We start from the raw sequence: 144179 nt of genomic DNA on the forward strand, positions 1-144179 counted from the left end.
CAGGAGGCTGTCCAAATAAAAAAAGAGGGTTCAATATGTCTACAACACTCAAAATATACAATAGGATTCAATATGTCTACAACACTCAAAATATACAAGTCTCTTCAAATTTCTTTAATTTCCACCAACCACATTACTTACTGAACAACAAAACTAAGAACAAAACACCTATGACTCCTAAAACTTTAACCATGCTAATCTCATTCTTTAGCATGGTGTTTTCCTTCTCCAATAATATGATGTGATCTTCAAACATCCTATTCTCCTTCTCCAACGCTATGATGCGTTCTTCAAACATCATATTCTCCTCCCTCCCCAATATGGTCCTGTCTAAATCACCCCAACGGAAATACCCGCACTTGCCTCCCTGCATTTTATTTAAAATGTTAGAAATTCGACAAGTTATAAAGAATAGGACTACACAACAATTATTTATTGTTTACTTACTTTCAGTCCCTCACAACTATAGTAAGGGCGTCCTTGGTTACCGTTTTTGTTAGTTTGGGTAATTCTACAAACTACGGGCACTTGACAGGAACAGTTCTGGAAGTTTGATCCACCACTACCAGATGAGTGAGTTGAGGAAGCCATTACTTAATTTCTCTCAGGAAAAAAAAACCCTAAAGATTAGGTATAATCCAAAAAAAAAAGGAAAAACAAATCAGTGGGCATTAAACCCTACCCAAATATCACAGAAACCGTAGAGAGCATTAAACCCAAATCAGTAAGGTTTTTTTTTTCTTCATTCCACATAAACCGTAGAAGCGAAAAAATAAACCCTATATGGCATCAAACGAAACCCTAGAAAAAAAATAAACCCTTTGCAATCTGTGGAAGAGAAACAAAAACCCTAGATTAGGTATAATCCAAAAAAATAAAAGGAAAAACATACCTGTGAGGTGTAGGAACGTGGCGCCCTTCGTAGAAGGAGGTGGTGCCCGGAGAAGGAGGAGGCGGCGGCGAAAATGAGAAGATGGGTTTTGGGTTTTTTTTTTTTCTTTTTGATTCAGACAAACCACGATTGCAAAACCCAAGCTTCTGTGCAAAGATGGGTTTTGGGTTTTTTTTTTTCTTTTTGCTTCAGACAAACCACGATTGCAAAACCCAACCTTCAGACAAACCACGATGCGCGACTATTGCAAAACCCAAGCTTCTCTGCAAAAACGAAGATGGGAGATGGGTTTTGGGTTTTTTTTTTTTTCTTTTTGCTTTAGACAACCCTTGCTTCAGACAACCCAAACTTCGTCGCTTGCAATTGGGTTTTTGGGTTTTGTTCTTCCAAAAGCACGTATGTTCAGGGGGCCCAAGCTTCTGTGCAAAAACCCAAGCTTCTGTGCAAAAACGAAGATGGGAGATGGGTTTTGGGTTTTTTTTTTTCCTTTTTGGTTCAGACAAACCAAGCTTCTGTGCAAACCACGCGCGACTATTGCAAAACCCAATCTTCTGTGCAAAAAACGAAGATGGGAGATGGGTTTTTGGGTTGTTCCTTTTTTGTTGTTCCAAAAAAAACAAAAAATGTAACACATACCTGTGGGAGAGGGAAAGAGACAAACAGATGCGATCGTCGGAGAGAGGGAGAGAGCCCGCCGGGGAGGGAGACGACGAGAGAGAGCTTCGTCGCTTGCTGCAATTGGGTTTTTGGGTTGAATTGCACGCTTCTGTCGAGGAGAAACCAATTTCAAGCCAAATTTCTCTCTCTTCCGCACCAATTTTACAGACGCTCGACCGTATAATCCTTTTCCTCTATATATATATATATATAACAGATATCATGAGGAAGATTATTACCTGAGAACATAGATGACTAACTTGGATCAAATGCTCAGTATTGCAAAATTCTTCTAATTTCACCTTCTATGAGTGCTGCTATAGAATTTTGAAGTGATAATGGTGATGGGAATGAATAACTTCGCCGGATTTTGAGAATGTAAATGACTAGATCTCTCTCTTCATCTTTTCTTCAAATTTTAGACCAAAGAACCCCCTGTTTATTTCAACAAAATCTTCTCTCTTTCAACCACTTTCAATCTCTTAAATCTCACAAATCTCTCCTTCTAAAATCTATCAGCTCTCTCCCTCTTGGATCTAGGGTTAAAACTGGTAAAGAGCTTGGATTCAAGACTTTTAGCTTTGGATCTTGAATTTCTGAAACGGAGATGAAATGCCGACGGAAATCGATCGGCCCGCAGAAAAAATGATGACCGACGGCCAGTCTCACTCTCTTGCTTAGAAATCTGTAAATGTGAGATTGCCGGAGAAGATGATGATAGCAAACGGATCTGATGGAAAACACATCGGAATCTGAGAAATTCTGTTCGGAGAATGGGCTAGGGTTCTCAGGTTTTTCTATATTTAAAAAAAATGATGATGACTGGCAGGAGAATGAAATCCCGCCGGAGAAGATGGATTTTGACCGGAGAAAAATGTAGAAATGGGTTTTGAATTTACACATACAAGATTTTTAGAGGGAATGAAAAAATTAGTGCAATGGAAAAGAAGGACCTGAAATAGTAGATGTTGAGGAAGAGGTTGAACGGTCGGATCTCCGGAGAGATCTCCGAAGAAGATGATCGGAGATCTACTCCTCTCTCTCTCTCTCTCTCTCTCTCTCTCTCTGTTTTTCCTCTCCATCTTCAAAAATGAGGCTTTGAATGAGTATTTAAAGGCATTATTGGGGATTGATATTTGCACTATCAGTTGATGAGCGCACCATTGGGCGGAAAATTTGATGAGCGCACCATTGGGCGGAAAACGTGTCTTATTCGAAATCTGTTCTGCACCGTTCCAGGATAATTCACCCCCTGTTCTGGTTTACAGTATGATTCTCTGTCAGCTCGTTCGCTACGTAAACGAGCTCGGATTCTGACGAAATTTTGCAGGGACCTTGGTGAGACTCTAAGCTACCTTAGGGTGAAATTTGGGATGCTAACTCATTGATTCGGTTGGGTTTTTGTTCAAACACGGGAGGCTCAGGGCACAGTCAAAATAGGGTGTCTACAGTCATCAGATTAGCCCAAAAAGCAAGTTATTTTATCCGACTGCCCGCGGTTTGAAACTAGTTTCTAAGTTCATATACCTATCAACAAGGTCAGCGAATAGCACCCACTGACGGGACCCAAAAGCCAATGAACAACCCCCATTGGTGCGGGCCCTTATAGTTCACATATAACCTAAGCCTCCACAAAAGATGTTCACATATTCAAAATGGTCCAAAGGTTCATACAAAGTTTTAAAGATTGTGGTTCACATTGGTTCTACAAGGTTTTACAAAAATATTTGGATATACAATGATCAAAAGGTTCTTATATCTGAGAGGGTCACATATTCAATACAAAATCATAGGTTATCAATGAATACAAATTCAATAAATTATAATCAATAAGAGGAAGCATGCAAGACCCAAATCAAAGTCTAAGGCTATCAAAGGTTTCATATTTTCAGAGAGAATAGAGAGTTGTAATAAAAAAGACATCATTCAATGACGAATCATATCACTAAAGTGGTATGAAATTATGTATCTCCAATGATGAACACTTCCTCTTTCAAATTCACTCTAAGGGACCAATACTTAATTCACATAGATCATACTAATCAATAAGGGGCTCTAAGAAGTGGCCCCAAACAAAGAATTCAGAATCCACAGCCCAAAATAAGTCACAAAACTTGGTGGGTTCGGGTTTTTCTGCGAGAATTCTTGATTTTTACTCGATTTCCTCAAAACTTTAAAATTACACATCTTCTTCGTTCGGACTCCAAAATACGCAATGTTGGATCCGATGGATTTCTTACGACGAAAGGAATCCATCAAACCTAATTTCGTGGTCTGAATTAACACACACGATTATTATAAAATAATCTAAGCTTTAGGTTAAAAGTTCCTGTAAGCCCAATGGTTTCCACCTTGGCATTCCCATCTTATTTTGATGATTCCAATACACAAGTGATTTATGATCACTAATGTGTTTGATTGTCTAAGTTGTAGATCACATTGGTGCTAAGATAACATTGGTTGGATTGAGGCCAAGAAGCACTCATTGGACCACATCATGAAGGCCAAAGACAACGAAGTCCAAGACAAATGAAGACTTGAAGAATCCATTAAAGATCAAGTTATATTAGAGTGTATTAAGATCCAATCCTAGTTTAGGATTTTGAAAGGCATAATTAAGTTAATCTCACACACCCTAAATAAATAAGTGATTGAATTTGTGGAGTTCTAACACCTTGGAACCCTCATAGCAATCCCATCTTGGTTGAGAATTGGAAGCCCAAAAACAGAAATGAAAATCTGCTCAACATAGGCTTCTCGGAACTCCGAGAGTTTTTCTCGGAACTCCGAGAATTATTCTCGGAACTCCGAGATTCGGTCCAGTAGACTTTTTTCATCTTCTGTTTGAATTCCCGGAACTCCGAGATTTTTTCTCGGAACTCCGAGAAATATTCTCGAAACTCCGAGAACACTACAACGGTCGGAAAAATAGCTGTTGGGAATTTTGCTGGAATTACCACAATGCCATTGAACGGTCATATTTGGTTTTTCCTATATATATGGGTATTCCAAACATTCAAATCATCAATCCTAACACTCTAAAAGTCCATTTGAACATCCAAAGAGTGAATCAAACTTGATTATGCCTCCAATTATGGACATTGAAAGACAAGGATGCGCATCTATCTTCTTTCGATAGATGTGGAACTTTGGCACATTGTTGAAAATGGATAATGTTTCCTTCCAAACCATTTGAAGAATGGAATGTCGTAGAAAAAAGGCATGCAAATTTAAATTACAAAGCCATAAATTCTTTGTTTTGCGCCCTATCTACGGAGGAGTTTAATCGAGTTGCTCTTTTTGATTCCGCCAAGGTTATTTGGGATACACTTGCCGTTACCCATGAGGGAACATCTCAAATTAAGGATTCCAAAATAAACTTGTTAAAGAGCAAATATGAAATGTTTAGAATGGATCAAAACGAAAGCATTTCCGAAATGTATACCCGTTTTTCTAAAATTTCTAATGAATTAGCAAATCTTGGTAAATCTTATCCTACTGATGAGCTTGTGAGTAAGTTGCTTAGGTCTCTTCCTCCATATTGGGATCCAAAGGTAACCGCCATACAAGAATCAAAGAATCTCAAGACGCTAACCATAGAGGAGCTTGTAGGATCTCTCATCACCCATGAGATGCTCCTCACTAGCCGACAAGAGGAGAAGAAGCCGAAAGAGAAAGAAAAAGAGAGTCGATCTCTAGCTCTAAAAGCCTCCAAAGCAAACTCATCATCCTCTAACGAGGCGGATAGCGATGAAGAAGAAGCTTTAAGGAAATTTAAAAGCTTATGGAGAAAGAAACATAAAAAGGATAAAACGAAGAAGAAAGAAGAAAGTGAAGTAGAAGGAGGAATAAGGTGCTATAATTGCAAGAAGACCGGACACAAAAGACCGGATTGTCCACTTCTCAAGTCAACTTCCTCAAAATACAAGGGAAAGAAGGAATGGAAGAAACATAAGGCTCTTGCCGCCGGATGGGATGCTACTAGCACCTCGGGAAAGAGTTCAAGCGAAGGGGAAGAAAATAAAAAGGATGATCTTTGCTTCATGGCACTCACCCATGAAGATGAGGTAAATTCAAACCCCTCGTGTTATTCATCTAGTAGTGATAGTGAAAAAATATCATATGATGAATTGTTCTCTACCTTGCACTCTCAAATTTCTAAAAATAAAGTTCAAAAGAAATCCATTTCAAAATTAGAAAATGAACTTAATATTTTGAAAAATGAATCTTCTTCCAAATCTCAAGCACAACTTGAAAATTTTAAACTTGAGATTGAAACCCTTAAGGGTTGTTTGGATGAGAAAACTTGCCAAATTGCAAAACTCCAAGATGTGACAAGCTCTTCCAAATCTTATGAAGATGAATTTAATGATTTTCTAAATCAAATAACCCATCTTCATAATGAAAATGAAAGGTTAAGATTATGTCTCCATGGATTCTTAAATGGTGACAAAATTATTGACATAATCTTAAAGAAGACTAGTCAAAGACCTAAACATGCATATGATAGGACTAGCATATCTAACCCTCATGTTAGATGCCATTATTGTGGAATAAATGGTCATTACCAATTCCAATGTGCATCTAAGATTAGGGATAGTGTTGGAACCAAGAAATCTTGGGTTCCCAAAGCCCACATATGATCATCTTCATATGTGCTTAGATTAGGGGCTTTTTGCTTAAAAATTGAATATCTTTCTATGGGTAAATTAAAATATCCCCTCTTATGTTGAATAAAATTCTAAATAGGGGGAGTTCTAGGTTTGTCTTTTTCCTTGAAAAAGGGGGAGCATTAAATTGAATATTTCATCCCTTTGTTTCTCTTTTACCCCAATCTTTTTGATTGATGCCAAAGGGGGAGAGAATTTAGTATTAGGAAAAATATATGTGCTTTTTATTGGAAAATCTCTTGTGCTTGTCATCATAAAAAAGGGGGAGATTGTAAGCCCAATGGTTTCCACCTTGGCATTCCCATCTTATTTTGATGATTCCAATACACAAGTGATTTATGATCACTAATGTGTTTGATTGTCTAAGTTGTAGATCACATTGGTGCTAAGACAACATTGGTTGGATTGAGGCCAAGAAGCACTCATTGGACTACATCATGAAGGCCAAAAACAACGAAGTCCAAGACAAATGAAGACTTGAAGAATCCATTAAAGATCAAGTTATATTAGAGTGTTATTAAGATCCAATCCTAGTTTAGGATTTTGAAAGCATAATTAAGTTATTCTCACACACCCTAAATAAATAAGTGATTGTATTTGTGGAGTTCTAACACCTTGGAACCCTCATAGCAATCCCATCTTGGTTGAGAATTGGAAGCCTAAAAATAGAAATGAAAATCTGCTCAACATAGGCTTCTCGGAACTCCGAGATTCGGTCCAGTAGACTTTTTTCATCTTCTGTTTGAATTCCCGAAACTCTGAGATTTTTTCTCGGAACTCAGAGAACACTACAACGGTCGGAAAAATAGCCGTTGGGAATTTTGCTGGAATTACCACAATGCCATTGAACGGTCATATTTGGTTTTTCCTATATATATGGGTATTCCAAACATTCAAATCATCAATCCTAACACTCTAAAACTCCATTTGAACATCCAAAGAGTGAATCAAACTTGATTATGCCTCTCATCCTCTAAAGCTTAGGATTTGGATCATAGGCCCAAAGTTGTATATCTTCTACAATTCTTGTAAACCCTTGTGAGGGATTTTTTTTGTTCTTTCTTTTAATCAAGAACTTTGTATCAGGCGAGTGTTCGGAGAAGCGTAGCCCACTCTCCGTGGTGAAGATTGCCGCCAAGGTTAAAGGTAATCGGTATTTGTAATCGGCACCGATCTTCGCCGAAGTTAAGAAGATCACATAGTGAAGCCATCAACGGGTTTGGCTGGTGGAGTGGAGTAGGCCTCGTGTTTGGAGGACCGAACCACTTTAAATCTCGGGTGCAATCTCTCTTACTCTTGCTCTTTATTTTGCATTTGCACTTAACGTTTAACTCGTGTGCTTGAATTTTATTGTTGATCTCTTAATTTCTAAAATTGGGTTTGAGTTTTCAAAAGAGCTAAAACTTGTTATCAACCTAATTTCTCACTCCTCATAAGTTGCCGTACTAGGGACCACCCTTGGAATTTCAGTTCCCAAAATCTAAATTTCTTAAATCCACAACAATATGATCTTCTCTTCTTTGGGAATCGATGAACGATATAACCCTAAAGAATCTGAGATCAATAAAGAAATCCTTATTCCAAAGCTCATAAATCGATAAATCTCATTCTTTCACTAATCCAATCTTTGTTTTAGGGTTTCTATTAACATAACCCAAAGAAGAACATAGTTCTTACGTTGTTCTTCGCTTCTTCTTCCAAAACTCGATATCCTCTTTCTTTCTCATGAAAATCCTCTCTTGGGGTTGAACAAAACGAGTTTAGGGTTTGATTAAACTCCAAAAAGATGTATTTATAGGTTTTCTTTAAGAAGTCCTAATTAAACTAAAACACTAGAGGACAAAAGTGCCCCTCCCTAAAAGGGAGAAGTGAATTTTCATTTGGGAGCGTTTTGGGTATTTACGTGTAGTCCGTTCTCGTCCCATTAATTTTATTCTTTCCATTAATTCTCTTGAAAATTGGTAACTCCTTCTAACCATCCGTACAAGGGATAGGATGAGTTGTCGGTTCTCATCCCATTACTTTTATTCTTTCCATTAAGTCTCTCAAAAAATGGCAACTCCAGTACACTTCTAACCACCCAGACAAGGGATAAGATGAGTCATTGGAGTCCGACGCTCACACAATTATGTTTGCAAGCTACCGCTACGGGTTGGCGGTGGCAATTGGGTGGCCTTCACGCCCCAAACCCCACCCTGAGCATAGAACGTGGTAGCGTCGTACACCTGCAAGATAAATCCCACAAGCATCCAAGGCTACAAAGCAATAACAAAAATAAACTTGGCATTCCACAACTAAAATATCAAATTCTCAAATAATGTGGACCCAACATATAAGCCAAATCAAATCTCAACTCTCCCATGAATCAAAATAAATAATTATAGACGTAGTCTTACACATTTGTTTACCAATACTCACTGTCTGAAACAAAAGCAAATAAGCTAACTAAAATCTCCAAGCTCTTACGGTTCTGAAACTAAGCTTCTTCTTCTCCTTTCACCTCATGAAGATCAAACTCTGAAAATGTTAATATAACCACAGTCAGCTGAATAGCTCAGTACATAATAAAGCACTACTCTAAGTGTAGGTCTAAGCATGTCATGGCTCAATAAGGGTCAAACAAAAAGATAAGAGCTGAATACTGAAGTCTCAAATAAAAAGAGTGGGTATAATGATAATCAAAAGAGCATATCAAAACATAATATTGAACGGAGGTGCAGTTGAAACTAAATAGTATCAAACAATAATCAAAGCTAATATCAAAATAGAAGTCAAAGCCAGAATCAAAACAGAAACCAAAGCCAAAAAGGGTGTCCAGAATATCAGAACAATAGTCAATGCCAAAGGGTGCTCAGAATACAAAGTTCAAAATGCAAACTCCACTTCGAGATCATGGGCTTGATCCAGAAGACGTGTTATTGCTTACATTGACCGTCCACGATGTCGGAACTAGTTCCTCAAAGTTCAAATACAAGTCAACAGGGCCAGTGTTTTATCACACTAACGGGCCAGAAGTTCCAGTGTACTACCCCCACGGTGGGTCCAGAGTTGCCAATTGATTTACCCCCATAAGGCAGGGTCTAGAAATAACCCAAGCCTCCTCCAAAGTGTCCAGATAACAGATCCAAAGTCCAGAGTCCAAAACATATATTTTTCAAAGGTTCAGGTGTCATATCAAATGTTCGTACCGAACTAGAATAACCAAAGCAATGGCGGTAACAAAAGCAGTATGAGTCCAAACAGATGGTATCAAAGAGTTCATAAGGACGAGAGACAAAGCTCACCAAAAGGGTTCCATAAGGATTTCAAAAGTTCACTTTATAGGTAAAATCAACAATATCGTGGCAAAGGCAAAAATCAAAGTAATCCATATCGGTACAAAGCCAAAGAGTCTATATCGAAACAATATAATAACGAAACTGAAATCAAATGGTCCATAGGGTAATAATAATAGCATGCAAGACCAAAGCAATAACTGAAATTGTATAGGTACAAATCGAAGGTACATAAACAATAACATGTAATCAAAGAGAATGGGTTAACGGTTCACCCAAAGTAGTACGTTATTACGTACCTTAATATCGAACTACTTTCCTTTTCATAATCACCTACAATCAAGAGTATGAATATTATCCATGAGTTTCATCATTAATTTCAATCTTATCAGGCATACATATCCCTAACACAAGACACCCTTTGATGCCCCATCGTAAAAGAATCGGTAAACCTTCCTAGGATTCTTTTTAGTATCTTGGAATTATCATCATTATAAAGTTTCAAAAAATTTTAAAACTATTTTTAACAGAAATTACACATTTCCGGCATATCCGTAGAGTATAAGAGAGTAAAAAAAGGACAAGAAACGAAGAAGTTATGAATTTTTAAAGTTTCACAAATTCCTACGATAATTCCAGATTCGTCCCCGATTTTACCAAAACTTCTACTGACTATAATTTTCTCGTTTTAACTCCGATTCGCACGTAGTCGGATCCGTTGGATTCGTATCGACGGGAGGAATCCATCTAATCTAATTTTACGCTCGAATTTGACACATATAATTATTGTAAAAATAATCTAAACTTTTAGATTCAACCCTTCAAGACAAACTTTTCTAAAAACCAAAACGATCCAATCTTGGACTTGTTAGGGATTCCATAACAAAGCAAATCCTAAAGAATCCGAGATCAGTCCTAAGGCACATCTTAAACAAAATCAAAACCTTTACTTTCATCTTTCAAAATCATAAGGTCATTGATTTAGGGTTTTTAAAGCATAAATTGATAAAGAATATTCTTACCTCGATTTTCACTCTCCGATTCCCAAAGCTTGGTTCTCTTCTCTTCCCACACGAAAATCTTCTCTTAGGGCTATAGAAAACGTGTTTATGGTTTTAATTAACTCCCAAGAGATGGATTTATAGGCTTTCTTTGAGAAGCCTTAATTAAATAAAACACAAGAGGGACAAAAACACCCCTCCCCCAACGAGGAAAACAAATTTCGTTTGGAGGTTTCTGGGTATTTACAGTGGCGATTGGTTTACCGGTAAGAACTGGTTTTTTTAAAAAAAAATTATCACCTAGAAATCATTTTACTTATCCTAACCACCAACTAGTGGCTTTGATACCAACTGTAAGCCCTTCAAACCATTGGTTTTACATGTTCAATAAGTTCTTGCAGTCAATATGCATAAGAGCACGATTTTATTTACAGTTTTCCTGCCAATCTTACGAGTTTTTATATGATGGAGGGCCGTATGAACACACGTAAAGGTGGTACTACAAAGGTACCACCCTTGATATTTGAACCAACAACATCTCATTTTCTCTCCTCAATTTGACTAGCTCCAAACACTGGAATGCATACTCCATGTTTATGGTCGCCGTGGTTAGAAGACTACCATACTTTTCCTCTTTAGAGAGAGTAAGTACTGTGAAATCCTCATTCTTTTCTCTCTGGCATTTTGCATTGAATGATGTCATGTAACCAGATGACCTACACAATTGTTCACAAAACTCTTATTAGTTTCACCTTCAACACCGTATTGACATTTAAGTTTTAATACATGATTAGGTTATAGTTTTTAATAAGATCTACATAGCTTATTGATTAAGCTCGATTTGCTTAGACTCGGCCTGTTTGGATGGCAAGAATTTTGGGGAAATTTTTTGAAAGGAAAAATATTTCTAAGCTCTCCAACTTTTCTTACACACAAAAAAGATAATTGGAGCCAACCATGGGCGGATCTAGGGGGGTCAAGAGGGGGCAATTGCCCCCTTAAAATCTTGATTTTTCCAAATTAATACCTTTAGATACCCATTTTTCTTAAAAGTTGCCCCCTTGAAATTAGTGTTGCCCGTTCAAATTAGAGATTTTTTTCAAGTCTGTTAGCAATTTTTTTAAAGTTGCCCCTAAAAATCTGGATTTTCCGTACGTTTAGTAAGCAATTCTTCATATAAAATCCCTATATAATAGGTTTTTTAGACTCTCTCTCTCTCTTTCCCTTGGAGCCAGCCCTATTCAAATTTTATTTAGAGGGACTTACAATTTATGATAATATCTGCCCAAATTAACCATAATCATACTATTTCCCTCTAAATTGTGGAAAGAAAGAAAAATTCCTCAAGAAATTTTTTCCATTGGAAATGTTCATCTTGCAATCGCAACAAAGGCCATTTGGATACATGGATTTTACAATTAAGGATTGTAAAATCCAAGATTTTAGAAGATAAAACCTAGATTTTATAGAATATATAAACCTTGATCTAAAAATACTTAAAATGTAGAAACCTTTGCCGTAATCCTTGGATAGCGCCCCCTACCCCCCCCCCCCCCCCCCCCCCCCCCCACCACCCCCCGCGCCTTAATATAGCATAAGCGAGCTTCCGATAAGAGTCGCCATCCCACAAGTAAACATCAACAATGTCTACCTCAAAGTCACTAGCCATTATTACACACTCCATCCATTCAATGCCAATAGAGAAGACCCCATCCATTCACTAGCCACAAAGTCCTAAAGCTATCTAAATTTCAAATGAGAATTTAGATAGCTTCAAGACTTTGTGAAGAGCTCCATTGCCGTGAGATATATTTTTGGTTTTAGAGTTGGTGGTTGATATTGCCTCCCCATCCATTCACTAGCCCAAAATTCCATTGCCGTGAGATATATTTTTGGTTTTAGAGTTGGTCCTTAATGTTGCCTCCCCATCCATTCACTAGCCACAAAGTCGTAGAGCTATCTTAATTGCAAATGAGAATTAAGATAGCTCTACGACTTTGTGAAAAACTCCTTTGCCGTAGGATATATTTTTGGTTTTAGAATAGGGGATTGATATTGCCTCTCACACAAATACACACAACCACTCAGTCTAATAATTTTCTGCATATGCTAATGAGTTTGTCTCACTTTATATTCTTTTCTCCTAATAGAGCAAATTGATATGTGTGTGGAAGTCCGAATTTCCAGTATGTTAGAAGGGTTATCTTACTGTTTCCTCATCCCACAATGAGAAGAAACCTAGACTCTTTAATCCAATTTATGAGGTTGATAACATAACGTGTACAGCACTCTATGACTTGAGTCAGGCAACTCAAGTCAAGAAAAAAACCTATGACTAGTGGAGATAATGATGCAATGCATGTACCTTTTATGTATATATATCATTGAAAGGTAGTGAGATGAAATGAAATAAAGAGAGAGAAATTCTGTAATTGTTCAGAACAAGAACAGCTGCAACTCAATGAAACTTCCAGGTACGCGTCACTGTGTGGTTTGTTTGTTCATCCTCTATGCATATCTCTTCTTTTTCATGAATGTATTACCATTGGAATCTACCTCTTTACTTGGAAACGAGACACATCGGATTGCGTTGATCACCTTCAAGAATGGGATAAGCAGCGATCCTGTTGGAGCCTTGAGTTCATGGAACCATACTCTTCATTTCTGCCAGTGGGAAGGCGTCACATGTGGTCGCCGTCATCAAAGGGTCATTTTATTGAACCTTAGTGGGAAGAAATTGGTTGGTTCCATATCTCCAGCCATATCCAACCTCACCTTCCTTACGGAATTCAACCTCCAAGAAAACAACTTCAAGGGCCAAATACCCCAAGAAATTGGCCGTCTATTCAGACTGCGATATATTAATATGAGTAACAATTTCTTTGAAGGGGAAATTCTAGCCAATCTCACCCTATGTACCCGCCTCCATGTCATTGATTTAGACAACAACAATCTGACTGGGAAAATTCCTGTCCAGCTTAGCACTCTACTGAAGCTCCTCTGGCTGCATCTAGGTCGAAATGATCTGATAGGAAGCATTCCACGCTCACTGGGGAACCTTTCATCTCTAATCGATATTTATCTACTTCAAAATCATTTGAAAGGAAGCATTCCGGATGAAATTGGCCGAATTGAGAGCCTAATATCCTTCTCTCTTTCTGCAAATGAACTATCGGGCACGGTTCCTTCCTCTCTTTATAATCACTCTTCTATAGAGACAATTGCATTGACCCAAAACGAACTACGCGGGAGGTTTCCACCGGACGTAGGGCTCTCACTTCCTAATCTTGATGCACTACTTTTAGGAGGCAACCAATTTACAGGACGCTTTCCAGTGTCATTATCTAATGCTTCGCAGCTAGAAATTCTCGACTTATCACTTAACTACTTTCGTGGACCAGTGCCTGAATGTCTTGGAAGCTTAAAGAATCTACGCAGCCTCTTGATGTGGGGTAATCAGCTCGGAAGTGGCAAATCTGATGACTTGAATTTTATCACTTCTTTGACCAATTGTACGAATCTAAAAGAATTGGTTCTAGACGAGAATCATTTTTGGGGCACCTTTCCTAGTTCCGTAGTCAATCTCTCGACTGACATGCTTAGGATATCATTAGGCCGAAACCAAATTTTTGGCAGCCTCCCTAGTGAAATTGGGAATCTCTTCAACTTACTGGTTTTATCTATCCGTGAAACTTTCATCGCGGTTATGATTCCCACTTCAATTGGGAAGCTTCAGAGCCTTCAACTACTGGACCTGGCAACAAATAATTTGTCAGGGCAAATTCCATCCTCCGTAGGCAACGCTACTGGATTAATCTCTCTCTTTCTACAAGAAAACCACCTACAAGGAAGCATACCTTCAACTCTTGGAAACTGTCAAAGTCTACTAATATTGTCATTTGCTCATAATAGCCTTCATGGTACCATACCAAAACAATTTATCATCATTTCCTCTTTGTCAATAGGACTTAACTTGTCTCAAAATTTTTTGACTGGCTCCCTCCCATCGGAAGTGGGTAGCTTGAATAATCTAGGGGTATTGGATATTTCTTGGAACAAACTGTTAGGTGAGATCCCAAGTACACTTGGGAATTGTAGGAGCTTGCTCATACTTCATATGGAGGGTAACTCCTTCCAAGGAACCATTCCTCCTTTTTTGAATGCTCTAACAGCTATTGAAGATGTTGATCTTTCATTCAATAATTTCTCCGGGAAGATTCCAAAATACCTTGAGGGGTTTCAATTTTTGGAATATATAAACTTGTCTTTTAATAATCTCGAGGGTGAAGTACCAAAACAAGGGATCTTTAAAAATGCAAGTGCTTTTTCAGTCATCGGAAACCACGACCTATGTGGTGGTATCCCAGAATTAAAGTTGCTTGCATGCCCCATCCAACCTAATGAGAAACGAGGCAAATCTTTTGTTTCCAGAGTAATCATCCCAATCGTAAGTTCGGTTTTATCCTTGGTTTCCTTACTATGCGTCATTGCTGCTCCCTACTGGACAAGAAAGTCAAGGAAAAAGCCCTCTTCCACTTCTGCAAATGAGGGTCACTATTTACAAGTTTCTTACTCAGAGCTCTTTAAAGCAACAGATGGATTCTCTTCGGCCAATTTGATAGGCGTGGGAAGTTATGGATCGGTGTATAAGGGAATTCTTCGGCGAGATGAAAGTGTTGTTGCTGTGAAGGTACTCAACCTTCAATTACATGGAGCTGCTAAGAGTTTCATGGATGAATGCGAAGCACTAAGAAACATTCGCCATCGAATCTTATTAAGATCTTAACTTCTTGCTCAAGTATTGATTTTGGAGGTAATGATTTCAAAGCTCTCGTGTTTGAGTTCATGCCAAATGGGAGTTTAGAAAAGTGGTTGCACCCAGAAGTAGATGGCCAACATCAATTGAGAAGTCTAAACTTCTCTAAGAGGCTAAACATTGCAGTTGACATAGCTTCTACACTGGAATATCTTCACCATCATTGCCATATATCGATCACTCATTGTGATCTAAAGCCAAGTAACATTCTTCTTGATGAAGACATGAATGCTCACTTAGGCGATTTTGGGTTAGCCAGGTTCCTTTCAAGAGTCATTGGCAACTCCTCTGAAGATCGAAGCAGCATGATTGGATTAAAGAGAACTATTGGGTACATTGCTCCAGGTAAAATTTCATTACATTTCATTTTTCTTTATTATTTGGTGAGTTTAATGGAATATTTGCAATTTAAAATCAGCAATGTAGCACAATAAAACCTATAGGCCTCTTTGGATACCACTAAAAACCATTTGCATATAATTTAGTATATAAATGATTATAGAGAGTATTCTGTCTCCCTTAGTTAATGGCATCCAAATTGAACTTAATTTCTCATTTACAAATAAGATTAACTTTAAGCAATCTTTGTTGCCTATAAAGGGCGATTCTGGTGGTATTCAAAGAGGCACTTAATCAGCAACTCTCAGCTAAAATTTTCAGTTGATAAGTAGCTGCACATTTTTCATCAAAGTGAATATAATTCCAAATAGCTCAAATATAAGCATTCTATCCATGTTCAAAAAGTAGACATGCATACAAGACCAAAAAGTCACATGAAAAATGGGTTACTCTTTTGGTACCTATGCCTCAAAACTATTTCTGTGTGGTTGGAATTTGAGGAAAATCTTACCAAAATTCAATAAAATTTCAAGTGTTATTAAAAGAATTGGGAAATTCTAAACACAAAAAACAAAAATATTAAAATAACCAAAACATTGATTAACTAAATTTCTCAACAAAAAAAAAAACCCAAAACTTTGCAAGATCAATATGTCAATATAATGGACCCATTCACCACAACGGTTCACATGTAAAAGGGAATTGAAAATGTAACCAAAACAACGGTAGCATTCCCATATGGTTTTCCACTATTCAATCTTTATTTGTTTCTATATTTTCGCTCTTTGATGTTGCTTAAGTAAAAGGTAAAATGAGTAAAATAATCTTTAAATTATTTTAAGAAATTGATTAATGATTTATATAACTATTCATAAATTACTGTTTTTTTAGTTTTATGATAATTTTCCCAAAGAATATAGGGCTTTTGGAATGTGTGCCATCCACATAATAAATATGAGAGGTGTTATCAACTTTCTCTTTGTTTTTACTTCCATGACGATTGAGTACTACACATCTCTCTCTCTCTCTCTCTCTCTCTCTCTCTCTCTCTCTCTCTCTCTCTCTCTCTCTCTCTCTCTTAGAATATGTGAGATATAACCGTTGGATTGGATGTAGATCTCACCATTGGATTATCTTTGTGGTAGATTAAACAAGTTGGTTAGATGGGGTAACTAGATATATTAGGCAAACAAATTAGATTAGCAATTAGATTAAAATAGGATGATTCTATCTTTATCTCTTTCCATAATTACTTCTTATCTTTCTATGTTTATCTTTGAGTGTTCTATATAATCACTCTGTAAGCCCAAGGGTTCCTCCAAGGGCTTCTCACACTTTCACCCATGTTTTGATGATTAACAAACACAAATTGATTAGCTTTGAATGACTAATATGTTACCTTGAGTGTTGGGTTGAAACATGATAAATTTAGCACATTAAATAACACAACACAATGCTTGGCTTGGAGATCCTTGTGTACATCACTTGAAGCAACTCAATCTTGATGGGCGCAAGCTTAAAATGCCATTTGACAAAAGATCCTATAAGATGGAATGAAGATTTGAAGACCTCATCCAAGTCAAGCATCGATCGGAGCATACTGAATGTCATGTTAAAGAGAAGACTCAAGTGATGTGGTTTCCGAATATAGGTTGTATCTCTAACATTCTTGATGTTTCCTCTATCAAGGCACACTCTCTTGGACCCCCCAAATTTCTATTTTTAATGTCCAAGAGAAAAGCAAAAAGGGTTGCAAAGTTTTTCCCAAAGTTTAAAATGAAAAATACAATTTTACAACCCGCGGACCAACCCTACCACCCCGGTCGACCAGCACTTGAAAGAGGTGAAAACAAAAAATGGTCAGAAGTTAAGTGGTAGGCGACCGACCCCCTCGGGGTGAGTGAAAATGTCCTATGATTTGTTCATTTTCCCAGTATATTTAGCATTCGTGGGAATTTGAGCACTCTACACTACAAGAATCTTATTTGTTTTCTTTCTTGTATGCATGTCACAATATCTTGTGCATTTTTTTTTTCAAAAAAGATATCCGTTTTGCTAGCAGTCCTCTTTCTACTTGAATTGATTTAACATATATTCGATTGTACTAGAACGACATGAAACTTTGGCCGTCTATCTACTCATTTATTGTAACTAAATTTTACTTTTTCTTTCATTGAGCCAAGTCATTAGTCCCGTTTAGCCCATAGTTTGTGATTGCTTATGCCATGTGTTCCTTTTAACACTAAACCCCTATTGTTTCTCATTGCATTGAGAAGGTTATCCTTTTTTTGTTTCTCATAATAAGATATCCTATTCTCTTTTAGTTTTTAATTAGCATCTTGCTTCCTCTGTCATAAAAAGGATAAGATATGTGTAAAATTGCAGAATATGGGACCGGTGGCCATGTCCCTATGGCCGGAGATGTGTATAGTTATGGGATTCTTCTATTGGAGATATTCACTGGAAAAAGCCCCACTGGTGACATATTTAAGGATGGCCTAAGCCTTCGAAAATTTGTTGAGTTGGCTTTTCCTGAGCAAGTGATGAATATTATAGATCCTTTACTTCTTTTAGAAGATGAAGACAGCGCTACCAACAATATTGGGAATGACAGAGAAAAGAAACGTCGATTTCAGGAGTGCTTGGTGTCACTATTGAGGATTGGAATTATGTGTTCTGCAGAATCACCAAAGGAACGAATGGAGATGGGATATGTTGCAAAGGAAATGAATGTGATCAGAGAGCGACATCTTGGTGTTAGGATCCATAGAGAGAGACAAAATAGGGCCTTACAGCCGGGTGAAGGTTCATCTTACCTTAGCAACTACTAAGAAACTTGATGGAAATGTTTTACCTCAATATCAATATCTTCGTTTCTTAATAACATACCAAGCTCATTCTTTGGATATATATATATATATGAGGAAATCATAGGACATTTTATATGAGGAAAGTGTTGGTGAGCTTAAGCTCACCAAACTTATGGTGCGCTTAAGCGCCCAATCACATGGGTGCCCACTTTGTTAGGATGATCCAAAGCATTCATTCAAACTTATGGTGCGCTTAAGCGCCAAATCACATGGGTGCCCACTTTGTTAGGATGATCCAAAGCATTCATTTGAAAGGCCCTTACATAGATGGGGTGTGTGCCAAAAATCAGCTCCATAGGATCATCCTAACCCATCCATTTGTGGTGGTCAAAATGGACAGACATTATTTGTCCACAAATCTGTCCATTTTTGCCCTCCACAAATGAGGGGTTAGGATGATCCTATCGAGCTAATTTTTGGGTCACACTCTATCTATGATAGGGCCTTGCAAATGAATGGTTTGGATCACCACAGAAAATGTGGGACCCATGTGATTGGGAGCTTAAGCGCACCATAAGTTTGGTGAGCTTAAGCTCACCAACACTTTCCTCTATATATATATATATATATATATATATATATATATATATATATATATAGAGAGAGAGAGAGAGAGAGAGAGAGAGAGAGAGAGGTTGCTGCACTCGAGCACAGAAACAGGGGGGAGGGGCCATTGGGGGGGTGATCCTAACCATTCATTTGGAAGGCCCCATCATGGATGGGGGGGCCTACCAAAAATCAGCTCCATTGGATCATCAATGGGTGTCCATTTGTGGGGCCAAAAATGGACAGATACTGTTTGTCCACAAATCTGTCCATTTTTGGCCCCACAAATGGACACCCTAAGGTGATCCAATGGAGCTTATTTTTTTGTGGACACCCTACCCATGAAAGGGCCCATCAAATGAATGCTTTGGATCCCATCCAAAATGTGGCCCCACCCTGTTTCTGTGCTCGAGCACCACAACTCTATCCTCATATATATATATATATATATATACTAACAAAAAACCATGTGCGATGCACGGGCCGACAAAGAAATGTATAAACCACATCATAGGTTGATCTAAACCGTCCATGTGATGGAACACAACATAAATAGGCTGTGCCCCAAAAATCATTTCCATAGGCTGATCCTAGCCCTCCAATCTATAGAGGTTTCCATAATTCCTCTTCAATCGGATGGTTAAGATCACCCTATAGAGCTTTTATTAAAAAAGCATAAAGGAGGGGAGTAAGATTGAAATTATGTGGCTTTAATGGGCGCCTTGGTTAAAAAGCATAAAGGAGGGCGTAGGATTGAAAATATGTGGGTTGAATGGGTGCATTTGTTAAAAAAAGTCAAAAAAAGTGATGTGTAATTCTCATAGAATTTTAAAAAAATTCAAAAAATTCTCTTCTTTTCTCTTCTACTATATAGTATACTAGTAAAAAACCCGTGCGATGCACGGGCCGACAAAGAACTGTACGGATCACGTCATAGGTTGATCCAAACCATCCATGTGATGGAACACAACATAAATAGGTTGTGCCCCAAAAATCATTTCCATAGGCTGATCCTAGCCCTCCAATCTATAGATGTTTCCATAATTCCTCTTAATTCGGATGGTTAAGATCACCCTATAGATTTTTTATTAAAAAACCATAAAGGAGGGGGGTAAGATTGAAATTATATGGCTTTAATGGGTGCCTTTCTTAAAAGCATAAAGGAGGGGGTAGGATTGAAAATATGTGAGTTGAATGGGTGCATTTGTTAAAAAAAGTAAAAAACAGTGATGTGTAATTCTCATATAATTTTGAAAAAAATCAAAAAATTCTCTTCTTTTCCTCCCAGCTTATAGTAGTAGACTAGTAGAAAACCCGTGCGATGCACGGGAGAGAGAAAAAAGTAAATGATGTTAGAGGCAGTCTAAACTGAAAGGAGCCATTGCAAAAAAAGTAAATGATGTTTGACCTTTCAGCTTTTATTAATGTTTAGATGTGGTCCTAAAGTGTAGAATGCAATATGAATAATATTTTTTGGGTAAAATTAAAAACAACAACAACATAATAATAATAATAATTTTTTACTTTTCCAATGATTTCTTTAGTGAAACCATAAAGTTATTATTCTTCTATTTTTTTTCTAAAAAAGAGCCCTATTTCACCTGGCATATGCAGGATACACTTGAACAAAGAGCAATAGAAGTAGAAACAAAAATGACATTGATACCCAGCACCAAACAAATTTCCACATAAGACAAAACCACTCTAAAGGCTTTTTGAAATTCAGAAACTCTGAAATTTTGAAATTCAGGTCCTCATTAAAGCTAAAAATCACCAACCAATGTGAGAGACAAAGCAAAAAGAAGTCCATTTTCTCCAACAATATGTTCTCTTTCTACAATTCAAACAGGAAATTAAGGGAATGCTTAAACTTTTTCAAGGGAGCAAGGATGGTAATCTGCCTGAATTTTGCCTCAAATTCCCCTGTCAGGTCCTCATTAAAGCTAAAAATCACCAACCAATGTGAAGGCTAAAGCATAAAGTAAGTCCATTTTCTCCAACAATATGTTCTCTTCCTGCAATCCAAACAGGAAATTAAGGGAATGCTTAAACTTTTTCATGGGAGCAAGGATGGTAATTAGCCTGAATTTTGCCTCAAATTATCCTGTGTATGGTAATCAAACATATGCAAATACGTCATTGCCTAAGTACATGTTAGTATGTTACTAATTCGATGATCTTGTCTGAATTCCCATTGAGTCTGATTTATATTTCTTAGGTCTCTGATGGGAAGGATCATCCTTTGGGTGAATGGGTCATTAAAATTCCCAGAAATATTATCATCCAATTATATAAGTGTACGTAAAATGGAGAAACCTTATCAAAATAAAGGATCACTGACACCATTTCCAACATGGGGTGGAAACGATGGGTCCTTTTGTTAATGTCATTAGTGGGATTTCTTGAAACTAAATCTGTAAAACACCGAGAATCCCCCAAAGTGGAACAATCCTTGTAGTAATTCATTGGCCGATGGGGAAGCTATTGAATGAATGACCTTTTGGGTATACTCTTTTTCCAATTTTTTTGGGGTAAACAATTCCTAATATCTGTCCTGCAGCTGGAGAACTCATCTCGACCAAAGAGAATAGAAAACAAACCCTAGAACGGAGATACAGTCAAAGAGAACATAAATTAACAAAAAGCATGAATAAAAAACTAACAAAAAACAAAACTCAGAGTACAGGTAAACTCCCCAACAAACCTCACAACAAAAATTAACAAAAACCAAAATAAAAAACCAATCAAAACCAAAACCCAGAGCAAGCTAGCTACCCATATTGCCGATAAGCATTCATCGTCTGAATCACTCATGAAACATTGATAACAGCATCCCCATCTATAAAATCTGACAATAACCAATCAAAACCAAAACCCAGAGCAAGCTAGCTACCCATATTGCCGATAAGCATTCATCGTCTGAATCACTCATGAAACATTGATAACAGCATCCCCATCTTTAAAATCTGACAATATAACATTTCCCATAAAAATAATTCACCGGAGGAAATTATAGGAGATTAGAGCGAGCCTATTAAGGAACATAGCTACAACTGGAAAGTATTTGTAATAACAATGTGCAGAAAAAATATGGAAATGAAACAGAAAATACTGTTGATTAAAGAAAAATTAAGCCAAAAAAAAAAAACAACAATAAAAGAAAGCAGTTGCGATTTTTTCTTAGCACCTTTCCAAAAGCCTCTACTCTTTTGATGAGGGATTTTTTTAGAAGGAGAAGTTTCAAGAAAATCAAACCCCTAAAGTACCGGGTATAGTACAAAAAAATATTATAATTCTAATCTTCTTAAAAAATTTACATGGAAAAATTGAATGAGAAGGAATAGCTTTAGAAGGCACCAACATAGCCTTAAGATAAGACAATTTTTTAAAAAAATTCAGAATTCGGGTTATGAAAAATAAGAAAAAAACAGCAGGAGTCGATATATATCATGATCCTGCAAGAAATAACAGTTAAAAGAATATGAAGAAGCATCCATCAGAGGGAGAAAGTGAAGCTAAGTTTCACAGATAAGAGCCTGGAAAATAGAGGCATTACCATTTCAAAGTTTAGAATAGCATCTACCAAGAGCAAAAGTTAGTAGTATGATCTCATCTAGACTTGAGAAGATATACCATATTTGTTTGAAGTCTGGATGAAGATCATACTATTAACTCTTATTGTTGGTAGATGCTACTGAATAGATGTATTTCTTGTGACTTAAAATGAGTTTGATACACAATGCAGTCATTGAATTTGAAATTAATCACATATGCTGATGAAAATAGTGATGAACCTAGAGAGTAAATGTAGCCTAGAAAGCATGCACTAAACAGCTAATGATAAGGAGCCATAGCCATTCGGTCCATTGAAAATATCCCCAAAAGCCTGACAAAAAAATTCAGGTACATGTATATCTAAGAAAAAGAAACTGCATAGAATTCTTTATGCTGGTAAGGAATGGCCTAAAAGCAAATAACACAATGCTAGGAAACTATTAAGGAAGCCGGTGTCAGTATTCAAGTGATTTCTTCTCTTCAATGAAGTTTTAAAAAAAAGTTCAAGGTAAAAGAAAATTTTGAAAGGATCCTCCAAAGCATACCACCTGATTTCTGACTTGATTTCAAGACAGGATCTAATTCATCTTCAGGGTCTATGGTCCCAACACCGTGATTTCTCAAAATTATTGAAGGCATCAATAAGTTCTACGACTAACAGTAGAAATGTAAGTAAAATAGAAAAATGGGAAACTAAAGAGAAGATTGCTTACAGAAAAAATACATAAATTTGAGGAGTAAAAATTAAATAAAAAATTGAAACAACCAGTTACTCCAAAAGCTTAAGCTGTTGGAGAAAGGCTTTTTTAATCTTTTATACTTTAACAAACCAAAAAAGAAACTGAGAGTTCAGAGTACCTGCCAAGATGGAGAGTATACCCATGGCTGCAATGGCAATCTCCAAGGGCTTGAACATGGCCACAAAAACTGGTCCTTTTGTAAACTAAATTAAAAATGGTTTACATAGCATCCACTTGTGAGTGGTGATAGGAGGAGAAAAGGTCTCAAATCTTGGTATCACAATGATCAGAATCTCGGCTTTTTCGATTTAGAGATGGGTTTTGTCTTTAAAAAAGACTCGAATAGAAAAGCACTCAAATAAATACCTCAAAATGGTAGGGCTTCCAAAATAGTAGAGTTTCCACAGAGATAGAAGTGAAGATGACCAATGGCATAGTTTCACTTCAGAAAGAAGAGGAGGGAAAAGGTTGATGAGATCTAAAAATAGAAACAAAAAACCCTAGGACTTTCCAAGTGAAGGGGTTTTGGGTTTCAACTTTCAAGATGGGTTAAGTTCTTGAGATGAGCAGGAGAGAAGAGGATGGTGTTGGAATTTTAAATCGATTACGAAATCACCTATCCCCGATGCAGGCATCAGCGTGGGAGGATCCTCTTGCCAGCAATGAATCTTTGGCCTCTTCCAGAAAGAGAGAGAGGCTAGACAAAGGGTTTTTCGATGGAAGAGAATGGTTTTCCGCAGAGAAAGCAAGGAGGGCATCTTCCGAAAAATAGGTGCGGCGGTGGGGAGCAAGGCCAGAGAGACAGGGGAAATGTGACGGTGGCCATGGAGAAAGAGCTCTGTTCTAGGGTACTCGAGAGAGAGGGAGGGAGAGAGAGGGGCTCGTAAAAAGGTAGGGATAACCTTGGGGCAGCGAGCGTGTGATAAAATCGATAGAAGAGGATGGTGTTGGAATTTTAGGGCATATGAGAAAGAAGATCACATGAGCAGAAGAGAGAGATGTCGTGGGAATTTAAGGACACAGGAGGTATTTTTCACTCAGATGTTTGGAATTTTAGGGCATAAGAGGTATTATGTGTTTGGGGGTGATGTGTAATTCTCATATAATTTTCAAAAAAATGGAAAAATTCTCTTCTTTTCCTCCCAGCTTATAGTAGTAGATAGATATACTAGTAAAAAACCCCATACGATGCATGGGGCAACGAAGAAAAATTAAATGAATAATAAAAAGATGCCCAATCATGATTTAAAAAGTATAGCATAAATTGCTGATATATTGATGTTGAACCCCCAATCATTTATGAGAAATAAAGGTCAAATTAAGAAATGGAAGCTATCTTTTGATCACAACATGTACTAAGATAAAATTTCGTAGCAAGTTGCCAGGCTACGAAAGAGTTCGTACTGCTTAAAACTAAAAGGTTATTCATGTAATAGATGACTGGATATTATATGATTGCATTAACCTAGTACAGAGCTTCAATTTGCAATTTAATGTAGTAAGAAATAGAAAATGGCAATCAGACAAAGACCAACTACAAATTTGTCGAAAGAAAAATCAATCGTATCTATCAGCACAAAGCTAGCAACACTGTGTAGGGAACGTAAATAAGAAAAGAATTTGGAGATGCCAAAAGTTTATGACCATCACCCACAATATTTCTACATCGACATTGGTCACTGATGCGGACACATCAAGTATATGGTGCTGATCTTTTATTACAATAAGAAAGTAGTAATCTTGTGGTAACTTGATAGAAACATTTCCAATAATTTGAAGTAGCTCTCTTGTTTCTGTAAATAGGACTGGGCTGAAGAGGAAAGTAACATTTGTATTTCTAAATTTTTTAAGTTGTAGAAATTCATATAATGAGAAAGCATGTGTGACGACAGAAAAGGATTCAGTATAATTGAAAAGCCCGATAGGTCGATAAAAAAACGAAAACATACTTTGCATGTAGACATGTAAAAGTGGCCAAAATTTTAAGAAGCAAACCATAAAAAAACAGAGAGAGATTACTTCCTTGTTACTTTGGTAAAATAAATAGAAATAAAGAAACAATTTGCAAATAGACATGTAAAACAAACAATCGAAAGGTAAGAACTTTTTGGAAAAAAAAATCATTTCCACACTATTACAAAAAAAATGCCTGCAATCCAAACAAGACCTTAGTCAATTTATTGAAGCATATCCCTAATTTTAGATGTACAAAGGGTATTCATGCCCTTCCTGAACTCCAGGAGTTTAAGATTTTCAGATTAAACAAATTAAACCCGTGACTCATTTGCTAAAAATACAAAACATAAATATATGCCTAGCAACCAAAGTAAGACTAACCCAAATAAAATTTCCACATGATGAAGCAGATGGGGGTGTGCAAAGATTATGGAATATTTAGAGGGATATCATTATAAATTGAAGGTCCCTCTAATTAAAACATGAACTGATATGGTACAAACCCAAGATCACGCTAATTCTAGTAGAGTTAACATTGTATATAGGAAATCGTACGTGATGGGTCGTTTTATTTTCTTACTGTGAGCATTCATATGGCACAAAGCCAATAGAAGGTCAAGCCAGACCATAGGGATAGAATTGAGTACCTCAAACATTTGACATCTTTAACCAGCAACAGAAACCAAAGTCAGACACCAAGAAAGACTTAGCATAGCTAAATACGTTCCATATCCCTGAAAAAAAATATTCAAGAGTGCACTTTCCTTATCCTGCTATTGACCAGATCAACTTGTGTTGACTCGACAAAACCCACTCTACTCGTAGTAATCTATGACCAGCCTTTGAAAATCGAGTATATAAAATGTGTATTTGAAAGGGTTCCTGGTATTTTATCAATAACAGCCTATCAAAATAGCTCTCAAACGACAAAAATCATCGATGATGGAGGTCTTGGTACTGTCCATCAGGAACACTACCTGATGGAGGTGTTGGTACAGTCTAAAATCTAAATGGAAGGTATGGGTGAGGAGCAATCACATCAGTGAAGTCAGAGAAAAAGAAGAGTGGCAGTTGGATGAAATAAAAAAGAAAATCAAAATCGGAGATACTTCTCACTTGCATACCCAGAATGTGAGAAATGTCTCACAGCATAAGTAAAAACCAAAACCCAGTTTATCAATTTTGGATGGGACATGGGTAATTTTAGTTCAAAGAACACTAAATTTATAGCATCTAATGGTGAAGCAAATGAGTATTTGAACTTGCACATCGAATGGTGAAGCAAATGGTTTTTGGAACTTAGTTCAGTTTTAGAAGAGTGCATTAGTGTTTATACATTCACAGCAAAGACATTATCATGGAACAACTCTTAATATCGGTTATGTAAAGATGCTCTTCCCATGGTGATCTATAACAGGCCTAATAAAAGATAAGATGCAATATACCAAACTGACTTGAACCAAGAAGATTCAGTAAGGAAAGAAGACTCAAAACACAAATCATTCCACATTTCAAACTTCAAATCAACAACTGTTTGTTGTTTAAAAAAGGAAGAACATTTACATTATCGGATTTTCTAAAAAAAATATATCGTCCACTACCAAATCAATTCTGAAACACCCCTAATTATGTTTATGAATTACAATTTGAAAAAAAAAACGGTTTGAGTCAAGTGAGAAGAAGAAGTTTACGGACAACCAAGTTTACTAAGTGCATAAAGTGAATCCATTGCCCTCCTCTTTATTTTATTACAAGGAGAAAGGAAAATTAAAAAAAGGTTGTAATTCAAAAATGAAAGAAAGGAAAACAATTTTTTTACCTAATGCATGAATATGTGACTCGTGGATCAAATTGATGCAAAAAATTGCTCTTAATCTGCAGGGTAATTTATAGCTTCAATTCATCTTGATGTCAAAAATAAAAGGCCGCACATCAGAATCAAAACAACCTGTGTAAAAAGTACAGGAAAACAAAGAAAATCAGCCCAAGAAACCCAAATGAATAATCTGCTGAACTTTGTTCTGTTGCCAATGAAACCAAATAATTAAGTGGACGGAAAAGTAAAACAAATTTGATGTCTTGGCAAAATAAGTTAGTTAATTCCCATGACAAAGTGCAACAATAAAACAAAAAATGGCCGTAATCCGTCCCAATAAAATTGAAGAAGTGAAAACCCCAAATGAAACCCGCAAAGATAACTAAGAATAATAAATCTAAAAGCAAACAAAAAATGACCCTAATCCATTTAGACCATGGAACCTTGGAATAACACAGAATAAGAACCGCATCATTAACTCAAACCATTAGGGTTCAAGAAAGAGAAAGCACCATGCTACATTATCTCAGGGAAGTACAAATTGAACCATAAAATCATGGACTGAACAAAACAGAGTGCAAATAGCATAAATAAATAAATAAATTGCTGATGATCAAAAACAAATAATTATTCTAATATGAAGTACTAAACATGTATATTATACACCTAAAGAACTGTCATTCGAATTTTCCATCAATATAGAAGTGTTTAGATGCTTATCCTCTTTAATAACATCTATACCAAGGACAATTGCTCCCTTGTTAAGCGCATATCTATAAATCCTTAAGGTTGATTATAACTGACGAAACACTCATTCAAAACAAAATATAAGAGAATTGGAGCATGCATCCATATAGACTATCCATGAAAAGATAGTAAGTGGAATCTATGTTCATAAGCCATAGAGCTAGTCTTAGTGTATATTGGAGAACATTTCTTCGAAAAGAATGATTCTATGAAATGCATAAACTATTTTTCTGAAACAAAAAACTTAACTGCATAAAACCCATTGGTTAAAGCACTGATTTTTGAAGAGTACCTGAAAATCGAAATTATAATACTCATCAAGATTTTAAACTTTCTTGGAAGCATGTATGCATGTATATATGTGTTTATATCCCCAAGAACATATGATTGAAAAGAAAATGGGAATTCTCACATACCCATTTTGTAGAAATAGAAAACAAATCTCTTTTTTGTGCTGTATGTTTGGTGGGATGGTGGAACAATAGTATTTTTCTTCTCTGAAAATGATTTGAAGAAACATATTGTTTCCTAAATGATCTGAATCTATAGTCGTCTCTTTAAACTGTTAAATCTAACATGAACAACTTAAATAACCAATCCTTAAGTAAACCACCTTATTATGATTGTACAAAGCATATCTAGATGTCTGTACAAAGCCAAAGCAATTGAAATTCAACATCCAAGGTACAGCATTGACTTCAATTAATTCGCATTACAAATGGAAGACAAATTTGAAGAAACACAATTGAAATAATGAAGAAAACAGAGTGAGAGAGTATCTTTTTATTCTTTGACATTATGAATGAAAGTAACATGTTATCGACTTTTTTATTTATTTAAATGGATAACAAAAGTCTATTGCTAAAGAAAAAAGAAACCAAATGGGATTTAATACATGTGGATGAAACTCAAATTGTAAATAGAAAAAACAAAATAAACCAACTAAAATTTGATATCCTATAGAAAGCAACCCAGTTCCTAGCATTTAGAAGCACCTTTGTGTAGAAGAACATGAAAACATCACCAATAAAAATTGCAAATGAAAAGAGGTTGCCAGGTAATCTCTGAGGAGTAAAACTGTTAGATTTTGATCTTCAAAATCTTACTTTTTTGGTCAAAAGATAGTGTTTGGAAAATGCTTTCGAAGTGTGTTTTGGAAAAGGAAAAACTTTTCTTTGGAAATAGTTGCTTTTTGCAAGAGAAAGAGAAGAGTGCAAAAGTGGTGTGAAAAAATAGCCCCGTACCGACTCATGAGAAAGAAAAAGTTTGGCTTATAAAGCTAAACTCTTTTCTTTACTTTATTATGGTGTACAATGGGTCTTAGCCATTGGTTGAACCGCGGGACGGTGCAACGCACCATTTGTACACGCGCGCCACGCTTTTTTAGGCGCACTTTACACTTCGCTATGACTGTTGGATGGTGTCCCATCTACTCAATGGTCAAAGGCCCAAAGGATGCGATCTGCACCATGGATGGGCAATCTAGCGGTTCGGAGTTGGTTTTTTACACAAGCCAACGGTCACTCCACGATTGATCTGATCCGTAGAGTCGCGATTAGACACGATCTAATGGTCGAATTCAAACCCACTGAAAGGATGTCCAGAAAGGGTGTTTTCCAACGGGAAAAGCCACTAGAAGCTCTATAAAACAGTAGAAAATACTCATACTATAGAGAATTCGGATTTCTACTTTGTCATACCCAAAATTGTTATTTCCAGCACAATTCTCTCTCTCTAAACCCCTACAAAGTTTCTGTTTTTACTGTTTTAGAAGTTCTCTTCAAGTATTCTGTTTTCTGCAGAAACAGAACACTTGGGTCTCAATTACTTGAAAAATTCAAAGGTGATTCAGGCTTTATTCAGTTCAGTGCAGAACGTCGTCAAGCAATCGGTTTGGAACCGGGCTTCATTGAATCTTGGAGGCGAGTTCGTGGTCCCCTTTGCACACTACTGGTGGGGGCGAATATCGTCTTAAGGAGAGCGTTTACGCGCCTTGAAGCATCTTCTTATCTTCTTCTCGACCACTACACGGATTCTTTCCAACAAAAACCCCATTAGCTATACAGGTATAGATATATAGGATATAAAGGATTGATCCATCCAATGTAAAAAAACAGAGAAAGCATTTGAAGATACTCACAATTTTAGGCTAAGTAACAAACAATCATCATCAGTGAAAAATAGAGTATTCTCATTATATAAGAATTCAAATAAGCCAACATTGCTTGCTGATCTCCGTGTACTCCAAAGGTCTTTCATTCCACTTGATCAATTACCTACAAACACAAAAGCCATTCACAAATAGTTCAAACAAATAAATGGAGATTATAAAATGGATAGTAAGAGCCAACAAAATCATGATGACAGTTCTTGTTCTCAGGAATTTTTCAAGACAATGTAGAAATTTTCCTTAGGATAAGACAATATGCAACTGTTGAGGAGTTACAACTACTGTAATTGGAGGCATGAGAAACCCGAATCATTCTAGATTAAAGGGAATCGGGAAATTTGTGGATAAAAATGAAAGGAGAAAAAAAAGCCAATCATTCCAGAATAAATGAAAAGATAAAATGGAATCTGTGTAGTAAACATTTTAAATTGACTTGTGATAAAACATCTGAACATGAAGAGATTGTGAAAAACTGACAGGGTCAGCGAGGGATTTTCTAGGTGAAATTTCTGCTTTTGCGTGACAGAGCATGAGGTTTTTGATCAAAGGAGAAAGACCAACACGGGAGAAGAGAGCAGATCAGTGGACACGCGGGAAGGAATACACGTGGATGGAGTGGAACTACCCTACGTGTTAATCCACAGAGTTTTAAAATAACTCAAAAAATTCTTATCTTCTCTCTTCTGCTATATAGTAGATAATATTAGCAAAAAACCCCGTGCGATGCATGGGCCGACAGTCCACATCATAGGTTGATCTAAACTGTCCATGTGATGGAGCACAACATAAATAGGTTGTGCCCGTAAAATAATTTCCCTAGGCTAATCCTAGCCCTCCAATCTATAGAGGTTTCTATAATTGTTGTTCCTCATAAGGTGCCCAGAATTCGCCAATATTTTTACAGGTGTCCTGCATTCGTAATATCAAACTTTCTGTAATTTGACCCGCACATAGTGAATAAGGAAAAGTAGTTTTTTCGTCATTGTTAAGAGTGCAACTTGGGTCTCAACCCGACCCAACCCAACCCGAGGAACCCATAATTTCCAACCCAACCCGATTTCCAACCCGACTGGGTTCAACCCGACCCAACCCGATTTCCAATTCGGGTTGGGTTGGGTCGGGTTGACCCGATTTGACATGGTACCAATTGTTGACCGCCTCAACTCAAGCCGGGTTGTTTAGGATTTTGAGAACCAATAGTGAGTCACCAATAATAAGTTTTTAACTCACAATCGGTTCTCAAAATCCAAACCAAACAGGGACTAACAATTAACAAAGGAAAATGTTATCCGCACTACTATATTTTGATGATGACACTCTTCACTTTATTAAATTACGGTATGGCCCGCACCATAGGATTATCCAAACCGTCCATTGTGGACTGTGGAGACTATTTCAATGTTGAAAAAGAAAAACACATATACAGAACTTCTTCAGATGGAACCCGACCCGACCCGATTTCCAATTCGGGTTGATTTTTCCCAACCCAATCCAACACGATTTGTGAAAAAGCTTAACCCGACCCAACCCAAATTCGGTTTGACCCCGTCGGGTTCGGGTTGAACCCGACCAGCGTGGGAACATCCAAGTAACAACGATGGTTTCAAATTATATATAGTGCTAATGTCCTCACTACCATATTTTATAATGGCACTACTCACCGTATTTTGATGATCTCACTCCTCACTTTATTAAAATGTACGGTATGACCCGTACCAGAGGATGATCCAAACCGTCCATTAGATGGGCCATTTCCTACATAGGTTGTGCCCTAAAAATAATTTTCATAGGTTGATCCGAACCCTCCGATCTATAAAGGGTTATAGGTTAATCCAAACCGTCCATGTGATGGAATACAACATTAATGAGTTGTGCCCATAAAATCATTTCCATAGGTTGATCCTAGCCCTCCAATCGATATAGGCTGATCCTAGCCCTCCAATCGATAGAGGTTTCCATAATTGTTGTTCTTCTTCAGGTGCCCGGAATCCGTCCATATTTTGCAACTGTCCTGCATGAGTAATATAAAGTAGTTCTTTCGTCATTGTCATATGTCTTCACCCCTTCTTGGTAGTTTTTTTCCGTAATTATCATAGACAATTACCCTGTGTCGGTACTTTTCGTATGTAGATTACGATTTTACCCTCAAATAATTTAGAATAGAGATAGATGTTAGATATCAGCAAAGGGGTTAATGGTAAAAGAGTAATGCTGACGTGTAAATCTCAGATAAAAAGAAAAGAAATTCCTTTTTTCTCTAGCTATAAGTAGTAGATAATATAATATAATATATTAGTAAAAAACCCCGTGCGATGCACGGGCCGACAAAGGACTGTACGGACCACATCATAGGTTGATCCAAACCGTCCATGTGATGGAACACAACATAAATCGGTTGTGCCTGTAAAATCATTTCCATAGGCTGATCCTAGCCCTCCAATCTATAGAGGTTTCCATAAGATGTTGTTCCTCTTAAGGTGCCCGGAATTCGTCAATATTTTTCAAGGTGTCTTGAATCCGTAGTATTATGTAATATGTTCACAAATATTCGTAGTATTATGTTAGAATATGTGAGATCTCACCAATAGGTTAGATTAGGTAGAATAAAATCACTTCTTCCAAGATTTGATTTGGATTAATTGGGGAAGATTATGCAGGCAGGCTAGATTAGGTATTGAGATTATCTTCTCATATCCTGTCAAATCTCTGTCCATAAATCTTGTGATACTAGTTTCTATGTTTATCCTCTTGAGTGTTCTATATAAACACTCATTAGGCTTGATTGTAAGATAAGAAAAGATTAGTGGAAATCTTCAATATTTTACATATTATGTAACAACTGCCCCCAATCCGTAATTTTACGTAGAATATGTTGACTACGACCACTTTTTTAGTACAAAAGGATAAAGGAGGGGGTAAGATTGAAATTATGTGGCTTTAATGGGTGCCTTTGTTAAAAAGCGTAAAGGAGGGGGTAGGATTGAAAATATAGGGGTTGAATGGGTGCCTTTGTTAAAAAAAGTCAAAAAAGTGATATGTAATTCTATTAGAATTTTGGGAGAAATTCAAATAATTCTCTCATTTTTTCTTCTGCTATATATATATATATATATATAAACACACACACACACACTAGCAAAACACCCCGTGCGATGCACGGGCCGACAAAGAATTGTACATACCACATCATAGGTTGATCTAAACCGTCCATGTGATGGAACACAACATAAATAGGTTGTGCCCGGAAAATAATTTCCATAGGCTGATCCTAGCCCTCTAATCTATAGAGGTTTCCATAATTGTTGTTCCTCTTAAGGTGCCCAAAATTCATCAATATTTTTTCAGGTGTCTTGCATTCGTAATATCAAACTTTCCGTAATTTGACCTGCACATAGTGAATAAGGAAAAATAGTTTTTTCGTCATCGTTAGGGGTGCAACTTGGGTCTCAACCCGACCCAACCTTAGGAACCCATATTTTCCAACCCAACCCGATTTCCAACCCGACTGGGTTCAACCCGACCCAACCCGATTTCCAATTCAGGTGGGGTTGGGTCGGGTTGACCCGATTTGATATGGTACCAATTGTTGACCACCTCAACTCAAGCCGGGTTGTTTTGGATTTTGAGAACCAATAGTGAGTCACCAATAATCAGTTTTTAACTCACAATCGGTTCTCAAAATCCAAACCAAACAGGGACTAACAATTAACAAAGGGAAATGTTATCCGCACTACTATATTTTGATGATCACACTCCTCACTTTATTAAAGTACGGTATGGCCCGCACCATAGGATTATCCAAACCGTCCATTGTGGACTGTGGAGACTATTTCAATGTTGAAAAGAAAAACACATATACAGAACTTCTTCATATGGAATCCAAATTCGGGTTTCGGGTCGGGTCGGGTTGCCCGACAGCCCAACCCGACCCGACCCGACCCTCTTTTTCTTTTTTGTCAGTTAGTATTAGGTTGGGGAAATTATATGATGCCCGGCCGTGAGAATATAAAGGGCTGGTATGGACAAAACCTGCTGCCTTGGTTTTTGAACCAAGGAAAAGTCAGAAAAAGGGCTTTCTCTTGGATTAAAAATCAAGGGAGAGATGGTTTTCTCTCCCGCCCTTTATTATCTCACGGCCGGGCATCATATAAGTTCTCCTTAGGTTATTACTTTTTTCTTAGCTGTCATTTGCATGAGTTGAATGTATAATACATAATCTGCCAAGAAAAAGCAGACGCGAACACATAGGATCATCCAAAGCGTCCACTTGATGGGTAAAATATTTGCAATTGATGATTCCAACGTTCTGTTATCCGCATGAATTGAATCTGTCAAGAAAAAACCAGTTGGAAATGTACTAATGTCGCCACACCATAGGATGACCCAAACCGTCCACTTGATGGGAAAAATAGTTCCAATGGATGTCTCCGAATTCTCTCGATCATCCAAACCGTCCACTTGATGGCAAAGATGGCAAAAATATTTCCAATTGATGATCCCAACGTTCTGTCATCTGCAAATATTTCTAATGGATGCTCCCAAATGTAACAGCCGGCACGCGAAATGCCTTCTGTGATAGTCACAAAAATAATAAAATTTCAATTTATGATAATATGCCACTAGATTAACCATGACTATATTAGGGTAGTGATATCCTCCCCCCGTCCCCCTCGGATGGGTATCCCCTCCCCCCTTTTTAACAGATATCATTAAGATATATCATGGGGTGGAGGCGCAACCGTTAACTCCAAAAGCCTAAAAAGTTAACAATTTCTGTTAGAGGGGGAGGGGGGGGGGTGTTATCACTGCCTGCCCCTATATTATTTCCCATTAACCTGTAGAAAGAAATTTGTTCCCTAAGGTCTTGTTTGGATTGCAAGAAAAACTTTTCTGATAGATATCAAAATTTCTTTTCTCCCGAGAATCGGAACTAATATGATTATGGTTAATTTAGGGTAATATCATCATAAATTGAAGGTTTTTCTTTGCTTCAAATATAAGCAAAAAAATAGCCCATTCATTACTTTGTACATACTTTATGTACACTTTAATTTAGAGTTTAATGTTATTCACATTTTTAAAAAACTTTTCCACCACCATTTTACTATTACATTCCCATTTCCTCCAAATTTCCACAGTTTCTATTTCTTTCTCTTTTTAAAATAACAATTGTATCTTTATTTTTAAATTTTTTTTCTCGTCCGCGGATCGCACGGGGTACTTTACTAGTGTGTGTGTGTGTGTGTATATATATATATATATATACTATATCGCCGAAGAGAAATTAGAGAATTTTTTGAATTTCTTCCTAAATTCTGTGAATTAAACACGTCAAGATGGTTGTGTTTTTACCGTTTATGGTTCTTCCCATATATCGATCCACGCATTTCGTGGGGGTAGTTTTGCCCTTTCAGTAGCCTTACCCTTAAGGAGAAAAAGACTGAATTAATGTAATGTAACACGTCAAGTTGGTTGCAGAGATATTTTTGATATTTTTTAGTCAACGTGTCAAATCGTTCTAGAGATATTTTTCCTTCTTTGTCTCTATTGAGTATTGACAAAAGAAAAGAAAGAGGCATTCATTTCTTCCAGAGATATTTTACCTTCTTCTATCAACACAAGAAAAAAGAAACAGAGGCCTTCATTTCTCCTCTCGCTCATGAGGGCACGAATAGGGAAGTGGATTTGATCCAAATTTCTAATTGGTTTGATGATGCATTCTGTGAGAAGATCAGCATGGTAGCATTGGGTGAGACTATTATACCATACTTTGGGTGCAGTTCCATCAATGTTCATACTTGTGGCCATGTTTTAGCTAAACTGAAATAATTCTCCTGAGTAATGAGTGCTCTTGCATCTCATTGTCAGCCCCTTATCCTAGAAATTTGGAGAATATGAATGCTTCAACTATGCCACATGCAGAAAGCTTTTGGAAAAGTTTGGGAAAGAAAAATTACATTCCTCCACAGTATTACACATGAAAAAGGTAACTTGAACCATTGAGTTCAAGATTTAATTTAAATTTTTTGTTGTTTGAACAATTTTTTTTTTAAATTATTGCCATTTGTACACTTTCATTTATTTGAGATTGTCATTGTTGTTTTCCCTTTGTACCCTGTTTAGATTGCATAAATTTTCTGCAAAAGTTTCAAAAATAATAGCTTCTCCAAAGTAGCCTGATTTCCCATTGTTTGATTAGACATGAAAAAAGCAACTTATACCATATACAGTTTATGCAAACAAGTGAACATATGCCATTATCTAATGCATTAGGAAACACAACTAAGCTTCGGCCTAGTTCGGAATGCAAGAAAAATATTTCTAAAGAATTTTTCTTAAGAATTTTTAAAGACTTTTTTAAAAATGTTTTTCTTAAAATTTCTTAAATTTTTTACTTTCCATAATTTAGAGGGAAATGATATGTTTATGGTTAATTTAAAGGGATATTATCATTAATTGAAGGCCCCTCTAAGTAAAAATTGAATAGGGTTGGTGTAAGTCTTCTTTTTTCATGTGTAAGAAAGGTAGGAACTTTTACAAATATTTTCATTTCCAAACTTTACGAGAAAATTCCTGCAATCCAAACAATCCAAACAGGGCCTTGATGAGTTTGTGGATTTAAATTTGTTATGTTGGACCATCGTCCCCTTCATTATGGTTTGTGAGCATTTTCTAACCATGTTTCTTGGTAGATTCATATCTTTTTTCATTTCATGAATACTCTCTGAGTAATGTATTCAAAAGCCTATAATTTTTCCATGAAATGATTACTTCCTTAATTTCATTTGTAAATAATTAATATCCCTATTTTGAGAGCCCTGTGCCTTTTTCATTGTCTATTGTTTATATTATGACTCAATTTAAAAATTCATAGTGTTATGGGCGGAAATCCAGGCTATATTTGCCCATATAGTTTTATTCCATTGAACCACTTTACTTTTTATTAGTTTTGATTTTTTTAGTTGGTAATGGTTTCTTGGATTTTAATTTATCCTGCAAGACAGAATTAAGTAATAAAAAATCTATAGGGTGATCTTAACCATCCGATTTAAGAGGAACAACATATTATGGAAATCTCTAAAGATTGGAGGGCTAGATCAGCCTATGGAAATGATTGGACGGTTCGGATCAACCTATGATGTGGTCCGTACAGTTCTTTGTCGGCCCGTGCATCGCACGGGGTTTTTTACTAGTATATATATATATATGCAAGAACATGAACTGAGGTTTTTTTTTGCCCTTCATATATATATATATATATATATATATATATATATATATATATATATATATATATATATATCTAATACAATAAGCTGGGATGAAAAGAAGAGAGTTTTTTCAATTTTTTTCAAAATCACGTGAGAATTACACGTCACATTTTTTGACTTTTTTTAACAAATGCCCATTCAACTCATATAATTTCAATCCTACCCTCTCCTTTATACTTTTAACAAAGGCACCCATTAGATCATATAATTTCAATCCTACCCCCTCCTTTATGCTTTTAACAAAGGCACCCATTAAAGCCGTATAATTTCGATCTTACCCCCCTCCTTTATGGTTTTTTAATAAAAAATCATAAGGGTGATCTTAACCATCCGATTTAAGATAAGAGGAATTATGGAAACATCTATAGATTGGAGGGCTAGGATCAGGCTATGGAAATGATTTTTGGGCTACAACCTATTTATGTTGTGTTCCATCACATGGACGGTTTGGATTACGAAGACACGTGTACTCTCGCATGAAGAAGGCCTGTTTCATCCTTCCTAAATTGCAAAATGACTGCTAGAACCTTTTATATGTGGTTCTGTTTGTCCTTTATGGCACACACATTAAATGCAATTTCTGTTCGGATCATTGTAGTTCTTCTCAAATTGGAAAAATGTCCATCTAACCCCTAACGATGACTGTACTTTACCCTTCGGCACCAGCTTGGGACTCTAAAATGCCTTATATAAATGAAGTTCCGATAAGGATAAGGACATCGCAAGTAATTGAAGGACCATTTTAGGATCTCTTGCAAAGGATTCAAATGGGCCTCATTGAATTAAGCTCAACGTGCAACGAATCAACGCGCCAATGCTTAGCATCCCCAAGAAAGTCACACTGTGTCATCTGTTGTTTGAATTTCTTACATCAAATTCATGATTTCCAGGTTCTAGAAGGTTCTACTGAAATAATTTTGCATTGAATGGTTTGAAATTACTCAAATGCTCTCTACCTCTATAACAACTTTGATGTCTGTATGCTCTGCTATGAAATAGTAAACAAATAATGGCCCATGAGTTGCAGAAACTCTCAAGTGAGCCAAATGGGCTGGGTTCCTAAGTTCAAGGGAGTTGGATTTCTAATTTTTGGGAAATTATTTCTCTTCATCTCACTGATTGCCATTTTCATTACATCCTTCCTTTCACTCAGTTCACTGATTTGGCATTTCTTTTCTTGGTTTTTTGAAATTTGAGAAAGTTCTAAGTCTTCATAGATCCTTCAAAAAATTGGGAACTAACCACCATTTCTTGAGAAGGTTGAAGGTTTGGTGCCCTGGGCATAAACAAGATTTCATTGCTATTGTTTTTGCTTACAACAGAGCATCCAGAAGTTCCTGGCAACATGAGTATATTAGTACTACAATCATACTACAAGATGGTGTAAATGACGCTACAACAACCTATTCTATACCAGTTTTTTTGTGTTCTGTTTGCTACAGCTACACATTCTATCTTTTACATTTGTCGGGTTTGAAATACCTCTATTTATGTAGCTACTTTGTCTGCAATTTGATTCATACTATCATTGGTAACCATTCATACGCTTTCCTGGTGCAAATATTAGAGTACAAGTTGGGATTTAGGATGCTTTTCCACTCTGTTTCTGCTTCAGAGTTCAACTATGTTCTTTTTTTTAATGATGAGTTCAATTATGTTCTTCTAAATTTCTTCTGTCAATAAAGATCTTGGGGTGTTCAGTTTCACTAAATCATGGCTTTTAGGTAAAGTGCATATAATTTCTGATATCATTCAAGAAGTTGAATGAAAACATCATCATTTTCTTTTTCTGAAGTGGTTTAAAACAAACTAACCACTTTCTCGAAATTGATTATTGTTTTCACAGTACATGCAAGAAATTTCATGTTTAAGCTTTTAAGAGCACACATAAACAGAATAAGTGGAGATTGCACACTCAGAATATCCGGCAACAGTTAATTAACATGGATAAAATCCTCTCAGGGATGGTTTCATGGCTTTTTTCCTCTTTTTTTGTGGGTTCTTCTCAATATATGTTTTCATATATTATTTAAGTGGATTTTCGTCTTATGTTGTTCTTGTTAAAGTATAAAAGATAAATAACGCTTTCTCCAACAGCTTAAGCTTTTGGAGAAGTTGGTAAGTTAACATGGTATCAAAGCCAAAGGTCTCGAGTTCAAACCTCCGGGATAGCAAAAATCCACATGTGATGGTCGGCCTAAAGTGGGACCAAATGTGCCATGTGTTTGCCAAGTGGATTTGTTTGTTTTGGATTTTGATTCACTATGGTTTATCAAAATCCAAAACAAATGGAGCATAAATGGAACTTTTTCTACATTGTTGTTTTTCCTTCTGATTTGAGTACACACTTATTTTGGCTTAATGTATAATCTTCTTTGTTTTAATTCTCTTTTTTTAAATGAAGGTTTTGGCATAGAGGGCTTGAAGGAGGAGGTGATGAAAGGATTGGTGATTCTCTTCAATCAAAAGGAGAGTTTGCCTCACCTCTAGCTCTTTTATCTTTTCATAAAATTGTTCACATATGAATAGTTCCACCCTAAAAATTGGGGTGGGGATATGCTGTCATAAAAAGCCAAAAAAATGTATTGAATTTTACATTTACATTATTGAATTTTACATACAAATTTATTTTTCATAAAGAATGTATTTTTCAAAGTATATTTTTCTGCTCACCCCGTGCATCGCACGGGCTATCCCACTAGGATATCTATATGAAGGAACAGATACTAAGGTTTTTTTTTTCCTCTAAATTGCAAATTGTATTACGAAGACACGTGTACTCTCGCATGAAGAACCCTGCTTCAATCCTTCCTAAATTGCAAAATGACCGCTACAACCTTTCCTATGCGGCTCTGTTTGTCATTTATGCCACACACATTAAAAACCCATCATTTACAATTGTATGTGTTGAGAGATTTGTCTTATTAGACATGGTGAAAACTAGACGAAAATACTATTTCTAGAAATGTGGCTAGCAATAATAAGTACCGAAAGAAGATAGCAATAATAATCATAAGGTACTAAAGTTTAGGAGGAAAATTACAGAAAAAGTGCTGTAAAGTAGAAAAATTAGGGAAAAAGGTACCAAAAAAGGATATCTTTATATGATAATTACGAAAAAACTACTTTGTTTCACTTCTACGGGCACCCGCAGGTCAACCCGGACCCGCCCAGTTTTGACGGGCCGGGTTGACCCGCGGGTCAACTTAGAAACGGGTCACAAAATGTTGACTCGGACCCATAAATTACGGGCGGGCCGGTTTGACCTGCGGGTCCGGGTCAATTCTTGCCAGGTCTAGCCTTGCCACGCGTATCCATTTCCGGGATTTAAAAAAAGTATAGAAGAAAGAACCGTTCATATTCCCTCTCTGTCCTAGGTGCAAGCCCTTTTGGAATCGACAAAAACCCCATCCATGCAATTAATGTGATTATGTTCCCCAGGTGTACTCCTTTCCATCTACATCTGCTTATAGATGCCTCTCTTTGTTGTTTCTGCCGAACGCAATATATGTGATCCAGACCATTCAGTTCGTAAGATAAGTATTCCTATTTATTCATATTTTGAGCGCGGAAAAAACTCTCACTCTCACTCCGTTGACGTGTTGTCTCTCTAGGGCCAACGAATCTCTCTCTATCTCTCTCGATAACACACACTCTCTCTTTCTCTCTCGCATTGCTTTGTTCCTAGGGTTTCTCTTCCTATTTTTTTTGCCTTCCCCAATACGGATCAAGCATTCCTGTGCAAGTAGCCCTTTGAGATACTATGCAAGTTCTTCCCTTCTGAATCAGATAGATTCATATCTAAAAGACACTGATAATAAGTTCTTTTAAAATTGACTATTGCCGAGCGTAGGTTTATTTCAAAAATCTTTTTTCTTTGTATTACGAATCATGTCAATTCGATATTGTCTAACGAGGAGTTAGAACACAGGTGTGGGCTAAGTAAATCAATGAACAGTCTTGGTCGTGCTATTGGAAATTCCAGTGGAAGTGAAGACCTCATTATAAATGATACGGATAAAAACATTCATAGTCCCGACCATGCCACCATCAGTGCGTAAATGTAGCTCACCATTTTCCCATTGAGGCCGAACCTAAACCTGTGCTCGAGAGATAGCTGTCCATACATACACTGATAAGAGATGTATGGATTCTCGAGGAGAGAGGAGTCGTTGTGGTCCCCCCCTCCCAATCGAGAAATCAATGCCGCCTTATAGTGAGTTCGATTCCGCATGACTCCTATTCTGATATATGCAACCTAAGCAGCTACTTCTGATTCAGTAGCGGCAGCAAATCCTTCTCTAACTACGATCTGATCTCGTCTGTTGAAAATCGTCTTATCTTATGAAAGAGGAGAAGCCCAGATATCTACAAAACGTTGGATCCTAGCAGCCACAAGCTACAAGTAGTGATCTCCATTCCTAATAGCGACATGCTCTTCCAGTTCGATTGCGCAAGGGCTTTCAGATTCCTTGGACTAGGTTTTTCCCCCCCTCTTTCTCCATCTTCCATTCTCTCCATCTCCATCTCCATCTCCATCTCCATCTCTAAGCTTTATTTTTGATTTTTCAGTTCACTTTTTTCTTATGCATTTTGTTTCTCGCAAATTTATTTCAGAAAGTTGTTTTATTACTTAACTTTCTTTTGCCCTATTTTTCAACAGGGATTGATGGATTTTCTTTAAAACTGTGTATAGCTACTGTTTGATTTGTTGAAAGAGAGACAAATATTCCAAAGGTTTTTACCCAGCCCTTTTGTTCAATTTTCTTCTTCTATACAAATTGATTTTACAGACTAATTTTTCCTTATTTCGTTGCTTAATTAAGATCTTTTCACATAAATAATTTTCTTGATTCTTAATACCCTCTCATTTTTTCATGTTATATTTAACACTTAAGCTTCTTCACTGTCATCCTTCTCACAGTTTCTCCATTGCCATTCTATTTAGCTTTAAATAAGCCTTCTTTCATGTATCCACAAATTGATTTCACAAATTACTTCTTCCTTGTGTATTCAGAAATTGGTTTTACAAATTATTTTTCATTTTATGTATCCAGAAATTAATTTTCCTTTTATAAATTACTTTTCCCTTCAATTTCTTTTGGGCTTTTTTTGTTTCCCCCCATTGAAACTTCCATGGGTTTCCGGTAGATTGTCATCATACATGAGATTCTATTATCAACCTCTGCAAAATCTCTAGACATCATTGATTCCATTCAAATATTATGTTATGTTTCTTATTAGTTTATGGGAAAAGTGTTGGTACTCGGTCGAGTATATAAGGTTATCTACTGTGTCGCTTAAATCAAAGGCATATAGGTTACTAACCGTTGATTTAAAGTAATCAAACCCGTCCAAATAAAAGCCGACGTTTTATTACATCTGTGAGAGAGATACCAGAGCGACTCTCTCTCCCTCTCTCCCTCTCTCCCTCTCTCCCGTCCAACTCTCTCTCTCTCCCTCCTGTCCGACGGAAATAGGGAACCTCTCCCTCCTCGTTCTCTCTCTCTCCCGTCCGACTCTCTCCCTCTCTCGTTTTTCCGGTCCTCGTTCTCTCTCCCGTCCGACTCTCTCTCTGGTATTTCCGTCAGACGGAACCCTACCTACCGTGCCGTGGCTTTAAAGCTTGGGATTTATTGCAGAAAACCACCGTCGTCGATTGAAAGCTTGAAGGTTGTTTGAAATAGGGTAATCTTGCAGATTTATTACAGATTTCTGGAGGGTTTAAAGGTACGGTTCTTCTTTAAATTGATTTTCCATTTTTTGGATAAATTTCTGTGTTGATTTTACAGATTTACGGGAAAAGTATTGATTTAAATCTGTAATAGTAGAAGCTTGTAATAAATTTGAACAAAAAAAAAAACGAGGGTTTCATTCCACATTTTGGGGATTTTTTTTCAAGCCTACCTTTCAATCTGTAATATCCCTTTCCATTTTTTTGATAAATTTCTGTGTTGATTTTACAGATTTAGGGGAAAAGTGTTGATTTAAATCTGTAATAGTAGAAGCTTGTAATAAATTTGAACAAAAAAAAAATGAGGGTTTCAATCCACGGTTTGGGGATTTTTTTTCAAGCCTACCTTTCAATCTGTAATATCCCTTTCCATTTTTTTGATAAATTTCTGTGTTGATTTTATAGATTTAGGGTTCCTGTGTTGATTTAAATCTGTAATAGTAGAAGCTTGTAATAAATTTGAACAAAAAAAAAACGAGGGTTTCAATCCACGGTTTGGGGATTTTTTTTCAAGCCTACCTTTCAATCTGTAATATACCTTTCCATTTTTTTGATAAATTTCTGTGTTGATTTTACAGATTTCGGGTTCCTGTGTTGATTTAAATCTGTAATAGTAGAAGCTTGTAATAAATTTGAACAAAAAAAAAACGAGGGTTTCAATCCACGGTTTATCTGCACCCACTCAAAACCCCTACATCCCTTTACAGATTTGCAGGTTTAATTGGCGCAATTGTGAGTGTAAAACCGATTATTGGTTTCATTCTTAATCCAATATTCGGTTTGGCAGTCAGAATCAGTTGTTATAATCTGAAAAGAAGAAGGCCTTAATTTAATTTTTCTGGTTTATTTGCTGAAGAAACTCTTTACTGTTGTGTTTGGAATGATTGGTTGGAATCGCAGGTAGAATTTCTGAGTGGGTTTAAGCTCTATTTGAAAGGGACTGGTTAAGTTTTATTGAGCTAATGGATGACACTATGTCCGATGGTTTTGGGTTATCAATTGATGATATAGATGCTAATAGATTGATTGTGGTTGATGACATGGCGTCCCAAGCTGGTGGCTTACAAAATGATGGAGAATATGTCAATGAATTTGTTATGGTTGAGGAGGAGGAACATCAGAATGAGGGTTGTAGCGGTACATTTAATACGCCTACTAAGGATGGTAATGAGGGGGATTTAGTTTCCAAACCATTTAAGGACCAGATGTTTGATACCGATATCGCTGCATATGAGTTTTATAATTTATATGCGTTGGGTATGGGATTTGGAATTCGAAAAGACACAACTTATAAGTCAAAGAAAAATGGGGAAGTGATTTTTAGGAGATTTGTATGTGATAAAGCGGGGTTAAAAAAAATGAAAGATAACAAAGAGAGTGATAAAGTAGTGAAGCGTCGTCGTAGTGTAAGAGAGGGCTGCCAAGCCAAGATGGATATCTCTTTGATAGATGAGAAGTGGCACGTGAGAGCTTTTGAAGATGATCATTGCCACGAGCTTACCTCTCCATCTAGAAGGCTAATGCATCGTTCTCACAATAGATTTTTTAAGAATGAAGCATGTAAGATTTTGATAGATGACCTAAGTAAGATAGGGATGAAGCATGCTGGTGTTAAAACGGCTATTAGCGTCACATGTAAAGGAACAAATGCTTCTTTGACAACAAATCAGGTGGTGTCCCATTTGAGGAAAAAGCGGGGTAACAATATGGGTAAGGAAGGTGTCTTGGTAGCAGAATATTTCCAAAAGAAACGATCAGAAGACCCTAACTTTCAATTTGCTATGGAGTTGGACATTGATGGGAACTTGTGATCGATGTTTTGGGCCGATTCATGGGCGCGAGAGGCATACCTAAAGTTTAGTGATGTCATTTTTTTTATGTCACGTACAGGACAAATATGTTTAAGATGCCATTTGCTCCATTTATCGGAGTTAATCACCATCGCCAGTCTACACTATTTGGATGCGCATTGTTAGCCGATGAGAAAGAGGAGACATTTACATGGCTATTTCAGCAATGGTTGCAGTGCATGTTTGGGAAGGCGCCAGGTTGTATAATAACAGATATGGACGGGGCGATGAGAAATGCGATTCAAACTGTTTTCCCAGACACCCGCCATAGGTTTTGCTCCTGGCACATACACAAGCATTTAGTTGAGCATGTTCCAGCGATGAGAGAAACTGATAGTGAGTTTTGCAAGAATTACAAGAAATGGTTTTATACAAGACAAATACATGATAGCGAGTTGAAATGGAAAGAATTAGTAGAGAAATATAAGATTAATGAAAATGGATGGCTAGCGAAAATGTGGGAGCTATGTAGTCACTGGGTACCATCTGGAATGACTTCTAGTGGCCGCAGTGAGAGCATCAATACTTTCTTTGATGGGTATGTTAATATGAACACCACTTTAAAAGAATTTGTAGATCAATATGATAGGGCACTTGAGTTTCGTCGTAAAGCAGAGTCCCAAGAAGATTTCAGATACAAAACTACGAAGGCCGTGTTGATGTCAAGGTTCAAATTAGAAGAAGAAGCAAGCAAATGTTATACCAGGACAATGTTTGATAGATTCCAAGTAGAGTTTAAGGATAGCCTTGACTGTTGGCATGACAAAACGGATAAGAATGGCAACACAGCTGAATACGTTGTGGGACTGAGTGTAGACGAGAAGTGGAAATGGTGCAAGGTCTTGTATGATGATTCTGAAGAAGGTGTGAAGGCTACATGTGAGTGTGCAAAATTCGAGATTGAAGGGATTTTGTGCAAGCATATACTTCGTATTATTACCAAGAAGCAATTGAGTAGAATTCCAGAGCGATATATTTTAAACAGATGGACAACCGGGGCTAGATTTGTACTTGGTGGTCGGTGTCTTTAGGCAAAGAAGATAGTAATGAAGTTACTCCTTATGAAACATGGTATGTAATAGCAAGGTGTCAAAGGCTAGTACATGAATTTCAGGGTAATAGGAGTCTTTTTAAGAAGGTGTATGAAACACTTGATGTATGGTTGGCAGAATGTGAACAAGCGAAGAGAGAGACACAACTTATTCTTGCAAACACTACTTGTAGCCAAGTACAATCCAATTTTGTGCGTGAATCTGCAGGGATATATATTCATGACCCACAAGTCGTGAAAACCAAGGGCCGCCCGAAGGTTGGTACACGTTTTAAATCGCCGATAGAGACTTCTCAAGCGAAAACAAAGAAACGAAAGTGTAAAAGATGTGGAGAATTAGGCCATAATACAAGAACGTGTAAAAAATAACTCGAGGTACACGTTTTCTCACTTTGTATTTGTAGAATTTCTCATTTCTATGTTGTAATTATTATTCATGTGAAGCAACATTTTCTATGTGCCAATAGATGACATTAAGGGATGAAGATGAAGAGGAAGCAGAAGAGAGTGAATAAATCAATGTATTTGAATAGGTACTTGATAGCTTCTTAATGTTACAACTTTGTAAATATTTCTGGATAGGTACTTGGTAGTTTCTTATCATCTTTTATTCTTCTTGCTCTTCATCTTGTATTCTTAATTATTTCTTCTGTCATTTGATGCTTACCTCCATGTTCTAATATTCCTCTGATTGCATGCAGGTGAGTCACTATTTCATGGGAGCCCGTTCACATTGGAAGATGAGTTCAGAGTGAAGAGAGCAATGGGTTGAATTGTAGAGCTACATGGTAGAGCTACATGTTGACCACCATGTGTTTTTTCTTTTGGTTTCTGTATGGGATGGGATTCTATTAACATTATGTATGGGATGGTTTCTGTATGGCATGGTTTTTGTATTAACATTCTTCAAGTGAATGGGATTGTATTCACATCTGCAATTTTTGGGACAGAAAGAGGTTCTGGAACTGAACCTGTTACTGATCGATGGACCTCTTCCGTCGTCTGTACACGCATTTGGATACCATAGGACTACTTACACGTGCATATTCTCACTCTCCTGCCTTTATTTACAAAATTCTCCGAATAATATCGATATAAATTCTTGAAAAATAAATCAAAGTTTTGATGCCCCTTAAACTCTAAGACCATGTTTGGCAAACCTTGAAGAAATATTCCATGAAATATTTGTGGGGCTAGTTGTGAAAGATAAAGTGGTAACCTGTTCTGATCCCATAAAAGGTCTCAGCTGAAACAACTCTTCTATTGGGCAGGCCTTCATCCAATGGATTTTCTACTACTCCTGGAACATCATAACAGTCATTGAAGTTTCAAGTCTCCTCTCATCCTAGGCCTCATTGCTTACTACTGATCAAATCTCCTCCACCCTTTATCAGATTTTAATCTTAATTGGAGAACCTTCCAGCTACGTCCATTGTGGTCACAAGTGACCATTAAGACTGGACTTGTGTTGGAACCCTCTTCCTAACCAACAGGCATTACATTCAGATCACCTCATCAGAGTTCCATGGCCTAATAATCACAGAGTGCTTGAGTGCTAGCTTCGGGTGCACAGCCACAACACTCTAAGTATTGATCTCAGACAGTCATTTCCTCTGATTCAGAGTTTTTCATCTTTAGACCTCAAAGGAGTCTAGCCTTTAGAGAATTTTGTGCCTTATTGACAGCATTAAATAATTTGAGCATTCCTTTTGTAGCAGCACTGAGAAGAAACTTTTATTAGTGTCCAAGAAGCTGGCAGGCTTGACTACAGTAGCATATCTGGGTACCATTTATCTGAATTTAAGTGTAAATTTGTATATCCTCCAGCTGATCAATTCTCCTTGAGCCCATATTGGAACTCACTTATAGTGTGACCAGCACTTCCCTTTTCTATAACAGGCAGCTACAAAATAAAGTGCACAGTTACCATTCCCACATTCATTTCGGTTTTGGGACAGTAAGATCTGTCAAACGGAGCGCATCAATTCAGCATTGATCCACGTAACCATTGGTGAGACAAACCTTTCACATTTACATCTATGTAATAACACTTGATTCATCTCAACCATCTAACTGATAAGCTTTGTTTTGGGTATCTTATGGCTAAACAATACATCATTCAGGCAATGCTAGCATCTAATTATTTGTATTTTTTCCCGTTGAACATGGACATTTAGACTCTGTTTCTTTCTATGTAAAACGGGCGTAAAACAAATTTTATGACCATTTTAAAGTGAAAATGTTAGAAGAAAAAAGAAAAGAAAAAGATGACTTGCATCCCGTTTCCATATAAACATAAACAAACCAAAAAGTTACATAAAATATGGATGCCATGTACTGATTACAGAACTGTCAAGAACAAAAAAAAACAATTATGAAAAAAAAAACAACCCCATTCGCTTTAATCCAGCCATTTTCATTCTCCACTAATTTAACGGCTTCACGCCCTTGTTGCACGACCAACTTCAATTCGGCAACCTCTTGCCTCAGCCTTTCAGTGTCTTTAATATCTTGACCTGCCTGTTGCCCCAACAACTTCAATTCAGCAACCTCGTGCTCCAACCTTTCAATGTCTTTAATGTGTTGACGCGCATGTTGCACCAACAACTTCAATTCGCCAACCTCGGCCTCCAACCTGTGCAGACATTGACTACCACTTATGTTGTCCCTCCTCGAACCAAATTCCCTATTGTATTCAGCATTGTCGCACCATTCAAAAAACTCGCACTTCTTCTTTCCACCTCCTTCCTGTGTGTTGTATATAATCTTTAGTAATTTGAACTTTTGCTGAAAAGTAAAAAAACACTATTAAATGGTTACTCACACTAAATCCACAAGTGTAGTAGGGCCGGCCTCGGTTGCCATTCACATCTGACTGAGTTATTTTAATAGCCGCTTTTATTCCACATTTACATGGTAATTCTCCAACTGAACCGGAATCGCTACGGTTAGAGGAGGCCATTAATCTTCACTATCTGCACAATATTGAACAAAAAGAATTGCATTACCACAATCATATGAACATAATTTAATTCAATCCTCAAACCTGGTTAATATTACACTTCGAGATGAAGAGGTTAAAAATCCTAAAGTTTCTGCAATTTTTTAACGCTGGAAAGAGAGGGTCTGCTGTGCTATCTCGAAACCCTTAAAAATAATTTAAACTCATTTTTGAACCCTAAAAATGAGAGCGTAGAGGGGTTTTGAGTGGGTGCAGATAACTTACAAAAAAATTGGGGATTTTTGTTAAACCATTTTGGAAGCCTAAAAAATGAGTTGAGTGGGTGTAGATAAGTATCAAAAAAATGGAAAGGGATACCCTCTAGCATCTATAGCTACCTTCAAAGATTTATCCCATAAAGGTAGTTAAGCACATTCAACTTCACAGAGGCAACTTGTATTCCTAGCCTAATCATGATGTCAAAAAGAAAATCCAAGATCAAACACAAAGAAGGTCGTGACCAAGTCCGAATGATATTCCACAGACAAAAGTAGGCTAGGAAAAACAATGATAATGATAAAAGATCATACTTCCAATTAGCTTCAAACTGCAATGTAGCCTCTTTCTCACTATTAATCTGACTCGTCATTTTTTCCAGCCTGTAAGGGTTCTTAGTATTGGATGGGCTAACAAACAAACATTAAATATTTAAAAAGAAAAAAACATAGTTAATACATTTTCAGACCATTTGATTCACAGTTTCATTAAAGCATGATAGAGGAGAGCTTCGACATGTTCACGGATCTAGTCATTATACAATCCATCCTCTTGGATGGGTTTGTTTTCCTAAAGAAACCTCTACTTTACCAAAAGTAAAATTGAGTGCCTTCACATCCCTCACCAAGCCTCCACCAAATCCTTCTTCTCTTTTGCAAGCATCATCAGATTGAAAGGTAGTCTTGAAAAAAAATCCCCTAAAAAATGGAAAATCAATTTAAAGAAGAACCGTACCTTTAAACCCTCCAGAAATCTTTAATAAATCTGCAAGATTACCCTATTTCAAACAACCTTCAAGCTTTCAATCGATGGCGGTGGTTTTCTGCAATAAATCCCAAGCTTTAAAGCCACGGCACGGTAGGTAGGGTTCCGTCGGACGGAAATACCAGAGAGAGAGTCGGACGGGAGAGAGAACGAGGACCGGAAAAACGAGAGAGGGAGAGAGTCGGACGGAGAGAGAGAGAGAACGCGGAGGGAGAGGTTCCCTATTTCCGTCGGACGGGAGGGAGAGAGAGAGAGTCGGACGGGAGAGAGGGAGAGAGGGAGAGAGAGTCGCTCTGGTATCTCTCTCACAGATGTAATAAAACGTCGGCTTTTATTTGGACGGGTTTGATTACTTTAAATCAACGGTTAGTAACCTATATGCCTTTGATTTAAGCGACACAGTAGATAACCTTATATACTCGACTAAGTACCAACACTTTTCCCTTAGTTTATTCATAAATAGGCATTATAAGGATTCTAAGCAAATTGGCTTCCACTTGACTTCTTCTACGTGCAAACAACATTAGAGGAAGAATTTTGGACCACACTTAAGATCGACTGGTTTGCTAGGTATGTATAAGAATTTTTTTTTGTAATATTAGTCTTCTTCTCTTACAGCTACCAAATCAAATGGTTGCCAAATTACTCGCTTTGTAGTTATAACTTTATGCTTACATATTTGTTCCAACCCAAAAATATGGCCGGTCAGTAGCATTTTTTTTCTCATCAACCGCCCCTATATGTCCATTTATTTGTTTAACTTTACCACATGGGTGTGTATTGTTTTTCCCTGACATTTCGACTAATGTTATTTAGTGTGTTTATTTTTTGGTGGACTATTAAAATATGAGCTGTCAATTGCGTTTTCTGAAAAATCCTTTAAATATGGGCTCTAAATTTCCCTTCATTTCTCTCGCCGGTTTCTCATTCGAGTCCATCTATTTACTTCAGATTTACAATATCAATTAGACATTATTTCTTCCTTTGCATATCTTATACAGATTGTCTGTTTGGTATGATGTCGTAATATGGGTTCTAAATTGCATTTTGCTTACCACGAGTTTCGCATCTGCGTTCATCTGTTTGATTATGCTCCAAAATATGAGTTCTCGATTGTTTTGTTCCTCATATGTGTTACAGTACAATTTTAAAATTTCATTGTTGAAATTGTAACTAATTTAATCACTGTTAGCCAGCACCTGTCACAACCTAATTTACCCACTGTTCACAATGAATCCGTCTGATTATACACGTAAGTTTCTCTAAGCTCATTACATGAACGTTTTGCCAACTTCCATAACCTAATTAATAATTCATCAAACAATTGATATTGCCATTGCTTTTCCTCAATAGATGATAAGCTGATAGGAGATGCTTAAAAAATTAGACATTCGCTTAGAATTAGGCAGTTACGTATGAAGAAAGTTGGTGCTTCGGATGTGGAGCGGGAGCTGCCAATTACTACACGTGGAGACATATCATCAGCTGCAACTCCAGAATCAAATACTACTGATTCCGAGCTACAACAACCTCAACATTGTTCTACCGATGTTCAACACGTGGAGACATATCATTAGTACAATATACCATGCATGCAGACGAGCAACGATCCTGTCTTGAAGGTCTACACTTTTGTAACCTTGAATTTATGAGAGCACAATATTATAGAGTGCATATTTATTTAATGTGATTCCCTCGGTTCCAAACAGAGAATAGGATCTCAGCAGTTGCACAGAGCCTACTTGCTACTGAAGTAGATATTGAGGCTACCGAATTAAATCCATTACCAGAACAGAACATATGTGCGGAAGAACCAGAATTCTCTTCCCAAGGTCCCCATTTCTATAATTTTCAATCTTTCATAATATAATATTATACAATATAGATTTGCTTACCATACTTTTCTCCTTACGGTTGTTTTCTAACAAATCTTATAGGTATGAGTCATACACATCTAGATAACGTATGCATTTAAAGAAACATGGGACTTCGGTCCACCAAATATGATGTGCTGAATGTGTGGGGTGCTGATGTGGTATGAGGAAAGATCCTCTTCTGCTAAGCAGAGTCCTTTTGTAAGATTTACCATGTGTTGCGAGGATGGGAAAATCCAACTTCTGTCACTTCCAGAGATGCCACAATATTTAAAAGAACTGCATAGTGGACAATATGATACCCGATATACATGTTTCAAGGAACTTATTCGGGCATATAATTCTATGTTCAGTTTCACTTCAATGGGTGGTGTTGTTGACTACAGTGTTGTTGACGGTAGAAGACCATATTCATTTAGGATATCCAGTTCGAACTATCATCAAATTGGAACATTATTGCCAAGACCTAATTGCAAACCTATGTTTGCACAGTTATATGTGTATGATCCTAAAGATGAAATAAGAAATAGAGTAAACGCAATTCATGCTCACGATGGGCGTTTATCCATTGAGGAAAATATTGTAAGGAATTTAACCCAGATGCTCGACTATACAAATCCTTACGTGCAGAGTTTCAGATATGCGAGCGAGTTCTTGAAAAATGATACCACTATTGACTTACGTATTCGCCTTATTGAAGAAAGATATCGAGATGGTCGACAATATAACCTACCAACTGTCCCTGAAGTTGCCGTGCTTATGGTTGGCGATGGATCTGAAAATGTTGACCGTCGTGATGTCATTATTTGTAATAGTGAAGGTTTCTTACAGAAAATAAGTGAATGTCACCCCGCTTATATGCCATTGCAGTATCATTTGTTGTTTCCATTTGGAGAAGATGGTTGGAGATTTAACATACCAATCAGATCAACTCTCAGTTCGACCCACCCGAGTAGGAAAAATGTAAGCATGCAAGAATTTGACGCTTACCCAATTCAATACCGACGTATAGAAGGAAGCACCCTTATTGAATCCGGACGTCTTTTCCAACAGTTTGTCGTTGATGCTTATGCAGCTATTGAAGAACAGAGACTGTATTGGGTGAGAAAGCACCAGGGACAATTGCGGGGAGAGCTTTACCAAGGCTTACAAGATGCTGTAGATTTATTCATAACATTCACTTACAATTCAAAATGGAAAGAAATCACTTCTGCTTTGGAATTAATCCCGAGACAAAAGGTTAAGGACAAGCCTGATAGTAGCAAGGAGTGTTTAATATTAAGAAAAAAAAACTTCTTAATGACCTCCGTGCAAAGAAAGTCTTTGGCAGAGTTATCGCAGGTAATAAATATAAATTATCGTAATGAAACAATTTCCCTTGCTTTAAATAGGGTCCATTTTAGCACTGTTTATATGTAAAACTATAACTTTCTCACCCGTTTCTCACAGTAATATTGATTAAATGCAGACGTTCACGTTGTAGAATTCCAAAAAAGAGGATTGCGACATGTACATATTCTCTTGACGATTTTTTTTGGTAGGTAAGCTGGGGTTAGGCAGACCCCGACCAGAATTTATTAAAAATAAGAAATCAAAATTACAGGCAGGGATAAGGGACTCTCAAGGAGTCTTGGGTTACAATAGAGATGAGATCTTCCGGGAAGATATCTGATGCGATACTTTTACCTTTTATAGGGCAGACACATTTGGAAAGAAAATCAGCCGCTCCATTTGCTTCTCTCTAGACATGAGAAATTTTCCAATTATCCATCTTAGAGAGAAGGATTTTGAGCTTATGAAGGGTAGGAATTTGCCTCCAGTGGCACTTGAATTGACCGTTAATTGCATTGATTGAAAGAAGGGAATCCGATTCTAACCAAAGGCACTTGCAGCTGAGCTTGATGGCCATTGAAGCGCCTTCCAGGATAGCATCAAGTTCCAGTTCCAGGATAGCTAAGCTTGATGCCATTGAAGCGTCTTCCAGGATATTCTCTTGACGTTAGTAGGTGAAGATAGGATCGTTACAGCAGACGAGATTGACAATTTCATCTGTGTTGAACTCCCAAATAAAGATGCCCGTTGCTCTTCGAAATTGTATAAAAAACAATGATACATGGGCCATGTGGAGCTATGAATCCAAATTCGCCATGTATGATTAATCGTGTTTGTTCTAAACACTATCCTAAGAAATTCAACAATAATACATCAATTGATGAAGACAGTTTCCCCATTTACTGTCGAAGGAATGATGGACGAACAACAGTAGTTAATAATTAGTTAGTGGACAATCGATGGGTAGTGCCATACAATTGTGCGTTAATAACAAAGTACAACTCCCACATCAATGTTGAACTTTATGCTAGAACAAGAGTGATTAAGTATTTGTTTAAATATCTTCACAAGGGACCTGATCGAGCGACTATAGTTTTCGGAGCTAATTCATCGAAAATGTCAGATCGAAGTATTGGCTCCCATCAAAATAAAGACGAAGTTAAACAATACTTAGACTGTAGATATGTATCTGCACCGGAGGCATGTTGGAGAATTTTGGAATTTGATATGCAAGGACAACGACCATTTGTCGAACGTCTGCAATTTCATCTGCCAAATGAGCAATATGTTATATTCAATGATAAGGACAATTTGTGCCAAATTGTTGAAAATCCAAATGTTCGGATAACAATGTTTACAAAATGGATGGAAACCAACAAAAAATACGATGATGTGACAGCATTGAAATATGTAGAATTCCCTACTGCTTGGGTATGGGATAGAGAACAAAAAGAATGGCACCGGCATAAGAAAAGAGAGAGCTATTGGCAGACTGTATTTTGCTCACCCATCGTCAGGTGAACGTTATTACTTACGAATGCTTCTTACCATCGTACGTGGTAGTTCAAGTTATGAAAACATACGCACTATTAATGGAATTCTCTACCGAGATTTTAAATCTGCATGTGCTTCGTTGGGTTTGTTGGAAGATGATAACGAATGGCTTGAGGCACTTGTAGAAGCTAGTATTTGGGCATCAGCTAACCAGCTTTGCCATTTGTGTGCATCGATCTTAATATCATGCAATGTAACAAATCCATTAATATTATGGAAAAACTATTATGAAGCTCTTTCGGAAGACATACAATTAAGAACTCAGAGACATCAACAGAATCCAAAGTTATTGTTGCCTGCAGATGTGATACAGGATACGGTACTCGAAGACATAGAAAGCATTCTCAATTGTAATGGAAAAAGTCTTTCGAATTACCCTCCTCTGCCTCTGCCAACGAGAAGCAGTGACGATGAAGATGAAAACAAACTAATTTGGGAAGAGTCAAACCACGATCAAATTGAGGCAATGACTGAGTTTCAACATTTACATGAAGGTTTAAACTCGGAACAGTTGGAAATTTTTGACGCAGTTATTGACTCCTGTGATAATACTAAAGGCGATTTCTACTTTGTATATGGAAGTGGAAGCACAGGTAAAACATATTTGTGGAAGACATTGATATATAAGTTGCGAAGTAGCCGAAGAATAGTATTAACTGTAGCTTCCTCAGGTATAGCTGTGGTATTACTACCAAGTGGTCGTACTGCTCATTCGTGTTTTAAAATCCCACTGGAATTAAATGACACTTCTACATGCACAATTCCACAACAGTCAGAATTGGCGGAGCTAATTCGGAAAGGTAGCCTCATCATTTGGGATTACGCTCCAATGATACATCGGTATTCAATTGAATCTGTAGATCGCACGCTCAAAGATTTACTAAAAAAATACTTCAACTGATGTTGCGTCAAAAGTTTTTGGAGGGAAAATTGTTGTTCTAGGAGGAGATTTTACACAAATACTCCTTGTCATTCCCAAGGCTAGCCGACAATTGACTGTAGCTGCTTGCTTACAAAGATCTTACTTGTGGTGCCATTGCAAATTGCATTATTTAATCAAGAATATGCGAATATTTGAAGGGGAGTCATCATCGGCAGAGAATCATGACATATCTACATTTGCAACATGGGTTCTTGAAGTTGGGAACGGGAACATATCTATGAATTCCGTAGGTATTCACACAGAAGCTGAATGGATAAGAATCCCTGATGATATGCTCATCGATGACGATAATTCTAGCGTAATACGGTTAATTTCAGATATTTATGTTGACTTACCATCTAAGTTGCACGAAGACACCTACGTCCAACAAGAAGTTATATTAGCTCCAAGGAATGATGATGTCGATCACATAAACTTCCTGATGCTGGACATGTTACCTGGCAAGATAAAAACATATTTTAGTGCCGACTCTGCAACTACTGATAGAACCGAAGCATGTTCTACACAATTCTTACCAACACCTGAATATTTACACTCTTTAAATTTCCCTGGAATAGAGAAACATTGTTTGCAACTGAAGGTTGGTGTCCCTATCATACTTCTCCGGAATATAAATCCATCTGTAGGATTATGCAATGGAACCAGGCTGATTGTTCTAGGATTAGAAAGGCGCACAATTCGAGCGAGTATTATCACATGAACTAATAAAGGCGAAATACATTGCATCCCAAGAGTGGTAATGTCCCCATCTACCAATAAAATGGCCGTTCACATTAAAGTGGAGACAGTTCCCGTTAAAAGTTGCCTTTGCTATGACTATAAACAAGAGTCAGGGCCAGACATTATCAAAAGTTGGTATATTTTTGCCGAAGCCTGTGTTTACTCATCGACAACTTTACGTTGCTCTTTCGCGCGCTACATCTCGGGCAGGTGTTAGAATGCTATTATCTAAAAAAGAACATACAAGAAAAGGATATACAAGAAATATTGTTTTCAAAGAAGTTTTTCAAGCATTATGATCAATACAATATGTAATTTACTTTCCTGTTATTTTACTTCCTTTCTATTATATTCTTCCATAGTGATTCACCAATTTTGTACATATAACAAATACTATTTTGCAGGATGCATATCCCATTTACGTATATCCACCTGGGCATACCATTTTTGAATATTAAGTGCTGAGTCAAGCAAATACTTGTTATTCGCAACTATAACCGAGCCCAAAGTAGCGGTCGAATTTCTATCATTATATTAGCAGATGAAATGGTATGTTTCACGTTACTTAAAATAATTTCCTGTTTTACACTTCATACCTATAAATCTTAAAATCAATTAACATTTACTTGCCTTTTTTCAAACTAGAATTACTTTGGTTCCTTACCAGAAAGAGGAAATCCAGTGGACGCTTTTCAACGATGACATTGATAGATATAGAGGCCTTCTGGAGGAAAATGCCTTTTATGATATAAGAAGTTTGTCCGCAAAGGAGGTAAATCCATCATTCAGGATTGCAAATCATCGGTTTGAATTGCGTTCAACTAGATTGACGACCATAGTTCCATTCGATGGTGAGGGGATGTCGCTCGGTTACAATTTCGTCTCATTAAAGGATGCATCTAGGATGCCACAATACTCAACGAGGTTAATAGGTATATTTCTGAAATCTTTTTAATATTAGTTCTTTAAAACAAAATCAAAACAACTTCCTTTACCATTACCTGTGTTGTCCCTAACATAACTCTTTTCTTATTTGTTCACATAAAGATGTTCTTGGTATCTTACTTTACATTAGCACTTCGCATCCTGTCAAAACAAGAAACAACAGATTTACTGTCAAAAAGGACTTACTCTTGATTGACGAAAGTTACTATGTATATATATACTTTTTCCCTCTTTCCCTTAACTCAATTATAATTTTATCAATATTTACTTCCAAATGCTTAAATTTTCCCACTTCCAGTAACCATCATGTTGTCCTAACTCTATGGGGAGACAAAACTGAGTTAGTGTCAGTGGAAGTAGGCCAAGGGCCTATATTCCGTCCATCATTACATACTATTTTGATGGCTAAAGCAATTCGAATTGCTGAGTATCAAGGTACATATCAAATACATCAGTCATAATTATATGTTACTCTCTTTATTATTTATTTACCTTCTTACTTATTGCATATTATAGGCCGTTCATTATCAAGTACGGCATATACTTCAGCTACAATCAATCCCACGCGTGTTGGTGGAGAGGAGGTCTCTAACTGGTATTAAACATTGATAGATTTTCTTACAAAGTTATTTTACCTCACCTTCTAGATGTTGAAAAAAATAAATTACATTCTTTTCAGGTTAGTTTCAGATAGAGATGCTAATTCATACATAAGAAGAATATTATCCCCTTCTTCACTGGCAACTGTTGCATCCGCTTTACCAGTAGCAAAAACAATTTTTATAGCAGAAGTAGACAACCAACACAGCCAGGATTCACCAATTGAATGCCAAACCCATCTAAACTCCTGTTAAATTCGTTCTTTATTTCCATTTATTTTCATCTTCAGATCTTTATATTTATACAGCTCACTAATTGCAACAATTCCACTGAATTGTAGGCGGCCTATTAGAGAATTACTGCTACACTGGTGAACATACATCCAGATCAACTATTCTGCTTTGCTGCATGTATCTCATGTTTTAAGAAAGTTTCAACCACGACTGCTACTATCAAATGCAATGCTTGCGGATTTGAGAGCGGTACATCTACTCTGAGTTATAAGCATTACCAACATCAATCTGATAAGTAGTGTTAACAACATCTGTTAACTCTTTGAAACTTATGGAATAAATCACCCAGATATCTCATGAAGGTAAAGGTTGCGGATGGTACGGGAGCGATGGATTTTACTTTGTTTAACAACGAAGCCCGTCACATTATAAGACTTTCCCCCGCCGACTTTAGGTCGCAAATACTTGAAGTATGTGTGCACTCATTAATTTTAAGTGTGTTCAATATATTACAATAGCATAGGGTATTGATAACTTCTGCTTTTTTCCATTACTGAAAGGGTACTGATATCGAGCTCATGAATCATATATTCCAAGAGCACATTGGTTAGAAATACGTCTTCATCATCTTAGCTCAAAAGATCCAGTTTATGACAGCAGATTCTTCAACCATGGTTGTGCATTCAATTGTTGATGTTGATTGCACAGAAGAAAGTCATCCCTACTAAAATTGATTAAAGGTACTCACCAATGAAAATTGAATTATGATTAGGTAAGGAGATAAATGTATTACATGCATTGTAGTACCAAACTTCTTAATAAAGCCTATTTTCAGATCCTTCTACGCTACATGCTGATGACGAAAGTGCTGAGCTAAATGCGCCAGATTTGGCGGTTCCATCACCTTCACATCATGAAGCTCCATCTACTTCAAAGAAAAGAAGCCGATTTGATTTATTAGCTATTGAAAGTTCTTCAAACAAAGGTAAAATCTATACACTTACAATCCATACATCCAATATGAATAATGTTAATTATTTTTGTTACATTTTTTTATAGATGAATCTCAAGGAAATACAAAAGATCCAAACCAAAAAACTGGCGCAAAACAAAAGGAAAAAGACTTTTAGTCCTCTGTATGTTTTAAATTTTGTATCCTTCCGTTCCGGAATTACTTTCATCCACATAAATCCTGCAACTATTACAAGTACCTTAGCTGCAATTTTTCCAAATTAAAAGGTTCCTAGAACCTTGAAAAGATTTCTCAACACCAGATAGAAGCCAATTAATTTCAGTGCTTACATATATAAACTATATCACCAAATATTAGCAAAAAAAAATTATCTTTTTCGCCTCCTGATTTTGTATCTTTTTACTTCCCTGATTTGTCTTCAACAGTAATTGCTCAGAGTGTTGTAGCAGAAGGAGATACAATTAATAGTCGTGACAAAGTAGTTCTGGAAGTGTAGTTGCTTACAACAAGATGGGAGTTCGTACTATTGGGGATATAGATATTTTGAAGTGAAGTGAGAGGATACTGGTGTTGAAAAAAAATACGCTCTTTAGAAGGGAAAAAAGATACCACTTCAATAGCTGAGGAAACAAGGAAATACGGGTTCCTTCCTAATGTACAAAGTAAGTAATGTACAAAGTGCTTTCACAGAAAGCTATATGTATCACCATCTTGAAACTAATGTAAAAGTACGTAATGTACAACGTGCTTTCACAAAAAGATGTATGTAACACCGTCTTGAAATAAAAATGTATGAGATGATTGTAAATATTTTTGTCACTTCACTACCCGGTCACTTCACTACCCGGTCACTTTACTACCCGGCCACGCGTATGTAGTTGTTTGTGTTACGTTTGTGTCTGCAATGATTTATGTCCCTGCGTTTATGATGTTTATTCTCATTAAAGTTTGCCATTGTAGACCCTTTTTCTTTAACATCATGTAACTTTCTTAATAAATTAGTAAACCATGCTTTAGTTACAAACAAAGACCCGACTGTATTCTATCTTTAGCTTCAATTGACTAAATGAAAGAGCAGATCATAGTTTGACCTCTTTTTATCTTTGATTCAACAATTGGAGTGGGAGATCTAAAATTATTCGACTGGAGTATTTAGTTGCTCCAAAACTTTAAGGTTATAGTAGCACTTACGTGTAGTCAAATTGTCGAAAACAGGAAAAGGAATTCTGTATTACCCAGATAAAAATTTAGCAGTAGAAAGGTAAAAGTAAAAGGACCTCATAGGTGGGTAATCATCGACCATTACTTATTTTCCCCCTGAGTTAATCAGGGCATAATGACATCTGGCATAATGGGGCTTATGCGATTCGAACCTCGGAAGCTAAGCGTAGATTAAACGACTTCCTACCACTAAGCCACCGCCCTAGATGTCGACGCAAATGAGTAAATATATTATATGTATTGCATAACGTCAATATACACTATTTAACACTATTCAAAAGTACTATTTACAAAACACTATTCAAAGTATTATTCAACGTAATATCAACAATTACTATTAGGACCCACTGAGTACTAACCGCAAGCGAGTCCCACCGCAAGCGGGTCCCACCACAAGTGGGTTCCACCGCAAGCGGGTCCCACCACCATCGGGTCCCACCACCAACGGGTCCCATCGCCAGCTAGACCCACCTCTCAACTACTCTCAACTACCTTAATAAAATACCGACAAAGTCGTGAGATCGTAATAATTCACCAACGAAAACCGTTCGGTTTTAATATTAAAATAATAATAGAAGGAATTCGTTTGAATAAAAAAATAATAAAATTTATATTAAAATAATATTAGTCATTTACACTATTTCAAAAGGCTTTACTATTCAAAAAATTTTGTACCTATACTATTCATTTATTTATAAATAAAATATATTAAAGGTATCTATCAGAATTTAATAATGATACTCTACGAATTTAATAATGATATATTCTATTCACGTAAATTTTGCCTATAAATAGTCAGTGAAGAAGAAGAAAAATACAGAATAGAGAAAGTAAGGAGGGAGAGAGAGAGAGAGAGAAGGGTGAAGGAGGAAGGAGAAGAGAGGAGGCTAGGGAGAATTACTTCTCCCATCTGGTAAGATTTTAATTTTATTTATTTTTCTAATAAAATAAGGCAGAAATTACGATTTTACTATACATGACTCTATTTAGGACAGACATAATACGAGCATTATTAGGTCCAAAAATGGAAAGAAATAATGCCTGTATGTATGTGTACTATATGTTTAAAAATTTGAACAAATATATTGTTAACTAAATGAGTAATTTCTGAGCCTAAAACTAGACAGAAAGGACACTGTCTGTGGGACACTTTGGACACTATTTTGGACATAAATGACACTATCTTAGAACATAAGTTGGACAGGAAGGACACGGTCTTGGAACACAAAGGACATTTCCTGGACTAAAATGAACATTACTTGATGAACACAAATTGGACATATTAGGCGATTAAAAGGAATCTAACAATGAATAAATAAATAAAGTATTTGTAAATAAAAATTAGAATATGTGTGTGACTCTTTATTTTCAGGGTGATTGCAGTTCAAGTCATTTCAGATCCACACTCTTCAAGTTTGATAAGGCAGGTGACAGCTGACCTAAACTCTGTATGGTTTTCAATAAGGGAAGTAGATGCAATAATATCGTTTATTGAATGATAATATGATATATGATTAGATCTAATAAGGTGTTATACAATTATATGAACATTGTTAATGGGTGGGGGATGGGAGGCCAACGAGCTATCCCCGGATATTAGACGTCAAGGGTGATAAGCGCTAACCCTTGTCGATGCGGAATCCTCTGGAGACTATAAGTCCCGAGGCGGTAGAATCTGCTGTAGCAAGCCCTCACGGAACAGACTGTGCAGGCAAATGTAACAACCTATGGGGAGCCGGAGTACCTTGGGTAGTCATTCCATATTTCATGCATATTGCACTATCAAGTATTCTTATTACTCATATTCCAAATAACCTCTTAAGTTTTGTTCCTGCTTATGTTAAATTGAAATTTTATTCAGTAGATTATATTATTGCTTACTCTTTTATTGTCTTCCATACTTAGTTGGGTCACTGAATGACCCTGCTAGATCATTATATCTAATGTTGCTCAACATTTCAGGATTCCCAACAGTGGATGACTTGGAAGAGTGAATAGTCGAATGTGAGTCATTGGTGTAGCCAGATAGCCTTATCGAAAGGCCTCCTTAGTTTATTGTATTTCTGAAATATGTTCTATTAATCAATGTAATAAACTTTTATTAGAATAAGATCACTCAATTTTCTGTTATATATTGTCTCTGATCTTGTGATAGCGATTCAGATTTTTGGCTATAAAAAAAAATTGAGTACAAAAATTTGGGTCGTTACAATTGGTATCAAAGCCCAGGTTTACGTAAAACCTGGTGCTTGTGAGTATGGGTAGGTCATAGGAAAAGAGTAGTCAAATAAATAGTACATCAACAATAAAGCTTCACAAGACATAAATGGAATAAATAAAATACAAAGTTTGTCACTTGTAAAGAACGATAAATGTTTTCTAAGTTATTAGAAAATAAATACAGAACTTCACCTATTTATTCTCTTGACAGATGTATCAGAGGAGGAATAAAAATAATAATGGTCGAGGAAACGCCGGCCTTGAGAAAAAATCAAGCAATGATGGTGTGCTTGAACCTGAACAAGTTCTTAACGATCAAGGAGGATTCCAGATTTTAGCAGAGATATTGAGGAACCAGCAGCAGACACAGGAAGCTAGCCAAGAGGCTTTGCAAACTATTGCAGCAAACTTAGGGGCTCGACAGAAGCTGAGACTTCGAGATGAAGCCTCTCAGATCCACAGACAATTCAGGGATTATCGTCCCCCTGAGTTTGACGGGACATGCGATCCAATGGAGGCAGAACGTTGGCAAGTGGCTATCGAGCGAATCTTCATTGTTATGGAGTGCACTGATGCACAAAAAGTTCGCCTTGCCGCCTTTTTACTTTAAAAAGAGGCAAGCATATGGTGGCAGACGATGGAGCAGGCCTATCCTACTGTTAGAGAAGAGACTTGAATACAGTTTAAGACACATTTCGACGAGCAGTATTTTCCAGCTCATGTTAAGGATCGATTGGCAAACCAATTCGCAGATTTGAAGCAAGGGAGCATGACTGTCGCTCAGTATAGGTCCAAATTCAGAGAGTTGTCCCATTATGCGCCGAGGTATGCCACCAGAGAAAGGGACAAGGTCAGAAAATTTATTGATGGTCTTCGCCCCACCATCATGATGAATATCATTAAGTTAGGATCATGCACTGTAGTTGAGGCCTGTGAAAAGGCTGAAGTGGCAGAACAGACTGAGAAGATTGCGCAGACAGCAAGGTCGCAACACCTGGTAAACAGAAATTAGGGCCCCTCACTGAAAAAGCCTAGGACTGAAGGTAGGCAGCGTAATGCATTGTGTCCTCACTTTGGGAAGACTCACTCAGGGCAGTGTTGGAAAACTATGAATGTATGCTATCAGTGTGAAGATCCTAACCATAGGAGGAAAGATTGTCCTAAGGCAAAATAATACAATCAACCTCGCCCTCCACCTCCACAGCAACAGGCTCAACCTCAACCTCAACCTCCACTTTCGCAGCAACAAAACCAATGGAGAGAAAATCAGAACCGCATTCAGAATCAAGGAAAAAAATGCACCACCGACATTCGTAAACCGAGTCTTTGCCCTCAACCAGCAAGATGTGGAGGCTTCAGATGCAGTTATCGAAGGTCAACTCCTTATAAATAATATACATGCTCATATTTGATTGATCTCGCTCTACTTTATCTTTCATATCTCCTGCTTTTGTTCAAGAATTAAATCTAACCCCCGTGCCTTTATTAATTCCTTGAGAGTAGTTACACACCCCTTACATATTACCAATCTAATATGTAAGGGGTGTGTTATTAAGATTAGAGACAGAGAACTGTTAGGAGACCTCGTGTTATTAGATATGAACAACTTCAAAGTCATCCTTGGCATGGACTGGCTGGCCTCATACCATGCCAGTGTTGATTGTTTCCACAAATTAGTTAGATTTTCCATTCCTGGAGAAGAAGAGTTCATTCTTGAGGGTGTGAAGCGCCCTGGGAAGATCAAACTCATTGCTGCAATCAATACACAGAAGATGATAAGCAAGGGTTGCGAGTGCTACCTTGCTTATGTGAAGAAGAAGGACGATACCCATCAACTCTCGGTGGCAAAAATTCCTGTGGTGGCCGAATTCCTCAACATTTTTCCCGAAGACCTCTCCGATTTACCACCGTAGAGAGAGGTTGATTTCATAATTTACCTCGAGCCAGGGACCAGACCTATTTCTCAAGCACCTCATTGGATGGCCCCTGCCGAATTGAAGGAATTGAAAGACCAGTTGACAGAACTGTTAGAGAAAGGATTTATCCGGCCTAGCTCTTCACCTTGGGGAGCTCCAGTACTATTTGTGAAGAAAAAGGATGGGCAGTCTTCGTCTATGCATTGACTACCGGTAACTGAACAAAGTTACCATTAAGAATCGTTATCCTCTGCCTAGGATTGACGAACTTTTCGATCAACTGCAAGGAGCTTGCCACTTCTCAAAGATTGATCTCAGGTCCAGGTATCATCAACTTCGTGTTAAAGATGAGGATATTCCAAAGACAACATTCCAGACTCAATATGGTCATTTCGAGTTTGTGGTGATGTCGTTTGGATTATCAAATGCTTCGGCTATATTCATCGATATGATGAACATAATATTCAAGCCTTTCTTAGACCAGTTCGTTGTGGTGTTTATCGATGATATTCTCATCTATTCTAGGTCCAAAGAAGATCATGCTGAGCATCTAAGAAAAGCACTTGAGACCTTGAGACAGAACCGGTTGTTCGCCAAGTTCTCTAAGTGTGAATTCTGGTTAGAAAGTGTGACATTCCTAGGTCACGTGGTCTTGAAGGAGGGTATCTCAGTCGATCTAGCAAAAGTCGAGGCAATCACTCTTTGGAAGCAGCCTACTAATGCGATTGAAATCAAGAGTTTCTTGGGATTAGCCTGTTATTATCAAAAGTTTGTGGAGGGATTCTCTACTTTGGCTGGTTCATTGACGAAGCTAACAAGAAAGAATGTTAAATTCATCTAGACCGAGGAGTACGAGCGCATTTTTCTGGAATTGAAGAAGCTCACCTCTGCACCAGTATTGGTACTACCTTCTGAAGGGATGGAATTCGTGGTCTACAGCGATGCTTCCATCAAAGGGTTGGGGTGTGTGCTTATGTAGTCTAGAAAAGTGATCACTTATGGATCACGACAGTTGAAGAAGCATGAGGTGAACTACCCCACTCACGATATGGAGTTGGCGGCCATAGTCTTCGCACTCAGAATCTGGCGCTACTACTTGTATGGGGTGAAGTTTGAGGTCTTCACAGATCACAAAAGCCTTAAATATCTTTTTAACCAGAAGGAGTTAAACATGCGACAGAGGAGGTGGCTTGAATTCCTTAAGGACTACGACTTCACTTTGAGCTACCACCCTAGGAAGGCTAATGTTGAGGCAGATGCTCTCAGCAGACATCAATGTATGAAGATAACTTGTATGATGCTAGAAGAATGGAAGCTTCTGAAGCAATTCAAGGATTTGACTTTGGGAACTTGCGAGGTTGGTAAGAATTCCTTCATAGCCAACCTTCGAGTTCAATCTGGATTCCTAGAGTCAATTAAATCGGCTCAGACTGATGATGCTGGAATTCTAAGGTTACGGGCTGATGTAGATTCCAGACCAGATTTCTCTATTAGTACTAATGACTGCTTATATTTCAAAGGCAGGATTTGTGTACCAGCTAAGGAGGACCTCAGGAAGAGCATCTTGGAGGAGGCTCACAAGTCTCGCTACACCATTCACTCGGGTAGCACCAAGATGTACCATGATCTGAAGAGAAACTTTTGGTGGAATGGGATGAATGAGGGAAGTAGCTGACTATGTCTCCAAATGCTTAACGTGCCAGAAGGTGAAAATTGAACATAAAAAACCTGGAGGCACTCTTGAGACTATTACATGCATGCTATCTAGTTTTGAATTTTCTCCTTTTTCGACCTCAAAATCTCAAAACTTCCAAAAATAAACATATCAATCTTGTAGATCTTATCGTTCCGGTTAGTTCGACATATGGCGGCCCAAATTTGGCCAAAAGATGAGAGAGTTAGGCTTTTTTAAGATTCAGCCATTCAATGTGTTAATTTTTGTTAGTTTTTTGGAAATTTATCGCGTCGAGTAACTTCTTGGATGCTTCGAGCCGGATTCGGATGGAACCATAGAAAACAAAGTTGTTCTGCATGAGATTTTCTAAAACTTTGTCCTTCTATGCATTTTTCCAGAAACAATGTCTGGTGTATCAAAAATCACCTTCAAAATTTTAGTCTTCTAGTAAAACTGCGTTTGCTATAACAGTAGATTGTCGGCCATTTTTGGGACACTTCTAGCTTGATCTGGCCAGAGCCGTAGAAGACAAAGTTGTTCCTTGAATGATTTCCTAAAACTTTGTCCTTAAACAAGTTTTTCAGAAATGATGTTTTGAGTGTCAAAACTGAGCGCGAACTTTCAATTGAAACACTAATATGCTTTATAATGGCGATGAGCCGGAAACGACCGTTTTCTGGTCACTTCTAGCCTGAACTAAACGAAGTGGTAAACTGAGAGAAAGTCATTCATGATGGGATATACAACTTTGGATGATGAGGTTTTTTGTGGTTTTGATGTTTGATAGGTCTAAAATTCAACGGAAAGTGGCATTTTTCACACTAACGTCATAATTATGTCATTTTTTATCATGGACAACTTGAGCTCTATTCAATTTTAATGATTGTTTTGGATGTTTTGAGCTTGGTAGCAAGTCATGAATCATATTTTGGATGTTTTTCATGATTTACTCGGTATTGTTGGACATTTTATTGAAAATTGTATGTTTAGTAGAAATTTCGCCTTTTTTTAAGATTGTTTTGAGCTTAGATTAATTTATATGGATGCTTTGATTATGTTGAGCATGCTAGCAGATTATAAATCATATATGGAGTAATTCTTATGATTTATTTTGAATTTTGGGCATTTTTAGTGAAATTTGCATATCGTGTTGTGTGCTTCCAATGCCTTTTCAATGCTAAATGATTGAAATCGATGATGTATGCAAACAAATGATTTAATCATAATCAAACCTGAATAAAATATGTTGAAAATATCTAAAAGAAGCTGAAATTAAGCATTAAAAGATGCTAGGACCTTGCTAGAGACACACCACGAACAAACATGCTCAATTCTTCCAGTTCTTGGACTAAATGACAACTTAGTATCTAAAATTCATAGGATCACTTCTAAAACATGTTTAAACCTTCCGAATCATGAGAGTTCATTCTTGGCGACATTCCATGTCTCATTCCGTCTTTGAGATTTATTGCTTACATCTCTTGCCTCTCGGTTGCATCATTGCCTATTGATTACATCTTTTGCACGCATCATCATTTTTTCTTTAATCCTTCCCTCATTGCAAGGGCGACGAAGGAGTTATCCCAAGCCCATCTTTAGGGGACTTGCTCGGTCCTAGTAGCACTCCCCTCTTTAGTTAGTAGACTAATCCAGTCTTTTAGACACCTTTAGATGTTAAATCCCCTCTATTATTGCAAGGGCGATGATAGGGATACTTGGAGCCCACCTTTGTGTCTAGGAGACTTGCCCAATCTCAATAGTACCATTATTTATCTAGTTTGTGTTATTATTCATTCTTTGACTCATAGCACCCCCTTTATAGAGTATTTAGAGAATGTTTCGACTTATTTACACCCCCTCTTTAGTAGTACTAGTTTAGGAGTTTATCCTTTAGTTTAGAAGTTTGTTCTTTAGTATTACTACCACTCATCTTTATTAGAGACTAGCACAGTCTTCTTAGAGCTTTGCTTACTTGGGATCATACCATGTTTGTTTTAGTTGGGACACTATTATGCTTGCTTGGAATCGAGGTTCATTTACTTGTTTTGGGACATTAGTTTACTTGTTTGAGATCATTTCATTTTCACTAGTTTACTCGTTTTGGGATTATTTCACTTTTAGTGAGTTTACTTGTTTAGGGGTTTCTCCTTCTTGCCTTAGGGTTTGGCCCCTAGTGTGCTGTTTTGTTTGGTTGAAAAAACTTTTTCTAAAATTTAAAAAATATTAGAAATTTAAAACTCAAAAACATCAGAAACTTTTAAAAACTCAAAAACATTTGAAAACTTGAAACTCAAAAACATTAAAACTTTTGAAAAGTTAAAAGATTTTAGGAACGTAGTAGGAGAGTTTGTTTCCGAACTATGTAGGCTTGATCCTCTTCCACGAGGTACGTAGGCAGCTTAGGATTTTTATCCCAAGTCCAGTCAAACTTTGTAAAATAAACATTTCAATCCCTCAAACAATTTTAAAACCTTGTTTTCAAAAGATCTTCCTCTAGAGTTAGGAGTTTGGTCCAGATGTGTTGAGTGTTTTGTGTGTTTGGTTTGTGTTAGAGTTAGAGTTAGGGCTTTGTCCTCGCTAGGAGTCTGTTACGCCTCTGTCCGGTCAGTTGGCGATACTCTTCGCCGACTGATGACTAGGTTAGGATGCGCTAGATGGCCCATCGTTCTTCCTATTGTACAGCCTAGTACACATAGGATGTAGGGCCTACCTGCATTAGCTTAAGGCTAACTTGCATTTAGTTAGGGCATATAGGGAGTTCTAAAATCCACAATCTACTTCAATATAAATAACCGTTAAAGAAGTTTTAATAACAAGTTGTATTCCGATCTTTTAGGTCGAGTCTAGTTTAATGGTCTAGATGTCTTAGGCGTCATAGTTTAGAATAGGTGCTAAGAACTACGTTGCCTTGATTCCTGTATACGTAGGCAGCTTTAATGAATATCAGACCATCCAAGATTCGGGCGACAATGTTTAGAGTCTTAGGGTTTGTTGTTAGTGTTTTAGAGTTTGTGTTTGTGGTTATCATTTTTTCTTGTGTGTTTTCTTTCAGATTGAGATTATTTCCTTATTTGGTGACTCACATGCTTAGCTGTAGCTTGCTTGTATCATTATTATTTTGCTTCTGCATATGCTTAGTTGTAGCATTTACCCGCTTACTCATATTGTTCATATCTTAGTTATATATCTCATTATATTTGCTCATTTATTTACCTTAAAGCATGCATGTGTTTGCCCACCAGAACTTAGACACCAATTAGGCATGACACTCAAGACCTTATCTATGCTTAGGGGACACTTCTTTCATTTATTTTGTGTGCTTATTATTTCTATCCCCAGGTCATGCATGCCTAAGTAGATGTTTTCTCAGGGATATTTGTCCCCATATCATATGATTTTCGCCCAAAATTCTTCAAAGTTAATGAAAATGGCATAAGAGACCGAGTGCTTGCACTCGGGCGGATGGGGGTGCTCTTCGGACCTTCCTCATTCGTAATCACGCACGGACCCATATATTTCTGGTTATCCATTGCACAGAGTTTGTTTTTGGATTCCATGGATGACGACTCTGAGTTATTTTAGGTACGTCTTGGTTTCGAGCCCTGGCTCCGGATCAAGAGGTATTTCATTTATATCGCCACTCGTGCTATGCTATGACGGTGGCACCTGTTCGAGAGTTCCTTGGTAGAGCTCTCCTTCATGTGGAGATCCAAAGGACCGACGGGAGCCCGTCCCTCACCACCTCCTCCGGATCGGGGTCCACACCTCTACATCACAAAAGCCAAGCTATGTGGAGGTGAAGTGAATGCAATGGCAAAAGAAGTACCGACCGAGTTATGGCATAAGCGGTTCGGCCACATGAGTGAGAAAGGGCTCAAGATTCTCACTAGAAAAAAACTCTTGTCATGAATGAAAGGAACACCCTTGCATACTTGTGTTGACTGCATCATGGGAAAATAACACTGAGTTGCATTTCGCAGTTCCCCTCCATCTAGAAAGGCAAATCTTCTAGATCTGATACATATTGATGTTTGCACTATGCAAAGTAGAACACTCGGACGCGCTCTCTACTTTGTAACTTTTATTGACGACCACTCCAGAAAATTGTGGACGTTTGCCTTGAAAACTAAAGATCAAGTGCTGGAAGTTTTCAAACAATTTCACGTGAAGGTTGAAAGGGAAACTGGCGAACGATTGAAGTCTGTGCGTGCAGACAATGGAGGTGAGTACCGAGGACCATTCGAGGAGTATTGCAAAACTTTCGGGATCAGACTGGAAAAGTCAGTACCAAAGACACCCCAGCACAACGGTGTCGCGGAGAGGATGAACAGAACCATCCGTGAGCGAATCAGATGTATGCTCTCAAATGCAAAACTGCCAAACTCCTTTTGGGGGGGAGGCAATGGGGACAACGGTTGACTTGATCAACCTTTCTACTTCAGTTCCACTTGACGCTGACGTACCAAAAGCTGTCTGGACAGGCAAGAATGTTTCCTATGGCCATCTGAAGGTGTTTGGATGCAAAGCATTTGTTCATATCCCGAGAGATGAAATATCCAAGCTCGATGGAAAATCGAAGGAGTGTATCTTCCTGGGATATGCCCATGAAGAGTTCGGCTACAGACTCTGGGATCCTGTCATCAAAAGGATCATCAGAAGAAGAGATGCGATATTTCTTGAAGATCAGACAATCGAGGATTTCAAGAAACACAAGGAGCAGCAATCATCAGATGATCATCCTAATTTAATCTAGAACCAGTCTCCCCACCCACAGATTCAGATGATAGGGGAGTCATATCAGATGCTGATAGTGACAATACTCCACCAGATGACGATTCAACATCAGAAGAGGTTACAGAACAGGTCCCACCAGAACCTCAGTTAAAGAGATCTACTAGAGTGCGACAGCCCAGTCGCAGATATTCTCCTAATGAGTATGTGATGCTCACTAACGGGGGAGAACCGGAGACCTATCCGGAAGCAGTGTCCGACGATCACAAGGAGGAGTGGTTAAAAGCCATGCAAGAAGAGATGAAATCCTTGTATGAGAACCACACATATGATCTAGTCAAACTAGCGCAAGGTAGAAAAGCTCTCAAGAATTAGTGGGTATTCGACTAAAAACTGAAGAAGCTAGCTCACGATACAAAGTAAGACTGGTTGTGAAGGGTCTCAGGCAAAAGAAAGGCATTGACTTTGAGGAGATATTCTCACCAATGGTAAAAATGTCTTCTATTCGAGTTGTTCTTGGCTTGGTAGCCAGCTTGAATTTGGAGGTCGAACAACTTGATGTAAAACCAGTCTTTTTACATGGTGATCTCGATGAGGAGATTTGCATGGAGCAGCCTAAAGGTTTCAAAATCAAAGGAAAAGAGCATCTCGTGTGTAGACTAAGGAAGAGTCTATACGGGCTCAAGCAGGCACCGAGACAGTGGTACAAGAAGTTTGACTCATTCATGGAGAAGCACAGTTACAACAAAACCACTACAGACCACTGTGTATTTGTTAAGAAATTTTCAGACGGTGATTTCATTATCCTCTTGTTGTACGTTTATGACATGCTAATTGTTGGCCATGATACCAAAAAAATTAAAAAGGTGAAGAAGGAGTTGAGCAAGTCCTTTGCCATGAAGGACTTGGGACCGGCGAAGCAGATTCTTGGGATGAGGATATCCCGAGACAGACAAAATCACAAAATTTGGCTATCTCAAGAACGGTATGTTGAAAAAGTTCTTGAAAAGTTCAACATGAGCAAAGTTAAAAAAGTTTATTCTCCACTTGCAAGCCACTTCAAGCTCAGTGTGAAACAGTGTCCTTCAAGTGAGAAAGATAAGTCAGAAATGGAAAAACTGTCTTGCATCGGCAGTCGGCAATTTAATGTACGCCATGGTATGCACAAGACCAGATATTGCTCATGCAGTTGGAATTGTCAGCAGGTTCCTCTCAAATCCTGGCAAGGAACATTGGGCAGCAGTGAAATGGATACTCAGGTATCTTAGAGGTATGTCCAGCACTCAATTATGTTTCGATAATGGTAAACCTGTATTAGAAAGGTTTACAGATGCAGATTTGGCTGGTGATGTGGATACAAGAAAGTCCACATCAGGGTACCTATTAACCTTTGCAGGATGAGCTGTATCATGGCAGTCCTGATTACAAAAATGTGTTGCCTTATCCACCACAGAAGCATAATACATTGCTATAACAGAAGCATGTAAGGAAGTCATGTGGATGAAGAAGTTCCTATAAGAATTGGGCCAGAAGCAAGAGAGTATGTTCTATATTGTGACAGTCAGAGTGCAATCCATCTGAGCAAAAATTCAACGTTCCACTCCAGATCCAAACACATCGATGTGAGGTATCACTGGATACGTGGTGTGTTAGAAGAGAATTATTACAGCTTGAGAAAATCCACACCTATAACAATGGCTCTGACATTATGACAAAGACATTGCCTAGAGAAAAGTTACAAGCTTGCAGAAAAGAAGTGGGCGTGACGGCCTCCCCGAATAGGTCGTGAGGGGGAGATTTGTTGGTGTGCGTCCCTCCCATTTGGGGCACCGACACTTTTTTGTGGCAATGTGTGTGTGTAATAAATAGGGGGTGTGCATGGTCATAATTTGTGTGTGGAATTAAATAGCTTTTTTAAAAAAAGAAAAAAGTGTGCATGCGGGACGATGCATGCGTGGACGGTGCATGGAAAAAGTCTTACAACGCATGCATGACTATTTGATTTATACGGCGCATGCATTGTCCATATACGTCATTTGGACACGTGATTCCTTCTTCGCTCAACTATAAATAGAGAGCTGAGGCAGGGGAAGAATACATACCGAGAACAGAGTGAGAATAGCAGAAGCATGAACACCCATGCTTTGCAGAGAGAAAAGACACTAGCAAGAGCAGTGTAGTGAGTGAGAGAGAGAGAGAGAGAGAGAGAGAGAGAGAGAGAGAGAAAGAGAGAGAGAGAGAGAGAGAGTTCCCTGATAGTTGTGTAATGAGAGCCAGTGTGTGAGGGAGTGTTAGCTATTCATAGCCATAGATTGAAGGCACAAGTTTGTATGCACTCTGTTAGAAACCCACCTACAGGTGATGTTGTAACTCATTATTCTACATAGTGAAAGTGTCAAGTGGACTACGGTCCCATGGTTTTTTCCTTCACCCCAGAGGCTTTTCCAAGTAAAAATTTATGGTGTTATTTGTCATTTATTTTTCGCTTCCATTTTATCCTATTTAATCTTCACAGCTTTAATTTGGAAAAACTTTATCTGGGCCTGTAATTCCGCAATAGTAACCTTTTTCCCAACATCCTATGACGATGATTTTTGGGACAAAGTTTATCTACTGCAAGATTAATAAAATAATGTCTTAGATCATCCAAAAGGTAGACTCCACTGTACATTCTTAGTGCATGTATTTTCAAAAAAATATATGTAAAATCTCCATTAACAAATGCCACATCTAGAAGACCATCAAATTCTGAAACCTTGTTTGTGCTAGAGTAGTCAGAATCTTTATCCTATTTTAGGGATAGGGAAAACCTAGAAGTGTGATATTTATGCCCCTTTTGATCACCAAGGACACCCAGCGTCAATGTATCAATGACAAAAGGGGGCTAGTGTACTTGATGTCAGAAAAATCCAGTGGCTTTGATTACAAAGTACACTGGCAATGGGTGTCCCTGGTGATCAAAAGGGGCGTAAATATCATTTCCCAAAACCTATCCTTATTCTCCAACGGTGATTCAGCTGATAAAATTTTGACTAATTGTGATCGTAGTTAGCAAAACTCCGTTTTAAACTCAGTTTTTTTGAAAAAAACTCGTTTTATTGGTGTGCCGTTTAAAACTTTCACAACAAATAAAACTCCATTGTTTTAGGCAAACGTTTTAAACACGTTTAAAATGCATTTTAAACGTTTTAAAAATGTTTTTTTGACCAACTTTCCAATTTTACCCCTAGCATATTTTGTAAATGACAAAATTATAAACTCATTTTCTTGTGTTTCCGTTTGTTTTTACTACGGTTTTTTTTGAACCACTACCGTATTAAACTCGAATCTTTGCCATCCTGTTTTTTTGGCAAATCACATTTTGCTAACTATGGTTATGATATATCCTTTCTTTACCCACAGTGGGTTGGCCGCTAGCTCGCGTGTGGTGTGAATGGAATTTCGATCCTAATTAAAGTAGGGACATGGGAACTGTTGGGGGTAAAATCGGCATTAACCGTGGATGAACGACACGTGGCACCTCTGAAGGATTAGGAATCGACCTATAGGAAGGATAGCACAATTTTACCCTCTCCTTATAATTAGCAACAATCATATTTGGGAAACCACCCCTCAAAGAGGTAACACGCCCTAAGGCGGTGGCTTTCTAAGAAAATGAGACCCATTCTTAGTAACTTACTTGTACAGGGAAACAAGATATCTATTGAAAATAGATATAAACTTATCTCCCGGGGAAGTCGACCAATTAGGAAAGACTCCTAAAACAGTAAGATTCTAATCATCATGGACTCTGTTCTCTATAAAAGGGATCCTCATATTCATAATGAAACTACGTTAGACTTGATCCTCAAAAAAGGGGTACGTAGGCAGCTTGGGAAGACAAGGTTTAGTCACAATCATCTCCCCCTCTTCTTCATTGGTAATCCTCCTGAATCCCATCTCCTTCCCTTCAATTTACCTGTGATTCTGATTTCTAGCTTAAATATTGAAATATCATAATTCTGGTACCGCTAACATCTTTCTGTGAGTACAAGTTGCTTATAGGAACACCTCTATCACTGCTAGATCGTGGTAAGCGGATTTCGGCATCATCAGATTGGCGCCATCCGTGGCACCACCATGACGAATTTGAGATCAAAAACTTTAAAATCTGTCGCAGCTAACCCACAAGGAGAAGGAGTAATGATCAGGAGTCATGCACATGCTACAATCCCCGAGAATCAAGTTTCGAAGGAAACGCCTAATAACGACGATACTACTCCAGTCACTATGACCATGTTCAACCAACTTGCATCGTAAGTGGGGAACGTTATGGTCGCCCTTCAGGAAATATTGAGACATTTACCACCCCCCTCCCCAACCGATAGTTCAAAACATCAATATTCCTCCACTAATCGCGAAAGTACGGAATCCGCATTTAGAAGGAGAACAAGACAAATCACCTGAGGGCAGAAACCCTCGCAATCGAAGGCCAGTAAATCACCGACCTTCTATTTCGATTACTAGTCCTAGACCGAATCACTGGAACGGGGAGGCGAACAATCGACGAGCATCGAAATTGACTTTTAGGCCTATTCCGATCTAGAACAACAACGTCCCTCAAGGGGCTAATAGCGCGGGAAACCTGAATCAAGGGAAAGATAACCCGAATCAAAATTTTAGAGACGGAGTTAATACTCCTGATTCAAGACTCCTTGCCGAACTTCAACGACAAGTCCGGGAGATGCAGTGCCATATTAAGAAACCTTACGAACCGGACCTCCTAACTGAATGGGAGAATGAAAAACAGTCACCATTCATAGAGGCCATAGCACAGACTCAATTGATACCGAATTTCAACCTATCGAGACTTGATCTCTACGATGGTACAATGGATCCATTGGAATATCTTCAATCCTATAAGAGGGCGATAGAATTCAAAGGTGCTAACGACATAACTATGTGTCACGCCTTCTCTTCATATTTGAAAAGAGGAGCGAATAGTTGGTACGGCCACGGCCACCTTAAACTAACTCCATATCCTCTTTCCGAGAGCTAGGTAGGGAGTTTGTGACCTACTTCGCCAATAGTCGGCCACAGAAAAAACCTGCCGACGCACTCCTCGCTCTCCGCCAAGGAAAGGAAGAAACCTTACGATCTTTTATAGGTCGACTTAGGGCTGAATTATCACAAATCAAAGACCCTAACCATGAGATGGTTAGAGCAGCGATGAAATCGGCTGTCCACGACAGAGATCTCAAGGTAGCCCTGAATATCGGCCCTCCCCGAGATCTCCAGGAACTAATGGCGGTAGCAGACAAATATGTCAACAACGAAGAATCTTTCGCCATGGAAAGAGAATTAGGACTTGCCAAAGCTCCGGAGAAACAGAAGGAGGAGGCTCGTTCGAATAATGGTCAGGCTAAACCTCCTCGATCAGATAATCGACAATCACAATCTGGTAACCACGCTCCTTCGTAACAGTTCGAAAGGTACAACTACTCTCCATTAAATTCATCCCTAGCAAATATCCTTTATGAAATTTGAGGAAAGGAGGGTCTCCAATGGCCACCAAAGATGAAAGGTACAGGTCGGAAGCGTAATACTAGCAAATATTGCCATTTTCACGGCGACCATGGTCGCATAACAGATGATTGTTATAATCTGAAGAATGAAATCAGAAGGTTGGTAGGGCTCGAGCGTGTTGATAAATACTTGTTGAATCCGAAGAATAATGGACCTTCCCATAAATTCGAGGTTCCAAAGATGCCCGGTCCTTCTAATCCGACCCAATCGATCGTCGGGACTAACCAAACCAGACAGATTTTTGAGGTTAGACAACTCCCGGACATAATGACCGACGCTCCACTCAGAATTACAGGAAGCATCGATGTAATCGCTGGAGGACTAGCCTCAGGAGGACCAACAATTTCAGGGCAGAAGACGTATGCGGCCCAAATTCATGTGGTGGAGGCTCCAGCAAAGAAGTTGTGATCAGATTCTACTAATAGCGAGGAACAAATAGTCTTTTCCGAAAAAGACTACGACGATGTTCACCTCCCTCATGATGATGCGATTGTTGTCCGCCTCATTATCGTCTATTTCAATGCGGGTAATGATAGACACTGGTACCTCTGTCAATATTTTACATTACAATGCTTTTAAAGAGATGCACCTAGGTTTGGACAAGCTTACACCCGTAGAATGGTCAATCTATGGATTTTCTGGCGATTCGATTCGTATCGAAAGAAGGATAGACCTACCTGTCACGTTCGGTACCGAACCTCGCCAGAAAACCATCATGCAAACTTTCCTAGTTGTTAAGATCCCCTCCACCTATAATGCCATCATAGGACGTCTAGCTCTGAACAAGCTTGAAGCGATCGTCTCAACACCTCATCTCAAAATCAAATTTCCGACAAAAGCAGGAGTCGGAGAGGTAAGAGGAGATCAGGAAAGAGCTAGAAACTGTTACGCTGATTACACCAAAGTGGTGAAAAAAGCAAAGAAATCTCTCCAAATAGCAGGTATGGACCCACGTTCGGATAATTACCAGCCGCGCGGAGAACCGGTAGATGAACTGACTCAAGTACCGCTTTTTCGAGAGGACGATAAGCAGACAGTCCAAATTGGATCACTTCTCACAGGTAAGACCAAAACCAACCTGGTCAATTTTTTGAAAACTAACACAAATGTTTTTACATGGTCTGCTTTAGATATGCCAGGTATCCCGACGGAGGTTGCCGTCCATCGGCTCAACGTCGTCCCCTCTTATAGACCCGTTAAACAAAAGAAACGGAACTTCGCTCCTGAGCGACAGAAAGCTATAAAAGAGGAGGTCAATAAACTCCTACAAGCCGGGTTCATCCGAGAAATACATTATCCAGAGTGGCTCGCCAATGTAGTAATAGTCAAAAAGGCGAGCGTGAAGTGGCGATATGCGAGGATTTTACTGACCTAAACAAAGCCTGTCCAAAAGACCACTACCCCCTCCCTCGGATCGATATGCTGATAGATGCTACGTCTGGCTACGAGATGCTCAGCTTTATGGATGCTTTCTCTGGATATAACCAGATACGTATGTACTCCCCCGATATCCCCAAAACATCCTTTGTCATAGAACAAGGACTATTTTGTTATAAGGTCATGCCTTTCGGCCTTAAGAACGCGGGAGCCACATATCAGCAGTTGGTGAATAAAATTTTGGCCCCACAAATCGGTCGAAACATGGAAGTATATGTTGACGATATGCTTATTAAAAGCTTGAAAGCTACGAACCATGTTATCGACCTTCAGGAAGCTTTCGCGGTATTACGAAAATATCAGATGAAGCTCAACCCCTCAAAGTACGCCTTTGGGGTAACTTCTGGGAAGTTCCTCGGATTCATGGTCAGTCAACGAGGCATAGAGGTTAATCCTGAGAAAATCCAAGCCATCCTCGATATGACACCACCAAAAACCGTGAACGAAGTACAGTGACTCGCGGGGAGGATAGTGGCTTTGAGCCGATTCATGTCCAAATCCGCCGAGAGGTGGCTTCCATTCTTCAAGATACTAAGGAACATGAAAGATTTTCAATGGACGAACGAATGCCAGGAAGCATTCGAAAAACTCAAACATTACCTCCAGTCTCCTCCGGTGTTGATGAAACCACTACCAAATGAAGAGTTATACCTCTATCTAGCGGTAAGCTCTCTAGCTATTAGCGCCGTACTTGTCAGGCAAGAGCAAAGGATGGAGCACCCCATATATTATGTTATCCGAGTACTACACGACGCCGAAACAAGGTGTTAGAACATCGAAAAGTTTGCATTTGCGGTAGTCATTGCCGCCAGAAAATTACGACCATACTTTCAAGCCCACACCGTAGTTGTTCTTACCGACCAACCATTGCGCAAAATCCTTCAAAAACCCGACACTTCAGGACAATTAATCAATTGGGCGGTAGAACTTGGCGAATTTGACATACAAGTTCGACCTCGCCCCGCAATTAAGTCACAAGTACTTGCCGACTTTGTGGTAGAATGCACGGCTCCGACCAAAGACTTGGAGGGGTAGGAGGAGATAAAAGATAAACAAGAAAAACAATATCCATGGATGTTGTTTGTCGATGGATCAGCCAATGCAGGCGAAAGAGGAGCAGGATTAGTCTTGGCCAGACCTGATAAATTTGTAGTGGAATATGCTCTGAAAATCAACTTTGATGCTTCCAACAACGAGGCTGAGTATGAGGCACTCCTGGCCGAATTGGCATTAGCCCTTAAATTGGAAGCCGACCGACTAAAATCCCATAGTGATTCACAACTCATTGTTGGACATATTAGTGGATTCTATGATGCAAAAGATTGAAGGATGATTAAATACCTGAAAAAGGTGAGAGGGAAAATTATCCTTTTCAAAGAATTTGAGATTGTGCAGATTTCTAGAACCCTTAATGCAAGAGCCGATGCCCTATCCAAAATGGCCTCCTCGGAAACCACTAGTTGGGGGAACATGTATACTGAGGTTCTCTCCCGTCCTAGCATAGAGAGAGAAGTTACTCATATTGATCATGAACCCAGCTGGATGGATCCCATAATACAGTATCTAAAAAACGGTACCTTGCCAAAAGACCGCAAGGAAGCAAGGAGAATTACTGCCAAATCCACCATTTACATCCTGAAAGGTGAAGTGCTCTATAAACGATCATTTTCTTGGCCACTATTAAAGTGTCTCCGACCCAATGGCTGAGGTACATGAAAGCATATGTGGAGATCACTCGGGGGGCGAGGTGCTGGCTCATAAGATCCTTCGCCGAGGATTCTTTTGGCCGACCATACTGGAAGATGCCCAGAACTATGTCAAGAAGTGCCAACAGTGCCAAAAGTTTTCATCGGTACCTTGCCAACCAGCCACCCAATACTCCCCTATCTCCAGGCCAATTTCCTTTGTGATGTGGGGAATGGATCTATTAGGTCCCTTTCCACCATCAGTCGGCGAACATACGATGCTATATGTCACGATAGACTATTTCACCAAATGGGAGAGGCCAAAGCAGTAAAAAAGGCCACCTCTAGGGCGACATAAACCTTTTTCTACCACGACATTATATGCAGATATGAGATACCAAGACTATTAGTTACCGGCAATGGGCCCCAATTAGCTAGTGAACAATTCAGGAATTTTTGCGAAAGACTTATGATCGAACAAAGATTTACTTCGGTCGGACATCCACAAGCAAATAAATAAGTCGAGGTAACCAACTGAATTCTGCTTCAAAGTTTTAAAAAGAGAGTTGAAGACGCCAAAAATACTTGGGCGTCAGAGTTACCCAATGTCCTATGGGCCTACCGAACTACTCCACGCACCACAACAGATGAATCCCCATTCAACCTAGCATTCCGTGTCGAAGCAATTCCAATTGAGATAGCCATCCCTTCTCCAAGGGTCGAGTGCTATAATGAACATACGATCGACGAACTCATGCGAAGCAGCTTGGACCTCGTTGAAGAAACCAGGGAGAAAGCTCGAATCAGAGTCGCCGTATACCAGCAAAGGGTCGCTCGGTACTATAACCATCGGATGAAAGAAAGAACTCTTAAGGAAGGAGATCTGGTACTTCGAAGGGCGGAGGTTTCAGACCCAAGGAATGCCGGAAAACTCGCCCCCTCACGGGAAAGGGCACTACAGAGTTATAAGGATCTTACGGCCAGGAGCCTACCAATTGGAAAATCTAGATGGCGCACCGATCCCCAGGACATGGCATATGCATAACCTAAGGAAATTCTATCAGTAAGTCTAGTTAGTTTTTCTTTGATTAGTTTTTGTTACTGTGTTTTTCTTTTTTCAAACGCAGGAATAAGTAGAAACAGTTCTTCTGAAAGGATGTGATAAGGAATTTAGCTTAATGAAATAAAGTTTAAATTTGTTTCAAAAGTGTTCATATTATGTTTCTATATGTTTCTATACATGCTTGCAAAATATTAAATAAATAATTTCAGCCCCCACTAATTGTGTAGGCAAACTGAGTAAACAAGGTAAAATGCTTGTCAAACCTTTAAAAATGGGTAGAGACAAAGCCCTTACATACCTATGTTTCAAAAATATAAACTACATCAATTAACCTTTTAAGGTTAATGCCCACCGACCGAGCAAATAAGTCGATCGAGTAGGGTAAGGCAGTTGTCTGGCCCATTAGACAAGAGGACTCGATGCCATTACATCAATTAACCTCTTAAGGTTAATGAACACTGACAGAGTATTTAAACCTGTCGAGTAGAGTGAGGCACTCGTCTGACCCATTAGACAGGAGGGCTCGATGCCTAGAAGCAACCAGATTGTATGTAAAGTGCGACTGAGGTTGATCATCCCGGATATCACTAAAAATATCACTGGATATGAGTTCCCTCCTTATAAAGGAGGGCGGGTCAGTCTACTTCGAATTGATCAATCGAAGAAAGACGACCGACGTACAAAGCACAAAAGGGAATACCCGAAAATTATTACCTTTATAAAGGAACAATAGAGCCTATCCCTAAATAAAATGGGAATAGGACGAAAGGTCCGGCCCACTTCTCGTAAGAAAAGCACGGACTAAATGTCCGGCCACTTCTTTACCTTGATTCCCCTTTTTTATTTTTAAATAAGAATGAGAGAGGAAATTACCAGAGTAATAAGGGAAAACCCTGCCCCTCACAGAGGAAAAGCAGGAGGTTCACGAAATCAAAAGCGCGATCCTCATTCCCCCCTATAGGGGCGAGGAATAGAACTCGTGCATCGTATTTATATAAACATAAATAAAAAGTACTTGTAAATACCAAGAAGTGCTAACAAAAGCATAACACCAGAAAGTATATGCTCCACCATGAGGCAAATATTACAAACCAATAAAATAAGTTTTTGCGCTTCAAGCGCATCCAAAAAGAGAACTTTAAACGTTAGTAGGAGGCGGATCTAACTCAGTCACGAGCAGAGAATCAGTGAAGACGGTATCGGTCTTTGGGGCGGTGAAGCGCTCCATCGGTAAATCAGGCATAATTTGCAAGACTTCCCTCTTACATTCTTCGAACCCTCTCACCTCAAATTCGAGGGCGTGGAATGCCACTTCGAAGCCGAAATCCACACTTTCCTTAAATTTGGTTACCGCCTCTGCTGCAACGACCAATTGCTCCTGGTCTAATTCATTGAGAGCCTCCTCTGAGTCTTTAAGCTTCTTTTGGGTGTCCCCTAAATCCTTCCGAAGTGCAGCAATAGTCTTCTCATGGGCCTTCTCTTTCTCCCTTTGTTCGGACACTTGGGTTTCCATAGTACGGTTTTTCCCTTCTAGACCGCTAACCACGTCCCTAAGCTTTAGATTGTCCGCTAAAGTGTCCATAATGCGGTTGGAAGCCATGGCACTGAGATCGTTCATCTAACAAAAGATAGCGGGGTATAAGCCCGAGCGGGATAAAAAAAAAGAATGAAAGAGGAAGGAACGGCTTAAAGCCCCGGCACTTAGCTTCCGTAACTCTTCCTTATCCCTCAGAAGCACGCTATTCAGGCACATTTCCACCCCGACCCGTTGGTTATGAATAGCAGAATCTTTGTCTCCATCTTTTCAAGAAGGCACGAACGGCCTGCCCTGTACTTTGGCCTCCTCTTCTGTTATCTCAACCCGGTGAAAAAGAACTTGCGTTGTCTACTCCCATCAACAGTAACGGACGGGGAAAGATCGCCAGCACCTCCATCGGTTGGTGTCCCGGAAGTATCCTCCTTCAGCTTTTTCGCCGGTTCCGATCTCTCTCCTCCGGACGGTTCCTTCGACTTCCTAAAAAGAGAGGTCCGAGGTGGGGCGGTATTGTGGACCCCGATCTGAGAGGACCCGTGGCGAGGGACGCGAGATCCCTCCTGCAATCCTCTAAGATCTCCACAATGTGAAGGATAGCTCCACCCAGGAACTCTCGAAACGGTGCCACCCTCATAACATAGCACGAGTGGCGATATAAAAAGAAAGAGATATCTCTTGATCCGGAGCCAAGGCTCGAAACCAAGACGCACCTAAAATAACTCAGAGTCGCCATCTATGGATACGCCATGGAACAAAAAATAAATGCTCTGCTTGCAACAGATAACCAAAGATACAGAAGGTCCGTGCCTGATGACGAATGGAGAAGGTCCGAAGAGCACCCCCAATTCGGCCGAGTGCGAACACTTGGTCTCTTATGCCATTTATTATTAACCTTGAAGAGTTTTAGACGAAAATCATGTGAAATAGGAACACGCATCTCCGAGAAAACGTCTATCTAATCATGCATGTCTCAGAGATGAAAATAAGCACACACAAAAGAACCAAAATAAATGTCACATAAGAATAGCTAGGTTACTAGTGACATGCCTAATAGGTGTCTAAGTTCTGGTGGACGAACACATGCATGCTACAACTACAGGTATAAGTCTGTGCAGGAAAGGAAATCTAAAATTAACAGTTAATCATGAATAGTAAATGAAATAAGGAATAAACAAAATGCCAGGCAAATAACAGAATAATGAAATAAAAACCTACGACGTGCACATAGCGCCTAATTACAATGGGACGAATACATAGCGCCTAATATAAAATCCTAATACATCTCATTTAGAAACCAGTAAATGACAGATAGCAATTGCAATAATAAAAACATATGGCATGCACATAGCGCCTATCTACAATGGGACGAATACATAGCGCCTAATATAAAATCCTAACACATCTCATCTAGAAAGCAGTAAATGGCAGATAGCAATTGCAATAATAAAAACCTATGGCGTGCACATGGCGCCTATCTACAATGGGGCGAATACATAGCGCCTAATATAAAATCCTAACATATCTCATCTAGAAAGCAGTAAATGACAGATAGCAATTACAGTAATAAAAACCTATGGCATGCACATAGCGCCTATCTACAATGGGGCGAATACATAGCGCCTATCTACAATGGGGCGAATACATAGCGCCTAATATAAAATCCTAACACATCTCATCTAGAAAGCAGTAAATGACAGATAGCAATTGCAATAATTAAAACCTATGGCGTGCACATAGCGCCTATCTACAATGGGGCGAATATATAGCGCCTAATATAAAATCCTAACACATCTCATCTAGAAAGCAGTAAATGACAGATAACAATTGTAATAATAAAAACCTATGGCGTGCACATAGCGCCTATCTACAATGGGGCGAATACATAACGCCTAATATAAAATCCTCACACATCTCATCTAGAAAGCAATAAATGACAGATAGCAATTGCAGTAATAAAAACCTATGGCGTGCACATAGCGCCTATCTACAAAGGGGCGAATATATAGCGCCTAATATAAAATCCTAACACATCTCATCTAGAAAGCAGTAAATGACAGATAGCAATTGCAGTAATAAAAACCTATGGCGTGCACATAGCGCCTATCTACAATGGGGCGAATACATAGCGCCTAATATAAAATCCTAACACATCTCATCTAGAAAGAAATAAATGACAGATAGCAATTGCAGTAATAAAAACTTATGGCGTGCACATAGCGCCTATCTACAATGGGGCGAATATATAGCGCCTAATATAAAATCCTAACACATCTCATCTAGAAAGCAGTAAATGACAGATAACAATTGTAATAATAAAAACCTATGGCGTGCACATAGCGCCTATCTACAATGGGCGAATACATAACGCCTAATATAAAATCCTCACACATCTCATCTAGAAAGCAATAAATGACAGATAGCAATTGCAGTAATAAAAACCTATGGCGTGCACATAGCGCCTATCTACAAAGGGGCGAATATATAGCACCTAATATAAAATCCTAACACATCTCATCTAGAAAGCAGTAAATGACAGATAGCAATTGCAGTAAAAGCAGTAAAGCGCTATAGTTAAGAAGGTAAACCTGCGCAATGAGCAAACATCAGTACATGATAGTAAAGGATAATAATCAGTAACCTAATGAAGATAGAGAATTACAGCTAAGCATGTGAGAACTAACAGCCAAGCAGGTAAGAGCTGCAACTAAGGAAGTAGGTAAAACACATAAGTAGGTAAATGCTATAGCTAAGCACGTAAGTAAGCAAGAAAATGAACACACGCTATTATGATCCTATGCGAAAATCATCATCAATATGCAAACATAAACCCTCAGGTGCTAATAACAGACCCTAAGACTCTAACGATTTTGCCCGAGCTCTTGGATGGTCTGATGTTCATCCAAAGAAGCCTACGTATCCCCGCCTCCGCAAGAATCAAGGCAACGTAGTTCTTCGCACCTATTCTAAGCTATGATGCCTAAGACACCTGGACCTCTATCCTAGACTCGACCTAAAAGACCGGACTAGTTTTTAAAGCTTCTTGTGCGATTATTTAAATTCTAGTGGATTGTGGATTTTAGGACACCCTATATGGCCTAATTAAATGCAGGTTAGCCCTAAGCTAATGCAGATGGTTCCTACAACCTATGTATAACTAGGCTGTGCGTCCTAAGGAAAATAATGGGATCACTAACGTATCCAAGACCTAGTCATCAGTCAGCGATGTGAATCGCCAACTGACCGGACGGAGGCGCTCCTAGCCAGGACAAACTCCTAACTCTAACACAAACACACAACAAGCACACAACAAAAGACAAACTCCTAACTCTAAAACTCTCTATGTAGACAAACTCCTAACTCTAGAGGAAGATCCTTTTGAAAACAAGGTTTTAAAGTCGTTTGAACGATTTTTTTTGAAAGATTTAAAAAGTCTATTTACAAAGTTTGGCTGGACTTGGGATAAAGATCCCAAGCTGCACTACGTACCTCGTGAGAGAGGATCAAGCCAACATAGTTCGAAACGAACTCTCCTAATACGCTATAAAACTCAACACTTTAGCTGATTTAAGGTTTTTTAATGCTTTTCAAATATTTTTGATATTTTTAAAGTTTTCAAATGTTTTTGAGTTTCAAATTTCTAATGTTTTTTGGATTTTAAAGCTTTTCCAATGCTCTGGACCTTTAAATGCTTTCAATCTTAAAGGGAACACACAAGCACAACCACAAACTAGGGCAAAGCCCTAAATCCAAAGGGGAAACCCCGAACAAGCAACTACCGCCTCAACGAGACGATCCACAACAAGTAAAGAAGTGTCCCAAGAACAGAGAAAACTAATCTAAGATCTCAAACGAGCAAAGCTCTAATAAGACTGAGTTAGTCTCTAATATAAAAAACTCCTAACTAATAACACTAGGGAGGAAGCACAAATGAGTCAGAGACTCTCTAATAACACTACCAAGTCAAAGACTCGCTCTAAAAAGAGGAGGCCACTCTAACATGAAGCTAGGTAAGCCTCCTAAAGGGAAAACTCTCTACATGAGACAAGGCTTGTCTCCTATACACAAATGACGTAAACAAAGGTTCTGATGAGACTGGGCAAGTCTCCTATATACAAAGGAGGGCTCAAAGTATCCCTATCATCACCCTAGCAATGATAGGCAAGGTCAGGGCGACTAAAAAGACTATGTTAGTCTTATACCTATAAGGGCGCCCCGCAAACGAGGCTATACAAGCCTCCCAAGAGGGGGAATTTCTAGAGACAAAGCCTGTCTCCTAGGAGCGGACTTCTGTAATGAGACCAAGATAGTCTCCTAAAGGATTGACCTTTCTGTTGAGACATAGCTTGTCTCTACAAAGAGGAAGGAAACCTAAGGTTTAAGGGTCTTCAAAAGACTAAGTAAGTCTACTATGTCTAATGGTATATAAAAGGCTGGACTGACCCACTAAATAAAAGAGGGAACTGCTACTTGGACTGAGCAAATCCTCTAAGAATGGGCTTGGGCTAACGCCTTCATCGCCCAACAAAGAAATAAGTTCTGTAAACACTATGAAATCACCATATGCCTCACCAGCGCACCAAATATTATGTATTCAAACCAAACAGATAAGGAGTAAACATTTGAGCATGTCATTGTACCTTTACAATGTATGAATAACTAGAGTGAACCCCCAATGCCAAAACTATAAAAGATCAGCATATTATCCAATACAAAAATAGTAAAATTGAACCAGTGAATGACTGAACTAGTGCATAAACCAATGGGACAGTGGCTGAGTGTAATCACAATATGAGTGTATAAACCTGTGGGCAACAACCATATACATGGTTATGAAATGTGAAAACCTGTAAAGTAGTGGCTATATGCTTATGACCAATCCCAAAACATAACCTGGGAATGTGAAAACTGATAGGGCAGCAACCCCCATATATCTGAACAAATACGAGTCATAATTGTAAAGTGCAGGAACCTGTAGAACAACATCTATATATGCTTCCAAACAAATGTCAATCAGAACCATATAGTGTAGGAACATGCAAGACAACGTCTATATATATATATATATATATATATATATAGAGGAAACTGTTGGTGAGCTTAAGCTCACCAAACTTATGGTGAGCTAGCTTGCCCAATCACATGGGTCCCACATTTTGGGGAGTGATCCAAACCATTCATTTGCAAGGCCTTATCATAGATAGGGGGTGTACCAAAAATCAGCTCCATAGGATCATCCTAACCCCTCCATTTGTGAAGGACAAAAATGGGGCAGATTTGTGTCTGTCCATTTTTGTTCTCCACAAATGGAGGGGTTAGGATGATCCTATGGAGCTGATTTTTGGTACACCCCCCATCTATGTAAGGGACTTTCAAATGAATGGTTTGGATCATCCTAACAAAGTGGGCCCCCATGTGATTGGGCAAGCTAGCTCACCATAAGTTTGGTGAGCTTAAGCTCACCAACAGTTTCCTCATATATATATATATATATATATATTATCCCAATGTAAAGTATAGCTATTAAGTACAGAAAAACTGGGACCAAACTAAGGGCTGCATTGTGTAAAAAACAAGGGCTGAATTGGATCGAATCTGTAAAAGGCACAGGGCAGAAACTGAAATACAAATGTACTAGGCTGAAACAAGCTATGGACCACACACATATTTATTCTCAATCACATATATTGACACTCATACACATATTGAAGTCCTGACTTCTTGCAATTATGAAATTCAGCCATCATCAGACACATACCGAAGCCTTGACCATACCCAACATGTCAAACCTCCAAGTCCACACAGTTGAAAAATTTAGCCCCAAAACAAACATATGGACTATGCATGAGAAATAATTCCTACAGACTGATGTCATGGGATAAGTGATGCCACAATTCCAATGGTTGGAGACTATTTGTGGTTTAAAATGCAGAACTTCAAACCATGATTATGAATTCAATATTTGCATGTCTTAACAAATACTAGGATTTGCTTTGCTGCCAAGATCTTGAGCCTGCAAATGTCATTCAAGGGATTGGGGGAACATCCTCATAATGATCAGGTATTAGAACCAATCCAAAAGGGATCAGATAACAAAACCAGTCATGCCGGAAACATCATCTACTTAACACATGCTATTTTCAAATCAAAATATAGAAACCAATGGTTAACTCAACCAAAGAAAGGTTCAGGAAATATATGAAAATGTCAAACTCCAGGAATCTACAGATGCTCCAGAAATAAGTGAAAACAAATCCATCCAGTAATACCCACAACATAGGGTAAAGAAACAAAAATCAAGTGATACACACAAACAAACCCTCGACATGGGGTCTCCTGTGAAATCAGATAGTACTCATACCCATGACATGGAGTAGAGTAATAACCTGATTTCCTACATCAGTTAAGCATACATCCCTCCACCATCCGTTCATCACAGAAAATAAGATTGCCATCTTGCGTTCAAGGGTCAAATTAACATCCAAAGCCAGAAGCAATGCCACCACAGCAGAAAACAAGATAAGCAACCATGTAATTCTTAATAATATAAGTGAAATTAGAGATATTACCTGATTTGCACAAATTGCCGGGAAAGAGACGATTAGAAAGCAGTACTTGGTGTCAAGAAAAACACCACCACCAAGGAAACAACCAAGATTCACGTCTCAGTTGTTCCAATTAGATCCTAGAAGGGATAAGTCTGCAGCAAGGTGGCCCAGATTTAGGTGAAATCCCACCGACACCAGCTAGGGTTAGCTAATTTAGGTTCTAAGATAGATGGGCTTCAAAGGGTGTTGGAGATGAAATTGGGTTTTGGGGATTTGGATTTTTGCAGAGGAGAAAGAGGAAAAATGAAGGAGAAGGTGGGTTTTGGTAGTGATGAGGGGAGAAATGAAAGGTGAAGAAATGGCTAGAAGAAGATGGAGATTGAGGCTGAGATGGTAGTCGGCCGGATTTGGGTGAGATGCCCGGAGAAAATGGCCGTGAAGGTGGCGAAAATGGTTGATGGTGGTGGAAATGGGATTTTAGCAGAAATAGGTTTTGAAGTGGGTTTATATGGGAGTTTTGAAGAAGTGGAAACAAGAAATGGCTGAGAATGGTGGAGATAAAGAAGAAGAAAATGGCCGTGAAGAAATGGTGGAGAAAATTGAAGATGGGGTTGGCAGGATTCCGATAGGTTTTCCAAAAGATTTGGCCGGTAAATGGAGGTGGGAGAGATGGCAATGAAATGATAGAGATGGGAAGATGAAGTTGAGGTTTCAATAGGGTAGGGTTTATAGATATGGGTTTGAGGGAAAATGAAATAGGTTTTGGGGTTTCGGATTTTGCAGGGAAATGGGAATGGGGTGGTGGAGATGTTGGTGGTAGAGGGATGTGGGTTGCCGGATTCCGGTAGGAGGATCGGAGAAGATGGCCGGAAAATGGGGGATTTGCAGGGAATCTTGGGTTTTAATGGTTTGGAATGGGTTCTTAAGAAGAGGGTTTTGGTGGTGAGGGTGAAGAGATAGAAGATGGTAGCGGTTGGTGGTCGGATTGGGGGTTTTGAGGAGTGGAGGTGGGAGATGAGGAGGTAAAAATGAGATGGGGGGGTTAAAGAGATAGAGCTAGGGCCAGTGGAGGAAGAGTAGCAGAAGAAAGAGAAGAAGAGGAGTTGGGGATTGGGATGGAGAGATGGTGGTGCGGTGCGACCGGAGCTCCGGCACCCTTGCCGGAGGAGAAGCACTCTCCCTCTCTCTGCAATCTCTCTCTCTCTCTCTCTCTCTCTCTCTCTCTCTCTCTCTGTTTTTTTTTCTACAAAAATGAGGCTCCTCTCTTTTTCTCTCTTGAGGCTGCCCTTCTCCCTTTTTCAAAAAATTGGGCTCCCCTGTAAACCCTAACTTGTTTTCTCTTTTAAAGAGGAAATGAGACATTCGACACCCCCCCCCCCATTTCTTCTCTAGTCAGTCCCCTTTACATATACTCATGACTGCCCTTTTATCTTATGGGGGGGGCGGGGCTCGGGTAGGAATTGATTGGCAAGGAAATGCCATATTCGACCTCTTTTCTCCTGGACAACCCATTCATTTTCTAATTCAACCCCCCTCATGTAAAGAGAAATGAGAAATTTGCACCCCTACTCCTTGCCCTGGGCAGCCCTTCAAAGCATTTTTGACTATTCTTGTACACTCCCAAGAGGGGTCCAGGTAAGGAGAATGGGCGATTATATCATTTCTCTCTTACCACAAGGGATTGATATTGGCACACCTCCCTTGTCTAAATTACCACTCCTTTCATTTACAAATGATATTATTACTTAACCTTAATTTTGATAGCCACACACATTCAACTAGTCGCTTTCTCCATTTTTGCTCATTTTCATGTAATTTTGTAGGGGTTCTTTTTGAAGTGTTAGTACCATTTCGGGTTTTCTCTGCATTTGGGGCCCACTTCTTTGGGAATTTCGGGATTGGGATTTTATTCGATTTCATGAATTTATCCAACTTTGAGGAAAAAGGTCCGGTCAAAATGGGGTGTTTACAGGTACCGGGTGGGTTTCCTCCATATTTGGCTCTTCGAGCCCTCTCTAATGCTGCTACCGATATAACGGGAGTCGGTAGCGAAGAAACCTCGGGCCTTTTAGGAGCCCTATTTTTTCTAACTCCAATCTCTTTTTTAGCTTCATCCTTTTTGGAAGCCTCGGCCTGTTGAGAAGACATTCTTGCAAGAAGGAGTATAGTAATTATTAGACTCTTCAACAGGGGTGTAACTGAATGAATATGTACGGAAGCGAGGATTACCGCTCTTTGAGGATCCAACTCCTTTGATGGAGACTCTGAGACGAATAACCTTGCGGTACAATCCATATTCAATGAGCTTTTCTTGGTCTTTGAACTCCCGGGTGTCAATTTTAAAGCCTGATGAGATAGACTCAAATATCTTATTCCTCATGTCTCCTAGCTTCGGCAAAACACTTAAGTTGTCGGCTGAGGGTTTCCTCCAATCGAAGGGGAAATCCCATCCAGCATGGGTAGGTGGCCGAATGAATAGGAACTCATTTTTCCAACCTTTAATCGAAGAAGGGGTCTTAGTTCCGATCATAATGTTTCGACGATGTGTGATGGTCAACCATTCCCCATCATCCACCAGTTCAAAGCACCGACGGAAGATATCGACTGATACATCGGCATTCAAAATCTTGCTTTTGGCCAAGTAGGCCAGTAGGTTTCTCCAACTATTTGGGAAGATCTGGGAGGGAGCGATCCCGTAGAACCCAAATAACTGAGGGATCACTTCTATTAAGGGGAATCGTAAACCCCCCTGAACGCTTCTAGATAGAAAGCCGTTTCGCCCGAAACCGAGCTTTCACAGGCTCACTCGGTGGAACTGGGTATCCGAAAATGGAATAGTCATCGGGAATAACCTACTCATTACGAATGTCATCTACGTCCTTCCCTATCAGAGTACAAACCTGAGTCGCGACTACCTCAGCCTATGGGGTCCCCCGACATCCCTCATGGCCTCAAAAAAGTCGGCTGACTCTCTGACCAGAGAAACATGTTGTTCTCCTATCCACTTCTTCATCACCAGGCCAGCAGGGATTTGACGGGGTCTATAAACACTAGTGGTAGCCCCCGAGTCAGTCCTTGTCCTTTTCGATACTTTTGGAACCTTCTCTTTTTTACTAGATTTCCTTTTCTTGCTAGACTTTGCCAGAGCCGGTGGCTCGCTAACGCTAGCCTGATCCCTAACCTCTTCGTTTGAATCTACCCTATGAGGAGATTCAGAGTTTTCCATGTGACCTACACTGACTGAAAGGTTCTGCGAGTCTGTGGCTCCAGACATTTCTGAGAACAGAAATGAAAGAAAAATGAAAAAGGAAGAAAGACTTACTGATTTTAGACGCGAGGTAAACTTTTCAAGACGAGGAGAAGTTTGCTATTCTCTGGCACCCTCTTCGAATGAAAAGCAAATAGTAAAAAAGGCTTTGAGTGAAAAATAAGGAAGATAAAACGCTTTATATATGGGGTAAAAACCCTTGGGCGGGAAAAACCAAGGTTACCATTCTAAAAGGAAACATGTGTCATAGCGCCATAGCGCCTATAAATAGAATTCCAAACAGGGTGAAAAGGCTATCAAGTGCCATAGCGCCTTTTGGGTTTCTTCCGGATTCTGCAAAAGTTACAAAGAACAATGTTTTCGCCTCCTCGACAACGAGACCAGAATCTAGGGCACCGAGCTATATCACTCGGTAGGCTCTACCGCGGAGGGAGCTCCCGAGGGACCGGCGTTCCACGATAGTTCCACGACGCGGGCGTACAGCACCGCGTTCTCATCCTCCTACAGAGCCACCTTCATCTCCAAGTCGCACACCTCCTGCGCCAGTTCCACGAACCGACCGGCGAATGCTATGCTGTGGTCCTTGGCCCGCCTTGCCGAACGTCGATAGTTGCGAGCAAATAGCCTCATTCCCTTTAAATCAGACATCTTGCACTAGGCATCTGACTGGGTTGGAGAGAGAGGTGCAACTTTTTCCGGCCTCTTTCTGGCCGCCGGCAATGTAGGAGAAGAAGGTGCAGCGGTCTCCCCTCTCATCTCTTCTTGCTTTGCCACCCCCTTTCCGGTGGAGGCTCTCCTGTTTCTTTTTGCAACTGGCTCCAATGGTGACAGAGGGACAATCCCCGCCTCCGGCATGGCATCGATGTCAACGACCTGGGCCTCGAAGAGCCCGGGAACGGAAAGATCCAAATCTGGATTTTCTGCCATGAAGTTCTTGAGGAAAATAGTTGAAGTAAAAAATAGAAGAGAGAAAAATGGGGAAGAAAGCAAGTCCTTATCAAAAGATTTGGTGGTTGAAAAGAGAAAGGAAAACCCCTATAAATAGAATTCCAAACAGGGTGAAAAGGCTATCAAGTGCCATAGCGCCTTTTGGGTTTCTTCCAGTCTCCTTGTCACGTGACACGATTTCACTTGCCCAAAGAAACGGTGTCCATTATGAAGAGACCATTTCCCATCACGTCATTATGATAGACACCGTCATTTCGATTATCAAGGGTGATTTGACGATTCCCCATAATGAATAGCGATGAACAAGAGAATTGAATGAATCAGACTCGGTTTCACCTAGCCGAGTGCTGAAGATCAGTTTTAGCCGCTTGATCGTATCACTATCGGTACCGAACAAACTCCTTACAGAGCAAAGGTAATCTCCAAACTACTTCCTCGACCCAAACATGGCTCAAGGAAGTGGGGGGCAATATGTTGGGGGTAAAAACGGCATTAACTGTGGATGAAAGACACGTGGCACCTCTGAATGATTAGGAACCGACATATAGGAAGGATAATACAATTTTATCCTCTCCTTATAATTAGCAACAATCATATTTGGGAAACTGCCCCTCAAAGAGTAACAGGCCCTAAGGCGGTGGCTTTCTAAGAAAAGGAGACCCATTCTTAGTAACTTACTTGTACAGGGAAACAAGATATCTATTGAAAATAGATATAAACTTATCTCCCGGGGAAGTCGACCAATTAGGAAAGACTCCTAAAACAGTAAGATTCTAATCATCATGGACTCTATTATCTATAAAAGGGATCCCCATATTCATAATGGAACTACGTTAGACTTGATCCTCAAAAAAGGGGTGCGTAGCCAGCTTGGGAATAGCAGGTTCAGTCACTATCATCTCCCACTCTTCTTCGTTGGTAATGCTCCTAAATCCCATCTCCTTCCCTTCAATTTACCTGTGATTCCGATTTCTAGCTTAAATATTGAAATATCATAATTCTGGTACCGCTAACAACTTTCTGTGAGTACAAGTTGCTTACAGGAACACCTCTATCACTGCTAGATAGTGGTAAGTCGATTTCGGCATCATCAGGAGCCTGATCCTTATTTGCACTGTCAGTTTTTGAACTATCTAATCCGTTCATTATATTTAAAGGTTAATATTGTCCTACAAAAAAAAATTTGGGATAGTATAATCTACTGGAAGGATTAACAAATGAATGCGTTAGATCATTCAAATAGGTGGGCCTTACTATATTTTTCCGCATGTATTTTCATGAGAATACACAAGGGATTTGATAGCCACCTTTGCAAAATTTTGGGGATGGGCTTTTGGATGTAAAGACACCCAAGGTTTTAAATTTTGGTTTCGAGCGAACTTTCGGTCCTCACCAAATCCGAAATTTTAGCTGAAATCACGAAATTTTGGCTGAAATTTGGTAAAAGCTCTCGAAATGTCATTTTTCTAAGCGGTAATTTCGGCCGAAATTACCGATTTTGGTTGAAATTTGGTAATTGATTAAAAAATATTATTTTATCAATTATTCTTCCAAAGTTTCGGAAATTTCGACCGATATTTGGTACATTTCGGATGTTTCGGTTTCGGAAAGTTTCGGTGTCTGTCCCGACCGAAATCCGAAATTTAAAACCATGATGACACCCACAACTATTGACATTTTGGGAAGGTGGCCACCAAATCCCTACGCATGAAATGAATTTTATATTACAAAAGTTTTTGTATTGACTCGATGGACAATACTGTTGAATTTTTGGTATATTATATACGTGCAAAACCGAGAGCGTTGATATTTTATGTGACCCACATGATAGTTGTCCCATTCCGAGAAAGCATGCGTGGAGTAAAGACTTTACATCCACATGATCGCTATCCCATCCCGAGCAAACATCGTCTCATCAAATAAATGAGACATCTAGATTAAGGGCCGAGATTATTCGACTCTCAGCGCTGGCTTCGATGAAAGTTGAATGGAATCTCAATCCTAAAATACGGATCGGGAAAATCTATGCTTACTTTCCACATGATTTGTTGAACTACCTGAGCCGTCCATTTTACACTAAATATAATGGAGGGTTAAGATCAACTGTGAAGATTTTTGGGATATAGTCTACTGCAATGATAAAAAAAAAATGAATGCCTTAGATCATACAAATAGATGAGGTTGAACCCGATTTTGGCTCGGGTTGGGTTGGCATTTTCTCAAGTTGAGTTGGGTTAGGGTTTGCCTGATTTAATTTTGTATTAGGTTAGGGTTGAGACATGATCCCGACCTTCATTCTCTAATCTTATCAAGATTTCAGAGGATTAATTTTGTTTCTTGTATTTTTATATCTAGCTCTTGATGAACCCTAAGCCAACCCGACTCAACCTGACCCAATTTGATGGCGGGTTGGGTTAAGGTTGACCATCCTCAACCCGAGGCTCGAGTTGGGTCGAACTAGGGTTGATGGAATGCTATGTCCGTTTGGGTTAGGGTTGGCCTCAACTGAACACCACCCCCCCAGTGGAGGTCAACAACGGCCTTTAATTTTTGGATTCTACAAAAAGGATATATACATGTAAAATAATCGGTATCCCATACACAAGAAGGGATTTGCATGTGATGACACCCACAGCAGTTGACTTTTAATTTGCCTCATTCATTTAATTTTTGCTCACTTCATTGTTTCTTGCAACAGCAAGTAGTGAATCTCTATCTGCACTATACACAGATATCTAGTTCGTTGTTGGGTTTGCCTTCTTTCTTTCCTAGAGCACAAGGTAGGACACCAATGGCACAATTATTTGTATCCCCTCTTCTTTCTGCACTGTCTGGCATTTTGAAGGATCCAGCAATTCAAGAGATCAAATTACTATGGGGTGTTGAGAAGGAGCTTGAAAAGTTGGAGAACACAGTAACAGTAATTCAAGACGTGCTTGAAGATGCCGAGGAAAAGCAATTTCACTCTAAGGCCGTTGGGAAATGGCTTGTTAAACTCAGGGATGTCGCTTACGATGCTGATGACATATTGGACGAGGTTGCCACGGAGGCTCTACTATCTACATTCAAGTACGGAGTTCAAACAAGGAAGAAAAATCAGGTGCGAAAATTCGTCTTCTCTTGTTTCACTTCTAACAACCCTGTTTTATATCGACATGATATAGCAAGTAAGATAAGCGAGATTAGAGAGAGGTTAGATGTGATAGCAAAGGAAAGACATGAGCTACATTTTGAAATTAGAGATGGAGGGAGGCGTCCCCAAATCGAGGAGCGTCCTCGAGAAACTAGCTCTTTGATAAACGAATCTGATGTTATTGGTAGACAAGTTGACAAGGAGAAAATTATACAATTGTTGGCATCAGATGATGATGAATTGTCTGTTATTCCAATAGTTGGCATGGGTGGGCTTGGGAAGACTACTCTTGCTCAGTTAGTCTATAACGATGACAGGGTTAAGAATCGTTTTATGTGGAGAGCATGGGCTTGTGTGTCTGACAAATTTGATGTACGACGAATAACAAATGATATCATTGAAAATGCAACTGGAACCAGATGTCATCACTCAACATTGGATGCAGTCCAACGGCGTCTCCAGGAGGTACTGAAGGATCAAAGATTTTTAATTGTTCTAGATGATGTGTGGGATGAAAATGAAAATGAAAATCAAATTCATAATTGGGAGAGTCTGCGTGCTCCCTTTGGAGTTGGAGCAAAAGGAAGTAAAATTATCATAACTACACGAGATAAAAGGGTTGCAAGAACGATGGGCACAATTCCTTACCACCATTTGGAGGGTTTACCAAATGATGATTGTTGGGAATTGTTTACTGGGCGTGCAGGAATTTCAAATTCCCATCTGGAATTGGAGGAAATTGGTAGGCAAATCGTGAAGAAATGCAAAGGCCTGCCTTTGGCAGTAAAGACATTGGGGGGCATGTTGTCTTCTAAAAGGAATGTGAGTGAGTGGGCAAGCATCTTGACAAGCGAAATATGGAAGGATGAGAAAAATAAAATTTTACCGTCTTTGAGATTGAGCTATCATCACTTACCAGTGAATCAAAAGCAGTGTTTTGCCTATTGTGCCGCTTTTCCTAAAGATCATGAGTTTAAGAAGGACACGTTGGTCCAACAATGGATGGCTGTGGGCTTCATTCAACCCAAAGGAAGCACACTTCTAGAAGACATAGGTGGGGGGATATTTGATGATTTATTGCTTAGGTCTTTCTTTCAATATTCTGGTAAAGACTATCACAATGAGAAGACTTCAATATATGTGATGCATGACCTCATGCATGATCTAGCAGAATCTATCTCAGGTGATGAATGTCTTAGAATGGAACATGATATGTCACGAACCATCCCTAAAACTGCACGCCATTTATCGTGGATTCTTGACAAAGAGAATCCAATATCTTCAGAAGTATTGTACAAATTTAGGAGCAAATTTAAGAGCTTACGCTCATTTCAAGTGAACGTTCAACCTCCTAATCGCCCACCGATCATCATTGATGCACTCATGGAGTTGACATGCTTGCGGGTATTAAATTTGGGTGTCACTCAAATAAAAGAGCTGCCAGATTCGATTGGCAATTTGAAGCATCTACGTTACCTTGACATCTCTCACACGAAGATAGATAGGCTACCTGAATCAGTAACTAATCTCTGTAATCTGCAAACACTACGTCTGGCAACTTGCAAGAATCATCAAGGGATTTCTACGTTACCCAAAGGTATCACGAATCTAGTTAATCTACGACATATTGAGGTAGATCAGAGCTCTTTGGACTTGGCACATTCGATTTGTTTGCCAGGAATTGGAAAATTAACTTCTCTCCAAACATTGCCGACATTCATCGTGTCCAAAGAGAGTGGATGTCAGATAGGAGAGTTGAAGAACATGAGGAACATCAAAGGACGAATGGGCATTCGGGGTCTCAGGAATGTACAAAACATAGAGGAGGCAAAAGAAGCCAATTTGAAAGGTAAAATATACCTTAATCAATTAGTATTGGAATGGGATAGATATGCTTATTCAAAACATGGAATCGTTACTGACGAGATTGTCATGGAAGGCCTCCAACCCCATGCAAACCTCAAAAAATTACACATAGATTCCTATGGTGGGGTCAGCTTTCCAAGCTGGATAGGGCATCTCATCAATTTAACAATCATTTCCTTTGGTGGTTGTTTAAATTGCAAACACCTCTTACCACCTAATGGCCATCTCCCATGTCTTCGTGAACTTCACTTAGAAGAATGCCCCAGCTTGCAGGCAATTCCCAAAGCCAACGTTCTTCCCGCCCTCACAAAGTTGGATATATGTGATTGTCAAGAATTGAGTACCCTTCCGATGCTCTCATCTCTTCGTCATTTAGAACTGTGGTGGTGTGATGAGAAGATATTGAGCTCATCAGTGCCTTGCCTCACCTCTCTTTCCATATTAACTATCAATGGCTTTAAAAGCCTAAGATTATTACCACATGGGTTGCTGAAACCCCTAACCGCTCTTCAGAGTTTAACCATAGATTCCTGTAGTACTTTGGAGTGCTGGTCCAAGGAGGACTGGTTGCAAGATCTACCCCGCCTCCAACATTTGATGATCAATGGCTGTAAAAACCTAGTGTCCCTGGCAAATGGAGATGGTGGGCTTCCCACCACACTCAAAACTCTAAAAATCTCTGATTGTTCTAATCTCAATTTCATGCCAACTCGACTGGAAAATCTCACCTCCCTCAAAGAAATGAAAATTCACTCCTGTCCTAAGCTCCATTCCTTGTTTCCTGATGATGACAATAATGACTATAGCCTCCCCACTACACTTGAACATTTGGAGATTTCATATTGTCGTAAACTGGAGGAACGGTGTAGAGAAGAAGGCGGCCAAGATTGGCCCAAGATACAACGCATCCCCCACATTAACATCGATGATCATCGTCCAGGCAGAGGTGTTCACAGTCCAGGCAGAGGTGTTCACCGTCCAGGCAGAGGTGCGATCTCGCATTCTATTTAAATTTTCTCCACCATTACATTCTTATTATTGAAATTTCCTAATTTTAAGAAAAATTAAAAGAATTGTGCCAAGAAAGATCCTTCCACATGAAATACGCAGAAGCATAGATGGAGGCATCTGATAAAAACGATGTGGTTTTGATTTCAGGATTAGAATCAGCACCAGGCTGTGGAATTCAATAGTGGAAGAAGATTCTTGAATGCATGTGAGATTGAGGAAAGAATCGTTTGAATAAACTCAGTTTCTCAAGCCTCACCATCCACAACCATGTCAGGTAAAATAATAAAATTGAATGTGTATTTTTCATTTTTGTTAATCAAAATTTGAGCATGTTTACTTGCTAGTATTATTCATCATGTTTTTTGGTGATATTCCAAAGATTGTCAATTTAACTCAGGAATCATTAAAAATAAATTTTGTTTTGAAGAAGGTTTCAGAAAAATAAGAAGCATTGTAACCAATATTGTGTCAGATTATAAATGCTCATTGTTTTAGAACTAATATGTTTTGGCTACTGATGCATGTTTTGATAATTGAACCTACTCATCTTGTCTTTTAGTATTTAAATATTTGTCAAAGGTTATGACAGTTCTCAAAAAGTTCCCAAAAGTCAATCAAAAGATAAAAGATAAGCTCAGTTCGTGCAATTATTAAAACACGGTAATGCTAATATCAGTAACCTGTGATTTTCCTAAAATAACAAATATTCACGATCCTGTGATGAAATCTCATGGGTGAAGATGCTGTTGTTCCTTGCATTTCTTATTGGAGAAAAGCAAAAAGCAATTCAAGCACCCGTGAATTTAACTCTCTTTCTCTCTATTTCTCAATTGGAAATGAAGGTTGTTGAGTAGTCTTCCTCCTTTTCTCTCTACCCATTTTTATTTTAGTTTTCAACTGTTGTGGTTGTAAGAAGACCTCATCATATAAGTGTCCAGTGATTCCAGTCTTCTGTTTATTTCTTTCTTGAGGTGCTACTGGTTCTATTGTCTTAATTGGTTGTGCACCCTCATCAACAACTGTAATTAGAAAAAAAAATTTCAGTCCCACTATTAAATGCTAATGCCATCAAGCTCACCACCGCAAATAAACCATTCGGTTTATGTTCATATAGATGTGCACATTTCCTTTTGTTTTTCTTCAAGAATCTAGTTGTGTGCCACTGATTATGTGGTTAGGATTGGTTTATCACACTAAGTCTAAGGCGCCGCTTGCTATAGGTTTTACCAATCAATTTTCAGTACATAATCATTTCGTTGGAAATCAATTATGGACTCAAAACATCAATGCATGAATTGGGTTTGTTCGAAATTTTCATCTCTATTGAAAATTATTTACTTCTTGGTTGATAAGTTTGAGTTCTCTCATTGATTAGTTTTTGCTATTGGCGATTTACATAGAAATTAGCTTTTTTTTATTGCGAAATGATATATTCGCCCTTTTTAACTTGGGACAGTCCCATCTAGTTAGGAGGGTTTGGGGGGGCGGGTTTGAATATATCATTTCCCTTTTTATTTTGTTCCATTTTACTGTTTGTGAACCTTCATTTGTCCAAAGGCTCTTTGATTATGTCGGAATTTGATCCAAATATGGGTAATTCTTGTTAGTAAAGCTTCTTGATGCATTTAACATTTATATTTATGGGTAATTCTTGTTGCATGTAAGTCTTGTGCTTTGTCTCACTAGAGTTAGATTTACATGTAGCCAAAGGTATGTTGCAACGTGGACTGGTATCAATCTTTAAAACTAAGAACACCTAAAAATAAGCATATCCATAGTATTTCAATTGGTGAGTTGATTCTTCAATGGGAAAAGAGTAGAGAGAAAAGAATTACATTTTAGGGTGGATATATCAGAGACAGGTTTGGGTGTACAATTGAACTCTGTAATTTTGTATTTTTATATATTATAAGATTGGAGGAAGAAGCTTAAAAAGAAATCATAAGTGATTACTTTGGTATTTTCGATTGTGCGTGAAAGGCAAGTGATCTTCTACCTTTTCCAATTACGTGCAACAAGTTTTCTTTTACTAAAGTATGTTATATTTATGTAACTTATGAAAAGTGATCCCAACATTGAATTTTATTTGACAAGAGAAATCTGTTTTAGATTAATTGCTTCATTTTTTATCATACCGATTGTTTATTACAAACTCAGATCAAGTATATAAAGTAACTTCTTGACATGAATTGCTCAAAAGTATTTTTTTTCTCTTGCTCAAAGAATTGACTCTAGAATTTGAACATATTACAAACTTTAACTCTTGTTAACTTTTGTACTCTGGATATATTTTATTAAACTTTGGATATGTTAAACTCCACATAAGTTTTGGACTCTCAGCCTGATTATGACCTGCCCCTCCCTGAGGGCTAAACATTAGTAGCATGATCATATTCTTTGATCGACATGGAATTACTTCTGACCCTTCTACAAGGTTTATATGTAGTTTTTATTCTAACCCTATGACAGGAATGATATATGCTATTTGTTTTCACCCTGCCACAGGGGTGATATGTGGTTTTTGTACTGTGCTGTTTCACAGTGATAAGTATGGCCATAGTCGTAAAGTATTTAGAGTTAAAAATGTGTTTTGACTTTATATTTTGGTAATCTCTATTATGAAATGTTTTAACTCACATGCTTGGTCCGTCTAGAAAAGGTTAGCGGTTACTTACTGGGCTATCTAACTCTATCTATATTTATTTTGTTACAGATGATTAGCTTGGTTAATTCACTCCAATGCTCGTGGGAATATTGAGGAGATTCTTGAAGGCCGTAAAACTTAATGTTAGAATTTGTTTAGAGACAAGACAAAAAAAATTTTAATTTGGTATTACTATGGATTTGCTATTTGGGAGTTTATTTTGTCATTTCCTTTAAGGATTATAATCTCATTATGTTTGGAGGTTCATATTTCTTTTTTTCTTTTTCTTTTTTTTGAGGAACTACGGATTTATTTTACTGAGGATTGTGACCTTGTTTTGGAGGATTGAGTTTATTATACTATTATTGATATGATTTAGAACGTACTGTTCTCTTATGAAAGTTTGAAAGGCAATTAAGACCTTGCGTGTTTAAGCGACCGAGCCCTATGGGCATGTGGTTGCTGCCAAGTCCTTGGTTTTTGTTGTCACGCCCGGGGTGTGACAGGGACCTATAAATTATAAGTTTACCATTGGTGGCCTGTGGAACCTACTAAGACTCATCAGCGGGCCCACAAACCATCCTTCATTTGGAAAGTGTGCAGAGAGATTGAAAGCCAACGACCCACTCTAAAGTCCACCTACACCTCTTGATAATTTCTTTGAATCCACCATGTATGAAAACCACATAACAAGTGGCCACCACCTGTGCTATTTATGAAAGCTACCAACATTTACAAAGGCCACCTACATCTCCTCAATCTACCCAAACTATGATTTCTTTCAATCCACTGCTTATGAAGACCACCTAGAGCTATAAAAGCTCATACTGCTTGCCTCTTGAGTTTTAATAATCGCGTTAAAAGTTGTTATAATAGAAAGAAATATTGGAACTTCGAGAAGAAGCCAGATTGACGTTTGTCAAGGATGCCCAAAAAATAAGAAAGAAGAGGCTTAGTTATAATTTCTCAATTTAAGAGGATGTCATTACAATATAAAATTTTTGTAGGAACTTACTTATCAAACATTCAAACCCCACCTTTTTTTAAGTGAAGGCTAAAATTGAGTAAAAAAGTAAAAGGGAGAAAAGCTATTTAGCTAAATCATTCGACAGAAAGAGCCATGAAAGGAAAAACAGAAAAGGTAACCAGTGCTTGTTTCAATTACCAAGAAAAATCGTGTTCTCTTGTTTCAATTCTAAGAACCTTGTTTTATATAGAAGTGACATTGCACATAAGAACAGCGGGATTAGAGGGAGGTTATATGTGATAGCAAAGGAACGTAACTTCCATCTGGAAATTAGAGATAGGGACAAAAGAGAGGAAGTGAGGTATATATCTCCAAACTAGTTCTTTAATAAATGAATCTAATGTTGTTGGAAGACAAGTTGATAAAGAGAAAATAATACAATTGTCGGCATCAGAAGAATTCTGTGTCATTCTAATAGTTGGCATAGGGGAATTGGGAAGACAATACTCGAACGATTCGTCTATAATTAACGATCAGAGCGTAAAGATGGATTTCAGGCTGAAAGCATGGGCTTGTCTGTTGGACGATTTTAATGTATTGATAGTAACAAATGCAATTATATAGTTATTTGGAGGTTTTGAAGCAATACGACTTCCTCCCACTTTAAAGGATAATTCAATGTACGAAGAGAGAGTGAATATCGGATAGGAGAGTTGAAGAACATCAGGAGCCTTAAAGGATTAATTCATATTTCAGGTCTCGACTCTCAACAATGTATACAACATAAAGGAGGCAAAAGAAGCCAATTTGAAAGATAAAAAAATACCTTAATGAGTTGAATTTTGGTATGGGCTCGAGACAAAAATTCACATGATGGAATAACTAATGATGAGTGGGTATTGGAAGGCCTCCAACCCCATGCCAACCTAAAAAATTTACATATAAAATGTCATGCCTCAACCACGACCAACAATCGTGGCTTGGAATGTAACAGCACCACATACCTGTAAAGAGGGAACTCTAGAAGCATGCAAGGCTAGCAATACACAGAACCATGCTCAAAAATTCATTAACTAAAAATCCATTCAATCCATTAATATTAAACTTTAAAACCACCATCAATGAGTATCGATCTCTCTTTCGCAACCTATGATAACAAGTAAATAAAGGATTAACAAATCTGTCCATCACATGCTCACTTATAACAACTAGATAGAATGAAAGAAAGGTTGCTACTCATGGAATCTCCTTGCTAATTATATACAACTCCTGACTAGAAATCATGCTTTCTTATCTGAAACTATAAACCACGGGTGAGCTAGCGCTCATTTAAATAATAGGGAAAAATACACTTAGACCCCCTGTCGTTTCTAACACATTCAACTTAACCCCTAATGTTTAAAAAGTTACAAATAGACTCCCTGTGGTTTCAATTTGTGTAAGGTAGACCCCCTCAGTTGACGGTTCATCCACAGATTGAAGGGTTAGGATGATCCTATGGAGCTCATTTTTTGGGCACACCCTATCTATGTCAGGGGCCATCAAATGAACACTTTGGATCATTGAAACAATGTGGGCCCACTGTGTTTTTGGTAGTGTTTGGATTCGGGCCCACACTACCAAAAACACAGTGAGCCCACATTGTTTGGATGATCCAAAGCGTTCATATGATGGACCCTGACATAGATAGGGTGTGCCCAAAAAATTAGCTCCATAGGATCATCCTAACCCTTCAATCTGTGGACGAACCGTCAACTAATGGGGTCTACCTTACACAAATTGAAACCACAGGGGTCTATTTGTAACTTTTTAAACATTAGGGGTTAAGTTGAATGTGTCAGAAACCATAGGGGGTCTAAGTGTATTTTTCCCTAAATAATAAAGGATACACTAATAGATCATAGAGCAAGTGACAGAAGAAATGATCAGGCCACATCAAGGATTCATTTCATAGAAGAGTGGCAAAGTTTACGGCCGGCTGCCAACCTGACGTGATGCGGTCATCAGGAGCAGATATCACCGTTGGATCAGAGGATATTATCTATTGCTATCTTTGTTTTCATTTATTGCTATCTTTGTTTTTATTTGTTGCTATCTTTATTTTTATCTTTAATTTAGAAGTTGTTATATTTGTTCTCATCTTTAAGATCTTGTTTCTATCTTTAATATACAATCAATTCCTATCTTTAGGTACTTGTTTCTATCTTTAAGATACAATGGAGATCTCTCTTCAAGCCTATATGAGGCCATCTCTACTGTAAAAAAGCATCTTTTGATTATTCAATAAAGAAAAGCTTAGAGTTTTCTTTATCTTTGCTCGTGGATTCGAGTTGTCTCTCGTGGATTCATGGAACCGCAAGTTCGTGCGAGAATGAACAACCCGCCATCCTTTCGTGATGGCTACAGATTATCTTCGATCACTTCAAAGAAGAGTTGCCGAATGCCAAGATTGGGAGGTAACATCACATTTGAGATCATTTTATTATTATTTAGATGAAGAAATCATAAATTGGGAGTCACCACCAATTTATGATGAATATTCAGAGGAGGGATATTTAATCTTTCCTAAAAGTTCTAATGATGATTTATTGACGTTTGATGGTGACAAAGTGACCAACAATTCACTGGAAGATGTAATCGAAGAGTCTTATGGTATCCAAAACGAAGCAACAAAAGAAATTAGATTGGATATCTCATTTGGTGAACCTATGAAGATTGAAGAGATATGCGAATGAAAAAATTGTGCATTGATTTCGTCCTCAGTTTATATTGATCCTTTTTTATTAGATTCAGTGCCGAAACCTACGGTGAATATTTATGAATTCAAGCCCGTTCAAGTTTAAGATATATTATATTTTCCTCTTCGGGATTATGAAGCAAGATTTGATCTTCGACAGTTTCAATTGACGAATGTTCTTCAGCACTTTAAAACTCGAGGACGAGTTTTGTTTTAACTAAGGGAGTATGATGCGGACAGAAATCACCAAGAATAGTTCGGTTCATTGGCGTGGAACAAGTTTCTTATTTTTTAATTTGTGTTTTCGTTATTTTATTTGTAGTATTTTTTAGGGCATTAAATCTTGGTCTTTTGGCTGATTTTGGTGTTTTTAGAAAGATTTTCCGATTACCTATCTCAAGAGCCAAAGATTACGCGATTTGGACTTGATTTGGCTAAGTTATAGATAGTTTTAGGATATGGTAGGTGTCTATTACGGGATTACTATTTTAGGTAAGTTTTAGTCAAGGTTTAAGTTTTATTTATGTTATTTTAGATGGACTGTTAGGATTAGTTATTTGGGAATTAAGTTAGCTTTTAGGGTATCTTTTATTATAAATATATGTTATGTAAGCATTGTAATGGACTTTGATTATTGAATAAAATTTGCCTTTAGGCTTTTGAGTTCTTTTGAGAACTTTTGGTTGCTTGGATTAGCACCTGCAGGAGTATTTTCTAGTTTCGCTCTAAGAAACTCGACTTCTACGGGATCGAAGTAAATCACATCCCCGTCGACGGTGATCGAAGTATTCTATTCCCTACGACGGTGTTCGAAGGACCCCTTTTCATTTATTTTATCAATCTTGCATCTGCTACTGCGCCATGAAGAGCGTCCAGATTTTTGGACTGCATCAGTTGGTATCAAAGCGTGATGTGGGCGTCATTGTAAGCCTCAAAGAACATTATTATTGGCCTCAATTGAATCAGGATGTGGGCATCATTGTGAGGAGATGTTTTGTGTGTCAGACGGCGAAAGAGAACACTCAAAACATGGGACTTTATATGCCTTTGTCGGTACCTGAGACTATTTGGGAAGACCTTTCCATGGACTTCATACTTGGGTTGCCAAGAACACAGCGGGGCTTTGATTCTGTGTTTGTGGTGGTTGATCGCTTCTCGAAGATGGCGCACTTCATCCCATGTCGGAAGACATCTGATGCATCACAAGTGGAAAAACTTTTCTTCCAAGAGATTGTGCGATTGCATGGAGTGCCAAAGACAATCGTGTCTGATCAGGATTCAAAGTTTCTTGCACATTTTTGGGTTACTCTTTGGAGGAGGTTTAATATGAGCCTTAATTATAGCACTACAGCGCACCCGCAGACCGATGGCCAAACAAAGGTAACTAATCGAACTCTCGGCAATTTGATTCGTAGTATATGTGGAGAAAAACTCAAACAGTGGGACAATGCATTTCCTCAAGCAGAGTTCGCCTACAACAGTGCAGTTCGCCTATTGGGAGGTCACCTTTTTCAGTGATGTACCAAGCAGTGCCTAAACATGCTCTTGATTTAGCACCTTGTGGACCCCGATCCTGAGGAGGCGGCGAGAGGAAACGGGTCCCCCGTCGGTCCTTTGGATCATCCACGTGAAGGAGAGCTCTACCGAGAACTCTCAAAACAGGTGCCACCCTCATAGCATAGCATGAGTGGCAATAAATGAATGAGATACCTCTTGATCCGAAGCCATGGCCCGAAACCAAGACGTACCTAAAATAACTCAGAGTCGCCTTCCATGGATAGGCCATGGAACCCAAAAAAAAAAAATTCTCTGTGAAATGGATAACCAGAAATATATATGGGTCCATGCCTGATTACGGATGGGAAGGTCCGAAGAGCATCTCAATTCGCCCTAATGCAAGCACCTGGTCTCTTATGTCATTTATTATTAACTTTGAAGACTTTTGGGCGAAAATCATATGAAATGGGAACAAATATCCCCAAGAGAACGTCTACCTAAACATGCATGACCCGAGGATAGAAATAACAAGCACACACAAAATAATAAAAAATAAGTGTCACCTAAGCATTGCTAGGTTATGAGTGACATGCCTAATGGGTGTCTAAGTTCTGGTGGACAAATACATGCATGCTAAAGCTAAAGGTATAAGGTCTGCACAGGAAAGTAAGAAAACACAACAAAACATACAACACGACTCGATATCACATATGACACAACACAACAAACCCTAGACTCTAAATGCTTTCGCCTGATTCTTTGGATCGTCTGGTATTCATCCAAAGCCGCCTACGTATCCCCGCCTCTACGAGAATCAAAGCAACGTAGTTCTTCGCGCCTATTCTAAACTATGATGCCTAAGACATCTAGACCACTAAACTAGACTCGACCTAATAGACCAGACTCGTTATTAAAGCTTCTTGAGCGATAATTAGGTTCAAGTGAATTGTAGATTTTTAAGACACCCTATATGTCCTAACTAAATGTAAGTTTTGTTAACCCTAAGCTAATGCAAGTGGTTCCTATATCCTATGTGTAACTAGGCAGTAATCTTAGGAAAACAATGGGCTATCTAACGCATCATACTCTAGTCATCAGTCGGCGATGTGGATCGCCAACTGACCGGACGGAGGTGTAACAGACTCCTAGCTAGGACAAACTCCTAACTCTAAAACAAACACAAAACACTCAAAACACACACAAACAAAGCACACAACACAATAAGGACAAACTCATATCTCTAAAAGTCTCTATCTATGACAAAATCTTAACTCTAGAGGAAGATCTTTTCAAAAACATGTTTTATGAAAGATTTTTGTATTTTTAAAAGGGGTAAATGATTTATTTATAAAATTTGAGATGTTTTTTACAAAAGTTTGACTCGACTTGGGATAAAGATCTCAAGCTGCCTACGTACCTCGTGGGAGAGGATTAAGCCAACGTAGATCGGAAACAAATTTCTAACTACCTTAAACTCTAAGCTTTCAGATTTTAATATTTTTTTGAGTTTTAAAATGATTTCAAATATTTTTTAGATTTTCAAATAATTTCACCCTTTTAGTCAAAGATCCAAAGGGAACAAACAAAGCAACATCCTAGGGCCAAACCCTAGGGCTAACAGGGGAAACCCCTAAACCGGGTAAGCTAGTTAAAGACAATGAAATGATCTAAGATCCCAAACAAGCAAAGCTCTAATATGACTAAGATAGTCTCTAGCAATGGAAGAGTTGTAACAACACTAAATAAAAACAGCTATCTAAAATATAAACTTTAAAACTAAGGGATAAACTCCTAAACAAGCACACTAAACAGGGAGTATAAGTATGTCAAAGACATTCTAAAGAAGGAGCAAATGAGTCAAAGACTCCCTAATAACTCTAAAAGAGGGTACTATCAAAACATGAATAACAGACAAAAATGACATAACTAGGGCTTAAATGAGACTAGGCAAGTCTCCTATGCACAAAGGACGTAAACAAGAGTGCTAGACTACTAACATGCCAAGTTGGTCTTCAACTAGTAGGGGGACAAGTTGAGGTACAACGTAGAAAGGGTTCTATACATGAGGCAAGTCATGCCTCCTAAGGGTTAACTCTATACCAAGGTCAAAGTTTACTCCCTAAGGGATAAGCTCTAAACAACAAGGCTTGTCTCCAAATGAGAACTGCCTTAATGAGACAGAGTGTGTCTCCTAGTGGGGGCTCTAGATGACTCTTTCATTGCCCTTGCAATGAAAGAAGGTTCTAATATCCAAAGGTACCTAAAAGGCTATAAAATCCCTACTTAAAGAAGAGAAAAGAATAACAGAAGGTGCTACCATAATCCGGTAAGTCCCTCTAAGAATGGGCTTGGGCTAACACCTTCATCGCCCTTGCAATGAAGAAACTAATGTCTAAGGGTATCTAAAAGACTAAGAAAGTCTACTAAATAAAAGAGGGGAGTGTTACTTGGACTAAGCAAGTCCCCTAAGAATAAACTCTCTATGAGACCAAGGTTTGTCTCCTAAAATGGAAAACTAACTATTGAGACAAAACATGTCTCCTAAAAAGAAAAACACTCTAATGAGACAAAGTGTGTCTCCTAAAATGAGACTCATAGAATTTGAAAGGTCTAGACATGACTTGGAAGTGATCCTAGAAGTTTAGATGTCTAAGTTGACATGTAGCACTGGTTCCATTCATTTACCATAAAAAAAATTGAAACACTCTACACAATATGCAATTTTCACAAATAAGGCTCTAAAATACAAAGTAAATCATAACAATTGATCAATATATGATTTGTGACTTGCTAGTATGCTCAACATAATCAAAAGCATCCATTTGAATTGATCTAAGTTCAAAACAACCTTAAAAATGAAGAAAAAGGCAAAATTTCCACCAAACATGCAATTTTCACCAAAAAATGTCAAAAATGCCAAACAATTCATGAAAATCATTCAATATATGATTTAAAACTTGTTAGCATGCTCATCATATGCAACTATAAGCGTTAACAATGATTTTAGCCCAAAATATCCTTGAAAAGCAATAAAAGGCAAAATCACAACTAAAGATGCAATTTTTACGAAAATGACCCAAAATGACAAGTAAATTATGGAAAACATCCAAAAGATGATTCATGACTTACTACCAAGATCAAAACATCCAAAAACAACTACTAAAAATGATTAGAGCTCATGTTATCCATGATTTTCAAGAAATTGCACAGTTATGTCATATAGTGTGAAAAATGAAACTTTGCATTGAATTTTGGACCCCTCAAATATCAAAACCATCAAAAACTCTACAAATCAAAATTGTAGATCTCATCATGAGTGACATTCTCTCAGTTGACCACTTCGTCTGATTCCGGCCGAAAGTGGCCGAAAAACGGTCATTTCCGGCTCATCCCCATTAAAAATCACATTAGTGTTTCAGTTGAATGTTCACGCTCAATTTTGACACTCAAAACACCGTTTCTGAAAATTTTGCTCAAGGACAAAGTTTTAGGAAATCATTCAAGGAACAACATTTTCTTCTACGGCTCCGACCAGATCTAGCCAGAAGCAGTCCGGAAGTTACTTGACGCGATAAATTTCTAAAAAACAAAAAAATTAACACATTGAATGGCTGAAACGTAAAAAGAGCATAACTCTCGTATCCTTTGAGCAAATTAGGACCACGATATGCCAAATCGAAGATCTTGAAAATATCTACGACTTTTATGTGTATCACGTTTTCGAATTCTAACTGAAATTTAGCGAAAAAGCACAAATACAAATCTGAACAGTATGTATTTTTGAAGTTTTTCAACATTTTACAAAAGCATTACACATCAAAACCCTAGATCTATCATGGATTTCACTAGATATTCACATCACACATATTAACACATATTTTTGAATTCCAAAGCCTAACAGATCAGGTCTAAAGGTTTTCACAAAAATCATCCAAGAATTCACCATTTTAACCTAAATTTTCAGCTGAAATCTTAAAATTGACATAACTTCTTCATTTCTTAGCCAATTTTGGGCCATTACACACCAAATCGAAGATCTCAACGAGCTCTACACCTCTACGAGAAAATTTTTCACAAATTCTGATCAAAAATTGATAAAAAATGACAAAAATTAGGCTGGACAGCACTTAGTTTTTCCATTTTCACATCGAAATTCAACTAGAACTCAAAATCTGAAGTGAATTGCTTTAGATCTTTATATGAGACATGTTTTTAAACATATTTTTATAGATTTTAGCCCTGGGTTGATAGATCTAACCATTTTTAGGCATTTTCCACTTAGATTTTCTATTTTAAGCTAAATTTTCAAAGAAAACTCAAAATCTTCCAACCTTGGATGCAAAAAAACTAAAAACTCTATCTTTTGATGTGAATTCCATCAACCTTGAGCTTCTCCTTTGATTTTCTCCCTTGCTAGCTCTTTTTCTTCTTCTTTCTCTCTTTTCCTCACTTTCTCTCTCTAGAATTCTCTCTCTCTAGAATCTTCTCTCTCTAGAAAGCTCTCTCTCTCTAGAAAGCTTTCTCTCTCCCTCTCTCTAAAATTAGATTAAGAACCCCTTTTTCTTTGCAAATGAGAGCCCAATGCTCTATTTATAGAGATTTTAATTAATTCCCCCCCATTAGTTTATAGGACAACCCATTTTCAAAAATTTTCCTTTGGTTTTGATTGCAAAAGGGTGACCATTTGAAAAAACTTAATGAAAAATTAACTAAAAGAAACTTTTTCCCCCTTAAGTTACTTTGGACAACCCACTATTCATGTATATTTTGTGTTTTAACCTAAAAAAATGGGTAATTTTAAGTAAAACTTTTCATAGGCGACATTACAGGGATAATGCAACCCACTTTCTGCTCTAGAGTAAAAACTGGCTGGCTTACAGGATATTTCACTCCCCTTTTGCGCTCTCTAACTCGGCTCGTCTTATTAGGCAATTCTTGGCGGATTTTGACAAAATTGTACGGGGACCTAATTGGGATCCTAAACTACTCTAGGGACAAATTTGGGAACTAGTTCACCTATTTAATAAGATTTTCAATCAAACATGGTTATTTAGGGTTCGGTCAAAATGGGGTGTCTACACACCGTTACCAAAGCTTCCGGGAGGAAGTGTCGTTGCTGAGAATCTAGCTGAGCAAATCAAAAAAATCCAAGCTGAAGTTAAGCGAAGGTTGGAGGAGTCCAATGCCAAATTTAAAGCTGCAGCTGACATGCACCGTAGAAAGAAATTTTTTGAAGAAGGCGACCTACTCATGGTATATTTACGCAACAAAAGACTTCCCGTTGGCTCGTATAACAAACTGAAACCGAAGAAGTATGGCCCATTTGAAATCGTGCGCAAGGTCAATGACAACGCTTATGTGGTAAACCTTCCACACTATTAGAACATGTCTAGAACTTTCAACGTGGCTGACTTATTTGAGTATCATGGACCCGAAGAGCCCCTATATCCAGATAGCAACTTGAGGACGAGTTCCTTTTCAAGGGTGAGAGAATGATGCGGTCATCAGGAGCAGATCTCACCATTGGATCAGAGGATATTATCTATTGCTATCTTTGTTTTTATTTATTGCTATCTTTGTTTATATTTGTTGCTATCTTTGTTTTTATCTTTAATTTAGAAGTTGTTATATTTGTTCCTATCTTTAAGATCTTGTTTCTATCTTTAAGATACAATCAATTCATATTTTTAGGAACTTGCTTCTATCTTTAAGATACAATGGAGATTTCTCTTCAAGCCTATATGAGGCCATCTCTGCTGTAATAAAGCATCTTTTGATTATTCAATAAAGAAAAGCTTAGAGTTTTCTCTATCTTTGCTCGTGGATTCGAGTTGTCTCTCGTGGATTCAAGGAACCACAAGCTCATGCGAGAACGAACAACCCGCCATCATTTTCGCCCTGCGTTATGATGCCAACCCTCCTCCTTTATCTTGGCTTGGGACAGGCTGTGAAAAATACAGGCGATGTATCAAAAGGTCAAAATTGATACACACGGTCAAGGGTCAATAATATAAAGCACAACCAATTGAGGGTGTCTATGTTTCAATGTTCAAAGTATGAATTCAAAGCGGTTTAATGTAGATATCAATACGAGTGTTTGATGCATCTTGGGTTCACAAGAGCTTAATTTATTAAAGCTATAATTGTCAGTGTATTATGCATTCCCCGCTGCGGGACCACAAATATGTCAGTGCATTATGCATTACCCATTTATAGGGTCTACAATTGGCCAATAAGTTCACACTGCCAAAGTATTATGCATTCCCCAATGGCAAAGGGTCCACAAATAAACAAAGCTTCCCAAGAGGTCAATAGTTCACATAGTTCGATATTCACAATTCAATGGTTCGATATTCACAATTCAATAGTTCAATATTCAATATGGTTCGAAAGTTCAAAAGTTCAATGTTATAATCGAAAGAGAATAAGAACAAAGTTATACTCAACACAATCACAAATCGATGTATCATTCAATTCAGTTAGATTGCGGAAATCAAGGCTCACTTTCAGATGGATAAACAATAGAATCTCATAGCATTTCAGAATATAACCCATTAGAATAACCCGTATTACTCACCTCTATCGGAGATCCAAAGTTGTCTCAAAGTTGTTGTTTCGATCACCTACAAATATAGTTCACATGCCTCAATACTAATCTCATATTAAACGGGTTAAATTTTTAACGTTATGAGTCTCTATGGCCTCCGAAAAAACCATTCTAGATGCTAGATCAATGGCACAATTGCCCAAAAGTCCTAAATCAAGTCTCCAGAAACATCATGTTCAGAAGCCCGACTAGTCGGGGTTCGGGGAGGAATCTCTTAGGTTCGGGCGTCTGAGGACCACACTGAGAACAGGTTCAGAAATTCAAGCTCTCGGGTATTGACCACAGTCGGATTCGGACGTCCGAGACCGCCCTTCGAGCGCCTGACAAGTAAGGTTCGAGCATCCAAGCACTACCCTGAGAATAAAACCCAAAAATCTACACTCTCAGTTACCTGCTGCAGGCGTACTCGGGCGTCCGAGTCGGTCGTACTAGACCACCCTTCGGGAGCCCGAGTAATCCCTTTCAAGCATCCAAAGCCACGAGACTGGGTTTTCTCGCGAATTGCCAACTATTACCCGATTTACATCCAACTTCAAAAAACTCATAACTTGATCGCTTGTACTCCGATTCGTGCAAGGTTGGATCGGATGGACTCCTCGTGACAAGGCGAATCCATCAAACTTTATGTCACGCTCCAAAACTCATTGGATCAAAGATGAAAAACAACTTAGGTTTTTTATTAAAACTTTCCAAAAATAATATTTCCAATCAATAAATGAGGTTAGGATCATCCCATCAAGTTAGGGACAATGATTTAGGACTTGTATTCGATGGTTGGATGAACGGACCGATCACATCGGAATGGTTCAGCAGTACGATGGTCTTTTTAGAATTTTTCATATAAAATATATAGATATAGCAATATAAATTATTTATAGAAAGTGATGTCACTGCTTGATTGCACGAAAGCCGGAATGGCTTAGGGGTTTTGCTTGGCATTTGGGATCCATGTCAACAAAATCTCGTGTTTGGTTGTCAATATAGCATTGAAATCCCTGAAGACTACCAGAGATGTCTCTTGGTTAATCATTGCATGTTTCTTGATGTGTCACCCTTGTCTCCTCCCACAGAAATCCAAGCCAAAATCCACAAAAGGTAGTTTTTTGCTTGGATTTCTTAGGAACGATGCTCTCTCTCTCTCTCAATATTGGTAATGACACTCCCTACCACTACTCTACGAGGTTGACAACCAAACACTGCGCACCACTATTCTACAAGGTAAGTTCCAGCTAAATTCAATGCTTGCTTTCTCCCTGCTGACTACTTATGCCATTACTCTACGAGGTAAATACCTGAGAAATTAAACATCATAATTTGTATTTTAAGTTATAAAATTGGATTACATTTGTCTTGGTATTGCCTAGTAAGAAAAACCAAGGATATTTTCTGGAACAAAGTGGAATAGTGAACATATTTTTCTTTTTTCGAAAACAAGAAAAATCATTGTATAGGCAATATACCAAAACTGGTCATTCCTCATGCAAAAGCATTGTATAGACAACATAAAAAAGGGACCATCCTCATGCAATCTGAACCGTCTAACCAACGTATAGACTATCATCTTGAATCTGATGGTTCGGATCGATGGGAGTTTACATGGAACAATCCGTGGATAGGCAATACACCAAATTATAGTATATACGCGTGGGAGAATACGTGCTACAAACACATGGGTATTCCTTCATTACAAATGCAAGACAAGTGAGGGTGTAATAGAGTGGAGACATTCTTCAATGCACTACATGCATCCTCTATATAATAATATTCATATATTTTTCTAATGAAAGATGCAAAGTAACACTAAAAGTTTCATTAGTTTATAATTAGTTTAATATAAAATCTGATTCTCATAGATTTAGAGGATGTTCTGGTTGGAAATATAATTCAACTAGTGGTCCCACCTAAGTTGGCCTTATCTTTTATCCTCTTGTAGAAAGTTTTTGAACGAGTGGGAGTCCTTTGGTTACTGTCCTCTTTTAGTTGAGATAGAATATGTTATTAACTACAAGCTATTTTATAGGGGATGAAGTATAGCGTTTCTAGTTTATAGGAAATTGAATTTATCATGAGTTGTGTAGTTCGGCTGAGAAAGTAAGAAACCTATGTTTTTTTTAGTAGTTACTATGACGTCAGTAAGGCTATTTAAAAAAGGCTTGTTGTGGTTATTTGATACAATTGAGAAATAAAATTCCAAACAAAAGTGTATTCTTGCTCTTCTCCTATCTTGGTTTTCCCTCTTTAGTTTCAACAAAGTGGTATAGCGAAAGGTCTTAGGATTTCCATAGAGCAGAAACGTGTGGGATTCAAGAAAACACTGACAAGGGTTCGGTAAGTTTGCAACATGGCAGGTAACACCAATTCTTCAAATTTTCATCAAAGTGTTCATTTACTTAAAGGTGATAATTTTCAATTTTGGTCAATTAAGATGAAGACATTATTTATGTCTTATGAATTATGGGAATTGGTGGAGAATGGGTATGAAAATTTTGCAGAACAGGAAAGATTGACCGCGGCACAAAAGAACAAATTGAAGGAGAGCAAAAAGAAAGATGCAATGGCTCTTTTCCTCATCCAACAAGCTATGGATGAACCAATATTTCCAAGGATTATGGCTGCAACTACATCAAAAGAAGCATGGGATTTGCTTCAAGAAGAATATCAAAGTACTACGAAGGTAATCTCTTTTAAGTTACAAACCCTTCATTGTGATTTTGAGAATTTGATTATGAAAAATTCTGAATCAATTCAAGTTTTTTTCTCAAGAGTTAGTTCTATTGTAAATCAAATAAGAACTTATGGGGAAAAATTAGATGATCAAAAAATTGTTGAAATAGTGTTAAGGAGTCTTCCAAAAAAATTTGATCATGTTTGCTGTAATAGAAGAGTCTAAGGATTTATCTAAATATTATATTAATGAATTAATGGGTTCTTTGCAAGCACCTGAGAAAAGATTGAATAGGACCACAGAAAATCCACTAGAGCAAGTGTTTCAATCAAAAGTGGATTTGAAGAAAAGATCATATGATTCAAATAAAGGTTTTCGAGGAGGAAGAGGCCGTGGACGTGGTGGATTCCGCGGCAGAGGTAGAGGAAGAGGCCAATTCAGTGGTCATCAAAGAAATCAAAGTGGAGGTAACCATGAACCTACTTCACTATTTTGTTGTTTTTACAAGAGATCAAATCATACTGATAAGGATTGTTGGTATAAGGATAGTGAAAATCAAAATAGAAATTTACAATAATATTTTTATTACAAAAAGTATGGTCGTATTGAAAAAAATTATTATCAAAAGGCAAAGGAACAAGCAAATTATCATGAAGAAAAAAGTGATGAAAAAAGTGAGAAAGAAGATAACTTGTTTTTATCATGTCTTACTGTCAGTGTTGAATTGAATGATGAAATATGGTATTTAGGCAGTGGATGTAGTAACCACATGACTGGGAACAATGATTATTTTCTCGAAATAGATGGAAACTGTCAAACCACGAGTAAGAATGGGTGATAACAATCATATTAATGCCCATGGAATTGGTCTCATCGTGGTTTCTACAATGGTTGGCAACAAATAAATTCATGATGTTATGTATGTTCCTGGGTTGGCTCAAAATTTGCTAAGTTTGGGCCAGCTGATAAAAAAGGAGTGCCGTGCTATCTTTGATGAAGGAGAATGTAAACTCTATGATAAAAAAAATATGAAACTAGTTTTGTCTATTAAGATAACAGAAAACAAGATGCTTCCACTAGTGTTTTCAAAACTAGTATTCAATACTTTTAGTGCATTTGATGATGACTCTATGTTATGGCATAGAAGATATGGACATTTGAATTTTGGTGGATTGTCTTTATTGCAAAAATTGAATATGACTGTTGGTGTTCCTTCTTTGAAATATGATGGAAAACTGTGTGAATGTTGCGTTTTGGGAAAACATCACCGTGAGCAATTCCCAAGTGGTAAGTCTTGGAGGGCATATAAGCCTTTGATACTTGTACATGCCGATATTTGTAGCCCTATGTAAACCTTATCCTTGAGTGGGAATAAGTATTTCATCTTATTTGTTGATGATTTCACAAGGATGACATGGGTTTATTTTCTGAAACAAAAAGATGAGGCTTTCTCTATCTTCAAACAGTTCAAGGACTTGTCTAAAACTAAAGTGGTTATTCTATTATTACTCTTCGTACTGACCGTAGTGGTGAATTTATTTCTAAAGAATTTCAGGATTTCTACAATGAAAGTGGAATCAAAAGACAATTGACAACGAGCTATACCCCATAGAAGAATGGAGTCTCGAAGTGAAAAAATAGAACATTTGTTGAGGCGGCAAGGAGCATGCTAAAAGACAAAGGGTTGCCTAATGATTATTGGGCTGAAGCAATAGCCACAGGGGTATAGCTATGCAATCGCACTCCTACAAAAGTAGTTCAAAGAAAAACTCCATATGAGGCTTAGAGTGAAAGAAAACCCAATGTGAGCCATTTTAAAATTTTTGGTTCTATAACCTATGCTTTTGTTCCATATGAAAAAAGACACCTTCCTTGGAGATTTGTTTACCAAATCCTAATGAGTTACCAAGTTCATCTGGTGATTCCACTCCCACGAGAATGAGAACTCTTGCTGATATATATGTCTCGTGTGAATTTGCTTGTTTTGCAATGGAGCCTTCTAGTTATGTTGATGCAGTGAAAAAAAAAGAATAGTGTAACGCAATGAAGGAAGAGAATAATGCAATTACGAAGAACGATACTTGGACATTGGTAGATTTGGCTCCAAACAAAGAAGCAATTGGACTTAAGTGATCTACAAGTCTAAGTTCAATGCCGATGGTTCTCTCCAAAGACACAAAGCTAGGTTAGTTGCAAAGTGTTATGCCCAAAGGCAAGGTATTAATTTCTTTGAAATATTTGCACATGTGGCTAGAATGGATATTATTAGAACTGTTTTGGCTTTAGCAGCTCAAAATAATTGGCAAGTTTTTCAGCTTGATGTGAAATCAGCATTTCTAAATGGATAACTTGAGGAAGAAGTGTATGTGAATCAACCTCAAGGCTTTGAGATTAAAGGCATGGAACATAAAGTATACAGATTGAAGAAGACAATCTATGGGCTTAAACAAGCGCCACGAGTATGGTATGGTAAAATTGACAGGTATTTTCTTGAAAGCTCATTTTAAAAGAGTACTAGGGAACCAACATTTTATGTTAAAATTCGTGGTAATGATATTCTAATTGTTTGTTTATATGTGGATGATATATACTAGGAGTTCTCTTGATATGCTTAAGGAATTTAAAAAGAGCATGTTGAAAATTTTTGAAATGTCAGATTTGGATCTATTGCATTATTTTCTTAGAATTGAAGTCATTCAAGGATCAAATGAGATTTTTATATGTCAGAAAAATATGCTTTGGATTTATAGAAAAAATTTGGAATGGCAAATTGTGCACTACAAAAAAAACCTATAAATACTATTGAGAAACTTACAAGATAGGTTGAAAAAACAGATGAGAGGAATTTTAGAAGCATGGTTGGTGGTTTGATTTATCTAACTCATACAAGGCCAAATATTATGTTTGCAGTTAGTATTATTTCCATATTTATGCGCAATCCAAGCAAGTATCATTTTGGGGCAGCAAAGAGGATTATGAGATACATCTAAGGCACAATCAATTTTGGTTTGTGTACTCAAAAGCCACTAATTACAAATTGATTTGTTTTTCTGATAGTGATTGCGCAGATTTTATTGATGATCGGAAAAGCACAACGAGCTATTGTTTTAGCCTTGAATCGAGTGTCATAGCTTGGGCATCCAAGAAGCAACTTACTACAGCGCTCTCAAGCACGGAAGCCGAGTATATTGCTGCTACAACTACAGCTTGTCAAGCAATTTTGCTAGGAAGGATTTTGTGTGATTTGAAGGAGGAACAAAGCGGGCCTACGTGGATGTTTTGTGACAATAAATCTACAATTGCCTTAACAAATAATCAATTCATCAAGGGAGGACGAAGCACATTGAGATTCGCCACCATTTCATTAAAGAAGTCACAGCCAAAGAAGAGGTGGAACTAAAGCATTGCAACACGGAAGATCAAGTGGCGGATATTTTCACCAAAGCTTTGCCAGAGGAAAAGTGTAAGAAATTTCATCAAATGATGGGAGTACAGCTATTCCCATAGTTTGAATTAAGGGGGCGAGTTGGAACTATAATTCAAACTAGCTAGTAGGCCTACCTAAGTTGACCTTATCTTTTGTCCTCTTGTAGAAAGTTTTTGAACGAGTGGGAGTCCTTAGGTTACTATCCTCTTTTAGGTGAGATAGAATAGGTTATTAACTACGCGCTATTTAATAGGATATGAAGTATAGCTTTTCTAGTTTATAGGAAATTGAATTTATCATGAGTTGTGTAGTTCGGCAGGGAAAGTAAGAAACGTATGGTTTATTTTGAGTAGTTATTGTGACGTCCGTAAGTCTATTTAAAAAGGGCTTGTTTTGGTAATTTGATACAATTGAGAAATAAAATTCCAAACAAAAGTGTATTATTGCTCTTCTTCTATCTTGTTTTTTCTCTTTAGCTTCAACAATTCTTTAATCATTCTCGGCAATGTTTTTATGCTTTTTTGCCAAATCGACATATTCTGTCTATTTCTTAAAAATGTAAATGATATATTCACCCCACTTTCTTCCCCGGTCCACCCCTTTATTGTGAAAAGAGTAGTCATAAATACGCCTAGAAGAGGGTGGCATGGGAAGTCCAAATCTCTCACTTCACATCACCATATTATTTAAACCCATTTATCCAAATTTTCTTATAATGGATTGTAAATAGGAATTCAAATCCTCATCCGTCAAAGAACATAGATTACTTAAATATTTTTTTTATCTGTTTATTTTATAATAATTTTCTTTGTTGTGTAATGGGCAGTGGCAAAACCATTTGGGCATAAAAAAAATTCAAAGTCATCTTTTTAATTTTAGAAAGTATCTTACTTGTATAATTCAAATTATGCTCCTATACTACACAGATGGACCCCACCTCCTATCGATCCAAACCATCCAGTTGCCTGGCTCCACCTTGGGCTGATCTTGGCTTGAGATGTGATATGCTAGGATGATCATTAGTGTTTAATAGTTTGTTTTAATAATTGCACAAGTTCAGCTTGTCTTTTCTTTTTTAATTAGCTAGTGAGAGCTTTTTCGGAGCTGTAATAACCTTTGAGAGCATTTTAAACAATAAAAGACAAGGAGGTTTAGGGCATATATCAAAACACCGTTGTGTTGATATAATTTTCTTTGTAAAAAATGCCGATAGAAAAGTTGACATTTATAATTGATGCCCATTTACTCCCTTATGTGTCTTAAGCCTTGAAACCATCTTTTAATTCCTACCATGACCTTAACCGTATTAACTACTTAGGATATCAGTCCCCAGCAAAAGGGGACTGATATCCGTACTTCCCTATTTTGATAATGAGATTTCTCACTTTGTTTTATGATTGGATGTTGATAGCAACTTGAGTGTTGTAACAGCCTATAGAAAAGCTGGGGTTGAGCCTCTAGCTCAATTGGTTGAGGCTTTGTTTGTTCTAACAACCTTGAGGCCAGAGTTTCAATCCTAACTTCTCTACAAAAAAAAAACCTTGAAAACCTAATTAAAAAAGTGTAAAACAGAGTGAGAAGCTACATTATCAAAATATGGTAGTGCCAATATCAGTCCCCTAGTTGAAATGGGTATTTTTCTTACAAATATGCATGATGTTTTGTAATCAGAGCTCTTGCCACCCGGTTGTTATTTTATCTTTTCCAGCCACATCTTCCACATTTCATCTACATAAGGACATAGGATGAAAAGATCAAAAGAACTACATATGTGTAAGCCATTAGAAAAAAAGAACAAAAGAACTACATGTGTATATCCTTACGTCACTTCACTGCCTCTTTGCTAATGTCTTTTTCTATCCCTTGAAACATGAAGACATATAATAACACCTTTTCGACTCTTATATCTACTACACACACTTATATGATTCACGTATTTTGAATCCATTTGACACTAAAGCTTTGTCAAATCTCTCATACCATTCTCTAGGGGCTTTTTGAAGTCTATACAATGATTTAATCATCTTACATACCTTATGCTCTTGACCGGACATCACAAACCCTTTTGGTTGATCCATATATACTTCTTCATCAAGTTTTCCATTCAAGAGTGTTTTCTTAACATGCATTTGGTGAATGTAAAACTTGTATGTAGATGCAAGAACAATAAGGACCCTAATGTGAAACTTGATCCATTTGGTGAATGATTAGAGCATTAGTTTGGTTTCTATGTCACAAATATCTCCGATAATTTCAAAATGCCGCGTTTTTATCTCGATATTTTGATAAAACAACAAAATCCCGAAGTAATCCTCAGAGTTTAAAAATATGGCGATATTGTCATTTTTGTCATAAAATATCGTGATAATATCATGCTATTATCTTGATATTTTTACGATATTTTTCCAAAATTTTAATATATTTATATATTTTTAAAGTTTTTTATTTTTATCGATTTTTCCCGACATAAACCCAAATAAAATAAAATAAAATAATATATCCCGAGATTTTCCCTTGCCAAGAAATTCCCGAGAATGATATTTGTGACATAGTTTGGTTCTAATAGGTATGACAGATTCTAAAGATGTGAGTGTCCTAGCTCTCTTGAGAGCGAGTCTACTTGCGAATTCCTCCCTCAGTTCCCTTCTCGTGTAAGGGGACTTGCTCACTTTATATATTGAGTGAATGTAAGGTCGAGGTATCATTGGATATTTTTTTGATGCCATGGAGGAAATTGTGGATATGGTGGAAGGGACTGCAATGTCATTTGCATACATCCTCTGTTCAGCTAATAGTGACACATATGGAATCATTCATCTGAGGTCGAGATGTAGAATTTGGGGGTGTTTCATCACCTTCCTCCTTGAAGGGTTGTTGTATCTTTTCCTTTTTGTTTGGGTGTAGTCCTTGACTAGTGCGATCAAATTTTTTGAGGTTTTTTTTAATCTTCATAAATAATGGAGCAGAAAAAGAAACTAGCAAATAAGAGATATTCTAACCTCTTTCGTCTACGATTTTTGCAAAAATCATAAACCAAGAAGAAAGAAAGTGCTATAATAGCCAAATAATTGAAACGTCTAAAAGTCTTCTCCTTTCTATTCTCAACCGTTCATTAATATATTTGTTTTACGAGAGCAAAGACTCTTCCTAAACAAGCACTCCTAACCACAAGTAACTACTAACACAAAAAAAAAAAAACTTAAGATATCCTAAAATATTTGAATACTAATTCATCCTAGCTAAAGACAAGGATAAGAATAAGAAAACAAAATACCTAAAACAAAGAAGTTTCCTAATACTTATCTTTGGCTAGAAATCAGGCACAATTCCCTTGCAAGTTATTTTAGGATGCGCCTGCATCAGACTCCCCTAGTTGGACAGGCCTCGCCCTCGAGGACGAATGATCATCACTACCATCTTCGTGATACACCTCGAAATTAGCTATGTTTAGAGTTTCAAAAACTTTCATGTCACAAGGAAGATCAATCATATAGGCATTCTCACCAATATGCTTGAGTACATAGAACGGTCCATTGGCTCAGCCTTGCAATTTTCCGTGTTTACCCTTGAAAACCTCTCCTTCCGCATGTCGATCAAAACAAGGTCTCCTTTATATTTCACATGCTTCCTATGATTATTGACCAATTCTTTGAATTTGTGGTTGCTCTCTCGAATCAATCCCTTTTTTTCTTTTGATTTCTCTAAAATTTTGCCTTGGATAGAAAGTTTCTTCCTTCCCATTTTAAAGCCTTAGGAACACTTTCCATCTTAGAGGGACTCAAAATCACTCCCACGTCATGCTTAACCAATGTCAGTATTTTTTGTACCCGTATGGATACCTTTTCTATCGTATTGTCATAGTCAACCCAACAAGTGGGTAGAATCTATTGATACCACATCACACCATTGAGCACCTTGATATTCTTTACCAATATCAGAGAAGGAAACTAAACAACATTGAACAAGTACCTGATTTCCTTTCTCGAACCATGCAAGCTTGTAACCCGTAGGCCTCATCTCGGTCTTGAAGTTGAGTTTGTCGACTATCTTTTGCGCAACCACGTTCTCACAACTCCCACTATCAATATGATGAGATTGCAAATCTTTCCATTCGATAAAAATATTGTGCCACAATCAATTGGTCTTTTCTTCAACTTTGGCCATATTCATACACTACAAGAAAAGGGACATTCACCGATGGTCATGACCGTCGGTGTATATGCCAATGAATGTCGGTGTAACTTACACCGACACTTTTAGTGAACGTCACTGATGCTACCGTGCCTAAATGTATGTACCGACGTTTATTGAAAAACGCCGGTGATACCATTTATACCGGCGTTTATGAACGTCGTTATAAATAAAAATCAAACGTTGCTGTTAAGGTAATCGCCGACGCTTTAAGAAACTGTTGGTGTATATAATATTACACCGACGGTCACGACCGTCATTAAATCCCAAGTGGGCCTTTGGATACGTATATTTACCGTCGTTTTTGGAGCATTGGTAACTACACCGACGGTTACTGACCATTGGTGAATATGCTATTCAGCGACGTTTTTAGAGCATCGGTGATAAGACCGACACTCACAAAACATCGTTGAATAGGATAGGGCTGCACTTTGATTGTTGAAATCACCGACGGTCCTGACCGTCGGTAAATATAGATAAATATATATATTTTTTTAAAATCCCTTTATTTTTAATTTGTCAATCAAATGGAGATACAACCTGTAACATGTACATAGAGATCTTATTATACAACCTCACACTACAATGGCATTGAAACAAACCATCTTTACAAATTTTAATTATATAACAAACTAAATTTACAAGCAAGGACAATATATTGAAGATTGTAAACAAGCTAAAGTTACAAGCAAAAATTGATCTTCTCTTCTTCCCACACGTGACTTCACCAACCCGTATAAAAACTCTGAAAATGAATATTCTTTTTGGCAGATTTAGCTTTATTGTTTGAAGCCCCACATTCTTTGAAAATGGGTATGGGAACAACTAAGAATATTGGATGTTGAAGAGGGTATTATGCATGCATTCTTTGAACTAGATAACCTCAAACATGAGCTTGCTTTTGCGCTAGATATTTCATTACTCCATTCAGAGCTCAAAAATCTTTCTTTGTAGCTTGCTTTTGTCACTGCACAGCATATTTGTAATAGAAATTAACATAGCAACATAACCACACAAAAGGTCCATTAGTTGATATGTTTTAGCAGTGCTTACAATATAAACATTTCAATAAAAATAAATCAAATGACCCCTCAGTTTCAAACTAGTATAATAGGTGGCAAAAGAATAGCTCTCTGTTTTGGATTGCACCAAAACAATCCAGTCTCTTATAGACCAGCTAATACATATTGAATTAAGGGTGATATGAATGCCAACAAGACCTATGCATAAGATTGGTACCCAACACCGGCATCTTAAATATCGGCAAAACCATCCAAAATCACCACATGGAAACAGGATTTGCATGATAGGGCTAGATGCCTAACAGCAAATGCTAAGCAATTTTAAATACCCATAGAAAATTCAGTCTACTACATTGCTGAAGATTGCTTGGGTGGCATAAATTTGCCTGCAACGTCAGCCTTCAATTTCAACTAGTTGCAGACCCGTGCAATGCACGGGGCGAGAGAAAAAACTAAATTGTTTATAAAAAGTAGGTCAAGCTTCACATGAGAGTAAGCAAAAGAACAAAAATGAAAATCCTAGATAGTACCCTGAAGTTAGAGTGAATACAAATTATGGAAAGACTAAAATCTTGTATAAGGAAAAGCAAATTTTTTTTTTGAATGTTTAAAAGCAAGTAATTATCCTCAACCATAGAGAAGAAATAGGTAAAGTAACACAAAACAGAGCAATAAAAAATGGCAACGGATGAAGTTCATGATCCGTGGGCAGACTGTAGTTCCTTTTTCTCGTAGAAGTAAGAATCCCAAACAGAGACATGGATTACAAACAGAGACAACTATTGCAAGAAAAGAATGAAAAGAAGAATCCCATATAAATGATCGCACTGGCGTGGAACATGGATGAAATCCATACTTATAGTTATTCGGGTTGTTCGTCGTCATGTCGATCTTGTCTCTTTCTATCACTGGTTGGTGGTGTATAAAGAAAATGTAAAACAAAACCTTAGAGAGACGGAGGAAAATTATTCTCGTACAAGTAAGATTACAAACATAGATAACTATTGCAGGAAAAGATGAAAAAGAAGAAAACCATATAAATGATCACACTGGCGTGGAACATGGATAAATTCAATAGCTTATAGTTGTTCGATCTCGTGCAACCATTCAAATGGGACATTAATGTCGCTATGGAGGCAATAAACTAATCTTTTCTAAATTTATCATAAATAATATTTACAAATAATCATATTTGACTTCAAAACCATTTGCATATGAGATTATTGTATATGCAAATGAATATTAGAGGTATCCAAAGAGAAGGGTAGAGAGAAAGAGTACCTTCCAAACCCCACTACTTACAAATAATCATATTCGACTTCAAAACCATTAGCATATAAGATTATTGAATATGCAAATAAGTGTTAGAGGTATCCAAAGAGAAGGGCAAAGAGAAAGAGTACCTTCCAAATCTCCTCAATATAAATACAAGGTGACTTCTGAAGAGGTCTCCCATCATTAAATGCACCAATGATACATAATTTAAAGAGACAAATAAGAAGCTTCACGGAAGACACCATTAACTTTTCATCCGGTAGACTAAACACCTACATGGAAAAAATAGATTGAGAAGAATTAAAACACCGCTTAGAACAGTAGATAGAAATTAAGAATTTAGAGAGATCCTCCACAAATTTCATCGAAAAAAGAAATCGATAAGAATTAGTCCTCTGCTAAGAATAGTATATAGAAATTTCTGAGGTCCTCCACAAATTTTGAGAGAGGCATTAAGGTCTTCACGATACAGAAACACGCTCGAATAGCTTCATCAATTTGCCATAGTAGCAAAATTAGCCGCCAAAGAAATCAATACAAAGAAAGAAAACACTTTCAATTTTTCAACTAAATAAAGTCCTAGAACATACCTCTCATTGTCTCTCTCTTGGAAAAGCCCAAACTCCTCGCTTTCTATTGCCATGATCATATAATGTGACTCCTCCCTCTCCTAGGCGGCAAACTAAATACCAAATTTCCTCCTTTTTTTATTAACTCCTTGTCTTCCAGCTACAAAAACGAAATCCCCAATTTCAAGAGAGTTGTTGAAACAAAAAGGAAGTTACTACCTTTTTGACTTTTAGTGAGAAGAAAAACAGATAAAATAAAAAGAGAGCCAACCCATATAATAAATTTAAAAGGCTTTGAATTGATATGAGAACCACTATCTGGGATGTTTTGTAACATAACAAAAGACTATCAAATCGAGGATTTCAAGAAAAATCGACAGTAAAGAGATTCATGCTTAGATGATTAACTTCTTCCCATCGTTTCACTTGAAGCAACACCAATTCACAACATAAAATAATCACTCTTCCATTTCAGCCGTGTTGATGCCTGCCTTTAGTCATCATTCATCATACATTGCATGGATACATTTCCCAATCAAAGCTATTGCATTGGGGGCTTTTTTTCTTATCTAATTGAATTATAAATTGCAACTCCAACACTTGCCATTGTGATTTTCACTATAACCAGTGTCTTTCTTAAAAGAAACAGGAGGGCAGCTGTCCTAGAAACCGCTCCCTTTGACGGATCCAAGCAATAGTCCAGTAACGAAAAAAATTTACCCTTTTGAAATCACACTTCCATACAGTGAGAAATGACATAAATCACTAAAAATTTAACAGTATATTCATTTCTTCGTCAAAAACCTTGATTGTGTATCTTGTAAAGTTTATCAACAGTCCTTGTTTTATTTTGCAATCTCATGTTGGCAAGTACTCCATTGCGAAGCTATGTATTACAGACTGTCAGCTGTATATGTCACGAAGCTCATAACTTTGTCTTTGATTATTTTGTGCATTTCTCATTATTTTGGTCAATTTAAGTTTTTCAGCTGTTATCTTTCCGGTCGTTCAAAAGCAGCACCAACTTCTTGTTACTCTGCTTCTATGTAATGCTTGTGCCATGGAGGTATGTTCTGATCGAAGTTCTTCTACTTCATCAGTAATAGTTTGCCTTAGGTTTATTAATGTAAATAGTAAGTATGTTAATCCTGATAAAAAAGAATGTGCTATTGTATCTGTGTGCTTAGCATTGTCCCTAACTTTTCGTCTTGTTTACATTGTCATTATATAGTAATCATATTTTGGCAACATAACTTTATAGGTTAGTGGTTCATATCTTTCTTGAACTTTGTGTAGGCTCAATATACTTATAATTCCTATATGGGGGATTATCTATACTCCTCTCCTTCGTCTATTGTAACATGATACACATGTGCTACAACCTTACCTTTAATTTTAACTGCATTAATGTTCAAAATAATTATTATAAAGCTGAACTGGAATATAGATTTTATAAAACTAGAAATTATACTTACTTTTATTAGTACTCTTTCTCCTATTAGGTGGGGAAGTAGATCCAAAACTACTACCAACCAATTGGGATGGTGGTCAAAGTAGTACATCAGTTGAACGAACAAGAAATGATTGAATAGAAATGAAATCAAACACCATGCCATTGTTATCCAGACTGCTACGATCAACAAGAAGAAAAGAATCTTCTTTTTCAGCTATCCAATTATTGTTAGAATCAATATGGTCTGCCAAGATTGGATCAATGTTCTGCATCTTCTTTCTTGCCGCTTCATGTTATACATAATATAGATTAGAGCATTCTAACTTTTCTTGTTGTAGTCACTCCTATTTTCCGTATGGATCTATCATTGACAGATGTAAGCAATTTCAGAGACTAAGGAAAAATAAAAACTAGATTCCGAAACTTATGCACTTCTACCAATCCCTTAGAAGGCCTAAATATACCATAAACAACTAAAGATTTCCACCATTGTAAGAGTCAAAGGAACATGTTTTTAACTCATCTTCCCATCATCCATTCAGACATAAACAAGATTAATGAGAACAAAATGAACATATGCAATTATAGAGCATTACAGTCAAAGAGAAAACACAAAGATTAACACATGCTAAGCAAGATAGCTCCATGGATTTTGGCAGCAAATTCCATTTAACAGAGGGGGTGAAGATTGATCCAAGATCATTCAAAGTCTCATTACAGAGGCATTTCATCAAATAGGGACTTGTCTTTTACCTCGTTGCCGAGCAAAAATGCCGAGTTCTTCTTCAACGGATGATGATTCACACCAACAGCTCCGACACCACAAATATCACAATCTCTCTCCTAAAATAAGAGCAGAAGAAGAAATTAACAAAGAGGGATATAGTCAAAAGGAAAAATAAGGAAAGAACAAGAAAAACCCTAGGTTAGATCTCAATTGAAAGCCCAAGCCATACCCAAATCACCACCGGAATCACAACCTTAACCCCACCGAAACCCTAACCCAAACTCAAAGCCAACCCAAATCCCCACCGAACAAAGCTGAAGAAAAAACTAAAAACCAAAAAAACCCAAACCAAAGTATATCAAAGAAGAGAGAGAATGATTGACACCAAAAAGATGATGTTTACCTTGAAAATGTTTTGCTTCAACTTCAACTCGATCAAAATCACAGATTCAAGTCTAATCCTCCATTAAAGTTGCAGAGAAAGCTTCCTTTCCAATCACTTCTAGCCACGAGAAAAACCCTATTTTTGAGAGGCTTTGAGCGTGAGCAAACAATGAAATAAGGGTGGAAAAGAACCCTATAACCCTAATCGAGAGGGCTTTGAGCATGAAGGCGGGAAAACAACTCTAATTTCGACTAACCTAATAGAGGGAAAATGAAAAATCTGGAATATGAGGGGACTTTCACGCGGGAGAGAAAAGGGAAACCTAGAGCGACTTATTTTTTTCTACTCACCGACGTTTTAGAAAAGATGCCGCTAGTTCTCATATTCAGCGACACACATGAACGTCGGTTAATATAAATGCCATTATCAAATTAATTAGCGACGTTTTATTTATAAAACGTCGGTCAATATTCACTTTTAGTGACTTTCCTAAAACGTCGGTAAATAAATAAGGCTATTTTTTGGGCAGGGTATGTTACTGGCGCGGAAATAACCCTTTCACCGTCGTTCTATTTATTAGCGTTGGTGTATATATAATATTAGGGTCATTTTTTGCGAACGTCGGTAACAGAACGTCGGTAAAAACAACTTTTCTTGTAGTGATACCACACCGAATAACTAATGCCTTGCCATTATAGTTTCAAAGTGATCTTGTCACCCCCATTATCATTGTAGTTGTCAAATTGTGGTTGTTCATCTAGAACTTTAGCTTAGACCAACTTGTCAAATTCTTCAACCAAAATTTCCTCCTCATCATTGTAATGGTTAAAATATGGTTGTTCATCTATAACATTCAATTCGACCAACTCTCCAAATTCTCCGACCAAAATTATGTATCTTCTGTTTGGGCACTTTGTCGCTAAATGATTGAAACCCAAGCACTTAAAGCACATATCAATATCATGGTAGAGCTGATTAGGATCCGTCCAATCATGAATTTCCCTTTTACCAAGCTCACCCCGCGGAGCACGATGATGAAAAGGGTTAACATCCTCCAAGATGAGACTATTGTCACCACAACTTAGAGTTTCGAAACGTGTTAAACGTTCCATAAGTTGTTGGACTTGCCTCCTTAGTTCTTCAATTTCATAGGCTTGGTTATCTTGATGAGGAGCCTCCATACGAACACCTCGACCATGTCTATAGTTGTTAACCATAGTAGACACCTCTTCACGACAAACACCAAGATCAACGAGGGCTCTGATTCCAAATTAGTGGAGTGGAAAAAAGAAAATCGCAAACCTGAGATATTCTAACCTCTTTCATCTACGATTTTTGCAAAAACGTTAGCACAAGAAGAGAGAAAGTGACAAATTGGCCAAATAGTTAAAACGTTCAAAAGTCTTTCCCTTTCTATTCTCAACCGTTCATTCATATATTTGTTTGACAAGTGCACAGATTCTTCCTTAAAAAGGACTCCTAATCACAAGTAACTACTAAAACAAAAATTAAACTTTAGATATCCTAAAATCTTTGAATACTAACTCATCCTAGCTAAAGACATGGATAAGAATAAGAAAACAAAATCCCTAAAACAAAGAAGTTTCCTAATACTAATCTTTGGCTAATGATCAGGCACAGCCTCCTTGCACGTTGTTGAAAGATGCGCCTGCATCAATAAAGATTCAAAAATTTACTATCAGCCAACAAATCTAAAAAACATGGTTGCTACTAATATCACCCACTAAAACCCACCCAAACTTAACCCTAGATTCAAGGAAATCACAAAAAAATCCCTATAGAAAGAAACACATCATCCAACCTTCAGCTAGAATCAAAGTTTCTAATGATCAACCCCATGGCTTCTTAACTTGCAACAGACACGGTTGGCAAATTGGATCTACAAAAAAAATGTAGGCTAAGCAAAGCCAAAAGTGTAGAGAGACTGAATGATGTGCAAATATAGAATCATAGGAAACAGATTGAATGGGATAAGTAACATGATGAGGCTCATGAGATGCAATAAGAGAAAACGGGAGAGGACCAAATATTACAATGACAAGAAGACTGCCTACATATCAGGGGTACTCGAATATCTTATTCTTGTAATTATTGTGGACCCCGATCTGAGAGGACCGGTGCCGAGGGACACGAGATCCCTCCTGCAATCCTCTAAGATCTCCACAACATGAAGGAGAGCTCTGCCAAGGAACACTCGAAACGGTTGCCACTCTCACAGCATAGCACGAGTGGCGATAGAAAATGAAAGAGATACATCTTGATCCAAGGATAAATCCCCGAACCAAGATGTACCTAAAATAAACTCAGAGTCGCCATCCATGGATACGGCATGGAACCAAGATAAATGCTCTGTCTGCAACGGATAACCAGAGATACAAAAGGTCCGTGCCTGATTATGAATGGGGAAGGTCCGAAGAGCACCCCCAATTCGTCCGAGTGCAAGCACTTGGTCTCTTATGCCATTTATAACTAACCTCGAAGAGTTTCGGGCGAAAATCATATGAAATGGGAACGAAATACCCCCGAGAAGACGTCGACCTAATCATGCATGTCTCGGAGATGAAAATCACCGAAATAAATGTCACCTAAGAATAACTAGGTTATGAGTGACATGCCTAATAGGTGTCTAAGTTCTGGTGGACGAACACAAGCATGCTACAGCTACAGGTATAAGTCTGTACAGGAAAGGAAATATAAAATTAACAGTTAATCATGAATAGTAAATGAAATAAGGAATAAACAAAATGCCAGGCAAATAACATAATAATGAAATAAAAACCTACGGTGTACACATAGCGCCTATTTACAATGGGGCGAATACATAGCGCCTAATATAAAATCCTAACACATCTCATCTAGAAAGCAGTAAGTGACAGATAGCAATTGCAGTAAAAGCAGTAAAGCGCTATAGTTAAGAAGGTAAACCTGCGCAATGAGCAAACATCAGTAGATGATAGTAAAGGATAATAATCAGTAACCTAATAAAGATAGAGAATTACAGCTAAGCATGTAAGAACTACAGCTAAGCAGGTAAGAGCTACAACTAAGCAAGTAGGTAAGCAAGAAAATGAACACACGCTATCATGATCCTATGCGAAAATCATCATCAATATACAAACACAAGCCCTAAAGTACTATCAACAAAACCTAAGACTCTAATGCTTCGGCCCGAGTCTTTAGATGATCCGATATTCATCCAAAGAAGCCTACGTATCCCCTCCTCCACGAGAATCAAGGCAACGTAGTTCTTCGCACATATTCTAAGTTATAATGCTTAAGACATCTAGACCTCTATCCTAGACACGACCTAAAAACCGGACTAGTTATTAAAGCTTCTTGTGCGATTATTTAAATTCCAGTGGATTGTAGATTTTAGGACACCCTATATGCCCTAACTAAATGCAGGTTAGCCCTAAGCTAATGCAGATGGTTCCTACAACTTATGTATAACTAGGCTGTGCGTCCTAAGGAAAACAATGGGATCACTATCGTATCCAAGACCTAGTCATCAGTCGGCGATGTGAATCGCCAACTGACCGGACGGAGGCGCTCCTAGCTAGGACAAACTCCTAACTCTAACACAAACACACAACAAGCACACAACAAAAGACAAACTCCTAACTCTAAAAATCCTTTTGAAAACAAGGTTTTAAAGTTGTTTGAACGATTTTTTGAAAGATTTAAAAAGTCTATTTACAAAGTTTGGCTGGACTTGGGATAAAGATCCCAAGCTGCACTACGTACCTCGTGAAAGAGGATCAAGCCAACGTAGTTTGAAACGAACTTTTCTAAATGCTCTAAAACTCAACAGTTTAAATTTTTTTAAGACTTTTGATGTTTTATTGTTGATTTGAACTGTTTTTTATATTTTTGGTGTTTTAAAAGTGTGTAACACCCTTTCAGCTAAAGGGGATCCGATAGAAGAGCCTCTATACCCACGATATCGCGGTAGAGTATTACAGAGGGAAACGGGATCCCTAAAGCCTAAGGGGAAAGAAATCAAAACGGGGGAACTAAAGTCCCAAGGAAAAGAACAATCTCGAAGAGACAAAAACAAAACTAATGAGCCCTAATCAATCTCCAAAGGAGACGATATCTAACCTGCGAGGGAAAACCCTAAACTAACGAGAGATGAAAAGCTTCTAACCATAAGGGCAAACTTCTAAATGAAAAGGGACAGACAAAAACCCTATACGAAGAACCATTAAACAATCGGTCACTAAGGAAGGGTCCTAACTGGTTAAACACTCTAAGAGGAGGGAATCCCTTATCCTGCGAAAACTCTAAGGCAGGAAGGGAAGAGATTGGCTCAAGAAACGCTCCATCGTCGCCAAACCCGACAAAGTGTTCCCAAAATCCAGAGAATCCCAAAACTCAAAAAAAAGGATCCCAAGGAACGTGCAAGAAATGATCTCGAAAGTGAAGGGAACTCCTAAACCCTATAAGAAGTAATGATCTCAAAAAAGGGGAAACCTCTAAGCCCTGTAGAAAATGATGAGATAGGAAAATGGACACGAAGGGCAAAGGGGTGGCTCAAGAAACATTCCGTCATCGCCAAACACGACAAAGTGCTCTCAAGACATGATGGAACATCGAAACTCGAAGAGGATCCCAAGGAATGTACGAAGAACAATCCCGAAAAGAAAGGAAACCCCTCAAACCCTGATAAGACCCTAAGATGGGGAAAATGATAGGAAGGGCAAGGGGTGGCTCTCGAAACGCCAATGACAATCCCGAAACACAACGCTGTGAATGTGAGCTGCCTATGTTGAAATGGCATCAACACTACTTTGTTCCCATAATTGCACTATCCTGTCCTGTCTTTTGACAATAGAAGAATTCCCAAATACCCCATTAATCACTTAAGAAGAAGCTCCCATGGACAGCTCAGGAAGAATTAAAAGGCAAGCTAACTTCACTCAAATATTAGAAAATGGGAGCATAGGTATTTGTCCACAAAACGAGACGTGTTAGGGAGATGATGCTGCTGCACCCATGATCTAATATTTGTACAAACTCACCATGCCTTTTAGTATTCACAGAACTATCAGGAAAATTGTTATTACAATGAAGGTAACCTCTCATAGGCAAACTGAAGAGGCAATATCAACACTATCATGTTTCAACAGTTTAATTCAAACATCTCACCTCCTAATATTCAAGGATCCTTTATGATATGGTTAAAATTGCCAAAAGAGTTTCATAAACTGAGAGATAGAGGCAAGATGGGGTCACGCAATTATTGAAATCTGAGCGTGCTGATGCTATTTCCCATAAGAAATAGAAGAGAGCTCTCTTTCAGCCTAATGATATTGCTACAGCCATGCTTCGAGGCCACAACATTATAAGCCTTTGAAAGGTAACAGGGCCATGCAGCAAATCCAAGTGAAAAGATGGTTCTTCGATTGACCTCCTTGAAAGAAGAGCTGCCCAAAAGGACAAAGACTTTGCACCAACACTTCGCATGTGTGTAGCACAGATCTAACGGACAACATGAGTATATGAAGCCACGGAAAAGCATGTACGCGAGTACAAATCCGACAGAATCAAACATGTAAACTGATACACGCTAATTTAAATCAAGAATAGAACATGTACATAGAAGTCGAGCTTGATGAATTGAATAGCCAAGATATAACATGAGAGAAATCTTGCTAAACAGAGACTATATTGAGGCAGGGAACCACACAGCACTAGCACATATTCACATTCATAAAACAATCAATAGAGAAGAACAGAGGAACATGGCTTGGTGTAAGCCCAATGGTTTTTACCTTGGCATTCCCATCTTGTTTTGATGATTCCAATACACAAGTGATCTTTTATCACTAATGTGTTTGATTGTCTAAGTTGTAGATTATGATAAAGTAAGATCAAGGATGCTTGGATTGAAGGCCAAGAAGCTCACATTGGACCACTAATTGGAAGGCCAAAGTCATCAAGCAAGAAGTCATGAAGACTTGAAGACATGAAGAAATTCATATTGAAGACCATTTTTTGTCTTTTAGAATGTAATTGATCCAAACCTAGATCAGGCTTTTAGAGGCATAATTAAGTTAATCTCACACACCCTAAATAAACAAGTGATTGTATTTGTGGAGTTCCAACACCTTGGAACCCTCATAGCAATCCCATCTTGGTTGAGAATTGGAAGCCCAAAACAGAATTGAAAATCTGCTCTGCATAGGCTTCTCGGAACTCCGAGAGTTTTTCTCGGAACTCCGAGAAATGGTCCAGTAGACATTTTTCATCTTCTGTTTGAATTCTCGGAACTCCGAGATTTTTCTCGGAACTCCGAGAATTCTCGGAACTCCGAGAATTATTCTCGGAACTCCGAGAACACTAATAACGGCTAGATTTATATCCGTTGGTATTTTTCCAGGAATTATAACAATGCCATTGAACGGTCATATTTTGGTTTTCCTATATATATGGGCATTCCAAACTTTACAATCATCAATCCTAACACTCTTAAACTTCATTTGAATATCCAAGAGTGAATCAAGCTTCAATTGTGCCTCTCATCACCAACTCTAGGATTTGGATCATAGGCTCTCAATTGTACATCTTTTGTAACCCTTGTAAAGGGATTTTTTAGTTCTTTCTTTCATCTTTCAAGATTTGTATTCGGGCTAGTATTCGGAGAAGCGGAGCCCTTTTTCTCCGTGGTGAGGATTGCCACCAAGGTTAAAGCAATTGTAATTGGCACTGATCTTCGCCAAGGTTAAGAAGATCAAATAGTGAAGCCATCAACGGGTTTGGTTGGTGGAGTGGAGTAGGCCTCGGGTTTGAGGACCGAACCACTTTAAATCTCGGGTGCACTCTTTCTATCTTCTTGCTCTTTATATTTTGCATTGCACCATTAGATTTAACTTGTATGCTTAAATATTGTTTTTGATCTCTTAATCGGTTTAAGGTTTTCAAATTGGTAAATTCTAGTTTTCTTAAACAACCGTATTCTCCCTCCTCATAGTTGCCATTCTAGTATAACTTGGGACCCCCCTACATCAGATTTTCACTTGGCATCAGAGCCTTGGCTCTTAAAAGATTTTAAAATTTTTGTAAAAGTTATTTCAAAATCTAACTAGGGAAAGATTTTATTTGGCAACTTCTAATTGTGAAATAGCACACCAAATTGGAACCGGACTTCCGGAAGGCCATTCCACAACTAGACCTCATTTCTTCAATGGGTCAAACTATGGACATTGGAAAACAAGGATGCGCATCTATCTTCTTTCAATAGATGTGGAACTTTGGTACATTGTTGAAAATGGATACAATGTACCTTCCAAACCATTTGAAGAATGGAATGTGGTAGAGAAAAGGCAAGCTAATTTGAACTACAAAGCAATAAATTCTTTGTTTTGTGCCTTAGCTACCGAGGAGTACAATCGAGTTGCTCTTTTTTATTCCGCCAAGACTATTTGGGATACCCTTGCGACTACCCATGAGGGAACATCACAAGTCAAGGATTCCAAAATAAACTTGTTAAAGAGCAAGTATGAAATGTTTAGAATGAGTCCAAATGAGAGTATTTCGGAAATGTATACTCGTTTTTCTATTATTTCTAACGAACTAGCTAATCTTGGTAAATCTTATCCTACTGATGAGCTTGTAAGTAAGTTGCTTAGGTCTCTTCCTCCACATTGGGATCCAAAGGTCACCGCGATTCAAGAATCAAAGAATCTCAAGACGCTAACCATAGAGGAGCTTGTAGGATCTCTCATCACCCATGAGATGCTCCTTACTAGCCGACAAGAGGAAAAGAAGCCAAAGGAGAAGGAGAGGGAATTTAGATCCCTAGCACTCAAGGCTTCCAAGAAAGACTCATCAAGTGAAGCGGATAGTGACGAAGAAGAAGCTCTAAGGAGATTCAAGAGCTTATGGAGAAAGAAGCATAAGAAGGAAAAGAAGAAGAAAGAAGAAAGTGAAGTTGAAGGTGAACTTCGGTGTTACAATTGTAGGAAGGTGGGACACAAACGACCGGATTGTCCCCTTCTCAAATCAACTTCCTCTAAGTACAAGGGTAAGAAGGATTGGAAGAAGCATAAGGCTCTTGCCGCCGGTTGGGATGCGTTAAGCACATCGGGTAAAAGCTCAAGAGAAGGGGAAGAAAATAAAAAAAGATGATCTTTGCTTCATGACATTATCCCATGAAGATGAGGTAAACTCTAACTCATCTTGTAAATCATCAAGTAGCGATAGTGAAAAAATATCTTATGATGAATTGTGTAACACTTTGCACTCCCAAATTTCCAAAAACAAAGTTCTTAAAAAATCCATTTTAAAGTTAGAAAAAGAACTTGAATTTTTGAAAATTGATTTATCTTCTTCCATATCTCAAGAACAAGTTAATCTTGCAAATCATAAACTTGAGATTGATACCCTTAAGGGTAGTTTGGATGAGAAAACTTGCCAACTTTTAAAACTTCAAAATATGGCAAGCTCTTCCAATTCTTATGAAGATGAAAGAAATGAGCTTTTAGTTCAAACATCCCATCTTCATAATGAAAATGAGAGACTTAGATTATGTTTACATGGATTTCTAAATGGAAATAAAATTATTGACATAATCCTTAGTAAAACTAGTCTTAGCCCTCAACATGCTTATCATGATAGGACTAGTGTATCTAACCCTCTCGTTAGATGCCATTTTTGTGGAATGAATGGTCATTACCAATTCCAATGTGCATCCAAGAGTAGGACTAGATGTGGGACCAAGAAATCTTGGGTTCCCAAAACCCCCATATGATTTTATCCATATTGTGTAGATTAGGGGTTTTTGAACTTAAAATTGAATATATTTCATATGTATGGTTTGTGATAACCCCTCTTGTATTGTAAAATTATTTTAACTAGGGGGAGTTAAAATTGAATTTTTCTTTGAAAAAAGGGGGAGCTTTAAAATTGTAAATTTTAAACCCTTTGTTTTTCTTACCCCTTCTTTTTGTTGATGACAAAGGGGGAGAAGAATCTAGAGAAAAGTCTTTAGAGTAAGAAAAATGTGAAAAGAGTATATGCCTTGATTTGTAAATCTCTTGTGCTTGTCATCATCAAAAAGGGGGAGATTGTAAGCCCAATGGTTTTTACCTTGGCATTCCCATCTTGTTTTGATGATTCCAATACACAAGTGATCTTTTATCACTAATGTGTTTGATTGTCTAAGTTGTAGATTATGATAAAGTAAGATCAAGGATGCTTGGATTGAAGGCCAAGAAGCTCACATTGGACCACTAATTGGAAGGCCAAAGTCATCAAGCAAGAAGTCATGAAGACTTGAGACATGAAGAAATTCATATTGAAGACCATTTTTTGTCTTTTAGAATGTAATTGATCCAAACCTAGATCAGGCTTTTAGAAGCATAATTAAGTTAATCTCACACACCCTAAATAAACAAGTGATTGTATTTGTGGAATTCCAACACCTTGGAACCCTCATAGCAATCCCATCTTGGTTGAGAATTGGAAGCCCAAAACAGAATTGAAAATCTGCTCTGCTTAGGCTTCTCGGAACTCCGAGAGTTTTTCTCGGAACTCCGAGAATTCTCGGAACTCCGAGAATTATTCTCGGAACTCCGAGAAATGTTCCAGTAGACATTTTTCATCTTCTGTTTGAATTCCCGGAACTCCGAGATTTTTCTCGGAACTCCGAGAATTATTCTCGGAACTCCGAGAACACTAATAACGGCTAGATTTATATCCGTTGGTGTTTTTCCAGGAATTACAACAATGCCATTGAACGGTCATATTTTGGTTTTCCTATATATATGGGCATTCCAAACTTTACAATCATCAATCCTAACACTCTTAAACTTCATTTGAATATCCAAGAGTGAATCAAGCTTCAATTGTGCCTCTCATCACCAACTCTAGGATTTGGATCATAGGCTCTCAATTGTACATCTTTTGTAACCCTTGTAAAGGGATTTTTTAGTTCTTTCTTTCATCTTTCAAGATTTGTATTCGGGCTAGTATTCGGAGAAGCGGAGCCCTTTTTCTCCGTGGTGAGGATTGCCACCAAGGTTAAAGCAATTGTAATTGGCACCGATCTTCGCCAAGGTTAAGAAGATCAAATAGTGAAGCCATCAACGGGTTTGGTTGGTGGAGTGGAGTAGGCCTCGGGTTTGAGGACCGAACCACTTTAAATCTCGGGTGCACTCTTTCTATCTTCTTGCTCTTTATATTTTGCATTGCACCATTAGATTTAACTTGTATGCTTAAATATTGTTTTTGATCTCTTAATCGGTTTAAGGTTTTCAAATTGGTAAATTCTAGTTTTCTTAAACAACCGTATTCTCCCTCCTCATAGTTGCCATTCTAGTATAACTTGGGACCCCCCTACATCGGATTTTCACTTGGCATGACTGTTATGGTTTTCAATCAAAAACACCAAAAGAACGTAGCTCAAAGAGATAAATGCATCTGTTCTGCTTCCAAAATCTCAAAGAGATCAAGTTAAAAGAATTGTAGTAGGATGCCATTGACAAAAATCATGAGTGAAATTGGGATAGATTCATTTCTATTCACCACGACATTAAACCATTTCGAACTAAATCAGCAAATTGGTCTTGAATCACAAAGCTCATCTAGAAATTCACCAAGATAGCCTAATTTCAAAAATTCACCGGGGTAAAACACTACTGAAAATTGGAGAGGGTTACCTGACTCAGAGGTAGAGAGTTATGATGGCTAAAGGTCTTCCAGTGTACTAATGTCAGCGAGATTGCGGTATGCGTTGGAAGAGAAGATGGCGATCTCCCAATGAATATGGCGAATGAGGGGATCTGATGACCAGCAAATGGGCCTACTAGCTGGAGATAAGGGGAGGCTGGATAAAATGGTAGTAAGAGCTTGAGGGTGATAAAAAAAATAATAAAAAAAAAAAAATGGTGAAAGTACGGCTGCTGTGGTGATGGAGGAGGTGAAAATTAAGGAGGTGGAGATGGGCTTGGTGGTGTAGAGGCCGGAATCCATGGAGATGCTGGTCGGAGGTGAAGAATTGAGATGATCGGAGATGATGGTGGAAATGGGCAAAGGCCGGCCGGAGATGTGGTTCGCCAGAGGGAAGAATGGGGTTTTGGGATGGTTTTTTCTTGAAGTGATTGGAGGATAAGAAGAGTATGGGTGTTGGAGAAGAGGGTTTTGATGGAATCCAGGGAGATGGGTTTGGTGATGGATCAAAAAGGGGTTTGGGGAGAAATATGGGGGAGATGATCGGCTTGGGGATGGAAGAGGGTTTTGATGTGGGTTTGCAGAGGGGTGGTAAAGATGGGGGTATTGTAGCCGGTGGTGGCGATGGTGGTGGGATTGGAGGCTGAGGAAATGATTTAGATGGGAGATGATGGAGAGATGGAGGGAACGGTGGTTTAGAAGGTGGCTGGTCGGAAAAGTAGGTTTGGAAGATGAAGGTGTGGTAGAAGGAGGTGGGGATGGGATTCGCCGGAGCTCCGGCTAAATGACTGGAGAAGAAGGAGACTCTCTCTCTGCAAGTTTCTCTCCCCTTTCTCCTCTTTTTTTTTTTGTTTTTTTTTGCAAAAATGAGACCGATGGCTGGTCCGTGGAGGTGAAGGGTTGAAGGAAGATGATAATGGTGGAGATGGTGTCGGCGGCGAGGTGTAGCCGTGGGGGAGAAAATGGTGGCCAGCCACCAAAAACCCTCATCCCTCCTCTCTCTGTGTAAAAAATATGAAATGAGACCCCCCTCTCTCCAAACCCTAATTCGCTGGGTTTATATAAAAAAAAGGGAGTGATATATTAAACCCCTTTTCTCCCTCGAACAGTCCCCTCCAAGGCATTTCTCACTATTTTTTTATATTAACATGGGTGGTCAAAGTAGAAAACAGGGCAAAAATTCACTCACCTATACATGATTCCTAACCCTCTGATCTGATCTAATGGCCACCAAAGATTGCTTGTGAAGGAAGCAACATAAAATTGCCAAGAGTGCCCTCTTTTACATGGGAAATGACGTATTTCACCCCCCCTTCTGAACTTGCACCACGACACTGTCGTAGCTCGTTCGCTAGGTGAACGTGCTCGGATCTTGATGAAATTTGACAGGGACCTTGGCAGGACCCTAAGCTAGCCTAGGGTGTAATTTGGGGTCCTAACACACTGATTTGAAAAAGTTATGCACAAAAAATGGAGGTATAGGGCATGGTCAAAATGGGGTTGCGTTCTAGTCACCAAGATCTTGAGGGATCTGACTAAGAAGAAATCGGATCATAGAAACTTCTGGTTTTTTCACTCGAAAGATCTCTAATTGCCAGAAAGAACCCAAAAACCATCTGTTCGCCTCTGTTTGGAACTTTCTTTGCCAACAACGGGTCACCTATGGAGGCACATGTTAGTCGCCCTGATCCTGAGTGGATCCGACTAAGAGAGATCGGATAACAGAAACTTCTGATCTTTCTCCCGAAAGAGCCCTAATTGCTAGAAAAGGCTGAAAACCATCCATTCACCCTCATTTGGGACCCTCCTTGCAAAACCAGGTTGTGTATAGGGCCACATATTAGTCTCACTTATCCTCTGCGGATCCGACTAAAGTGAATCAGATAAACATAGATTCCTGGTTTTTCTCAAAAGAACCCTAAACTGCCAGAAAGAGACCAAAAATCATCAATTCACCTTCCTTTAGAGCCGTCTTTACCAAAACCAGGTCGTTTATAGGGCCACATATTAGTCGCACTTATCCTGAGCGAATCTGACTAAAGAGAATCGAAAAAATAGAGATTTTTGGTTTCTCTCAAAAAAACCCTAAAAACCCAAAAAATAGCACGTAAACCACTTATCCACTTTCATTTAGAATTTTCTTTACCAATACCAGGTCATCCACGGGATCACATGCTAGTCATCCTAATCTTGAGCGGATCCGACAAGGAGAGATAGGATAACAGAAACTTCCAATCTCTCTCCCGAAAGAGTCCTAATTGCCAGAAAAAGCTCAAACCACTCATCCGCTTGTCGGAACCCTGCCTTAGCAAAGCTGGTGCATTTTTGGGGCCCCACGGCTAGTCTAAGCTTGATCCCAGAGATCCGACTAAGAAACTGGGCGATTTCCAGTTTCTACAGGAAAAAAACCCTAGAGTCATCGAAAGTCTTCGGAAACCACTTAAATCACCGAAAACCCCTTTTCTGTCTGCCAAAACCCTATCTTATCAAAGCCAATTGCATTTCTGGGACCCCAGGGCTAGTCGATTCTTGATCCCAGAGATCCGACTAAGAAACCGGACAATTTCCAGTTTTTCAAAAAAAAAACCCTAGAATCGTCGGAAACCTTCAGAAACCACCCGAAATCACTTTTACGAGTACTAGAACCTTATTTTTCTAAAGCCAGGTCATCCATGGGGCCTTAGGGTTAGTCAAATCTTCATTCCCAGAAGATTGGTTAAGAAAACAGATAACATAAACATTTGTTTCCCCCGAAAAACCCTAAACCGGAAATTGGGACTAATCAGAGACCCCTGTGGCATAGCCCAATCGAGCCATTGATTTGGGCCCCTATAGACACCCCATTTTTACAAGTTGAACTAATGATAGACTATTGCGATGATGCATCCTAATTATGATACCGCGCGCTGCTTTTGAAGGAAAAGGTTTTTAAAAGGTTTTAGAAAAAGTTTTGAAACCTTGAAGTCTATTTACAAAGTTAAAAATCTTGGACAACGGTTGTTTGTCCAGAACAAGGTTAAACCCAATAACCTCCATTTGGAACTCCTTTGGCCAAATGCAGGTTACTAACGGGGTTGCGTGCTAGTCAATCTAATCCTGAGCGGATCCGACTAAGAAAAATCGAATAGAAGAAACTTCGATTTTTTTCTCCCGAAAGAGCCCTAATTGCCAGAAAGAGCTCAAAAACAACCTGTTTGACTTCATCTCAAACTTTATTTGCCAACAACAGGTCACCTACGGGGCCACATTCTAGTTGCCTTGATCCCAAGCGGAACTGACTAAGAGAGATGGGATAACAGAAACTTTCGGTCTCTCCCAAAAGAGCCTCTAAGGTGCCCTTCATTCTACTTACCCTTATGCCTATGAAGACCAAAATTCCATCTTAAAATGATCTAAAATTAATGTGCTCAGCATCAGTTTTAGCATAATTTTACTTTTTAATATGAAAAAGAAAAAAATGCAAATTCATACAAAATGAGATGAAATCCGTACATTCAAACAAATGATCTCTTCTATTACTAGCGAGCACATAGTGACTACTTAAAACATCCAATTTCACAAATCACTGTAAAATATATATATATATATATATATATATATATATATATATAACAGATATCATGAGGAAGATTATTACCTGAGAACATAGATGACTAACTTGGATCAAATGCTCAGTATTGCAAAATTCTTCTAATTTCACCTTCTATGAGTGTTCTGCTATAGAATTTTGAAGTGATAATGGTGATGGGAATGAATAACTTCGCCGGATTTTGAGAATGTAAATGACTAGATCTCTCTCTTCATATTTTCTTCAAATTTTAGACCAAAGAACCCCCTGTTTATTTCAACAAAATCTTCTCTCTTTCAACCACTTTCAATCTCTTAAAACTCACAAATGCCTTCTAAAATCTATCAGCTCTCTCCCTCTTGGATCTAGGGTTAAAACTGGTAAAGAGCTTGGATTCAAGACTTTTAGCTTTGGATCTTGAATTTCTGAAACGGAGATGAAATGCCGACGGCAATCGATCGGCCCGCAGAAAAAATGATGACCGACGGCCACTCTCACTCTCTTGCTTAGAAATCTGTAAATGTGAGATTGCCGGAGAAGATGATGATAGCAAACGGATCTGATGGAAAACACATCGGAATCTGAGAAATTCTGTTCGGAGAATGGGCTAGGGTTCTCAGGTTTTTCTATATTTAAAAAAAAAAGAGGTTCGAGGTTGAAGAAGGTGCAAATAGTGGATGGATCTTGTAGTGGTGATGATGATGACCGGCCGGAGAATGAAATCCCGTCGGAGAAGATGGATTTTGACCGGAGAAAAAGGTAGAAATGGGTTTTGGATTTACACATACAAGATTTTTAGAGGGAATGAAAAAATTAGTGCAAT

The 144179-nt window shown here is 38.1% G+C and overlaps 4 protein-coding genes, 1 long non-coding RNA gene and 2 pseudogenes across 6 annotated transcripts in view; 6 read left to right on the forward strand and 1 right to left on the reverse strand.

The window, feature by feature from the left end:
- Positions 1-12956: 12956 nt before the first annotated feature.
- LOC143869899 (LRR receptor-like serine/threonine-protein kinase EFR pseudogene) lies at positions 12957-15281 on the forward strand (annotated as a pseudogene).
- Positions 15282-15340: 59 nt separating this feature from the next.
- Positions 15341-18481, forward strand: LOC143869900 (putative LRR receptor-like serine/threonine-protein kinase At3g47570 pseudogene; annotated as a pseudogene).
- A 23043-nt stretch (positions 18482-41524) lies between these two features.
- Positions 41525-56904, forward strand: LOC143863215 (uncharacterized). Its single transcript, XR_013240835.1, has 4 exons — positions 41525-41802; positions 41985-42058; positions 50402-50508; positions 56766-56904. It is a non-coding gene; the product is annotated as an uncharacterized LOC143863215 (long non-coding RNA).
- A 3-nt stretch (positions 56905-56907) lies between these two features.
- Positions 56908-59905, forward strand: LOC143869901 (uncharacterized). The gene is made up of 8 exons (XM_077376458.1): positions 56908-56921; positions 57007-57293; positions 57823-57901; positions 57986-58388; positions 58489-58609; positions 58700-58879; positions 58975-59124; positions 59538-59905. Exons 1-4 carry the CDS (start codon positions 56908-56910, stop codon positions 58158-58160), a joined length of 555 nt encoding a protein of 184 aa, XP_077232573.1. The 3' UTR covers positions 58161-58388; positions 58489-58609; positions 58700-58879; positions 58975-59124; positions 59538-59905.
- Positions 59906-76903: 16998 nt separating this feature from the next.
- LOC143869902 (uncharacterized) lies at positions 76904-77815 on the forward strand. The gene has a single exon (XM_077376459.1). The coding sequence runs from the start codon at positions 76904-76906 to the stop codon at positions 77813-77815; it is 912 nt and encodes a 303-aa protein (XP_077232574.1).
- Positions 77816-95520: 17705 nt separating this feature from the next.
- Positions 95521-101875, forward strand: LOC143863224 (putative disease resistance protein RGA4). Of its 2 annotated transcripts, XM_077373893.1 has the most exons (3): positions 97195-98907; positions 99078-99204; positions 101644-101875. In XM_077373893.1, the coding sequence occupies exons 1-2, from the start codon at positions 97197-97199 to the stop codon at positions 99110-99112; spliced, it is 1746 nt and encodes a 581-aa protein (XP_077230008.1). In that variant the 5' UTR covers positions 97195-97196; the 3' UTR covers positions 99113-99204; positions 101644-101875. The 2 variants fall into 2 exon arrangements, with proteins under 2 accessions (XP_077230017.1, XP_077230008.1); XM_077373902.1 differs by lacking the exons at positions 97195-98907; positions 99078-99204 and adding an exon at positions 95521-96020.
- A 28845-nt stretch (positions 101876-130720) lies between these two features.
- LOC143869903 (protein FAR1-RELATED SEQUENCE 5-like) overlaps positions 130721-144179 on the reverse strand; it is a 32475-nt gene continuing 19016 nt past the window's right edge. The window contains exon 2 of the mRNA XM_077376461.1: positions 130721-130765. Coding sequence (XP_077232576.1) covers positions 130721-130765 — 45 coding nt within the window. The remainder of the gene's footprint in view (positions 130766-144179) is intronic.

Source organism: Tasmannia lanceolata, unplaced genomic scaffold (assembly GCF_043159265.1).
Source record: "Tasmannia lanceolata isolate RefF3 unplaced genomic scaffold, GAP_Taslan_0.1 ptg000003l, whole genome shotgun sequence".
In the NCBI taxonomy this organism is placed as follows: Eukaryota; Viridiplantae; Streptophyta; class Magnoliopsida; order Canellales; family Winteraceae; genus Tasmannia; species Tasmannia lanceolata.

Excerpts from the sequence above, each read along its gene's own strand:
- LOC143869901 (XM_077376458.1), top strand. Across the intron at positions 57,294-57,822 it reads ATACTCAACGAGGTTAATAG|GCCGTTCATTATCAAGTACG; the intron begins GTATATTTCTGA and ends TGCATATTATAG. Across the intron at positions 57,902-57,985 it reads GGAGAGGAGGTCTCTAACTG|GTTAGTTTCAGATAGAGATG; the intron begins GTATTAAACATT and ends CATTCTTTTCAG.
- LOC143869902 (XM_077376459.1), top strand. The coding sequence starts at position 76,904 with ATGTTCACCTCCCTCATGATGATGCGATTGTTGTCCGCCTCATTATCG.
- LOC143863224 (XM_077373893.1), top strand. The coding sequence starts at position 97,197 with ATGCATGACCTCATGCATGATCTAGCAGAATCTATCTCAGGTGATGAA. Across the intron at positions 98,908-99,077 it reads TGTTCACCGTCCAGGCAGAG|GATTAGAATCAGCACCAGGC; the intron begins GTGCGATCTCGC and ends TTTTGATTTCAG.